The sequence below is a fragment of the Asterias rubens genome, chromosome 9, assembly GCF_902459465.1.
Source record: "Asterias rubens chromosome 9, eAstRub1.3, whole genome shotgun sequence".
Lineage (NCBI taxonomy): Eukaryota > Metazoa > Echinodermata > Asteroidea > Forcipulatida > Asteriidae > Asterias > Asterias rubens.
The window spans coordinates 6,115,613-6,246,669 of NC_047070.1; the positions used below are offsets into that span (position 1 = coordinate 6,115,613).

At 38.3% G+C, this 131,057-nt stretch overlaps 1 protein-coding gene across 1 annotated transcript; it reads left to right on the forward strand.

Annotated features, from left to right (window-relative positions):
• Nucleotides 1–412: 412 nt before the first annotated feature.
• On the forward strand, nt 413–119,963 carry LOC117294708 (slit homolog 2 protein-like). The gene is made up of 30 exons (XM_033777220.1): nt 413–465; nt 38,992–39,063; nt 39,568–39,639; nt 42,233–42,304; nt 44,057–44,220; nt 45,748–45,889; nt 72,492–72,563; nt 73,508–73,579; nt 79,435–79,578; nt 81,374–81,445; nt 92,127–92,290; nt 93,263–93,413; nt 94,329–94,403; nt 94,879–94,950; nt 97,619–97,690; nt 104,630–104,701; nt 105,322–105,393; nt 105,709–105,872; nt 106,750–106,882; nt 107,850–107,918; nt 109,030–109,101; nt 110,521–110,592; nt 110,866–110,937; nt 111,913–112,079; nt 112,642–112,858; nt 114,026–114,165; nt 114,940–115,033; nt 115,891–116,633; nt 117,136–117,336; nt 118,849–119,963. The coding sequence occupies exons 1-30, from the start codon at nt 413–415 to the stop codon at nt 119,100–119,102; spliced, it is 4,011 nt and encodes a 1,336-aa protein (XP_033633111.1). The 3' UTR covers nt 119,103–119,963.
• The last annotated feature ends 11,094 nt before the right edge of the window (nt 119,964–131,057 follow it).

The following is a 131,057-nucleotide window of genomic DNA, read 5'->3' on the forward strand; positions in this document are numbered from 1 at the left end:
AGTACTTGGGATGAATCTTCGTTGTGCTGAAAACGACAACGTTTAGCTGCACAACCGTCGCAGAACCATCCGTCGTCGAAAACGAAAAGTCCCTATTACCCTGCCATCCGAGAAACAAGACAACACCAATGGAGACAGAAACAGGCAGATGGGCTAGAAATGACTTCCAGCCCTGAAATCCTGCAGCCAATATATTGTGACTGCTGCACTAATCTCCCAATTCAGAAAATCCCATCAGGTTGACTCTAGTTCTGGCACCCTAAGATCCTCGGCAAACACTGCAAGATCAATACTTGTTTTGGGGAGTAACGGACATGCCATTGCCAGTTTTTGACATGCCTTTGTGCCGAGACAGTTTGGCTTGGCGCATGTGAAGTGAATTGCAGTCTTTAGACATGTTTGAATAGATACGATGGGCAATCATTTGGACAATGTTCGTCTGAATGAGGCTGCCCACTCTTCTAAGTAAATTGTTTTGCCGATTGTTGTGAAAAATCAATGGATGATTTCTAATGTGAAGAATGCTTGTTTAGGCGTTTGTGTGTCTGCGCGAACACCTTGTTGTAAAGTTTGCACTTGTTGGAATCATACTGAAAAATACTCAATAGTTCTGACTCTTTGTGCCATCCTAAGGGCATGCTTAGGGCCATGTCACACGGGGAAAATTGAAGGCAACCAGTCCCAGGCAATCTCCAAGAAGAACTTGCATTCATATTTGAATGTTCACGTACTTTTCTTGGGGATCGCAACACATTGTTTGGAAAGTTACTCATAATTATGCTATCAAAGTGGTCTCGCAGCAGTTGCCTGGAAAAGTTGCATTCGTATGACAAGTTCCTTGTAATATTGAAAACTTTGTTTAACCCTGACCGTCTACGATGTGCGACTACTTTGCCAGCTCCACCAATCATGTATAATACCTTTAAAGGATACTATATAAAGTTTTGTAGATCTGGTGTTCTTCAAGTATATGTACCTTGCACCTTCAGGTCATGGCAATAGTGGATTGCGGTAAGACACAAGCAATGTTGGCAAAACTCAGAGTTGAAACAAACCATACAAGCCATACCACAACCAAGGCCCAAATGCCATTGAGTTCCTCAGATAGCCACAACACGTCTACAAAAAAAGTTATCAGCCAAATGCCACGTCATGTCTACCATCCTGTACTGCTTTCCTGATTATTATTTTGTTTGCCAAGCAGAACTTTGTTTTAGCAAAATTTTGCTTGCATTAAGAAACTCTAAGAAATTGGGTCCAGCTCACAATGTTTGTCTTTTGTCTGTATGAAAAAAAAGTATAGGTTACTACAAATGCTATTTTATCCTCAATTTAACTGGATTATGTATATTCGATTTGTGAAAACCACTTTTAAGACAAGATTTGTATAAGCTCTTCAAAAACAAGTGAGTTCTGAGTTAACATTGATATCTCAATATGGCTATACAGTGAAACAAAACCCCACTGAGCTGTTTACTGTATACAGTGTCACAAAGTGAGCAAAGTACACCGCGTTTGTGTGTAATCGATTGAGTCATTAGTCAGTGACTCAAAACAAATTCTGGAAAGGTAAAGCCAGAGTTGTCTGTGGTGTTTGGGAAACACCAATTAACGCTAATTAACACAAAATGAACCACTCTTAATAAAGCACCTGTTGCGCCGACTGATAGAAAACAAAAGTGCACTTGTAGCACCTTGGTATGGCACGCACGGGCAAATTGTGACAACTTGATTTCAGGTAGACATACGTGTGTTGAAATTATTTGAAGTGCAATTAACATACGGGATTTTCCTACAAACTCCTTTTACGTAGCACCATGTAATGGTTTATAATGTGCTGTGGCGCAATATGCTGCCGATCAAACAGAAACACAGGGGCGAACCCCTTCTCTTTTAGATAAGTACACTGGGCTATTTTACGTGCGTTACACATCACACGGGACCAACGGCTTTACGTACCATCCGAAGTGTTATTTTGCTTACAATTTTGTGTTTCCACCTGTGGCGTGTTTTTGGTGGGTGTGCTTTAAAATTGATGGCCCAGGTTTTAAAGCAAAATAGGATATAGCTAATGATGATTCAACACACCCTGAAAGAAATCAATCCAGAGGATTATTCTGTTTTTCGATGGTTAATTCTCTCAACGTTTTTCTGCCTGAGGAGCATTCCAAAACATTCGCTTATGTGGTTCCTTCCTCTCTGATTCGTCTTGCGTGTTTGTTCCACCGGAACACCCGGAACACCTGGAAGGTAACACACCCGGAAGTGTAGAGAAAAAGTCTGATTTGTTTCTCTTTGAGCAAAGATCAAGTACATGTACAAACAACAAGTACAAGTTAGAAACATGTTTTTTTTTTTATAATACTAGTAATGTTTGCAGTAACACTATAATCTCTATATGAAATGTGGCGATTCTGAACAAATGGTGGTTAACAGCTCTACGTTATGTTGCATGTAGACGTCATGCTCTTTAATCGTCTTCTAAAATGAGTTCCGATGTAACCTTGGCATGTTCTGTGGAGTACCACTAAATGGTAAAAAGCCAGCCCCTGTTAGAATATTAGCCATATACACATTATTTTTTTTTTTTTTTTTTTTTCTTTTTCTAGCCATAATCACTTACAGATAAATTAGCCTACATTACATTTTTTCTCAATGTTGCTTGTTCCTGAAAACTAATTGTTTACACTTTTTTTTTAAGTAGCGCTTAGTTCTATCGTGCAATAAAGTGGAGTCATGTCCAAGCCTTAGGGTCGGTGATTTGGGCCTTTTTTTCCCAAGCAGTCATGTCCTGTGTTTGTGAAAAAAGCTTCTCGATAATCCACCCTTTTTGGTCCTGTGTTGAGAGACAGGGTGCCCGGTGGTACACAAAGCACCAACTTACACGAGAGTCTGGCAACTCCTGCCAGCCAGCCGAAGGAGAAAACGGGGTTCCTGTTTACTCAAAATGGCCGTTTCATTTAAAGGAACATTACAGAATTGTTTTTTGCTAACAAAACAGTTGCTGACAGTAAGCACTTTATGTAATCCACCATATGCATAAACTTTACCAATTTTGTAATGTTCATTTAAGGGCAAGTTTTGATTATTGTAAACCCCGGTCAAACTACGGCGTATAGTTGGGTGCACTACTATTCACGAGACCTGTAAACAATAAGGTCAAGTATTTTTGTCAATAAATAAGAGATTGATATTGAAGACTATGACTATGTTAACCGGGTCGTGATATTGTTGCTTGCTGTCCCCCTACACTGTATACTTATCTTTCTACTATCTGGTTCGTAAGGGCAAGCAAATATTGGGGGAATCTGTTTAGTATTATCGGTTGAGTTCATATTTCAATTTGGTCTGTTTGTTCTAGCGAAAAATACTTGAAGTTATCGGAAGTAGACTAGATTGGGTTGTTCGACTAATTTGTTTTATGGTCTTCTGTGGGTATAAAGGCATGTTTTACCTCTTGTGTGTTTCAAAAGGGGCAATTGAGAATTTATGATGATGTGAAATGTGCTTTACAATTTGCACTTTGTTTCAGGAGTTTTGTTCAGGATTTCTGCTGATACAGAAGGTGCAATGGTATAAAGACATCAACCTCGCCTCGGAATAAGTTTAGTCTTAGATAGATGGCGCTTTATAAGTTTTTTTATTTTTATTAATAACCTTTTGAAAATAGTATATTGTTCACTTTATGGATTCTGTAAATACTTAGAAATGAACGACATTTGAGCTGGCCACAGTTTAAGTTGTCATATTAACCTATTAATTTCGCTGTTTCGAATTTGTAATGAAACAGCTACAAGCTGAGATACATTTACACTGGTTGGGATATTTAGCTTCTGTGCATGACTGGAATGAAAAACATAAAACACAACCCTGGCCCATCCTTCATTCTCAAACGGCGAATAATTATAACTCGGTCATAACAAATTAACTTGAACCTTGAGCATCCTATGTTCAGCCCAAAATAAATCAAAATAGTTGGAAAAGATTGTCAAATGATGAGGCATTACCAATAATTAATAAACCATCATATGGGATCAAACTAAATATGTGATCAAACTAAATATGTGATCCGGAAAAGGGCCCTGGGTTGGATTTCAATTTGCAGACTTCTCTAATGGGTTTCAACGTTAGTAAATATACCATGACTACAGCTAAGTGGAATGACATACGCAAAAAATGGGAATAGCACATGTCGTGCATGCTCATTTTTAGTAGTCATTTATTAAGAGTTATAGTTTGCACATAACAAAGTCCATGCAGCTATAATGTCAAATCAAGACAGTTAAACTTCACTTGATGTTTGCTTAATGAATATTGACCTGGATTTTATGTCTTTAAGACATGTCCTGATAATGGTGTTTCAGAAAAGAACATTCACTCCTAACTACGTACTTTTCTAGAAACGAAATCACACAATAAACAAGGTGTACTTAAAGTACATTTAACACAACTGTGCTTAAACCAGTTCATTTGCCAACATAGCAGTGCATTTTTTAAAGGTCGGAGTTGCGTTCCTGTAAAATCTTTACAATTATTGTTATCATGATGTTTTCTTTTATGATTTATTAGAGATCTGAACATGAAACTCCCCATTAAAATGCATTCTGTGTGGTAGTTAGGTTGGATTTAGATAACCAATGAATGCTCAAACAGATAAGGTGCCTTTTCTATCCAGCTTAGGGATTCCTGGGTGATAAAATCGGCAGGAAAGCCTTGGATAAAACATGATTGATGTGAAGAGAATTTACATCTGAAACGTCTGAAGTTTTAAAATGTGAGAAAAGGTGAAGTGTGCAGCCCGTATAGGGCATGTTTTACACAAGTTAGGAAATGTTTGCGAAATTTACCCTTTAATTTCATGTGATATGTGGTCGCCCCTATTATCCCAAACAACACAAGCATAAGAGGGTATCCGCTCATCATGGGTAATTTCCCGTTTAGACTTTGATTGTGGCTTCAATATCTAGAAGGTCATGCGAGAATGTGCAGCAATGGATGATGCTTAAAGGCACTGGACACTATTGGTAATTACTCAAGTTATTGTTGCCATAAAAACTTATCTGGTAATGAGCAATGGAGAGCCGTTGATAGTAAACATTCAGAAACGGCCTCCTCTGAAGTGATGCATCTGAAATGAAAGCACACGAAATAATGCAACAATGGTGTTTTTCTGCCATTATTCTCTTGCAACTTCGATGACCGATTGAGTCAAAATTGTCACAGGTTTGTAATTTTATACATGTTGGGATATCCCAAGTGAGAAGACTGGTGTATGACAATAACAAACGTGTCCAGTGCCTTTAATGTCACTGCAGAAGCCTAGTAAAACGTTGTGTACAGTTTTACAATGGCAGTTGCCATACATTAGTGTTTGAATCATAAACCATTTGCAAACATTTAAATGTAGGGATAAATAATGATAATGTACATATTTTGGGGATGGAAAATCACCGTACAGGATGCAGCACTCGTTGTACATGGTACCTTGGAAATGTTAAAAATCTTTGATGACCCCCAAATACTTGAGGTGCAAATTCCAAGAGTACAAATGTATCTATTTAACCTTATGATAGACTTTCTGTACACAGGTAATGTAAACCCATGTTTGATTTATATATGCAATCCGAAAACCAATACGTGTAAGTCTGTAATGTCAAACATGTTTGGTGGATTCAATGTCCGTCTTGCCTTTCCTTTCTCCTCTATACATATACAGGCAATGGATGGTCCCTAGTGGGGAAACCCCAGATCCACTTTTCCCCATAACTCATTTGAAATCCTAATCCAGGTTTTCATCAGGGTAGCTAGAGTACTGTACCCATGTGGGTAATCATGAACATTGCTGCGGATTTTTACAAGCTTGTTAACTCCTGAGCTAGTTTAAAGGGTTCGTGTATTATTTATACGACACAAAACAAATAATTATTCACAGATATAAATTCAACTTACACGGTAAAATATAATGATGGTTAAAAGCTTCCCTTACAATATTACTTGCTGAGGTGCTGTAATTTTTTTAGAAATTAGTAATACAGTTTCGTGAAAAACAATCCAAGAGGTTATTTTTAGCAAGTACACAACAGATTTACGCAAAAAGCATTACTCTGTGATTTTCGTTTGTTTTCTAAAACAAACTTGACGACAAATGAAGCTGACACTTATCAAAGTAAATCATAAATAACATACATCTTCATTCACAGTGAGTAGGGATTCATGTCACTGCCACGAACTTGATCTTCAAAAAGGATCAACACCTTTAAAGGACAGATATTTACACTTTTTGTAAATCCTGCATCCATGTGGTAAACAAATCAGGAGAATTGGACTACAAATTCAACGGCTAAATGTCTCTGTTCATTTCTCAATTTATATAATTATCTTGCGGCAACAGGAAACAATTCTCAAATAGATTTCTTCCATGTTATGTTGAAGTTTAGCACCAGATGGGGATTCGATTCTCTCGCAGAAAAAAAGGTAAACATGTCGGTCCAAATAACTGTTAGGTTCACCAAGGATAAACTATTGCAGGGTTCTCCCAAGGTTTTGTTTTACCATGGAAATGTGAGGGATCAAGAACCCAAATTTCTGGCTGTTTGGCCGAAGCCCGCTGATGAAACAAGGTGTTTAGAATGTTTTCTAGTGTTTATTTTGGTTTCTAAAAAGCCCAACTGTGCCCATACACCATCATGTTACCAATGCTCCAGATCTGTCAGTTGTCATAAATATTTTTGAAATGGTGCGATAAAATGGGTTAGTAAGTCTACATGTGAAACTTATTTATCAACACATGTAGTGTGTTTTAGCAGTCCTTGAATAAAATGAAGTTTAAACATACAAAATGCCGACAATATTGGTGCTCAGAATCACGGCTTAAAGGCACTGGACACCTTTGATAGTTATCAAAGACATGCATCCTCACCCCCAACATATGCATAAAATAAAAACCTGTGGACATTTGGGCTCAATTGGTAGTCGAATATGCAAAAGAGTTGTGAAAGAAAAACACCCTCGTTGCATTACTTTGTGTGTGCTTTCAGTTGCATAATTAAAGGCTTCAGCTGACGTCTTTTATTATTTGAGTGAGAAACTTCCTCTTTCTCAAACACTACTTCAGATGGAGCTGTTTCTCACAATGTTTTATACTACCAACAGCTCTACATTGCTCGTTACCAAGTAAGTTTGTATGTAAAGAAATATTTTGAGTAATTACTAGTAATATCTAGTACCTTTAATCATGAAATGAAGTCGAGAAACGAGAGATTAGAGATACCACACAACGTCTTCCTTTAACCTTTCCTTCAGCATTGCTGAAACACGTGCATTAAATGCCACTGCCTTACGGTTCCCCTATATTGCTGATTGAGGGTTGGATATCACTTTGTGTGATTGCAATGCGATGATGGAAGGTATGTACCCTGTCATCATTGAAGAAGGTATTGACCAAGGAAGCTCATCATCTAACACACCTGGGAGATAAGAAGACTGTTAGAAATTGCAAAAGATTGTGATGTGGGCGAGAAGGAGAAGGAAGTCTAAAAAGAAACCGCAAACTGTCTGGGTTACTAGTGTCTTGTGCAAATATCATATCATTCATACGCACCCACAGGCAACAAACTGCTAACCATAATCTCTTAAACAGTTCTCAAGCAATTTTTCTCAAACAGTTTTCCCTGCCATCCCTGCCATCCCTGTGGTCATTATTCCCCGTCTTCCATGTATTCCTTATCTTCCCTGTCTTCTCTGTCTTCCTTTATTCCCTGTCTTCCCTGTCTTCCCTGTTTTCCTTGTATTCCCGGTATTCCATGTCTTCCCTGTCTTCCCTGTTTTCCTTTAATCCCTGTCTTCCCTGTCCTCGTGTCATCCCTGTCTTCCCTGTATTCCATGTCTTCCCTGTTTTCATTGTCTTCCATGTATTCTTTATCTTCCCTGTCTTCAATTATCTTCCCTGTTGTGCTTTAACAATGTCTTCCTTATATTTCCTGTTTTCTTGACTTCCCTGTCTTCTTTATCTTCACTGTGTTCTATATATGCCATGTATTCTTTATGTTTTCTATCGTTCCTGTCTTCGATATCTTCCCTGTCTTCCAATCTTCCCTATCTTATCTGCATTCTCCCATGCATGTCGTCCATGTCTTTCATATGGAAACTTGGGAAGTTAAAGCATAACAGCCGTAGCCGTTGCCCTAGCTGCAGCCGCATCGGGACACCGCCATGGTGTCAGTGAAAGTGTCTTTCTGGTTACGAACCATTGATAGTCTTGTCCTGTCTCTTGTACAATACTTTTCCAACCAAGATAAACCCGCTTGAAAAGTATGGATAAAGATAAACCTCAAAATACCGATTCTCCCTTCTTGGGGCTCCCGTTTTTTCAGTGACTATTGCACCAGGGTCTAGTAAAAATGTTGGTGGTATTTTATAAGATTTCCCAATCCGTTTATACGGTTGTACCTGTTTGTGACAGTACCTGGGTTAGGCCTACAGATGAAACACATCATCATATGAGATCCTTGACATTGGCCATCAACCTAATACCTATTGTAATCTGTAAGCTGTCCCACCTTGCACTGGGTACAGATAGCCTGATCAAAAAGAAGTGTTTTGTTCACCGGTTACTGCACAGGAAGAACAATATTTACATGGATTTTGAAATGCACACATGGTATGACTTTCCAACAGATTTCACTCGCAGCTGTACACAGTTCAAAATCCTGCTTGCTGTTATGTATGTTTAAGATTTTTGTACAATTGAACAGATTGGGTACATCTGGACGATTGGTGCGACTGAATGTGTCGTTGCCATGTTATATTAAATGTTACTATATCAAAAGGGTGCACAATCCCCTTCCCCGTATCAAGTTATGGGTACGAAACGCTCAAACACAGATTATATTTCTGAACTTTTAAAGCCCATTTTACTGACTGCAGCAACAACAGCAACATCCATTATCAAAAATTATCAGTGAAGGCTTGTTTATACAACTCATAGAAAACATTAAATGTACATAGTGTTTTACTCAAACTATATCTTTTTTATAGTTTCAATGTCGTCTGTCAACCATGCAAAGATTAAAATCCTACTTGAACATACAGGCTGTAAACCAAGGTTTAGTCAGAAACGCAGATGTAAAAAGTAGTTATGCCCTACTTGGGTTGTTTCTATGGCATTATAAAAGGAGAATAATCTTGTTTTAAAGTGGGATTACAAATTGTAAAATGATGACAAAGAGTAAACGTGTCCGTACACTCATCATGGGTGATTAAATAAAAAAGGAAAAAGAGTGCACTTGTAATATTGACTCGTGTTTCGATCTAAAAAACCATTACAGCATGTGGGTATATCCATACATGCAAGTATAAGTGAACTCCCTCGATAACAGACCAGACAGCGATCTGTGGTCTCTTTTATAATTCAATTTTCGGAGGGGACAACCTGTGTTTTCTTAAACCGAAATATGGAGGTAATTTCAAACTGGAAATGGATATATCAACTAATGACAGCTTGAATTTCCTGCTGAGCTGGGGGAATCCAACCTTTCTGGGTTCTGGGACCCGCTAGGGGGGCTTCTTGAGATCATCCCGAGTGTTCGATTATAGGAGATGTAAAGCAGAGCTTTTTTGTGGAGTTTTGGGCGGGAAGTATTAATAACTGTGCACCAATTGAACAGAAGGCATGTCGTGACTGTGATGTTATGCACTAAATACGTGTCAGGATTATGCCCGTGTGAGTGTAGCTTGCTGCTGCCATTTTGTCTTGTTACCGGTGTCCTGTGACAATAATGAATGTTTAGTCTCATTCGATCAAGAGGGGCACCAGACTGTTTCACGCTTTCAGACCCGTGTCTCCATGGTGTAGATTGCTGCTTTCATTTTGTCTTGTTACTACCGTTCTATGACACTACGTAATGCCAAGTCCCATTCAACCAGGGAACCAGATTGTTTTCCCCTTTGAACTTCAGTTTGGTGATAGTGTATCACATGACAATGACATGGCTTGTTAATTCCATTTTGTTTGAAATTCATTCATGAAATGTAATTTTCTCATAAAAATAAATAAACTTATATCCTGTCTTTCAGAATCTAAAAGGTACAAGCCAGATGAAAACCTGATCCCATCTTAAGATATATAAAAGCTTTGAAGTTTGTAATGATAAACTGATAATTATGAAGACTGAACTGAACAGAGCAGGTTTTGTTCACGCATAGAGAAAGGACTTCTCCATGGTTCAAGCAGAGAGGTTCAAGTATCTATTTCTCCCCTATACTGCCCTTGCTTCGTAGAGGTTATTCCCCTTGGTAAGCCTATAAGAACAGACCTTGACTGTCAAATCCCAGTCATTGATTCTCACAATAGAATGTGTACATAACTTATCCTGAGAAAACACTACACAAGGGCTGCGTTTTGTTCCTTTGGGGTTTTCCACTTAGGCCCTTTTTGGCTCCGTAGACCATGCGTAGACCAACATACTAAAAAGACGCTCCTCGCTCGAGTGCTGGAACAACAAAAAAACACGAAATCCACGTTGAAACAGGCAGTGGTGAGAGAGAAAGAGTGAAGTGGAAATAAAGAAACGTTGGGTGTAACAATAGCGAGTTATAGCCAAAATGCTATATAAAAGTCCACTGTGTTTACCTTGCAATAACAAGGTCCTTTAAGAGCGTCTGTGTTGAATGTTATGGCAGAAGTTTTTCTCCCCGAAATTAGTCCATTGTGATGCTTGAATGGGAGCCGTTTAGAGGTGTTTGACAGCCCAGAGGGGGAAACTCCAATTGAATGAATGACAGCAGGAGGATTGTGGATGTCTGCAGTGTGTTTTATACAGTTTGTCCCTGTAGTATAACAAAGGTAAGCCCTTCTCATTACGGCTTGATCCGTACATTGAAAGGTCAATCTTTCCTGAGTTACTCTTTAGCCATCTCAAATGTTTTAATTGGATTAATCGAAGGTCATTTTATTTTCCCGTTTTTTTCTCTCTTTTTTTTTTCTCTCAAAAAATTTGATCTCGGTGATTGAGTGTTTTGGGGAATAGAGCCATGTTATTACCGGGAGCTTTTGAGATCTAGTCTGGTGGGACATGTCTGGGGTAGACGATCTTAAAACTTCCGTTCCGTCATTGTTAAGGTTTCACTTTTGGGGGATTGACCCCTCACAATAGCATTTTAGGAATACCTGGGGTGTGGGGTTAGGCTACTAAAATGGTTACATTCAATGGCTTTGGGAAAAGGAGTTTGTGCACCATATTGTTATAGAACAAGTATTACATGTGCTTTTGTGTGGAGAAATTCCGCTGTGGAGGACGAGTTGTCTTGACTATGATCGTCGACAGTACAAACCACACATTGCAGAAAAATATTCAGATAATAATATTTAATTTATCAGAGTTGTTTTCGTGCTGATTGAAACAATGCAATATGCAAACAAGTCGTTGTAAGGAAATAACGATGCCGATATGAAGTCTATATCCAAAATAGAAACAGAAAACAAGTGGCCAGACTTGTCGACCATAATTATGATATAGCAGCAGAGACTTTCTTAAAGACGTTGAATACAGAAAGACTCTGCTATAGGGTCGACACATCAGACCAATTTCTCAAAATATAGAAACAGCTTAAAGGCACGGGACACCACTGGTAATTACGAAAAATAATTGTTGCCCAGCATAAAAACCTACTTGCTAACGAGCAATGTAAAGCAAGTTTTTTTCCCTTCATTCTTCTCTTGCATTTCGATGACCAATTGAGTCCAAATGTTCACAGAGTGGTTACAATATACCAAAGGTGCACAGTGCCTTCAAGCAATGTATCCCGTGAAACCATTATTTGGGTATATACTAAACAACATCCACGGTATTTATTGGCGGACAAATAAATCTGATCTGATATCAAACTAAGCCTGCGATGATCAGTACCTCTCTCCCTAGAGAGACTTAAGCAGAAAACCTTGGAAGCTGAGACTGAGCCAGTTTAAGTTGAAAAGTCTGTCATTGAGAAAAAAAAATCAAGATGTATACATTATGATCGCCCCAGGGATATTAAGACGGTTTGCTATTGAGTCTTGAGACAGCGTCTGTCATTCAGAAAATGGTCAGAGTCAGATTTCCTTTTCTTCCTAGGTCTAATTTTATACCCTCTCCCTTTCTGGACGGCTCTGCATGCGGGGGTTTTGTGACTTGTTTGTTTGTAGTTGTGAAGAAAAAATGCTTTTGATTTGTGTTATCGTGATGGCTTTATTCATTGAAAGTGTTGGTTCTCCTGGCGAGACGGAACTTCTTGACACCCTGGTTTGGGAACAACAGCCTTGGCGAAACACTCTCTGCTCAACGCTTATATATAGATGTTATATTTTGCTCTTAAATACGAAGGTCTGTTTAATTGGAATTGAGCATATGGAATCATCATTTCACATTTCAATGTGTTAAAATCTTGTTGCATATTGCTTTCCAATTAAAACGTCAATAAATACAAATAATAAAATATATATCAGACATAGCCATATTGAAATAGAAACAAAAATACTTAAAGATGGTGTATTGAATTGGATGAACAAAAACACCATTGCTTAATATTTTAGTCTGAACAATTTTGCTAAGTCATGTTTTTAAATATTATATATACGTGACTCACAACATCAATTGCAACGAAAACATTATCTTTTATATCAGATACAGGGTCATCTTGCCGTAAATGACGGAGAAAACAGCATCTCCCTGCTTTCTAAATACCCTAACACATTGTGCTCTGAACTGCTCTGAAAAAAGGGTCAAACAGAGCACAGGTTTTACCCCATCAATTTTGGATGGGTTCAAGCCCTCGGATTCTTCCTGTGTATAACCTCTGCATATGGAAGTGCCCATCCCCTCCACTCTAGTTTGACGGAAATATTTTGCCTTGACGAAGGGTGGACACACTCATTATCACGATATAAAGTCTTAATAGAAACAAGATGTCCAGAGAATTAGTTTCATTTTGCAAGTTCAACTTCTATTGACTCTTGAGTAGTATAGGAAGCGGAACAAACTGCAATACATGATGAGAAACACACTTTTCTCAAATACGTGCTTCCCTATGGAGGCATCTTTTGTATTTTCCATTGTTCCCGTACTTAATATTTTCCCATCGACTTTATACACAAAATTCCTTGTTAGAATGTCCATATGGAGTCCTTTTATTTCCCCTTTTTGTGTTGTCTTTGGTCTCCAGAAGGTACCGAACAGTTATGAAAGCACACTTTCCAAGCACTAGTGGACTCTTCGTAATATCAGGATCCGCAACTTTTACCCCCACCTGAAAATTATTATATGATGAGTTTTGTGAGAGTCATCATGAAAAATTTGTAATTTTGAAGCCCACTTCTAAAAATTGTAAAAGTCCTAAAACACTTCCTCCCTCGTGGCGTGTTGCGGCCGAGCACCGGCTTCAATTTCATGGAACACTTTTATCAAGGAAGATAGGGTTTTAACCTCGGTGTTTCTGGTTCACATTAGCAATCACAGTTTTCCTCAGGCTTACCAGACAGTGATTCAGTTCACGTATTGGGCACCCAGGGTTGTGTTACAAAAAGTATGTAATAATAACAAACGTATACAAGTTGATTACCAGTTTGAAAAAGTATACATTATGGCACGTATGTGAAGTATGCCCTTACTTTTTAAAAGAGAAGTTTTCTCTTCAACTTTCATGTGACACCCCCACCCCTCAACTTTTGAATGATACTTCCTAAGTATTTAATGACTTAACTAAGAAGGCATACGTGTTGCCAAGCTATTGTCAAAAGTGGTAGCCACTGTTACGATATCTGAACGCACACCTTGTCAAGCTTCTCTTTTTACCCATTTGAATTTGACAACAAATACCGGTTCACAAAACCCTCAACTTCTTGTTCCACAAACTTTTTCCTGCCACCACTTTCTCTACATCTGTTATCTTTTAAGCATTTTTTTGTAGAGGAGCGTGCTACGTAAGAATGGCTCACGGCCTTTCCCCTTCCCCTACATTTAATGAAACCCCACCCCTCCTCCCAGTGCAGGATGCAGATTTTATGCTCAATTTAGGCGCCATCCTTAGTCCTGGAGTTCGGTCATAATTTCTTGTTACTAATATTTCATGTGAAACCACTTTTTTTCCCTCCACGCATGCAAAATATCATGATTTATTAAAGATACACTATCCGTGAAATGTTTTTAAGAAAATTGACATGGTCTTTGAAGTTTGGAAAGGGTCTTGTTAAATTGACCGCTTAAAAAATATCCTGGCCTGAAAGATTTTATAATTGAAATGGACAACCTGTGTATGCAATGTAGGCTTGTGATGTGAATCGGTTCACCCATTACCTGTATTTTTGTAATAATGTAGAAAAACAGATAAGAACAAAACTCTAATATTGTCATAATTAATAGTAAGGGGATTACTAAGATAAATTATAGATAAATTGGCTGCACTTTAGATGACTTAAGAATAATTAATCCCGTTTTAGAAAGAAAAAGAAAGAAAAAAAAAGAGACATGTTACAAGTTAGCTTTTTTTTGGGGGGGACTCAGTTTCTTGTTTACAATATACTGAAATATAAACAATATTATTGTAGCTCAGATGAGCTATGAATCAGAATATGCATTGCGATAAAAAGGAAAGTCTCACATTTTGTATGGATTGATCTCTCAGATGGTATTCCCCTTACATATCAACCTTCTCCCTTCATAACCTCCATCCATCAACTCAGACAAAAAGGTCAACCAATCCTTGAAAGACCAAGACCCCTCCCCCCCAAAAAAACCCGTCAAACCTCACCTGTAGACCCAGACTCAGGTCATTCAACTTTGATGCGAATTCAAACAGGAGGTGGTAACAATAACAAAGAGACACCCTAGCCCTCTCTGCAGGTGTACTTGGTTACCCCCAGATACCTAACGGGTATACAGATAAGGGCATGGGTAACGGGTACACGTAGGCTATAACCACACATAGGTAGCTTTTAAAGGGCAGGGGTACAACATTGGTGATAACATTATTTCAAAAGTAATCCCAGTCACCAGTGGCCAATTTCATAAAGCTGGTTAGCAGTAAATACTGCTTGACAAATTTCTTTGCTAAGCATAAAATGAGTGGGGCAAGTCAGTCACCAGAATATAAGCTTTATGTCATTTTGGCTGAAAATTTGTCTGTGCTTAGCAAGTTGTTGTGCTTAAAGGGTTTATGAAATTGGGACCCTGGGGTACAGGTGCCTCATGGGTTGCTCAGTTACCTATGGGTATGAACTTTTGGTGCAGTATGTAGGATCAAGTGTAACTGAAAGGGGGTACAATTTTTTCTCTCAAAATTAAACCAGTTATCCCACTCCCAGGTGCCTGTGTAGATGTAGGTGCCTCATGGGTTGCTCAGCTATCTACTGGATGCGAGATCTAGGTGCTTTGTAATAGGCTCAATGGTAACTGACAGGGAGGTACAACTTGGGGAACCCAGTAAATGTAGAATGATGGGTGAAGACACAGAACACACAACTGGCCAAATGACGCCTAGCAGGTAGCATAATCCAAACCCCATTACTGAATTAGAGGGTTAACCAGGGCCCAACTTCATAGCGCTGCTAAGCACCAACATTTGCTAAGCATGGAATTTCTTCCTCGATAAAAACAGGATTACCAACCAAATTTCAATTTGTTGCATTTTCCATGTTACTGGTATTCAGCTGTTGTTTGCTTATCCTTAAAATCACGTGGATATTTGGTTGGTAATCTTGTTTTTATCAAGGAAGAAATTTCATGCTTAGCAAATGTTTGTGCTTAAGCAGCTATATGAAACTGGGCCCTGGTGTATGTGGGTGCATCCTTTGACCATTGGTTGAAAAAATGGGTACGGGTTTGTCACAACATGATTGTTATAGTTTTAAAAGCTCGCTTGAATTCGCTGAACCAATTCTGAGAGTATTTATTGTCTAAGGTCGCTTTATTACTGACCTTCCTTTTACTTGGAGAGGTCTCAAAAGTAGGGCAGGGCTGTGGTTTTGTTTTCCCGTTTACATTATGTGCCCCCTACCATTTTAGTCGTGCCGTAGCGTGTTTATTTTAAATTTTGGGGCTAAATAAATGTATACACAGGGGTAAATGGTAAACTGTCTGATGATCATATTCATGGCAGTACACTTGGGGATAGTTGTTACGTATCGAGAAAAAAAACCAATTTGAACAGATGGGTTTTTATTTAATTAATTTTGATAATAGCATTGCACGAACTGAGACAGTTTAGACACAAACGTTTATAGATTTACACCTACAATTAAACTCCCTTTAAAATAGTTTTGCTGTAGTTTTTTCTAAAGAAAAGATTGAGACAGCAAGTTTGATCTCTAGAGTCCAAAATCTGATGTTCGAAAATAATGTTCACCATTTTGTGGTGAGACTGATGACTTATCGAGCTCAATTTCACAGCTTTGTTATTTCACGTACGCACGTTGGGTCACACGACGTGCGGGTACTGACAAGTACCAACGGCCTTGTACTGCTTTTAAACAAAACCAATGAACAAATAACAAAGTGTAAGCCTAATGTAAATTTGGATAATTAATGGACATAAATGAAATAAATGTGCTCAATCAAGGTGCCTTGATGGCTGACCACTTTCCAATATCTTTCCATGTCAATTAATAGAACAGCATCCACACTCTGTTTTCACACATGGTTGACATTTCCCAGATGCAATGCGCACGTAAATCCTTGGCCTAATTCCACAGCTATGCTTCTAGATGAAATGAGCCGGATACCAGGCGAAAATTGTGAATGTGACATGGTTTTGTTTTTGGCTGGTAACCTCATTCTGGTAAGCATCTTTTTGTTGTGCTTAGCTACTTGTTGTTCTTAAGCAGCTCTATGACGTTGGGCCATGGGGTGTACATGTGTTTAAAAATGAGTCAAGAATAAATAGTCTTACGTTTTTATGAAAAGTCCTAACTCTTGGTGAAATCGTCCCCTGATCGTTAATAACAAAAAGTGCTTTTCATGCCTTTGAGATGGTCCATTAAATTCGGAAATTCTTGGGGTATTTGTGTTAAGCGTCAATAACGAGATGAATTCTAATGCATTTAATTGGGGAGGCTGGTGTACTTTCTGGTTGAGCAGTGAGGTCACTTCATGGTTCATCAACCTGGGGCTTCCTTCTAAAAAAAAAAAAAAAAAAACTTTCACCAATCAGGGGTGTATTCTCATTTCAGTATTACGGGTCTTTTGTACCCTCTCAGCACCCCTGTGGTTCATCTTCCATAGTTAGAGATTGACTCTGGATTCATCAGTCTGTCCCACACATCTGTTTATTTCTTAGCCTATAAAATGTTGTGTGGCAACTACAACGAAAACTGGCAGGCTGAGATTGAAATGCTGAAAAAGAAGTGTGGACTTCAGCTAATGTTGTAAACATTTAATCGCTTCTAAAAGATAGATAGATAGATAGATAGTTTGGTTTATTGTGGTGTTTTTTTTACACTCGTGGCCAATGGCCAAATTACAGTAAAAATAATATTTTATTCAAAAATAGTTTACATACGAAAATAGTTTACATACACGGCACATTTCCATATTTTGTGGACTTGCAAAACTGGATATTAAGCCGAGTGCTTACTATTTTTTTGAACTAATACACAATTGCAATTTAGTCCTAAATTTAACCTTGGTGGCAGGTTAAAATGATGATGTGACATGTAGTCTTCTAAAAAAAAATTTAAACAGTCATAACCCAAAATGTTGTAAACTCAGAAAGCTCTTAGTATCAAGGTTGGATTAAACCCTCAGGCTCAAACGGCAGGAAGGAACTGTTTTGCCGGCAGACAATTTCGACCAATGCTTCGTTTAATTTGAAAAGGGTTCTCGAGTAATGTCGTCAACGGACGGACTATTGGTCCGTGGACAGAGTGGACAGAATATCTATACAATTGTCAAAAAGCTACTAATGACAAGAGGGTTAAAATTGACACAAAATCTCATTTTAATTTCCTTCCGGTGAAGCTTTTCAGTTCAACACAGTGGGAGAGTTAAGGTGTACAGATAGTGTGACCCCCTTTACAAACAGACAAAACAAGAAATAAATTTCTTCAGTGAAGCGCCACAAAAAGTCATTCACAAATCGACCTGACATCCAATAGGCTCCTATAACCCCGGATCAATAACACAGGGATCTTCGGACCAGTGAATCGAGGGAGCAGGATCCTGCGGATTATAGGGGGTATAATTACACCTTTCTGGGTGGATGTAATGACGCTTTTGGGGGTGTGGGAATTGAAGAAGGGGCCGGTCATTATACCATTATTGTGGAATTTATTGATTTCCTTTGAGGGTGTCTGGGGTGGACTAGAATGTAAAATTTATGGAGGGAGGCCATTTTGCCGCAGCACTGCAATTTTAATCAAGATGAAACCCACTTCTTTGGTAGGGTGTGCATATACAAGTAAACGGTGTATGAGATACGTGGAGAGAAGACGCCGTCGAAATAGTTTTGCTTCTTGAAAATTATTTCTCTTAAAATTAGTAAAACAACTATCTTTGATTGATCATGAAAGTCCAAAGGTCTATGTTTGAACAGTGACAAATTTCTTGCTTTTTATCACTCATTGTATTTCCTCTATACAAACAAAGTTGGTTATAACTCATGGAGGTAGAAACTCAGGCATTTTTCTAAGGTAACTTAGGTAACAACCTACGCACTTGTACTTTAATGTGTGCAAGACAAGTGTGTTATTTTATAACATGTCGAAATCTAGGATTTCATACGACTTCGAGTGGTGAAATAATGTGTTTCCCCCTCCCTCTCTATCTTTATAAAAGAACTTAGTTTTAAGAGCACTTTAATTGTGAGCAAAGGGCAACATAACAAGCCTGCGGGGCTGTGGCCTTAACGTGTCTCAATTTTCTCAAACATAGGAACCCCAGGACTGGTCCCCACTGCCATTAGAATACCATCAGGAGAGAGCCTCGATAAATAAACTATATTGAGATTTCTATCATGCAATATAGCTTGGAGAGATAGACCACACGTAAGATATGAGTATAAAATAACAGGCCTGTAACTAATGCTGTAACTAATAACCACACCAATGGCCTTTTGTTTTGGAGATTTTGTTATGGGCGACTTTCAAACTAACTATACGCACATGTGAGATCATGTGATATGGGGGCTTAATAGCTGTCTGGCGTGGAGCAGTTTTCTGTTCTGCTTTTGAGAAATTGCCATCCTCAAAAGATTGCATGATTTTTGTTTTAAGGATTCCCTTTTTTGAATCGATGTTGAAAGACAAACAACTTCCCAATGAAAAACACTACGACAGTGGCAATTTTGGTGTAACGAAAATGCTGGTGGATAGGGCCTTTTCAGGGCTATGTTCAGACATAACACCTTTAAGTGGGATGAAACTTCCTCAAATAATATTTATGAAATCATAAGTTTCCTTTCTGGCCTTGAACTCTAGACGACGAAAAGGATATCACTTTCCTCTTCGTTATGAGCACTTCCACAAACTAAACTATTTGAAAGGTCTTTGGTAACATTCCCAAATTTGTCTCGACATTTTTATTTTTATTTTTTTTTTTCCTTTTCTTTTTCCCCCGGACTTTTTAAGTTGATCACATCTACCTCCATGGTCACAAAAGTACAAAAGTACTTTTAATTATGTGCTGTGAGTCAATTGACGATGTATTATTTTTCTTCTGAGCAAATTTCTTTTTTGTGCAAAGATGTGCAAATTAAAAGAGGGTCACTTTTTTATTTTTACAAATGAACTTTTTGAATGCAGACGTTATATTCCCACAGTGTCAGCAGCCACTATTAAAGGTGTGGTTGAAAATCAAAATCTTCCCTTTTTCTTGAAAATCACTCCTGTCTTCTAAACCAATGAAAATTTACTGGGTTTTATGTGACTGTTTTATGACACTATGAGTAATGCAGAACGGATTAAGGATGGGGATACACTCATCAAGCCTTCGGTTATTTTCATAATAATTTTTTTTTTAAATTATATTTTGCTCATCAAATATTTCAAACGTCAAAACAGCAGACGCTAACCGCCGTAAGCCATACCTGGCCTTCCTCCTCTCAGGGCAATTAAAGGTCAAAATACCTGACTGAAGTTGCCTGACTCATTTGTCAGTAATTCCTCTGCTTGATTTGCATATCATAGGATTGTGGATGATTTTGAACCGATTTCTTAGTAAAAAGCCAAGTAAATGGCACTGGTAAATGGAAATTATGCATTGACGTCATCACGCCGTCATCTCAGCAGTAGAGCAAAGATGATACAATGAACACGACTGTTCTCTTGACCTCTAGTTGGGGGCGTCATACTCAGATGACGTCATGTGCATCATGTCAAAATGGAAGAGCATAAGACGTTCCGTTGTCTGTATTTGTACAGTGGGATATTTTACGTGATATTTTAAGTGGGATATTATTTTCTGTCACTTTCAACCTCGCGTGTAACGATTTGGCTTTTGGTATGGGTGGTACAATGGGTCATCCTAAACAATATCATGAAATAATACCAATTGATACTAAACAAAAACAAAACTGGACAATTTTAACTTTCCCCATATTTACAAATTGCGTGGATTCTACGCTGGCCAATTATTCATCTCATTAACAAAGTCTGACCATAGAGCAATTGGCCCCTACAGCCAGCCTATGGAAGAACCTCTAATTGCCAGGGATTAGGTAGGCCTACCTTCTAGCGGTATACAGTGTCTTCCCAGACATAGATACAAGACAATACACCTGCTGTTTGTCTGCAGATCGTCATCAGTTTTTTCTTAAATGGAACCAGAGAAGAACTATATGAGTCTTAGGATATATACCTGAATTCCCCTCAGAGGGACAAGGGCTTCCAGAAAGGCTTCCCACAATCCAAAGCGGATATCATCTCCATGTTTGAAAGTCAAGGAGGGAAATAAAAGGATAGGGATAAATCAGTATTTCCGGGTAGCTCAGCATCATCCTTCTCCCTTGACGACCAGCGAACTTCGAAAAAACTCTCTCTCTCTCTCTCTCTTTCACTCCTCAGCAAGCAGGGTTAAAGAGACACGTTGCCTTGGATCGGTCGAGTTGGTCTATGAAAAGCGTTTGCAACCGTTTGTTATAAATACATATGGTGAGAAAGATATTTTAAAGAATATAACAATCGACACAAACATGCCTCAAAATTGCATGGTTTTTCCTGATACGTCGTAAACCAACATGCAGGACTAACAGGAAAACCGTGCAATTTCATAACAATTGGTAAAGACCAACTCAACCGATCCAATGCAACGTGTCCCTTTAAAAAAAATGTTTAACCACAACCTGCAAGAAAAAGGAATTAGTAACTGGAGTATGTATGCACACACCAGCAAAGCTCAGGGTTTTAAGTTGTCATGTTGTATTAGTGTTCACAATTGTTGGGACCAAATTTTGGTCGTTTTACATTCCTGGCACCCAGCAGGGATACAATACACAGCCATGGGTGTAAACCAGCGACAATGTTACCCTTCTGAAAAAGACACCAGTTTTGCCCTGAGGAGTGGAGTACAGTGTCGCCAGAAAGTCCCACCAAGGAAACCGAGAAAAAAAAACCTATAATACAGTATAAAAAGGGGTAACAAAGTTGTCTTTCCTGCTTTATTACTGTGCCTGGACCTTCAGCATCAATTTTGTTTGACAGCCATATCTAATTTTCTGTATTAAGGGGGTGAATTTAACACTGATCATTTTGCAATCATCAGTCTGTTTTACAGCTGTATCTTTGGCGCCTATCCATGATTGCTCGACTGGTTTAGTCAGGACGTCTCCAGACAATACAATTGTGGGATTAATTTGGACAGAGTGGTCTCCAATAACTAGAGGGGTTTGCAGTTGGTTGGTTGGCTGGGTGTGGAGACTGTTGGAGCCGGGCTAGGTGTTAACTACACAGGCCAGGGTTTAATTGGGTACCTGCCATGCAGGATCTGTCGGAATTTTTTTGAAATTTGACAATGAAGTCAGAAGAGCTTGTAATTTTACCAAGGCTTTGGGTTTTTGTTTCCCTTCTTGGTGATGTCATTATGTGAGCCTGACAAATTGATGTGCAATGAAGTGGTGTCTGTATCAAATTCATATTGTGTGCAATCCTTTCACCGTTGAAGTTCGATTTGTTATAGGTCAACATAATTATAGATTACAATGGAACTGAGATTAATAAAAAATAATATTCAAATTAAATTGTCTCATCATGAAACCCAAATTCTTTCAAAGATTTTGCAAAAGAACTAAACAAAACAAGAACGACATCAACATCTGCAATAAATCAATGGAAAAAAAAACCCCGCAACAAACAAACAAACAATACAAATAAACCAAATCAACAAACGTTTGCTTTTATTGTTCCATAATGTAAATTGTATTTATTATATTAAAAAGCAACCACCATTCCTCAAAGATTAAAAATGTAGCAAATAAATCTCGTTTTTCGTCTTCCAATATCTTCTGTAAAAGTTTACCTTTTTGGTCATCCACTGCCTTTTGTAAAACAAATATATATATATATTCTACAATATTGCATCCAATCCCAGGAAAAAAGGGAAAATAATGTCATGTCAACCACAGATAAAACCTCCACGGAACAGTCATAATTAATTCCTTCTGTGAACACCGACTCATTGCAACATTTTAATTACAGATAGCCTTAGGTGGAAAATAATACAAGTAACAAAATTAAACACTCTTTTTAATTAATTAACCAGCGGCAGTTTTTTTTCTAAGCTCAAGAATTGATGCCAATCAGACTGTTTATATACAAAGTATATCGTAATTCAATCATTCCTGTATTAATTGTTTGCACATCTTATTAATTACAATCGTCTAGTCAGATAATGAGTCGACAAAAACAAGTGAAAATGTTCTGTGGAAGTAGAAATAAAGACTTCTGGTTGTCACTGGTGCAAATCTCTGGAGCCGAATGTTATTATAAATGATTACCTTATGTCCTTCATTAGTTTAAAACCACACTGATCACTGGTGATGATGAAGTCTCAGCACTCGTTTAAAATAACTGGCTTTAATCAAATCAGGGGGTTATATTGAATGACGTAGAAAACCCAAGCCTAGATTCAGGAAGAAGATATAATAGAGGTAGTTGGGGGTTTCAAGTGGTATCCGTTTAGCGCCCGAAAAACGGTGCGTACACTGTACCAAAAAAAACAACGGTGAAGTTTACTGCACTTTACCTGGCACCGTAGCTGCCAGGTAAGGTGCCGTTAATTTCACGGTTTAAGTTTTGCAAACTACCCCTTTAAGGCACAATTTTCAAAACTTCCACTGTAAAATTTACAGCACTTAACCTGTCAGCTAGGGTGCCTCTCACGGATACTTTTTTACAGTGTAGGGTACCACGCCCTTCTCCCAGGCACACATGTGTTTTGTGGCCCTTGGTTTTGGTCCCAGTAAGATGGTGGTAAGCGAAATTCGACATCACTATCACACTTGTGTTGCTATACAATAACCAAAAAAGACATGTTTCCTATTCACATGTGGAATTCAACATTCCTAATAATGATTTACGAACGGCATTAAACCGATCCAACTTCCACGCTCAGCTTTCTCGATATGATGATTGAACATTGTTTGACATCACAATATATAATATCGGTTGCTCCGATTCTAGGTGACGCTATCAAGGCCTATCATGTTGACTCCCAAAGTGATGCATGTGGCAAAGTTGCTGGGTGTGACGTGCTTGAGAAGGTTCAGTACTTTGACTTCTGGAGAAACACACATTTTTACGGAAAGATGCAATGCGAGACTTTTATGATTATATCAAGGGATTTTTCTTTGGTTCAGCATCATTTTTGGTCACTGAGGCCTTTAGAGAGGCTAGAAGGTCACATTGCTTTAGGCAGTTGTGATTAATCCTAAAAGATATCCCATTCCAGAAAGATACTCCAATATTAGCCAAATGTGGGCCCAGCCTTGAAGCTCGAAGGGAGCTACGGTTTCACAGCCTATCCATCTTGTCGGTATCAATGATTGGAGAGGGGGGTTGGGGGGGGACGGCGTGAAGCTTGCTGGGGGTTCGAGATGAAGAACCAATTATTTGACTTCTGGATGATGCCTGGGAACGTCTTGGAAAAGATGGCGTCAGGAAATCAAGGCCTTCTTCTTTTGGAGACGGGGAGGGGTAGACACTCTGGTATTCTAGGACTCCCCTTCAAGGGTGTTCCCATCAAGGGCATAGGAATTAGCCCTTTTAAGGTATGGTGGACACTATCTGTTTGATTTGGTTACTCAAAGTAGTATTGTGTCTACTCAGTCTACCATACCTCAAATTTGCCAATTAGACTTACCCCTTATATTTAAGCCATGGGAGCACACCTGTCATACGGGAGATGTTGCTTGGTGATGGGGGTTGGGGTGGTAGACTGGGGCATTTAAGGAGTAACATATGTCTCAGAAAGTACGCTGAATTAGTTTCATGGTTGGTACAATCATCACCAACAACCTAATTCAAGCTCAGTGGTAGTTAATGCATTGACTATTAAACATTGGATGTACTTCATATGGAAAATACTATGGTTGGACACAGAGTATGTATTGGACTATGGCATCTTGGCAAACTCTCCTGTCTGGAGAATCAGGTCGCCGCTGTCTTCCCTAAGGGTAGACGAAGACACTTGAAGCAGAGTGTCCATACTAACAGGTATCGTAGCATTTGGATGCTTGCTCTGTTTGGTCTGTCTCATAGGATAGACTTATGGACTCCCATACACTTATTAATGGTCTTATGGATTCATTGGATATAGGCTACATACACATCTTGCCCGGATGAACTTTGAGATCCTCCTTATTTTACCGATTTATTTCTTTGATCAAGCCAGCAATTTCTTCACAAGACAGAGTAAGTAATCACGATGGTGTATGGGGTTTGAGATATTGCATGGTGAGGTACCAATCTACATTTTGGTTTGCGGTAACACCATGTGTGTGTCTACTTGCTCGGTAGATTATGGTGTTTAGCTATTTAGAAAGCCAAAGTAGGGAAAGTTGAAGCGCATTCAAAGATGAAAGGGATTTTTCAAACTATGGAAGAGACATGTTCTTGTTTAACACAGGTTGTAAATGTCAACATTTGTTGAAGAGTAAAAAGTGACTGAATTGATCTACAGAAACCTTAGTCCTGTCAGCGTATATTATCAGAGATTGATTTGCTGGGGTGTGGTCACCCACCGAATACAATACAAACCACAAAGTCTTAATCATCTCATATCGGTCATAAGTCAGAAGCAATTAAACCACCGACTGCGACAATGACTTTGTTACATAAAGGATATCTTTAGGATATGTGGATACAAATGCAAAGTGGCAAGCTTCCTTTCGGGCACTGCTCAACATGCCCTAACCCCCCCCCCCTCCCACAACACCCACACCGCGCCGGATATGCAGCCGGTATCCTTGTCTGGGAATGAGGTTGTCGTGGTAACCGGAGAATGAACTCCTGGGTCACTCCCCTGGGAAAAAGGTTTCCTTCTCAGGGACCTATTGAAGATTTGATATAATTTTAAGATTACCCAATTGGATATAGTATCAGTATTGGGTCAAAGTTTGGTTATCAGCTGATGCATCATGTGGGGGGCGCAATTGGACGTGTCGTCCCCCCCCCCCCGCAGTTTTTTTCTCTGCACTACAAAATTGCTACTTTCGTAGTACTTTTTTCAATGGGGATTTTTTGTTTTCCTGAAATTGATTCAAACAGGGACCCCCATCAGAACAAATTCAGAGTTTGTTTGGAGGATGGCAATTCTAATGTGCAGAAAAAAAATTCCCCGCCCCACATAAAATGTGACCAGATATGATAAGCAGCCACTCAAGATGTTATGAATGTTTGATTGTATTGTTCTGCATACAAATTAACATGAAATTAGTTTGAATCCATGTCAACAAGTCCATGAATCTACTTGTTTTTGTTTTTGTTTAATGATGTTATTAAATATTTTGTAAGACTTTTGGTAGGTCTACTGTGTCAACGCACAAAGCAAGTGTCAACATTACCAACAGCGTATTTTTGGCCACAAACATGTATAGTTGTTGACAGGTAGGGCCAGGAGGTGGGGGTGGGGCGGGAAGAAATTAACCACCCATCCACCATGTGGCTTGCAATGGCTTTGTGTCTCGGTTGCCTTTAGTCTTGTGGAAAACTTTGAAAAAAAAACCCCACAGTGTACACAGGTAGAAATGCACCACAAGTAATGGTGGCAAGTAATGTTGTACACTTTATATCCAGTTGCAGTGATATGTACTGGCATGCTCGCTGCCCACTGCTTAGCCAGTTCCACACCTTATCAATCATAGAAGGATTTCAAAAGAAATGTCATCCATTGAGTTACGTTTGTTCCCATTTTGTTCCTTTATTTGGTTCCCATGAGTTGTTAGAAGTGACTACCATTGACCGTATAGAGCTACAGTTCAATCATGAGTGATATGTCAGAAACCCGTTTTCTCAAATAAAGGGGTCATTTTGAACGCCAAGTCCTCCGGGATTGTGCAAACTGAGTTGAAAAGTGTAACCTAAGAAAAGACGCGTCATGTCGTTTAAATCATCAGAACAGCATGTCCCATTCGCGCCGCCACTGCGTTAAGAATAAGAGTGCTTGATTATGTCACGTAACATTAAAACCCATGTTGATAAACAGTTAAATTTAAAGAAAATTTATCAAAAGACACTGGACATCTTTGGTAAATTGTCAAAGACCAGTCTTCTCACTAGGTGTATCTCAACATATGCACAACATAACAAGTTGCGAGATAATAATGGATGAAAAGACACCCTTGTCACACGGAGTGGTGTGTTTTCAGATGATTGAGTTCGGTACCTCAAAATCTAATGCCGAGGTCTCAAAATCAAATCCGTGGAAAATTACTTCTTTCTCGAAAACTACGACACTTCAGATGGAGGCGTGTCTCACAATGTTTTATATTATGAACAGCTCTCCATTGCTTGTTTACCAAGTAAGTTTTTATGCTTGCAATTATTTTGAGTAATTACCAATATTGTCCACTGCCTTTAAGTGAACCTGTAACCCAGTGGTGTAATTTTGGTGGCGCTGTATTGAACACACATTATTAGTGCTTTTCCGATGTACTGTTAGATCAAACAGAACAAGTATCCATCTCACATTTAATATCAACAGAACAATTACATTGCTTTCATATAGAAACCATTGTGCCCCCCCCCCCCCCCCCCACCCCAAGTATGGATTGAAATTAACCCCAAGCAGCCATCAATATTCTCCCATATAACTGTAACATCACAATGGAAAATTAATTACAGTATCCATCAGCAGCACACACTGGTTGTAGACTCCTCGGAGAAACGATCCAAACGCTTCCATCAAAATCAATCCATTCATGGTTTTAATTCGCAACAACACATGTCGGAATTACACAGGCCCCTCAGGCTTGCTCGTGTACACTTTATATATTTATACAAATTCAGTTTGATTTTTTTAAAAACATTTTCTTGTACTAACTGTACTCGAGGATTGATCATTATTGATGTACCAAAAGAAACAAGTCGAATTCAGCTTGTATATGAGGCGTCTCAGCAAAATGGACAATGGAAGTTGGGAGTTATTTCCGGTCGTGTGTTTAAGAGTTGAGGTCGAACGTAAACAAGTTCACTGTTGTGTGTTTTTACATTGTGATCCTTAGTTGAACTTGTGCTAACTGTCTACATAATGAATCAAATGATGCATAAACAGCCTTGAAGGCACTCAAAATAATGAAGCTAATTTTGACCTGATGAAATAGGTAAATAGCTAACCAAAACATGCTTACACTGGATTAATTAAGGTCACCCGCAAAAACAACCATGTCACTTGACAATTTGTGAGTGGTATTCGGCTCATTTCTGCTTAGCAGAAAGTCGCTGAGAAATATTTTCTGCTTAAGCAGCTCTAAGAAATTTGGCAACCAGGGAACTCAAAGCAGCGGCACTGGAAAGACAGGTTGTGGTGGGAGCGGTTACCAGTGATATCAGCGGGGTACAGTTTGAGAAGGAGGCCAAATCCAAATGCTTATGTCCAATATACTTTATACTTAAATTAGCTCTCACCAAGTTTCTTGTAATGTGTCATTGAAATGATGCATAAGAAATTATGGTGTGAGCAGAGATTCTTGCAAGTTTACTTAAACATCTCGTTACCTTGACAACACATCATTGTGTCGTCATATGTTCAATCGAGTTTTAAACTTTGTGAAGTCAGTGCACTTGTGTCGAAACATAACTTAATTGGCCGATAATCACGGGAGAATTTTAACATAAACTAAAGTGATGACAAACACGACAAAAAGCTACCATTTAGTTTGGATCCTCCCCCAATCCGATACACCTGTTGGTACTAATCCCCCAAGGCACCAGACTAAGTTCTTAGAGGCCATTTGTCTGAATGACTTGACGTGTGTGAATGAGACACGCGCACCAGCGACCAATCAGAGGGCTCGATCTTGGCATATGTTTCTAGGAAGTTGTACTTGTGACGTCATCAAATTAATCCCTCTATAATGAGATGGGACTAGATATGACCATCACGGCATCCTCTCGTGCTAATTGAAATCAAATGGTGTACGGTAACACAATTATGTACTTGAGTATCACATCCCCATGAGCCTAGTTTTAAATTGTTTGCTTGTTTGTTTGTTGGTTAGTTTGTTGGTTGTTGGGGGTTTTCAGTCTTCAGTTTTGGATGAAACTGTTTGGAAGTTCCATGTAATACTGTAGAGCTGTTTTGTTGTTGCTGAATTGCAATGCTCTGTTAAAGATTACCATCAGCCTTGTCAGTGTTTTTTTTAATACGGCACTGTTTTGCAAATAGTCAATATAATTCTCGTGGAAAATGTTCTATCATCATTTTATGTTGTAAAGAAGTTAGCACTTAAAGCAGCTTCATACTTATCGAGAAATGTATGCGTAGACTGGCTCGCATTGAGCTAAAACTGAATTGTGTTTTTGGTTGGAATGTCTGTTCATGTACTTTTGGAGTATCCTATGCAGAGGCATAAATTATCAAAAATTAGAACTCTTATGCTCGACGTTTCAAATTGACATATCGACCTTTTTAGCTTACTCTGGATGATAACTCGGGTAGTTTTATGAAAGATTCGTTTACGAAGGAGGAAGAAAAAAGGAAGACGAATGGACGAGTATTTCTCTTCAATACCTTCTTGCACCCCCTGGACAAGATGGGAAGATGGGCCTGCCGCCTCCTTGGTTACGCATCACCTGCGTGTGTATGTCTTCAAGTGGGAGTCAGGGGATCCTCCTGACGGGGAATGCTCTCAATTAAAGTGGGTCAAGTCTCTATCCGTAAAGTAACATCAGTTTATGTTGATTGAACAGTGAACACATTGTCATTGGAGAAGTGCCAGGGTATGTGGTGGGCGGGAGAAGTGCTAGGGTATGTGGTGGGAGGGAGTGAAGGGGTGAAGCAGGGGTGATGTACAACACAACCGGGGGCCAGGGGGTTCAAAAGGGGGTAAAGCAGCGAATTCTAAAGACTATTCAGGAATACATGCGTGTTGAGACATGAACTTACCTGAGGGGTTTGGTTATTTATATTGAATATCGATTGTAACTTATCCCGGTGGATGACAGTTTAATTTTGATCTCAACAATATTTTTTATTCATTTCAAAATTATGATATTTTCAACACGTCAATTCTGATGACGAAGATTGATGTGTGTAGTCAGATCTTTAACAAAAGTAAGAATCAACGTTTTTTGGTCAAATTCACACGTACATCGGGGTGGTCAGTTTATTGTTAGGGGGAGGGGCTGGAGGGGGTTTCCACGGGTACATTCTCAAAGTAAAAATCAATTAAATATCTTCCATCAGTTAACCTCATTTCACCAGGAAATATTTTTTATTATTTCAAATTCAATATGCATCAAAGAACATACAAAACAACAAATCACAGAAACAACAAAATCGAACAAAAAGACCTAGGGGCAGAATAGTTGAAAGCAAAAACAAGAAGAAGAAACCAATTGACATTCGAAATCATTAGTTTTCCTTATTTTTGACAAAAATTGATAAGAGCGTTTGAATAGTCACTTGTACTCCTGTATTTTAGCCGAATAGGATATGATACATGATTTCCTCTAATGTATACCCATGTACTTGTTAATCATCTGTTTCCTGTAGCTATGTGTGACATATTTACATCACCATGGTCCATGGCCTTCCCCCTAAAACTTCTGGTCCAGTCACTCTCCAAACTATAAGACCCCTTTTCCTGAATTAATACCCAAACCGAACCCCCTGTTCAGTGAGAAAACTTAGTGATTTTCACAGGTTTGGGATGTAGCAGGTTGTTGACTATTAACGAAGTGGTTGGTGCGTGTTGCACCTGTTGATGAAGGACCTATTAGTCAAACCTGAAGTGAACAACAACATGTTGACGAGAGGTACATCCCGTTCATCCACAATTGAAACAAATATATCCAGCCCTTCTCCTTACACCACCCAATTCAAATCAACCATCGATTAGTTTGATTAAATTGACCTTGTTATGTAGTAGTCATACATTCATTGGACTACCATGTTGTGCCTTTTTTAATGCAACCACAACTTGTAGCTATTGTAAACCATCATACCTGGATCAGTCATGACATACATTATGAACACTTTTTGTGCACTGGTAGCTCTAAAAGCCACAAAGATGGGATGCGTGCAATGTGTGTACGTTTACATTTCACTGACGCCCACTTTATGAGTATACTCCTGTTGTCCAATTTCTTTGATTTGTTGATTGTGATTAATGTTGAAACTTTCATTTTGTTTTGGGTAAGCAGTTACTCTAAATCAATAACAATACTCTGTTCCCCCTGTAGAAATCGCAACTAACAAACAAAATCATTCTGTAAATAAAAACAACTTTCATCTTTACTTTCATCTTTACCATATATGTTATTCCCTGAAGCTAGTATAGCTAAAGAATATTTTGCGACTTGAACAATGCACTCGAAAAGAAAAAGCCAGAAACTTATCCCAAACAGTCACGTAAATATCATCATCGAGGCGTGTAAAAACTGAAATGATGACATATGTGTGCAATCATGCATACAAACCTGACTCCCTTGAGCACTGATAATAAATCCATGACCTCTCTGACTCACTGTAGTTTATATTTTGAGCAAAGTTTCAATGAAACAGTGAATATTTAGATGTACAAACCAAGTTACATTTACGTCAGGACAAACAAAATGTGCACTATCATTGACATCATTCACATGACTGAATCTCTGGGTTTTATTTCATGAAAGTTAGATACAAAGAAGGCGTCTCAATGAGCCTTCCTCCGACCCTAAAAAAAAAAAACGTGGGTCCGAATTGAACCAGATTCTATGGTTCCTGGAAACTTCTTAAAAATTGAATTTTGACTCAGATTCTTTTCAGCTTGACATTGATTGGGTTCAGTTTGACACATAAATGGTCGGAAACCCCGCGGCCTGGAGTCCGGGTCAATTCTTTCCGTTTGTTTATGTTTAGGTCAATACTAGAAAGGACATGGCTTGTTTTTCACTTGCTGAGTGCAATGCTTCAGTTTCAAAGATGGAATAGGCCTAAACAATGAGGTCCATCAACTTAAACTTTGAAGGGGTTTGAAAAATGTGTATAGAATAGGTTAATATGTTCATTTTAACTTATCATTATTATCCCATGGTTACTAAATATAATTTTTCAAATAATGCTGGCACGTCTTCAAGACAAGTTGGGTATCAACTGCTATCTTTAAGGCCTATAATGTCATCGTATTAAAGATATCAGTATCCCCAAAACAAAGTACGGGGAACAATTTCCAAAAAAAGTATATTATGAGCGTTTTAACAGCTCAAGCCCGATTCCTCTCCAGGGAGCTGGACAAGTTTGCAAGCTTATAACTCACTAATGACCTGAATAAATATTACAAAGTACTGTAGAACCATCAGTTTTGTATTAACGAGCAGGAGTCATGTCTAGATACCCATCTAAACAGGACAGAAACAAATTAAAAAATTCTTATAGAATACCCATCTGTGGTTGGAGTTGATTTAGAAGACATTTGGCAAGTTGCGAGTCGGACTCCCGAGAAAGATCATTCACCATGGACTATTCGTGCCTTTAATATCCATCAACATTCTTAAAGAGTGTGGTTTTCAGTTCTATGGACATCAACAGAAAGCCATCTCTCTCCCTCTCATTCTCTTTGAATGCAAATGAGAATAGTCTCATCCTCAAGGACACATCGATAAAAAACTCTCTTCCTTTTGTGACTCTTAAAAGTCCCGTAATCTGATTTATCTAATCTTTGATTCAAGTGACTTTGCTAATCCAGTAAACCCTAAGTGCCCTTAATCCTTCGCATGGATTAGAAAATGAATGGTTCAGTTGGGGGTGAGATCTTATACAAATCCTGACATGTAGCCAGAAATTGACAGTGTGTGGATTAAAAAGCAGATGGACAAGAGCAGATTTAAACTAAATACAAGAAAAAGGTATTGCGGGGTAGGGTTTAGTGCGTAGATAAAGAAGCAGATGTTTAATGGTGGTTGATTTCATACAAGTGGATAAATAAATAAAAAGTTGCTGACCAAAGATCTTTTCATGACAATTGGTTCAATGCTTCATGCAAATACAGAGTAAATACTATATGCCAACAAGATGTCAGGTTGTTGACATTATTTTGTTGCGTTTGATGCATGATGTGGATCAGACTTAGAACTATAGCAATAAACTCGCAGGTTCAACCATTGATACAACTCTTGGGAAAAGGTGCTGGTTAAGAGAAGAAACAGGTGAATGTATTCTCGGCGTTTCGAGCAGACTCGTCTAAAACGACGTTACCCCCCATCTTTTCAGAATGCTTCGCACACAGTGTTATCACCCTTTCGCTGTTTCTATATTTACATATCTTCTTCAGTACACTTAACACTTATCAGATGCACCCCTTTATGTGACCATGCAGCATTTTATCCATCTGATGCATAAACATTCTGTGGGCCTCTAAAAGCCTGCAAAGTCTTATACAGTACATATAGTGCTGGTGATACAATCCCTTACAACCCTTGATACGAAAAGGGGGCACATCGCAAAACTTGTTCGGCTCTTACTTTTGGTAACACAATTGAAAATTCCCCCACATGACCAGCTGCCATAAAGACCATGGACTGAACAAGGTATCTCGTTTTTGTAAACAAATGTTACATGGTCTCTAGGAATCAGTTTTCAATTGACAGCCATGTTGTAGTAGGCCCATGTATCTCTACTTGGAACCACGTTGTGGTTTTAAAAAGGCACTATTGGGGATTGTGTTCATTGTCTGAAATAAGCATGTGGTTGTACTCCTTCACAAAAGTGTTGTTGTAAACAGTGTTGGATCTATCATAGAGTTAGAAAAAAAACAGCAGCGAAATCATTTTGTAGTTCCCTTTTGTTGGTGAGCAGACTAACTGTAAACCGTTTTGCCTCTCCCTTTCGTTAACCCTACAGGCGTTAACAGTTATCTAATGATCAAAGACCTAATGGAGTCACCAATTGTTCCGCAGTTTCTACAGAGGACAATTATCGCCCCATTAGCCTAAATTGTACATAACAGAGAGCTTATTTGACACACAATGGGGATTAGTCGTGAATTAAACGTGTTAGCTTTGTGTTGGCCAAGTTGAAGAATCCTATTGTATACCATAGCGCCCTATGCTATATGGGTATACCATGGGTATACCCATATTGGCATAGAGCAAGGGTCCTTGCTCTATGTATCCGGATATACCCTACACCCATGCTATACCAATCCCATAGCGCAGCGTTGTGCCTGTACTAGATTAGTTTAGTGCGGTAGGAAACTATCCCGATATGAACCCTTTCACCCAAAGGAGGTTGTTAATGGTTCCTAAAATGAGCGACTAAGCACAACGTGTATATAATTAAGGGTTAGGATAGCATTCATTAAAAACATCAGATAATCATCTGCTTTTCTATTGTCACAAAACAATTGTCACTTTCCAAGGACTTGGGCATCCATCAAATTTGCATACACTGTGTCATTATCCTTGATTTCTAAATCCACCCGGAACAAGGCTTTTTGAGTTGGTTAAATGTTGGCTTTCTTTGTGGAGTCATCAGTTGTCGCATTGAACTTACGAGACAAGCAACAACTTCAACGTCATGCGACAGCACTATTGTTTAACTTAAAGGCAATGGACACCATTGGTAATTACTCAAAACAACTAATAGCGTAAAAAGTAACTTGGTAACGAGCTTGAGAATTGTTGATAGTATAAAACATTGTGAGAAACGGCTTTTCTGAAGTAACGCAGTTTGTGAGATGTAATTTCTGAACCCTTTTTATTGTGAAATCACACAAAGTATGCAACAAGGTTTTTTTTTTCTTTCTTTCATTATTCTCTTGCAACTTCGATGACCAATTGAGCCCGAATTTTCACAGGTTTGTTGTTTAATGCATACGTTGAGATACACCAAGTGAAAATACTGGTCTTTGACAGTCACCAAACTTGTCCAGAGTGCCTTTAAAATTACAGCTGCATCTATCATTATCTGCGTGCATTGTAATGTGTTGTTGTTTTGTGCGTGTGATGGAAATCTTTCTCCGAACAAGTGTGTACAACATCTTGTAACAAGTCGCTTGGTTTTTCTCCAGCTCAGAAGTTGTGTTCAGAGTTTTCAATCATGGTGAAATGTCTCTGTACTTTATTGGGTTCCCTTTTTGAATTACGGCATTTCCGTGTAGCACTGGAACCTTGATTTACTTTGATAATACAATTTATTCATTTCCCAGTGGGATTCAGTGTTAGCCAGTCATATCCGTACTTCTTCAGATATCTCTGGAAATCTTAGTAATTTTTGCTCTGAATTGAAAAAAAAAAACTTTTTACTTTTGTAGAGCCGATGTTATCTTTTTCATAATTCATAAGTTGTGTTACCCCTAAGGTTTTATAAAAAAAAATGATATTTGTGTATAAATACAAATTACTCACGGCTATTCAAAAGCAATTTCACTGAGTTAAAACTCTGAACTTTTCAGGAAACTGTCTGCAGTTTCTTTGATGATTCTTTTTATGTGTTGTTTCTGGAATTGTTTTAAGACGAGATGAATCATGGGCTGATCATTGTTGGCTGTTGACCCAGTTTTTTTGTTTCATTCATTCATATGTTGTTTTATTAAAAACCACAGCCAGCACAAAACTGAAGTGGCACAACATGACATGACAAGAAGCAGTAAAAAGAAAATGCAGATAAATACAAAAAATAGCAACACTGGAATACACTGGTGTACAGATCTACTTAGATAGCCTTACTTATAGATATTAATTGATGCTAATTTGGAAAAACAATAAGATTTAAAAAAAACGATAAGATTTATATGATTTTTTTTTAAATAATATAATTGTTGAGGTAATCTCGACACTTGTTCAACTTTGTCTTACGATGCTTAGGCCCTACCGTAACCCCACTGTATTACAATTTTGTAAAACTCCCCAGCGCCGTGAGTGTCCCCCACATATCGAATAAAACAATTACCCATCCTCCCCACATTCTCACCCCCAAATCAAGACTCCATCTCCTCCGTGCGTGCGAACGCTTAACCGGAAGGATTTAGCACCTATATCACAAGTCTGTTCATGTCACAGCTCATTAAATGGCCCATGTTTTATTCTAAAATGCCCACAAATCCCCCGGAAATGTACTTAACCTGTTCCTTCCCCACTTGCGTTTCGCGCCGAGCTGGCTGGCAATTTTTTTTTTTTTTGGCGGAGTAGAGATGAGTATGGGATGAGTAAGTCGTTTGAATGTCCAGCAGAACTTAAACTGAGTCTGATTTGAGTGGAAATTAGTAAGATATTTTGAAGCCTTATTATATAGGGTGGACTGGGGTTTTACTAGGGGTGTGTGTGGGGGGGGGGGGGGGGGGGGCGGTGGTGGTGAACATGAATCCAAAACCATGAAACGTGACTTGAATTGCGGATATTAGGACTTTTATAGTGAGACTTGTGATAAGGAAAAAGGAACTTAATTACAACAAATTAAAAATAAGAAATGTCTTTATGGGGATTGGGAGGGGGGGGGGCCTCCGGACTTCTTTGACTTTTTGTTTAGGCGCAAATATTCCTCTTTTTGAACATTTTCCGATGACGTCTTGTTTCAAATTACGCTCTAGTATCGAATTAAATATACAGTGGCATTTCACACCATGTCAACGTGAGATTTGAAACTCTCGGGTGGAAAAAATAGTTCTTCAAACAGTTTTTGTTTTCCTTTTCTTGGAGGCCCCATTACGATTCCCAGTAGGGGCTGACCCTCTACCAATATGTGGCCAGAAAACAACAAACAACCTTTGAAATAATGTGATGATTTGAGATTCGGAGTACCTCTGCTGCATGTACTGTGGGTAGACTAACGTACTGAATCCAAAACGACAACAAGTTATTACCCTTGTTTATGTAAAAAGAAGAGCATTGAACAGAGGCTATAATTATAAGCCTTAAGCACCTTATTTACAGCCCCCCCCCTTCACAACATTAGGTTGTTGTTCCACCTAACTATAGCAAAGACCAGACTCCATGTAATTAACTGACCTTCAAACACCCCATTTGTAGTCTACCATCAAATCCATTTGTTTTGATGAGTAAACACAAAACCAACAGTTAAAAGGGAACGCCAATCCTGAGGACAATAATGTAAAGGGCTGTTCCAGACACACGAGAAAGTGTGTCAAATCCCACAAAGATAAACAAACAATCTCCATTACATGCCAATCCTTGGGGGACCACCCACTTGCTATCAATGTGACATGTGTAAGCATATAGAGCATATAGAGCAAGGGTGTAGCATGAACATTCATTTGGATTGCTTGTCCATTTTTTGAGATGTCGAATTTCTTCCACTATTTCGATTTTTTTTTATTACAAATTTTGGATAGGTGTCAAAAGAAATAACTGATATTCGAAATTAAGTTTTAATTTCTATTAATAATAGTATAATAACTCTATGTGACTGTTAAGTGTTAAGTAGGCCTAAGAGATGGCGGGGGTTTTCCCTTCAGGTTAAAACAATTGGTTCAACTCTTGAGCTAGGGGAACATTGATCTAAAGTGCTTTCATTTGAGTCATAACTTTGCTCTTAAGGATTTTTTGGGTTCACATAAAATGTATATAGTGCCTTATACCGATGTTGGCCACGGGCTGTACTGAGAGTTTGGGTTTTTCGAGAAAACTCTTTCAGAAAATATTGTCGTTGAAGTTTGGAAACAAAAACACCATGATGTCTTAGTTTGTTATTATACAAAATATATATCCGAGCCCTTGATGCATTTATATCATAAACCATGCAGCAGTATCATTTATTATTTCATGATATCTTTGTTTGCCGGCGTCCCCGTAGATGAATTTATTCTATTTCATTTTTTGTTTTTTGAAGTGGTGGGACCAGACATCCATCTGCCACTAGGGCAGTAATCACGGTACAAAAATAAACTATGACCCTTTTCGAAACCACGGCATCGGCTCCAGATTCAGCTCAGGCTATAAGCTTGGCCCCGCGGTTGTTTTGGCAATTTGCGCGTGCTTTGCGTTCTTGCTCAGGGCTTCAGACGAGAAGACGAAACCTGATTCCGAATCCAAAGCCGAAGCCGTGAGTTCGAGAAGGGCCTTTGATGTCACCCTACGGCAATCGGATAGTTTAAATGCGATTGCTGACAAACACGATATATTTGAACTTTTGCCGAGTGACTTGAAACTACAAGTAGGGATAATTGGAAGAGGTTGTTCACTGGAGCGGTTCGTAACCGGAAGTGACTTGAAGAATATTGAATATTTCTCTGCGATTATTTGTTTGTTTGAAATATAACTTGGACTAACATATCATAGCCAGTGGGAGCCGTACTCTTGCATTAAATCTTGAACACGTTCCTTTATCCCGGTGGGGCTTATATTTTGCGTCTTTCTTTTTGAAATAATCAATCAGGTAACATGACTTCAGCCATAGTTATTTTGAATTAAGGTCTCAAAATAAATCCCTCTGAAACTGTTTAGCTAAAATTTTCAGCATTTTTCTTTTAAGATAAAGGTAACTTCAAAACATAAAAAAAAAACAGACAAACCATTCAATTCTTTGTCGATTCTCAGTTATGGAAAAGTATTCTCCACATTATGTTCTACTGCTTTTATACAACTTTTCATGAAACGACTTAAAGGCAGTGGACACTATTCGTAATTACTAAAAATCATTATTAGCATAAAACCTTTCTTGGTGACGAGTAATGGGGAGAGGTTGATGGTATAAAACATTGTGAGAAACAGCTCCCTCTGAAGTGCCATAGTTTTCTAGAAAGAAGTAATTCTCCACGAATTTGATTTCGAGACCTCGGGTTTAAGACTTGAGGTCTCGAAATCAACCATCAAAACGCACCCAACTTTGTGTGACAAGCGTGTTTTTTCTTTCATCATTATCTCGCAACTTCGATGACAAATTGAGCTCAAATTTTTACAGGTTTGTTATTTTATGTACATGATGAGATACACCAAGTGAGAAGACTGATCTTTGACAGTTACCAATAGTGTCCACTGCCTTTAATGATGGAATTGCAGTATATGTACCCCTGTGTACCGTACCGTACATATAATTTGAAACTGTATCTGATTTTGTTTGAGTGTAGGCCTATACGCATTGTTCTTGACATTCAGCAATGAAATACTGTGGGCAACGCTGCAATGTTTCGCTCTGGCGCTTTTTCGGCATAAAAACCCACAGGCAACCAACTCACATAAAATAGCCTTTATCTCCAAAGCCCAAAACATCTATACCACTACGTGAATAAATCTTCCCCGCTGGGCAGTAGTGTGTCGTCAAGATCCCCAAATATATACATACATCATCTTAGAGATTTCAATTTGAGACTTAGAAAATTTGAGAATTTAAAACAAAAAATTTAAATTCACTCTGCGTTTTGTTTGTGTTTTCTGTACAGTGACCTGAGCAGTAACAAGCTGATGCTGATTTCACGCAAGTTCTTCAGAGGAGCCGGGTTGCTCAGAAATCTGTAAGTTTGAGAGAAAAAACAACGTAACAACAAAACAATAACAGCAACAATATCAAACAACAACAAAACAAAATTTTTTGTAAGTTATAATTAATGATAATTGCACAGTTTTTTTTAATGTATATGTTGGGTTCCAATTTGAATGTTGATGAAACAGTGATATAACTGTTGATTTTAATTAAATGTTTATATTTTTGCAAAAATAACACGACAAGAAAAGTCAATGTCATAAAACTATTTGAGCTAAATTGGATAGGGGAGTCATCAGAATATTAGAAAACACCGTTTTCATGATCTAAATAATCAATCAAACATGATGACAAATCTTAGTTTTTTATGAGACTTCAAATCTGCCACAGAGGAGTCTTTTTTCTGAACAGGTAAATGTTATGCTTCCCGCACTTCCTTCCTGGAATTAAGAAACTGAGATGGATTAACTACAAATTGCAACACGCAAAATCCGCTCTTGAGTATTAATGGTGTACTTGACTTGTCTGATCACAGGAACCTGGACAGTAACCAGATTACATGTATCATTGACGGAGCCTTCAGACCGCTTCGAATGCTGGAAACACTGTGAGTATGGATCCAAGTTAACATGTTTAGCCCCTGTCACACGAGGTAACTTTTGCAGGCAACTTGGAGGCAACCAATGGCAGTGCATGCTACAAGACCACTTTGGTAGCACATGTTTGGGTTGTTTTTTTTTCAAACAATGTCTTGCCGTCACTCAATATGTATGTGAACATTCATACGGACATTATTTTTCTTCTTTGAGAGTAGACCTGTTTGCCTGTGAAATGCCTCGTCTGACATGACCCTTAATTTAAAAATATAGACGGGACTTGTACGCATGTACATTCCAGGGCATTAGCTGGTAGGCAAGATCCAACACAGGGCATGACGGGAATTTTATACAGTTTGTGTAATAATTTCCATATAAATTTAAGAGTTAGGAAAATGACAGCTGAACAAGTTTTGAGACTTTCATCATGTATCAAAAGCTTACAAAATCAGTAAAATGCCCATAAAATCAGCAGGAAGTCAGTGGTATGTGGCTCATTTCAGGCATGTGAGACTTCCTCTTTTCAGCTGATTTCCTCTTGGGGTTCTGACTTTCCTCTTTTATCCTTAACTCTCTGTGTACAAACATATAGGAATATTATCTTTTCCTCTTTTTTCTTGCCTGGTTTTCTCTGTTCCTCTTTTTTTCCCATGGATACTTACTCACATGCCTGTCATCTGCAAACACATGACTGCAGTCTAGGTATCTGGTACGAAATGTTCAAAGCTAACTTCAAAGGCTTAACTATTTGGGGTCACAATTATTTGGAACTTCAACATTACTGTTATGGGTGAATATGGTGGGGGTCGGTACTTGAGCAGCTGGTCTTTCTTAAACTAGTTGTGGATACTATCCCGGCAATTTGGCTCACTTGCCCCCCCCCCCAAGTATGCCATGGCCACGCCCCTAATGGAACTCATCTAAAGAAAACAATAATACTGTTGTTTTCGTATTTTATGTTGTTCTTGAAGTGGAAATGAATCACCGGTTCCTGGACAATTCTTTTTTGGAGTTCTAGATTTCCTGGACTTTCCGTGATTGATCGAATTGGATGACAATTCCTTGGATGTTAAACACTATCTCTGCATCTTCACAATCACAATCAACTTGTTTTGGGTTAAAACGAACTCTCCATCAATTCACATTTTACAAAACAGTTGTATTTTTACCACTCCTGCAGCTGTCTTGGTTATTATTCATGAAACTTAGAGTATATTTAATTGCCTCAAATTTGAAATGTTTTTCGGCAATTGGTTTTAGTCGCTCAAGTGCGTGACATCCGCGACGTCAATCTATGTAGAATACTGGTAGATACGATAAGTTAATTCAGAGATGGGAGGAGTTGACTTCGAACAAGTGTGCCAAGTTCTCCTCCCTTCCTGCCCCCTATGCTAGGCCTCAAACTTACGCAGGGAGTTTGTGTAGTAAGGCATGTTCTACTTGTAATGGGTACTTCCATTCACAAATTAGCATGTCTGCGAGAACTCTTCAAGGGGCATCGAGGCAAATACCCAGGGGATGAAGAGGCAATGGACTAATCGGCAAACTGTCAATTGAAATATCTTATTGACCAATCAGAAGTGTTGTTTGATGGTGTACGCATTTCTGGTTAATGCATGCATAATTTATTTTGATTAGCTCAAAGTTTTGAAAAATGTGTCTGGGCTCGTTCTATGTTTAGGTACTGGTCAGTATGCTTCAGGCTGAAATTATCTGGTGTGTATTATTGGACACCTACCTTGGGCAGCTGTGAGCCGATTGCCAAAATTTGCAATACCCCGTGACCCTGTTACAGTTGTACCAATTGTGTAGTTACCTTTAAAGGATTTGGGTGCCTTTTCAAAATGTCCATAGATTTACATTAAACTTACAGGGTTTGAAGATAATGATAGTGGAAAGCTTCCCTTCAAATATTACTTACTGAGGTGCTGTAGTTTTTGAGAAATTAGTAAAACAATGCCATGAAAATACGTTTGTAAATGCTTAGAATAATTTTCGTCTCATGAGACGAAAATTATTTTCATGACATTGTTTTACTCATTTCCCAAAAACTACAGCACCTCAGCACGTAATATTTTCAGGGAAGCTTTCTGCTATCATTATCTTCAAACTGTGTAAGTTTAGTGTTAATCTGTGGACATTATGTTTTTGTTCGTAAAAAGTTACATACACCCTTTAAAGCCCGATTAATACCCCTTAAGCAAACAACTGGGTTTATGGCCTTACGTTTCAGCCCTAGATAGAGTATTTATCAAAGCCTAAAAAAAGTCATTGCCTAACCATAAAATCGGTGTTAAGCGATTTGTTGAGTACCGTATAAGTTACATCGCATACGCTTTCTCAACATAGTCCAAGAATATTTTTTCCCACCAAAATTAACTCATTTTCCAGAAATGGATTTCACAAAGAGTTAAGACAGGTCTTATCTCGAGTTACGGCGAGTTTCTCATCCTAACTTAGGACTATTTGATAGCCTTAATGTTTTACTATCGTCTATGATTAGTTCTAGGACTAGTAGTCTTAGGACTAGTCCTAGTCTTAGGACAAGTCCTAAGTTCTTTGTGAAATCGATTCCTGACCATTGTTCTTGTTTTCAATCAACAGGACTTTGAATAACAACAATCTGACAACGCTGAGCAGTAGTAGCTTCACACACATGACCTATCTCAAGACGCTGTAAGTATTAGGAGATAGACTCGAATTCATTCATTTCCTCGTCCCATCCTTCTCGCATCATTCACTTCCTGTGAAGTAAACACAGAAAACTTTCTTCAGACTCGTGTGGAGGATTTCGGAAACAAACAAGTTAATTTCTGTGTGAGATCTTAAGTGTGGTTACCCCTTGCCGTCGACCTCAAGGATCTTATAAATGAACGTTTTAAGACTTACCAAATGAAAGGGTAACACGTGTGATATCCCGAAAACCTTGCAATTCTTTGTCATTGTGAAGGGATGAGATAGAATGATTGTTATTAGTCAAAGTCTATAGTTAAATAGGCTTGTACTTGCATTCATCTGTCCCATACGCCTCCCTTAATATTTATGCATGGCGTCATAATTCTTACCCAAAATTAGGCTATGGGTGCACGTTCCCCATCACTTGCAGTGGCTGCGCCAATCGCCTCGTTTTGGATTAGCATTGTGATGTACCTCATGCATAAATATTAAGAAAGGCGTATGCAGGCACAACTTTAACAAGTCATCTGTGTTCACATTCAGCATTTTTTGTCTAGGGAAAATCTCAACATCCGGGCACGTTCTCAGCACGAAAGAACGTCCCCGTAAACACGCTCCCAATTACGAAAGAACGTCCCCGTAAACACGCTCCCAATTCAGTGGAACGACAGAAGCTTCTGGTGGTCCTCAACGTTGTTGCCGAGCTTAGGGAACAATGTTACACCAGTGAATTTGGTAACACAAGTTTGCTTTCTGAGTGTTCCTTATGATGGGTCGTCCAACGTTCTAGTCCATTCCAACGTTATCGTCCATGTACACGCATACTGCAATGCTTATCCGATCAAATTAGAATATTTCTATCGTTCGGACTTTTGACTTTATGCGTTCCGACTCATGCCCAGTTAGGCTTTTAAAGGCAGTGGACACTATTGGTAATAACTCAAAATAATTATTATCATAAAACCTTACTTGGTGACGAGCAATGGGGAGAGGTTGATGGTATAGAACATTGTGAGAAACGGCTCCCTCTGAAGTGCCATAGTTTTCGAGAAAGAAGTAATTTTCAACGAATTTGATTTTGAGACCGTAGATTTAGAACTTGAGGTCTCGAAATCAACCATCTAAACGCACACAACTTCGTGTGACAAGGGTGTTTTTTTCTTTCATTATTATCTCGCAAGTTCGATGACCGATTGAGCTCAAATTTTCACAGGTTTGTTATTTGATGCATATGTTGAGATACACCAACTGTGAAGGCTAGTCTTTGACAATTACCAATAGTGTCCACTGCCTTTAAGGGAGGTTGAGTTTGGGCAGTTTGGTGGAGTCCCTTTCTACCACAAACATACATCAGCAAACAGCCAGTAACCTTTTTTTGTTAACAAAATGAACAGGTTCACTGTGAGCTCAACTCATTTCTCACCACCCAATCTAACCATTCCATGACTCTATTTTTAAAAAGAGGATATGTTCCCGACTGAAGCTGAGGCTGATTGATATCAAGTTAAGACTCTACAAAGCTATTCTGATAATGTATTATCATCCGCTGCGGCTCGTGTACACACCTTGCCTTAGTCGGGGTTGTTTCTTTAACTCCCGACTTCGCCTTCGTCAAAACCTTCTGGAATGGATTAATTGGAAACTTGTTGCGTCCGATCGTCCAACACATCAATTCTGTCTACCGTAAATCTATCATCATCTTCTTGTTTTGGGGGTTGTTATGACTTTTTTTTTCTCTCTCTTTTTTTGCAGCCGACTTTCCGGAAACAACTTGTACTGCGACTGCTACCTGAGCTGGTTTGCCAGCTGGCTTGGGCTTCATCCACGCCTAGCCTTATCCACTCGATGTGCTCATCCGCAACAATTCAGAGGATTCAAGATACCCGAGTTACAAGTCGCTGATTTCAGATGCACAGGTAAGACGCCTCAATAGCATGCAAATAACAAAATAACCATAAGAAATATTCTCAGGGTAGAGGGGTACTCAGGTCAAAATTTTGTTTAGTGATTTACTCATTTTCTAAAAGTTAGGCATAGGGTCATTATGAAAATGGGAAAACATTACAAGTCTCAAACCTCACATTAACAGATTAAAAACACCAATTATGTTTGATAAGTGCAACTTTTGTCAAAAATCCAAAAACGTATGATTGGAAGGATTATAACAAATAAGGGTTTCAACAATTCTGTTTTTCCTGCAAAAAAATCACATAATAGTAAAAGTTGACTCAATACTGAACAAAATCCACTTGTTCGGATCGTATTGTGAAGTTGTACTGCTTTTTGAAATATTAATTAAATCGGTTCAGGGCCAAGTCTAGTCACTCCAGCTACCTCCTCAATAAAATGTTCTCGTTTGCTTAAAAACACAATTTTCACTGATCACTCATTACACAATTTTGACGACGCTTATTCTGCAAATGATTGATAATTTTGGTAAATTACATCCTCAGGCTCCTATCGTACGCCCTCACTGGAAACGCTAACTTTTTTTTTTTTTTTTTTTTGTGGGGGGGGGGGGGGGTGGGGGGGGGGGGTTATCGAGGTACCTGCTCAACACTGCAGTGAAACTTCGACTCACTGGAAGTCACATCCTGTTAGTGCTGAGGATTAGAAAAAGAGTACATTGAAGAAAATCTAAGGCTTGGCCTAGATTGGAAGAGCCCCCCATAAAGCCCAGAGGCAGTTTACGGTTGCATCACTTCGAATTACCTCTTCAATCGCTCAGACAATCTGAACGCTACTGATAGGGGACTATATAACGTGCATGCCTGTCATCGTCTTTGTGATGATCAATGGAATTATACGGATCTAGTTGTCTGGTGACTGGCTGCAAGTCTAAAGCAGCAACTTTTGAGAAATATTTCACTTTTTAAAGTTTGAGGTTTTTATAAAAAAGAAAATCAGTTGTTATGCCACAATTTTGAATCTGAGGAGCGTTACTGTCGGATACGCTTGTCAGATTGTGAACTCCTAGGGAATGTTTTACTGCGTGGACATCATTATCTATATGACCTAATTCTTCACTCAGAACCTCCTTTAGTTGTCCTTTAGCTTATGGGGTTACCAAAAGGTGGAGATACCATGAATTAAACCATAGAGAAAGGTAATGGCCTCATCTAATTCAGATCATATAGTTTGGTACCTCTTTATCAGTGGTGACCCTCACTGTCGAGAATTTAAATTGATTGTACACAATAATTGAAGTAACATTTATGGGCCAGTCTGCAGCTTCATCTCGACCACTATATTGTGTATTTTTATGAAATGTACTGAAATTGGTGCAGAAATGCAGTCGTATAGACCCCATATGATTGTTTGATATTTCACAAAAAGGTGATTCTTCACAAAAAAGGTGAGAACATGCAACCGCGCTTCTGTTTTTGCTATAAAACTGGCAACTTTGAGACTAAAATGTATTCTATATCTTTCGTTAACTGCAGGTGATGAAAACCACGAGGTAATGTGCAGGGTCAAGCCTCTCTGTCCGGGAGGTTGTACGTGTAACTCTGAGAATGTCGTAGACTGCAGAGGAATCGGACTGACGGAACTGCCTTCTACTTTTCCAGACGGCTCTGTGGAACTGTAAGTATTTTTCGTTTTGAATGTGTTGTCGAATCCCCCTTTTTATTGGGGGGGGGGGGGATTTGAGGGACTGCATGGTGATGTATCAATATTTGGTATGCGGTAACACCATGTGTGTATCTACTTGCCAGGTAGAGTTTGCTCTTTGAGAACTGTCTTGCTTTATTCTACTACCGCGGAGTGAAGTTCGGGGGTTCAGGAAACTTCTCAGTTCTGAAAAGAACCGTCCTGCTTTTTAACTATTACCGGGCGGAAGGTAGAAAATCGACTGGGACTACTACTTCAGTCTTTACTGGATCGATTATTTGCTTCACTTCAGTGGAGAGAGTTTTTAGTTTGTCTCAATATTCGACTAGCTTGTTCTAGTCATCGTCAGGAGACTTGTCAGACCCCAATTAAAATTGGTTAATAAAAAGCTCCCCATCCATTTCCAGAGTCACATGATGGGGGTATGTTACAGACAAGCATAGGAACACATAAAAATACAGTGGACATAACAGCAGACAAGCTAAACTTTTATCATCTCATCAATTAATCTGATTTAAGTTTAGATCAAACTTTCATCTATATTGATTCAATTCATTCAATCTTCTGGATTCATGTGTCTCGTTATTTCACATGGATATCACCTCGTTTGATATTACTCCATTAGATTGACGGTTAGACCAGGACAATATTTATTCCTACTCAACATTCCGCCACAGATTACCTGAAAACCCCTCCTTGACTCAAAAGACAAATTTAAAAGACCTTATCCCAAGAAATTAGTGTCAAGTGACAAAGTATTTAGCATCGGTTAGGACACGAAGAATAGGGAAACGTGAGGGAAGAAAAGGAAAAAAGACCTTCCAGTGAGGGAATTAGTGTCTGGGATTAAAGAAGAAATCAAAGATTAATTGTGAAATGGAGTAGCGTGGTGTAGAGAGGATTTACTTTCAAAAGTGTGTCCTTGCCATACAGGCAGGGCCAGACTAAAAAGCCTGGCTGTATGGAGTATGGGCTTATTTCTGAGGATGTTTACCACACCCTTTCACACCTTCCTATGGTGGAGGCGGGGTACCAAACCTTGGAGGATTTTTTCCTATTCAAGTAGTTGTGATGGAATTTACTTGAGCAGGAAGTGTTTTTTGATCTGTAATTTTATTTGTGAAAATTAGTCATTATAACCTTGTGACACATTATCTCAACCATGTTCAATGGTGTTCAAAACTGTACGCTAACATTATGTGTAATGTTCAAAGACATAGTGTATAGGGCCCTTATTATTGACGCTTATTCTGAAACACAAACATATTTTCCTTTTCAGTTTTTATAAGACTAGAGTTTGTCTTCTATAAATCATTATCCATCAACCATCAGTCGGAAATCAAATGAACAAATCACCCCTTGCTCATGCATGCTTCATAACTGTACCCCCCCCCCCTTCCCACCCTGAAGCGAGCGTTTCAAACCGAGTTTCCGTCCTGTTGAAGTATAGACATAGAGTTCCTTCCCTCGCTGCTGGCAATATTTCAATGGATTCCCCCTCCTCTTCATGGCCTGTCAGTCTCTTCTTATGGTTTGTATGGCAATGGATGCGAGGACTATCAAGTTCCACCGTCTCACTGACACCACAGCAGACCCTTTCCCTATTGATCATAACATCTTCTGTGAGGACCCTCTCGTGGCTTTTCTGCCCCCGTTGAATTGCTAAAGTCAAGGGTCCAATTTCATAGAGCACAAAAGGTAGCTAAGCATAACAAAATTACACTAACCAGAATAAGGTTACCAGCCAAACTGCCATGTCACAGGTTCAATTTGTGACTGGTATTCCGCTCCTTTCTGCTTAGGAGAAATACGTTAAGCAGTGTTTTCCGCTTAAGCATCACTATGAAATTGAGTCCAGGGCTTTTGTATTTCGCTCGTGGCTTCACTCCTGCTGTTGAATTGTTAACGTCCAGGGCTTTTCTCTTTTGCTGTGAATTGGATAAGAGTTTCCTTCGTCTCGACTTGTCAACATTTTGCAACTGGATCGTAACTGGACAAGGGGGATTATATCACAAAGATGTCCCTGAAATTTTTAATATTTAGCCCATTTATTCTTGCAAATGGTGTGGATAAACATTTCATGTGTGTATGTGATTTGTACTAAATTTGGTTCAAAACCAGCGATTTCCAAATAATTACTTCATAATGTAAGAGATTCTGAGCGTGGGTAGGAGGGTGGTCTGTTAACAAAATGGTTGACAATAATAAGTATCATTATATTCATAAATATCAAATTAATAAACAGTACGGTAAAGATGCATAGTTACACCTTTGATCAGTTTCTTTGGTTAAGGTATCGAACAAGCGGTGATAGGTGGGAAGGTCACACATTTTAGCGACGGACTGAACCCTGAAAGAAAAGAAAACATTCAAAAAATACTTGAATACAAAAACTAGCCCATTTTAATATGAAAGTACGTTAGATCGATTATCCCACTTGGTCAACCACCAAAGGTCATAGTAGTTATTTCCAGGGTTCTATACTCGACTAAATTAAGATACCAGAACCGAACAAGCTTCAATATTTCACCACAAAAATCGCAACTTGAATTATTGTCGGCAGCGGAGCCTGAAATCACTGGGACCCCGACGTGGCCAATAATCGGCTGACATGTTAACCCCACCGTTTCATCCATGATAGTTTGCGGTAACCCATCTTACATATTATGTCAGGAATGCCCTGAACATGGTGGCGAGTTTGTTCCAATTTACTGGTTGGTTTCTCCGAACAGGCACTTTAGCCAGTCTGGAGGTCTGCTGTTCATATTTACCCCCCCCCCCCCCCAGATTTATTATATTAGCCATACAATAAACTGCCTTGGTAGAGATACGAAACACGTACATGATTGTGTGCCACATAAATCCCAGCTCTGAATGATTTTGCCAAATGTTTAACTGACTTGTCATTGGAATGGCACACCTGACAAGAGGGTTAGGGTTAAGCTGGATAAGGATAATGTTTTCAAATAGCGAGTCCCATGGGATCCTGATACATTGATTTGTGTTGTTACGTTAACCTTTGGGTGTGTCCTCCATCATGTGAAATGACATAATTCAGGCTTGAAACTTATTCAGATGTTCAACAAATTTGTATCTTGTTTTGTTTATTGATATTACGAAGCGTTGTTAACTTTGTGTGTGAATGGGTTGGGACCAACCTCTATCCCACCGTTGGTCTGTAGCTATATTATCTGCCTCGGTCTTTTCTTTACATTGTGTTTTCATAGTAAAAGTGCCACAGTGTGTCTAAAACTGGTTGCTCTTTCCTGCATATCGTGAGGCCAGGCTTTCTTCTTCCCACCCATACATTCTTCATTCGATTAGATGTCATTCCAACAGCTTTATTCCACGCACTGCATTTCTGTCGAACTCCTTGCCCATTTGAAGTTTCCCTCCATCGAATATCAATTCCTACCTTCAGCTCCATTAAGTTGTTTTCATCTTAAATATGTTCGTCTATGTAGCCTATACCCCTTATACCACAGAGTTGCTCTTGTTTTGGGGCGAACTTTACACTGAAAAAAAATAGTAAACTAAAATAATATATAGGTCTATTTGCCGCAGAAAGAAAACGAAAAAAACACTGTACAAAGCAAGTGTGGCTAGCCGTTTCATATCATTTTTTGTTCACAACAAAGTTGCATGTCTCTCTGTAAAATGCAAACTGAAGTTGTCTGTGAATTTGAGAAAAGTCCTCACAGCTGAAAGAGAGTTTTGCTATGGTTTTTACATGTGTTTTGCGTGCTGTTTGAACGTGAAAGTTGTTTACACCCCATCGGTAACTTCGTTATAAAGCTGATACTCATTACAGATTTGAATTTAATGCGTCCGCAAGGGTGGGCTTAAGAGTGACTTTAAAGAAAATTCGCTTGAATGTAAAACGAGGTGTTATTCAGGATTCGTAAAGCTGACAATTATTATAGTCACAGACAGTATTCGTGTTTTGTGTGATTAACCATAATTATTAGGCATACATGAAATGACAAATCTGTGAAAATGAGGGACTAATCCGTTGTGCATGCGAGTCGGGTGAATATAGTGACAAAGATGCACAATGTTTAGTAAAACATGTAGGATTCGAAACTTTGCATGGTGGAAATAAGATATAGAAGAGTTTGCGGTAACACCATGTAACGACTATCTCTAAATGAGTTGGGGTGGTTCTGAAAAGAACCGTTGGTTTAACTCCGTTGGTTAAACATGGTTAAACACATATATTCCTTAATTTTTGGTTGTAACATCCAAAATCAGCTATTTCAGAGGGAAATATTTCACAGGGGGAAATGGTTCCAGTTTGAACTTGGTTTCAGTAATATTTTGGTTTCAGTAATCTTGTAAACTAAATTTTAACAATGACATCCAAAGCAATTACGTATAATAACTTTAAAGGTGCGAAGATGAGCCTGGGTTCAATACTAATCTTGAGGTGTTGTATAGTTCATTAGCAAGTCTAAATATGTTTTGTATACAAGTTTACAAAAGATTACCCCCTCGGTTTTATGATCCTCATAAAGGTTGGCTTGTGCTGTTACTCTTTCCATTGACGATAATACAAGCAAACAGTGATGGTGAAAACACAATCAAAACTGCGCAACAAAAGTAATAGAAAGACACACAAATTCTCAACCGCATTAGCTCCGATTGACTCGTGTAGATAACACGCAGATAGCACGAGTACATTTTGAGATACCATTTATTCCGACATTAGTATCCAACGTAAAATCAACAGAGTTGACCATGATAGAATATTGTGATCAATCATGCGGTCTGTGACCGATGGGCTTTGTTTGCGTGTGTTGTAAACGTAGTTACCCATGTTTTTCTTTGTTTTACATTTTACATTAGGTTAAAATGCCAGAAGTCATAATTTATCTGTTTCAAACCCAATACTGTGTGCGTTATACCAAAACAATTACTTCGAAAGAATCTAGTGTGTTGGCCATTTCTTGGCATTATGATGATTGATAGTGATAAAGTACTAAAGATGGTCTCCAAATATTTACCTGGTATGGTACAACTTTGGTTGTTTTGTTGTCTTGTAAAAATACAAGGTTTTAGCCGCAAGCTTTGGTCGATACGATTTTTGTTTCAATACATGTGTGTTCGTGATGCAAAATAAAATACAACTTCAGTGTATAATCAACAGTATTGGCCATTTCTTGGCATAATGTTCTGGTGAAGATGACGCAACACTTAGAGTGCGTTTTGGCGACCAGAAACATATTGGTTATCGGTTGAACGTTTTCGCGTGTTCGGTTGAGCGCCGTGACGGTGTTGTTCAGACCATGTTCAGACCAACCGGTAACCGACTGGTTGAGTAAGTTGGGCTTTTGTTGGCGTCGCCAAAACGCACTCTAAATGGTCTCTAAGTTAAGTTTGATTGTTTTTGGTCTTGTTACAAGCATCTGGCCGATAACATATCTGTCTTCGTGAAGGTTTAAGCCATGTGATTGCAAGTGGCGTGTAGACAGACACATAACATTTCCAACAAACCTGCAACAGGTAAAAACCTAAACTTGAACCCTATGTCGCAACTTCCATCACCGGTGATGAGTCATGAGTCTGCATTCTGCTCTAGCCGTCTAACTCTCCGTAGAGGCTCGCTTTAAATCAAACATGGCGACTAGAAGGTGACGGCAACAGCCCCCTACGGTGGGGGAGAGTATGCTGGGGGAGTTGAAGGGAAATCTGACTGTACTGTTCTTTAAAACAAAAATACATGAGAGGAGATCGGTTGCAGTATGATAAAAGATTGCTTCCTGATCATTTGAGACGGTCCAGTTCCTCCCAAGGGTTGGACTAAGACCCCCCCCCCCCTATGAAGTTGAAGAACACACCTATTGAGGTAGGAATGTTAACCCGCTTTAAGTTTTTACAAATTAAAAAAATAAGTGGTAATAGTATTTTGCCTTGGGCCTACCATAAAAAATCTTCCAACGTTTCATTTTTTGACCAGACAACTCTAAACTTTAACAACCAGTCAACTCACATATAGGGTGCGTATACGTGCTTTTTGACAAGGACAACAAATTAACAATATTGACACTATATTCAGCCTTTCAAAAACGGTGACTTTTTTTTTATAAATATTTTGGTGTTTGTATGATGTACGCACCACATTTCAGCCACGGTGCTCCAGTCATCACGGTGGAATAGAAGTAAATTAAGTAGTGGTAACTTTTTCTAGGTCATTATAACTCATTTTCACCTCTTTAAAAACTAGTTCATACAGAATAAACAGCCGGCACATTCCATCCATGTTTTCAAACATTTTAGTGGCCTCTTTGATAATATTATCACGCATCAACAAGATATTTTCTAGAAATACATCGTTGACCTGTTGTCAGCTCAGTTAAATAAAACAGCAACATATTTGAGCCAGCTGTTGGACCCATTGGACATTCGTTGGTGATTTGAGTGAAATAACACACATTGGCCCTTTGGTGTCAGCTCAGACAGATTGATGGGGAACCGGGCCCTCTTGGGGTTACCTTGACCTCAGCTGACCCAAAGGTACCCAAATTAGAACCAGCCCCCATTATTATTGGTGGTCATGTAATATAATGTGCAAAGAGCAAGCAGAGATCGTTAGAGGGGCAACTTGATGCTTGAGGAGGGGTGTGAAGCTGCGAAGATCATCTGGTTGAAGCTGCAGTTTTGTAAAGGTGTTGCCCTTTAATCGGAGCCATCCCTAGCTGTGACCGACTGCCAAACAACCCTCCTTTGGTGACACTTCAAATTGAAACGCAAGAAAGAAACATAAATGCAGAAGAAGACAAAAAAACACTTGAAGTTCTTATTATTATTATTATTATTATTATTTTTATTTTCTATCAATATGTATCTGGTATTGCCCAAAACAAACATTAAAGTGGCCAAGCCAAACTGAGATGAATTCAAAGATGATACATTGAAGATATTAATTAGGCTGATATCGAAACACAGTCACATTAAAAACTTGTTTAAACAAAGGTTAGACGTCATAGCATTCAGTGTTGTATAGCCTATAAAACACAGTCTTTACCATGGTATTACCATTTTGTAAAATGTCATGCTTTCTACTACAGGCTTGCATCAAAAAAAGCAAGGTTTACCCCTTTATGTGAAGACTTGGGTGTCACTGTTTGGAACTTAACTCCTCAATAACATCGCACTTTATATGTTTCGTCAACTGTTGCCAATTACATATGAATCATAAACAGCATGGTTTATCAGATTTACATTGTCTGTTAAAGGAGCTTGTTTCAGAACATGATGAGCAGAGATGTTTGGTGATCTGTAGTGTGCTATCCATAATTCGTGTCGAGACTGTAGGTGGCATGACACGATATGAAGTGTGGCAGGGTGGGGGCTCATTTCAAGCTGGGGATACAGGGAAGAGACAATACATAACAGTTAAGAGTCAGTGTGGATACTTTTGGTGTTACTCAAGACCCTACGAACTTACTTGAAAGAGCACTGAAGAGCTGTTGATATAGTATCAAACATTGTTGGAAACAACCTCCTTCAAGTCAATGTTCACTGGTAGAAATTACATCCAAGAGTTCAATAGTTCTTTTATTTACCCACACGTTTAAATCTGATCAAGGCTTCATCGAGCATGAGGGATCTGAAAGCACACTATGCCATGTAAAAACGGTGGGGTTTTTTTTTTTGGCATTATTTCCTTGCTTTTGCGATTACCAATATAGCCCAAATTTTCATAAAAAGCATCCGTTTGGATACACCAAGTGTACATACTGGTCTTTAACAATTACCAAAAGTATACCCTGCCTTTAAAGGCAGTGGACAATATTGGTAATTACTCAAAATAATTGTTAGCATAAAAACTTACTTGGTGATGAGTTATGGGGAGCTGTTGATAGTATAAAACATTGTGAGAAACGGCTCCCTCTGACGTAATGTAGTTTTCGAGAAAGAAGTAACTTTCCACGAATTTGATTTTGAGACCTCAGATTTAGAATTTTGAGGTTTCGAAATCAAGCATCTAAAAGCCCACAACTTCATGTGACAAGGGTGTTTTTTGTTCCTTTAATTTTTATCTCGCTAGACCAATTGAGTTCAAATTTTCACAGGGTTGTTATTTTATGCATATGTTGAGATACACCAAGTGAGAAGACTGGTCTTTGACAACTACCAATATTGTCCAGTGTCTCTTAATGTATGTTGATGAACAATAGTTCATGATGATCCACTTTCCCTACATGAGGCGTTACTTATAGTTGGCTTAGACAAGATGTGATTATTTAAGACGGAGATTGTGATATGATTTACAAATCTGTGACTCATTATCTTTGGGAGGGAGCTGGTTGAGGAAGTTATCACAGTTCCAAGAAATGAGCCCTGGCTGAATTAAGAAATCAATACCCTTGCGGCCTTTCGTCTGTAACATGTGTTGCCTTGTATTAACATAAATAATCATTCATATTTGTGTAGCGCATATCACTGCTAAGTCCATATGCTTTCTGTTCTATCTTTAACAGAGTGAGTGTGTGAGAACAAGCATTAGAACCTTTTGCTAACTTTTCACCCTTCAAACTTATTTGTACCCCTAAAGCCTAGAGGACACTTTCCTGATCTTACAGCCTAAGACTCACCTCTTTGAACGTGCTATAAGCCTTATATATATATATATATAGCCCATTACATTTGTCATCTCCACATGAATGTCTGTAAACTCTCTTCTCTTGAATTAAATGTTTCCTTTATTTTCCTGAATGCCTGGGAATAGGCAACTGTTCATCCAAATGCTCTACAAATGTCTGATGATTGATTGATTGACTGAGGATTGAGGATTAAGATTCATGTCGACCTCCAACATCCCCCAAATTGTTTTGTATCCCTCTGCCGAATCCTCAGCCCAATGAGCAACACTTTATATAGATGTTGGGCCTACCAGTGTGGTTTAGGCTAACCACACTATTTACTCTGGCAAGACCCAGATGGACCACAGTTTCCTTCGTCGCTGATTAAACAGGCTAGTCATTTTATACAGTTTTCCCCTTCCTATGGGGTAGGCTTTTTCCAGACATCAACACCCTGTGGAAAATTCACTCTTCTGACAAGAAGAGACACCCTGTGGAAAATTCACTCTTCTGACAAGAAGTGAGTAGAAAAAAACCTTAAGATAACTATAGAAAGCAAGTGTATGCAACTGGTGTCAATTACTCAATTTCCCACTAGTATTTGAGCTAAAGAAACCACACTTCCACAAGGATTATACGGCCCCTTTGCGCTACCCGTAATCTTGAAAAAAACATGAATTCATCCAAGTTTTAATTTTTAGGTGGATGGCTGGGATTTAACAGCTTTGCCCACGGGGTGTGTTTTGTCTGAGGTGTTGCTGGTTTAGTGTCGCACGTGCAGTTGAGAAACAATTTCCTGAAAGAAAATGTGTCAACTGGACGAGAAGATGTAATTTCCACATTATTTCAGCACTCAACGTTAAAATAAATGTTCCCTGTAAATGTCCCCTGTCATCACGTTATAGAAATGCTGAGACTTCTTTTGGTACATCTCGATGTATTAAGAACAAACTATAAAATAACAGTTAATTTGCGGGTACAACCATGTGAAAAAGCTCCCTGAAAACATCCCCCCCACCCCCTGAAGACGAGCAGAGTTTGTTCGAAACGTTGAGACCAAACCTCTCTCAAAATTATTACATGGTAGCAACCGCAAGTTTACTCATAGTTTATTATTATCCTCCAAAGCTTCAAACATCACTCACCTTCATGTATTGTTCCATAAGGAATACGCATGCCCGTCTTATCAAAGTTTGCTATATTGTTTTCGCGCCAATTTGACCCTTCGGGCATCCACATTCAAACATGGGTTGTTGGAACGTGGCCTCTGCCCATGATCCACGGCACGTACTTTTCAGTGTTACAAGCTGTACAGATATTCTGATGGATTTATGTGAAACATGTCTTTTAGCCCGAGACTAGACCCACGCTGAGTAATTGCATGGCCATTTGGGCAGGAACCAAGCTCTTTGCTTGGAAGAATAACTGAGTGGAAACACTTGAGCCCACAAAGTGACTGCCAAAAGGGATTCATGTGACCAGAATAAATGTGTTTAAAGATGGCAATAACAGTTAAAGGTATTATATACATGATTTAATAAGGATAGAAAACATTCATGTTCAAGTCGAGTCTGAAAGCTTTTGATTATGAAGTGCATACTAGTATTACTAGAAACTTTTTTTTGTGGAAGTATCTCCGCCTGAAATTAAGATATTTGCGAAAAAACTGTATTTGAAAACCTTAAGTAATTGTCTCCCGACTCGCACAGCGGATTGAGCCCAGATTTTCCCAGGTTTTTGTTCACGTGTCTGATCACGCAAAACATGAGCACTGTTGTGAGTGATTATTGTGTAGGCTCTATACCACACTTTTTTCATCTAACTTTTTTGTTTAACCAACACAATAATTATTAATATTACTCATAACACCTCACAAGGTGTAATATGGTACGAGCATCAGTCTGCTCATTGGCAAGTGTTTTTAATATCTATAAAAAAAAAAAAAATTGGGGGGGGGGGGTGAGTGGATGGAGAAGGATGACTCAGAATAAACCAAATAAACTTGTTGCAATATGTTATCATTATGAACTCGTTGTGGGCCCGGAAGAAGGACGTAAGGAAAGTTTCACCGGAGAAAATGCGTAAAGCACTTAATTTGCTTTAACTGTGTTTGAAAAAAAAACTGAGCGTGATAATTCGATCAGTTTTTCTGCCAATCTTAAATCATTATACAGGAAGGGGTAAAGTTTGCATGGGAAAGGGAAAACACGTCTCATGGGTAGTTCTAGCAGATGTTGTTGTCAGGAGCCATTTCATTGCTGTTTTTAAAATACCTAGAAATTTACCTGCACTCTTCACGAAGTATTGTGGCACTATGCTACCATACATATCCATGTTAATGGTACTAAATGTCAAAGTTCATGTAAATTGTGTTTATTTTCATAAAAGAAAGGTTCCAGGCCACAATTTAACACCTGCCACAGGTAGGAAGCTCTGACCTGATGAACAAAGTTTACATCCGGAAGGAAATGGGATGATGGAACGGTATAGCTAGGGAGCGGCTTCTCGCCTGTGGTCCATGTTGTACCTTCGCGCTGTCTACTTTTTAAGGGAGTTTATATTTTTAGTTACCATTCTTACCGTTTTTTTGATATAGTTTAAAGCATTTTGAGAAACATTTCATCTCAAAGAAATGTGGTAATGTCAAAAGATTTCACTTTTGTTTCCGATGAGCGAATGAACTTTAAGTTTTACTGGTTTGTTGTCAAGGCCTTTATAAGTAGTAGTTGCGTCACATGTGGTTACATGTGCTTTTAAACAAACCTAATTGGGAAAAAAAATCACTTTTTAGACAAAACGATTGGTTCTTGAACAGAGCAACATTTCAGACAAAATTAAGAACAACACAAAGTCTTTCAAAATATATGCGTTTTGACATATTTTATTTTGTTTTGTTTTGAATTTAAGCTCAATGTTTCATTTGTGTTGTTTAAAGACACTGGACACTGTTGGTAATTGTCAAAGACCAGTATTCTCACTTGGTGTATCTCAATGTATGCATACAACAACAAACCTGTGAAAATTTTAGCTCAATTGGTCGTCGAGATTGCCAGATAACAATGAAAGAAAAAACACCCGTTTCACACGAAGTTGTGTGCTTTCAGATGCTTGATTTCGAGACCTGAAAATCTAATTCTGAAGTCTTGAAATCAAATTCGTGTAAAATTACTTCTTTCTCGAAAACTACGTTACTTCCGAGGGAGCCGTTTCTCACAATGGTTTATACTAGCAACAGCTCCCCATTACTCGTTACCAATTAAGGTTTTATGCTAATAACTAGTTTGAGTAATTACCAATAGTGTCCACTGCCTTTAAGGTGTACTGTACTTGTGATTAAGTTGACCATTAAGTAGAGCTCGCGTTCTCCCCTGGCAATAACAACAAGAAACTGTAACATAGTCGCCAAAGCAATTGACACATCATTTCTTGCAGAGCTCTTAAACCATTCTTCAAGGTGTCAGGTATAAAGTCAGTTATCAAGCCCTGCTCCATTTATCTTGTTTTTGTTTGGGTAAAAAACGCTCGCACAACCCTCCCCAGGTGTAGCCATTCGTCAAGAGATATTCACTAGGGGGTTTGAGGACAAGAGTGTGTCGGCTGCTCATATGGAGTCAAGAATGTCGCTTGACTCTGAAGTTGAACCTCCCTTAAGGTCTTTACAGCGATATTAACCCCCTCGACTCCCCAGACTAAATTCGCCCGCAGCAGTCCGGGCTACCGTGTATACACTGATAAACGATCAACAGTTGTTTTGCCCATTAAAGGCTGATTGTTCTGTTATGGGTAATATCCGTTCCTCATTTGCTTGATAACTTTATAATAGTTTCCTGCAAGCAGTTATTATATTTTGGGGGATGTACACACCCTATTCGTGGTGCCTCTGCTCAGGAGCTACAGTCTGGGGGTTCTCTAGCTCAAGTTTACATCAATCAACTTTGACATTGTGAGGTCGACCCCCCCCCCCCCCCCTCCCCACTTTCCCCCAAGTTAATCTTTCCTCTGACTGTTTTCAATCATGTTATTTGTTGTATCAAGCTGTCTCTTAGTGAAGTTTAGATTAATCAGTGTTTACACTGTCACCTAGCCCAGCCCCTTCCCTAAAATAAACTATTAACTTATTGTTTTAATGTTCAGAGATGTAAAATTTCAGACTCTGTGTATCTGACGTGAAGAAAGGAGCATATGTTTTTACCTGATATGATTGGACGTGCTCTTTGATCTACTTCTGTAGCACACAAGATACTCTGCTAGTAGAAGCTCCCAATTACATCAAGGTGGAAATGCCGCATTTTCAATGGACTAATTGAGATCATAGTTTGAGATTTTGTTGTTGTTAGGATTGTCGTTAGTATCCTGATTTGTTGTTATTAAGCTATCTTCGAGTGTAACAGTCTTAAAAATGTTCATTGATCATCCATTATGTGAATGACATCTCACTCAATTCTGTCTCAACTGGTATGCATTATCAAAGCCTGGTGCCCTTTATAGCATCCTATGACTAAGACATGGCATACGTGGTTGCTAGAAAAACATATCAAGGCGATTGAATAGTATAGCATTTCAGGCAACCATTTTTCAAGTTGAAGTTTTTTTTAGCAAAATAATCGTATCTTTTTTGTTAGTTATGTGGAAATATTTACATTTTCAATCAATGATGTCAGCATCCTTTTTTTGTAAGCAACCATTCATGTGGTTTCAATAACACTGTCTTTTTGTCTTCATCACGATACATGTTTGATAATGGCGAGACATTTACATTCGTCACGTGTTAAACTCCGATTAGCATCATATCATAGAGTTATTGCATTCATGTGTACACGTGGAAGATGAAATTCACGCCCATTGCATGCATAACATTTTATTGATTGCGTGCACTTGTCAAAGAAAAGGTTATACCAACGTGTACAAAAGATGCAGTTTTTTTCAATGTGTGTGGTCTTTTCTTTTCTTTCATTTATACCATTCCTACCTCCATGTTTATACCATCTTGCAAAAATGTGTCCTCAGTCTTTCTTGTTGTATGCCATCGGCTCATTCCTTTATAGTGTTTTGATTTATCCTAATCTTGATTCGGTAAGACAGGGACATTTTGTTATAATGGCGAGTCCAGCCAATATAAATATCCAGGGATTGGTGAATAGCATAGCAATGTCCTTGGTGCCCCGCAACCCACATGGAATCCCCACAGTGAAGGGCTATTCATACCAGCTGTTGGTATGATGTGAACCAAGACGGAGGTACACGTTTCTGTATGTGGGGGCGTTTAGTTTAATAAGTTAGATAATTATTTAAACCTTCTCCTTCGAAGACACTTTTTGTATCATTAAGAAAACCTGTAGCATATGAGATGAAGATGAAGTATAACAAGTAATTGATATTCATTTTATGTTGGAAACTGTCTTGTTACCCCCAATGTCCCATTCACATGCTGCATTGGTTTACCAGAGTCGTTTACTAAAGAGCAATACTGTCCAGCCAGGCTCTTTAGTAGGCTCTTTGAGCTATAAACCAAACCAAAATCTCCCTTTTGAAGACACATGAGATGCAAATGAAGCGTACAAAACATGTATAATGTGATCTGGAGTTTATGTTGGAAATAGTCTTGTCACATTTTCGCAAGCGCATTGGTTTACCCGTGGTTTTCCCATCGAACAATTATCATTGGTCTTTGGTGGGATCTCGGAGCTATCAACCAGCCGAAATAAGACGCACCTCTTTTATGTGTGTTGTATACAATTTTGTGATCTGATCACGCATATGATCTTAAGGGGGCCGCACCCATTTGTAACAGTGCTGTGCCAAATATTGTCACACCAGTTTGGTTATAATGCACATACCCATAGCGAGTACCACCAGTGGTAGCTTTTTTATAGTAATATCTTGGTCTGTTCCTTACTCTATGGTGTGAACGAACTCGTACTATGTGGAGGTATGAACATGATTTGGGGGGGTCACACCCATCTCATTTGTAAGAGTGATGTGCCAAAACATTATTGTCACACCCAGTTTGGTTTAAGCACACACCCACAGCGAGTAGGCCTATCCACCGGTTAGTAACTTTTAATAGTACCCTCTTGGTCTGAACCAACACGTTACATGTCTGAACCTACACATTACATGTACATGTAATGTAGGTTTCTGGTTCACACCTGGGTTGTGTTGGCTCCCCTCCCCAGCCACATCAAACTACCCAGCCTGGTTTATGAGCACACCTTGTTTCGATACATGGTGCGTAGTTCCACCCTAGACTGGGTTGGTTTCACCGTGTGTGCACCCCTTGGTCTAACACTGGTTTCAATGAATCACTGCAATGTATTGACAGGGCAAGGAGATGGAGATGGGGAGTCCCTAGACCTCCATGGTCCATCTAAGGTCTAAGGGAGTCTCGTTGCAAGCCTGTGTAAGAAAGGGACTTCATCTTGTCCATGCACATACAACATGACTTTGCTGCCCATTCTTTCAAAACCTGAACGGACTCAACTCGATATCTGCAAAGGCCACACAGTCCCATGTTACAAACTGACAGCTAATAAAAATAACATTAAAATCACTCAAAACGTGAACTCCATGTCACGTTCCTGTTTTTGACACATTTTTCTTGTTAAAGTTTAGAACAAGCCTCACTTATGTGTCTCATGAGTCACAGAAGGAAAGTTTAAAACAATTCTTGGGGATTCAGTTTTGGTAGAGGTTTTGTTTTCTTCGTCCTATCCAAATGCAACTCTCAACGTTCATAATCAAACGTTTGTGTAATCCTTTATACTGGGGCGGATTTTGCAGACTTGTTTCAGAGTTTGATAATCTATGTTTATCCTACACCTCTTTTTGTTAGAAGAGCTGTACTCTAGTTTCAACTTTATATCTAGGCCGCTCCACTCCAAAAAATGCAGCAAGTGTCCTTTCACGTTCAATCCACACAGGAGAGGTGTTGGAATGGGGTCTCTGAGAATGTTGTGAAGGTGAATTACGTCTGTCAACGTAGTTCTGATTCCTTGTTTGTTTCATATTTACGGCGAGAGGTCAGGGGTGAGTTTACGCTACAAGCCGCCGAGCTCTTGGTTTGGTAACATTGGACGCCTCAGTTATGAAAGCTGGTGGTTTTTATACTGCACACTTTACAAAAGTTGCGGGTGGGGTTACTATAGGGCATGGCAAAATAGCTACGCCATGCTTTGGGAAAGTTTTAGGGGGTAGGTCAGACATTGAACTGCCTTCTTCTGTCCATGCAGATACATGTAAACCGAACTATGGCTTGACGTCATGAAATAGTCTGGTGCTGTATGGTATTTCATCGTGGTGGTCATTTCTGGATGCAGGGAACTTGACAACTTGAGATGGCTAGAGATTTGATAAGGATCTATTTGGTTAGATTTGATATCCTGGCTTTCCTGAAGCTATTGAGATCAAAGATTCGGAATCTCTAGTGATCCCACCCTAGGGGATTGAGTCTGTGTTTCTAGTATTTAGTGCAACTCCCTCTGCATCAACATACTTTATAATAGGTTTATTTATATGCATTGGTTTGGCCATGGTTGGGCTCGCAGTCGTGGATATATTTGTTGTATCATTTGTTTAGGTTAAAGGCAGTGGACACCATAGTTATCATCATAAAATCTTTCTTGATTACAAGTAATGGGGAGAGATAGATGGTATAAAACATTGTGAGAAACAGCTCCCTCTGAAGTGACGTAGTTTTCGAGAAAGAAGTAATTTTCCACGAAATTGATTTCGAGACCTCAAGTTTAGAATTTGAGGTATCGAAATCAAGCATCAGAAAGCACACAACTTCGTGTGACAAGGCTGTTTTTTCTTTCATTATTATCTCGCAAATTCGACGACCGATTGAGCTCAAATTTGCACAGGTTTGTTATTTTATGCATATGTTGAGATACACCAACTGTAAAGACTACTCTTTGACAATTACCAATAGTGTCCACTGCCTTTAAGGCAGGTTATCCTCTTCTTAAAGATTCATATCTCAGGAAAGTTTAGCCATTTGCAAGCATAATGTGCTGGGAAAAGCTAGGAGAATATGCCAGAGTGGTGATGGCCTTTGGGACAGATAGTGATTGCTCAAAAAGCTAATAAAACGAAGTATAAAAAAGTTTCCCAGCTCGCCTGCCAAATACTAAATGCACAGATTCAAACAGTATAATCTCTCGTTTAGAATTTATGATCAAACATCATGTTAAAATTCCTTTCATATATTTGTTTTCGTTTAAGACCAGTCTGCATACCTCTGCGTCTCCGCGTCTCCTCATAAACATTGACTCTTCTTCTTCTGGTATAAAAACATTTGTTTATGTCATGTCAACATAACATTTACTCTTTCGGCTAGACACCATATAACAAAAAAATTCAATAAATAATACCAATAGCATGCAGCAAGATGTCATCTGTGTTTATTTTATAACAAGTTTCTAGGCGTCAAAAGAGGATTGGCTCTCGAACATCAAAGATGTTCGACCGGAATAATTGACTGTGTATGTTGATCCTATAGCCCTTTGTGCGTGTTTCGAATGCAGCCTACGGTTAATGTATCGAACCCCGTTCTCAGAGCTGCCCTATCAACCCCGTGTTTGATTAAGTGTACTCTGGTGTGCAAGAAGAAGAAAAAAGGACACCTTATGTCAACTTGCTGTCAGAAACCTTTATTAGAATCAAAGATCACACGCAGCAAATAGTTGCACGTACTTAACTCAAGTTAAGTTGAGGTTCTCGTTGAAAAACAATTTTGTTTATTCTAAATGTTTGCTCCTAAACAAAGTCTAAATTTTATCCTTTTTTTTTACGTTTCTGCTAAACCAAAGCTAAAATGGATTATTAAGAGTTTATGACAATTGTCAGTCACTTGTATTGAAGTCCCTTTAAAGTTTGTTCTGATAATCTTGATTTTTTTTTTTTTATGTAACGGCTACATTTTACAAGTATGTCTTAAATTGAGACCATGAAGATAGTGAATGTTGACAACATAACAGGTTTGAGGTGGGGCAACCCAAAATAATTGTCTTTATCCCCGATTTGTTGTAAAAACATTTCAGTGGCACACTCCTTTAAAACATAACTACACGTTTTGGTTAGATATGGTTTCATCAACTGTCTCAAAATGTCAGTGCAGGGGTCTTAGCAAAGTTTTCACGAAGCTGCTTTTTATTAGCAGAAAAAGATGCTTAAAAATCATCTATAAGCAAAACAACAAAACAAAAACAGGAAACCAGCCGCAGATAGTACATGTGAGATGGTATTTTCTTGCTGTATAGCATAATTTTGTGAGCATTTGAATTACCCTTGTTGGGATCCAATAAAGATTAATTGAATTGAATCGAATTGAGTTGACCCACCACCCCACTAAACCAGGCTGAAGTCCAAACTAATTAAAAATTATAATTTTACACCATTTGAACAAGCCACATGTGTACTCTTTACCGAGGGCTGCACAGATGTATGTGGTACAGTTTTTAAAGTTACGGCTCAAAACTCTGGCATAAAGCATTTCTTCGAAAACTGGACTTGTTGACCCACCTCTGAAGGGCCTGCATGGTATGATTTGTGGCGTTGGTTATGGGTTTCCTGATTGAAGACAAATCTCAAACAGTCTGATTATTTATACAGCTCCTAACTGGTCTAAACAAACCTTGAGTGAAAAGTGACATCTTTCAGAGACTTATGGGGGGAAGTTAAATACTACTTTAAAAAAAAAAGACAGAGAGATTTATAAATTCCATGTTTGGCTAGCTTGTCTTAAAACCACTCTTAACGGTGTGGGTAGTTTTCAGGATCTGGTCAATATAAGCTATACGTTAAGGTGGTCCTATATTTGGCAGTGTTTACCACATAAAACCCGCCCTTTTTACCACACATTGATTGATATAGGTTGGATTGTGTACACTTCGTGGCTAGAACACAACCATAACGTGACACCTCCGACCATGCCATTTACTTAGAATTTCAAAACAGTAAATTAATTTGGTATTGTTTGAGAATTTCTGCGAAGCATTTTGATGGGTTCAAAAGTTCAGCCTGTGTAGCAGAGCTTGGTAACCGATGCTCATTAAGACGTAGATTGTGTGTTTTTTAATCGAACACAGGTGTGTGTGTGTGCGGGTTTTTTGTTTACCGACCAATTGAGAAGTCTGGTTTACTGCCCCTATACATTATGCAATTGGAACTGATATGTGGGAGTGATTGTCACTAACCGAAATTAGGTTAATTAGAGTTCCAAAGTTCATTGGTCTGTACAGGTCTGTGTTAGTAGTGTATGGACCAAATTAAACAAAGCGACGTGCTGAGGAAATGTTTACAGTGCACGAAATGATGGTATTTTGTTGGTTAACAACACACATTCTTACAAATTCCTGGGTCCGAACTGACCCGGATTCGGGTCCGTGTGGCCCTGATCCGTTTTGGGTCACTATTAATGACCCGGAATCTTTGTCACAATGGCCTAGAAATGGGTCAAACTGATGCAGAATCTGAATTAAAGATCCCCATTTTCTGTTTCATAATGCTGTACACGACAACAGCCACGGTGTTCAAATGTACATTGTGGTGTTGTCACGTAATGTAGGCTAGATACCAAAAAGAATCAACGATTCCATCGTGGGCCAGCCTGACCGAGATATGGGTCAGGCCCCATGTTACACCAAATCTGAATCCACTCCTACACACATCTCAAAGTTGCTGCTTCGTACAAATGCAGTACGACTCATGTTCGTGCCCCCATTTTAAGCAAAGTTCAAGATCACAATCTCATGGTTATCAAAACATAGAAAATTTTGCCATTCAGATGTGTTTAATAATTGAATCACAATAATTGCAATGAAATCATAAGCTCGGCCTTGGTCTAATCATCGAGTCCAAATCAATATCAATCAAATCACAATCACTCCTTGTTAGTCTTGACATAAGCACCGTGGCTCCCTCCCTCTCTCTCTCTCTCTCTCCAAAATAAACAAACAAATTTATAAATAAATAAAATAAATTGTGACATTTGTTTGTCGTCTAAAAGGTTTGCATTGCTGTAGACTTGTCCTAAATTGATTGTTAAATTTCTTTTTTGCAAGTTTAGGATTGTTATTTTTTCCTTTTTATTGAGGAAGTTATCAACTAACATTTCATAGATTTCACCGATTTTTAAACAAATACTTTAAAATACCAGTGGTCAGCAATGGGAGCAGGTAATGTACAATATACAATAAATTGTTGGCAACCAACATTATTAATCTAACTATTATACAAAAAATAAAGACTTTTCAAAATGAATGGAAATTTATGATAAGTTAAAGATAATTCAATCTTGAAACAATTAAAAACAGGGAATAAGTTTGGTACAGTCCCAAATGGCAAAAAGTGCCCCCCCCCCTAAAAAAACCCACACAAAAACAACATGTAATAATCCACACAAATACCTGACAACATGGTGACAAGTACAATATGGTTCTAGCGTTATGGAGTTTTGCACTCTTCAATCTTAGCCTGGTTTTAAAATCATGGTCCCTAGTTTGATCATGTTGTAATCTGTCGTCAATTTACGGGTCTGCTGGATTGTTTTCGTTTTGATAATTTTTTGTGTTTGGTTTCTGCATTATGGTGACTTTATATCTGGAGATATCAGTACAAATATTAGGTTTGGGGTTTGATAAGATAGTCAGCGTTGCTGTTCAGGCTGGTATATTGACTTATAAATTATCCTGTCTGAGAATGGAGCTATACATGGTCTGAAAAACCGTTCATCCAAGTTACACCTATAAACCTATCAAAATGTATCCTGTAACCATCAGGCTCTTGCTGATTTTTAAAACCTGGCCCGGACTCTTACATCCACTGACTCTTACCCCAACACAATGTAGTGGTTTTGTCCTCTTGTCTTCATGGAGACTAAATCCTCTTGCCTTTCATGACCACACCGGACTTTCGGCGATATCTCAGAAAACACTACCACCTTTTGAAATGAAGTTTACATGATTTTGTTTTATTGTATATACATCTACATTTATAGAAATACCACCTTTAAAGACCCTGGACACTTTTGGTAATTGTCAAAAAAAAAAAAAAAAAAACTTGCCACACGAAGTTGTGTGTGTTTAGATGGTTGATTTCGAGACCTCAAGTTCTAAACCTGATGTCTCGAAATCAAATTCGTAGAAAATTACTTATTTTTTGGAAACTATACTTCAGAGGGAGCCGTGTCTCACAATGTTTTATACCATCAACCTCTCCCCATTACTCGTCACCAAGTGAGGTTTTATAATTTTAAGTAATTACCAATAGTGTCCACTGCCTTTAATGAAATGTACATGTTTTTGTGTTATTGTACATCTACATTTATATGATTTTAACAATCGAACGATTGAACGTCCACCTTTAAGTTATACTTTTTTTGACAATGACCCTGTTAGCGAAATTCATCCAGTAGCCACCAAACATTCCACCTTGTCACCATCATCCTCTGAGACCGATAAATACCACGTCAAACAGGGTGCCCTCAGGGACCCTCTACCCGTCATGCTTTTAAATTAATCGCTAGGAATTTAAATTAGAACAGAAAGTTTGACATGAATATATGCCTCATGATCTTTAAGGTCATTGGACATTGAATGTGTTAGAGACCGCTAGCTGTTGATGAAATGATGGGGTGCAATAGAATGGCTGAGTGATGGGCAGTGGCTTTGAATTATCTGGTAATTTGAAACGGAAAAGACAAAAAAAGGTCTGAAGGTACTTTTATATACCAAAGATTGATTATGTATAACCATTAACCAACATGTTAAGTAGTTAATTTGTTATGATTGCTAATACTGAAGGTGTTTTCATGTACATTTCTGTTCAAAGGGAGAGAGGTATTTTTGGCGTAACTGGATGGCCTATATTATTATATTGAGTACGATTTGAAACTTTTTACCTTGGATAACTCAACCTGGTAAGGTTTCATTTTATTTAACGCTGCATACTCCTAATTGAAAGGAACCGGGCCAAGTTTCATGGCTCTGCTTACTGCCGAATTCTGTGCTACGATCACCATAATTCAATTTAAAAAAAAAAAAGACTCTCAGCACCGAAGTTAGCACTAATGTACTAATACCAACAGGGTAGTAATTAAGTATTTCATAGCAAAGATTGCCCATACTATTTTATCTATGTTCTGTGTGAAAGCTCCCGTACTGCTTCAAATTTAGGGTCAAGTCCATGGCCTCGAACGTTTGATCACAGTAAAATTGTGCGTTCGTCCAAACAAAAAAGAAACACCTAGTTTGTGCTTATTACTTTTCTCTTTTTCGGGTGCACTATTTCATCATGCAGCATCCAAAATGTTCATTTCAAAAGACTCTCAGCAAATGAAGTTTCTCTTTATCATTGATATTGACAGTGTATAGTATAATAGTAGTATTTCCTAGGAGGCAAAGGCTGCCAGCTCTACGGTTATCAGCGTCAAACCATACACAGGAGGCATTGACCTCCATATAGATGGTCCGTTCCTTTCTTCTCTCGTTTTGTTGTCATCGCATGTCACTGCCACACACTCTCCTCGCATCGGCGGGGACGCAGGACGGGCAATCTCTCCCGAGACCTATCCCAATCTTTGTCTAATTTCACGCTGCTTCTCTGAGCAAACAGTCCACCATTGAATAACTCTGGCATTCATGGACTTCATCTATCACTTAGGGAAAATAAAAATAAAAACGTGTTTAGCGTTCCCGCACGCTTCCTTTTAAGAGGCCGCCTCTCCTTTTTTTGTTTTTCTTTTTTTAATGAATGATTTGTTTTATTTTGTTTATTTTTTGTTTGTAACTGGAAAAAAAAAGGATTTATTTCAACGATCTCAGCAAATATATATTTATATTTTTAAATAGCCTATCCGTTTATTATTACAAAAAAAAAAAGCTACCTCCTTCCTTCCTTTCGAAAAAGGGAGGACGCTAAATATGTTTTTATTTGGCCGTATCTGAGGTCCGCTTGAAGAGTGGGGGCCCTCACCTTTTCGCGCTTGGCTACAAACAAACCCTTTTTTCTACTTCATGATCGGGGATAAATAGTGTATTGATGATTTATATCAGTCTATCGTCCTTTGTTGGCCATGATGGATGGAAGGTGAATGGCCTAGTAGTAGTCCTATGAAATATCAATATTTGATATGCTGTCAAGGCTGAAAGTGTTTTAATGGGGAGAGTTAACTTAAAGGGGAAAGGACAGCGTGAATTGGGAATGTTTTTGAAATGATAAAATGCTCTGATTTTGAAGAAATGTGTGTTTAAAATTTTGATCATAACAATGTATAATTCAGTTCGTAACTGCGATACACGTTTTTGTTTTTAATTGAATTAGATATTCCAGCTTTAAAGCCCATTTGAAAACTTATTTGTGTGCTTAACTATATTCTTTGCAATCTGGCTTCGGCATCTCTCCTGCGCCAGGAGTGTCTTTTAGACAGACATGGCGCATTATAAATTGCCACTATTATTATTATTATTATTATTATTATTAAAATGTCGTCCCCAAAACGGCTCCTTTTGGTTATGAGTAAAATGAAACACAAATTTCTGATGTTAGATTTTGTACCGTTTAATATTTGAAATCCACAGACATGTCTAACTGTTTTGTTGCACTAATATGACATCCATTATCACGACTCAGATGTAACACTGTGACAATCAAATGAAAAGACGCTACTTAGTAATTATCAGCAATGCTGAACATTTTTCTTAAATTCCCAGTGTGCGGATTTGTCTTCCTTTTCTCTTCTCCGGACAAAAGCATGTCTATATGAAAACAGTTCGGCGCCATGGCTGTTTAGTAATTAGTGGCGAGCTTAGACTGTGTCCCAATATAACGAGACAGCTCGACCATTAGCAGGTGGTGGGTTCCCATGGGTTAATTATAAAGAGACCCCCTTATACAAAACTGGTATTCACTGACAAATATTGTTCAGCGATGGGGAAAACTATCAGAATTTTAAGGAATTTTTCCTTTTAATTGTATTGTGAACCAAGTACTGGCGGTGACTTTGTGTCAATTGTGAAAGTTACGGTTTTTGCCTTCAAATGTCGGCATTCCGGACTGAAGTTTAATTATAATAGGCAGTGAATGGCGGCTAGTTTACAATGCTTTATCGCAACTCTTTTTTTTAATGATTTATTGAACTTCTTTACTTAATCACTCATACTTCAGATCATAATACTTGGAAATGTTGACCGAGCTCATCAATAAATCAATACTAGATGAACTCTTCGTAGTCATACATCCTCCAACAACCCGTGGAAAAATAAACACGCACTGTATAATTTGTCCTCAAAAGTGCTTTTTACTTTTAGAAATAACATCATTAAACCATCTTCTACCCGTACATTTTCTACGAATTGTTTTTTCCCAAAGACAAAGTGGATCTCTGTGTTTTAGTTGCCTTATAATCCATGAGTCATGAATGTGGAGATATTGTGTTTTCGAACGAGCTCAAATAACCCCATCATAAGAAAAACATTGTAAGATGAAACGTATTTTCGGTCGCTCTGACGAACTTCAGTGGTTGTTATAGAGTTCAACTCTCATTGCACTCCAACCGTTGATTGTATAGCTCGTGATTTTAAAGGTGTTATTCAGGATTGGTAGAGCTGTGAAAATAGTTACAGACAGTGTTCATTGTTTGTGTGACTAAACCATATAAATGCGAAATGACGAACCTGTGATTTTGTTTTGCCCAATTAGTTTTATCTGTGCCCAATTTTAAGCACATAAACACATTTTCTTTAATTTGGGTTGTAACAACCTGAGTCAGCTGTTGCGTTGTTTGTTTGTGTGCTTTTTGTCTACTAGGTTTTCAACGATAGTTTCCTCAAATATTTCGTATATCAAAGGGAAATAGTTGACAGAAAAAAGTTCTGTTGTGAACTTCATAATCAGTAGGGCCTAAGCTTCAAGACTATACAATGGCAATTTGTATCCCTACCGATCATGCATACACAAGGAACGATTTCATCCAGTCATAGCACAATATTATTTAGACTGAAATTGTTTTGTGCACATCGAATGCTAATGAGTAGCAAATGATACATGTTTGTGTATTGCTATGCTACAAGCCGTTCACTTGCTGATAAGTAACATTTAAAAGCAGTGGACACTATTGGTTATAACTTAAAAATAATTATTAACATAAAACCTTATACTAACGAGTAATGGGGAGAGGTTGATAGTATAAAACATTGTGAGAAACGGCTCCCTCTGAAGTGAAGTAGTTTTCGAGAAAGAAGTAATTTTCCACGAATTTTATTTCGAGACCTCAGATTTAGAATTTGAAGTCTCGAAATCAAGCACCTGGAAGCACACAACTTCGTGCGACGAGGGTGTTTTTTCTTTCATATTATCTCGCAACTTCGACGACCGATTGAGCTCAAATTTTCACACCAAGTGAGAAGACTGATCTTTGACAATTACCAACAGTGTCCAGTGTCTTTAAATAAGAAAAAAGAAAAATTCCCAGCCTTGGACTGAACATGTTGTGTGCACACTGAATGCTAGGCCTATATACTGAACAGCAACTGGTAGTTTTTAAGTAGCAACTGATTTTGTGTAGCATTGCATTGCTTTATATACATGGGAAATCGTTCACTTTTGTGCCTTTAAAGGAACACGTTGCCTTGGATCGGTCGAGTTGGTCTTTGAAAAGTGTTTGTAACCGTTTGTTATATAATGCATATGGTTAGAAAGATGTTTAAAAGTATAACACCAGAATTCACACAAATTTGCCTCGAAATTGCGTGGTTTTCCTAACTTTGCGAACTAACACCGTCGGCTTTTGGGAGTCAAAAATTTGACTCCCATAAATGGCCGACCGTGGCAGTCGACGAGGTAAAATTAAAAACACGAGATTTCGAGTGATGCTTGTGCGGATCAATATATTCTACTTTTAAATTATCTATCAAATCATATGCATTTTATAACAAACGGTTACACATGCTTTTCAAAGACCAACTCGACCGATCCAATGCAATCTAAGAGAAAAGTAAAAAATCACCACTTGACTCGAGGTTTGGTGTGAGGCAGCTTGCATGACTCTTCGTGACTTGATGGGACCACGAGTCCATCATGTTATACAACAGGATGTATGACTGGGATGGGAAATCTCAGGGAAATCTTGAGGATAAATTGCCCCATCGGAGTTTGACGAGAGTGATGAAAATTCCGTGAATTGCTACTTCTCGTTCAGTCACTTTGAGACTTATTTAATATAATTGCACCTTTGGGAAGTAGTGAAAGTGTTTTCTTTCAAGTTGAAAGTTCGTTAGTTTACAATGAAACAAAAAACGTCATGGGGTCGTGACACATACAAGAGGGTCCAACTTCGTTAAAATGTATAAGAAACGCAAATTCTCGCTAAGAAGAAACTGGTTACCAGCCAATCACACACTTATTGTATATTACATTGCACCTTTGGGAACTAGCGAAGAGTGTTTTCTGTCAAGCATGCACAGTTTGTTAGCATGCAAATATATGTCATCAAACTAATCACGACCATTGGGTCGTGACAAAGGAGGGTCCAATTTTGTAAAGCTGTTAAACTATGCAAAATACTGCTGAGCAGAAACCGGTTACCACCAAACAAGTCACAACCACGTCGTTTGTGAACGGCTCACTGCAAATCTTTGCTCAGCACCATATTTCCTGTGAACAGATTTGTAAAACTTGGCACAGATTCAAGTGCAGGGTTCTAAGCATGTGACGCTTATAAAACAATAAAAATAAAATAATAAAACAAATAGTTCAGGGGATATGCCTTCGGCAGTCCAGCAAGCTTCAGAAAAGATAGTTGGTATTATTTTGAGAAATGCAATAATATTATATGTACTGTTCCGATAAAAGAGTTTGTCAAAGTTCATTGATAAGAAAATTATGACTGTAAATCAAACAAATGGTTAATTTCCACAGGCAATGATAAATGTGTTATTTCCCAAAACATTTTTAAATATTAATTTATTTGTTTTTCTTTTTGTCTTCTGCAGGAGGTTGGAACAGAACCAGATCACCAAAATCCCATCCAGGGCTTTCACTCAGTACAAGAAACTGAAAAGAATGTAAGAACCTTTATTATTCTGTTGAATCGACAACTACTTAAAATTAAATGCTTTTGGCTTTATTTTCGTTAAAACCAATAAGCCTTTTTGAGACATGGCGGACACAATGCCACATCACTATAAGTTTTTGGGTGAATTTGTGTTTATACACCCAAACCAAACAGTACACTCCTATCACGTCCGCCATACCTCAAAAAGGCTTTTTGGGGAGCAATGTATTGACAAATACAAAATTAAAAAACACTTGTACAAACAGTAGCAAGCTAGTATAATTGTTGTGTCCTAGAGCGCATCAAAAGTTTTTTTTTGTTTAATGAGTGCATGTTTTGATTCAAACGTGAATACTTTTTGACTGGCAGTTCTTTACAACATCACTTTATCTAGAGGGTGTCTCAAAAAAAACTATACACTTTTGAAATGGCTGCCGAATAAAAAAATAAACGATTCTGGGGGAAGGGGTCTATATGTATGGATATCTTATGGACTAAATTTTCATATGACACCAAAAAGGCCGAAAATAAATTATGATTGGGTGAGCACTGCTCACTTTTGTGAAGGGTATGAAAATTAGATTGCCCAGTAATTAGCTTTCCAATATGTGAGAGTTAAGTACTTTTGAGCTTACAAAATTCACTCCAAGATGTCGGCTACTTATTTTTCAGCGAGCAGTGCTCACCCAAGCGTGACTTATTTTCGGACTTTTTATGCCATATTAAGGTTGAATCCATAAGCTAAGCTGTCCGTATATATAAACCTTTTCCCCTAGAATCATAATTATTTTTTATTCGGCAGCCATTTCAAAAGTGTATATTTTTTAAAGACACACAGTAGAGTCAATTCACCTCAAGAGGAGCCTTGGAACACATTTATATCCAAAGTTAATTGATCAGATAACAACATTTCCTCTTTTTTCTTTCCTTTCGTTCTTTCTCTCTAACCTCCAGAGATTTGAGCAACAATCAGATACAAACGATAGCAGACGATGCTTTCGCTGGACTCCGGTCACTTTCATCTCTGTGAGTAATAATTGTTCTCAAATGGCAGTTCTTGTTAATAGCTTTGATATCCCGTCAGGTTCCCTCTTTAACTACACGTAGTTGACGTCATCTAGTTTGGTGACCTGGGTTTGATTGCGTTTACCCTATCTTAAAGGGAAAGTATGCATTTTGTGTTTGGAACCGTTGGGTTGTTGTAATTCATATTCCCATTACAACTAACCAAGTGAACATTTCATTTCAAAAAGTGGTCGCGTTTGTATCGCCGAAAGCAGTACTTCTAGCCAAGAATTGTCATTGATTTTTAAAGTCATTAAGCAAACCAAATACATCCACAGCGACAACATGCAATGTCAATTGCTTGTGACGGATACTTGCCAAATTGGTGACGTGTGGCTTATTTCATAGACCAAACAACCTGCTAAGCAAAGACGAATCTCCAGCCTCAACCCATGCAATAAAGTGGTCTGTGACTGGATCGTTGCCAAATATTGCCTGGCAGCTGTAGGCCTAAGCCTTTTGAGGCAGTACCGCTTAGCTCAAAAAGTTCAAGATACTTGTTGATGTTAATTAATCCATTTCCGAAACAAGGTCTGAAAAACTCCTCACATGCAAATGGTTGTACAATTCACCTTAATATTGATAAGTTTCTTTTGGGGAGTTTGGCTGCAAATGATTGATCTTCCATAATCACATGTAAATGTAGGTGTTGTACAACAAAAAATAACATGTGAAAAAAATTCATTTTAAAAGGTGGTCGCAACTCCTTTAAACACCTAATTCTGTCTTTTCAAAGATGCTACGAGTGTGTCTTATGTCAGTAACTTCACGACTGACCTCCAAACCGAGAATCTTTCCATCTGTCTCTCTTTTCTCCCCTGTGGTTTGAAAAGTATTTCTGGGACAGACTCTTCGCCTATACCCCTGGTGTCCTTTTGTTATCCACGTCTCCCCCTCCGTGTTGATCCCTGTCACCCATCATGTTCAGACCGTACCCCTGTTAATCCTTAACCCGGGTAATCCCTTTCTTCTTGATCACCCGGATCGCTGGTTTTAATCCCCCTGATTCCCCTCGCTTTGGTTACGGGTTACAATCGCCGAATCCTCTAAGCGCATTCTGTCAAGGCTCATTTCAGATGGAGAAGATTTTGAAGTGGTTTCGGTTCTTGGAAATCTTGGTGTTACAGGGGAGAAAAACTCAGTTGAACATCTACCTCATAGGTTTTGATACGAAGTGCTTTCTTATGTCAACCTCTGCCCCAACATAGATGTACAGCCAGCATCTGTCTTGTCTACTTTACATTCATGGTAAATGTGTGCCACTAGTGTGTCAGACCAGCCGTCGATTTCGCAAAACTCTGTCAACTTAAGACTAATCTTAGGACTTGGGACGAGTCCCAACCCTGCACTGTAGCGTGCAGACCTTAAGATTAATCCTAAGTTAGGACGAGTTATTCGTCCTAACTCGAGATAAGACGAGTCCTAACTCTTTGTGAAATCGACCCCAGCCGTCGATTTCGCAAAACTCTTCCTAACTTTAAGACTTATCGTTGGACTTAGGACGAGTCCCAACCCTGCACTGTAGCGTGCAGACCTTAAGATTAAGTCCTAACTCGAGGTAAGACTCTTTGTTAAATCGACCCCTGGTTCCTCCTATTGTTTGAGCTTGAAGCCAGGCTGTGTGATTGTTCTCATCAACACTCTTGCTTAGCTGAAGAAAGAGCCGTCCCATCAGCTTTACTCCACATGCTACGTCTCGTTGGAACTCCAATTTCTGGTGCATGTTTTCACTACATCCTGCGATCTAGGTTTTTTTTTTCAAGAGGAATATTCATTCATATTTTCAGCTCTCCCTTTATCATGATTTGTGCATTATAGCACATTACCAAGAGTGGCTCTTTTTATACCCTTGATTGGGGCAAACTGGCATTTAGAAAAAAAAGTCTAAACGAAAAACTAAGTTATCCATCAACGTTTTTTCTCTGACTGAAATTGTTCGGTCGGATTTTTTTTTCACAAGTTGTTTTTCAAAATAATCTCATCGTATATATCTCAGACGGGTGAGTCAAAGTTCTTTTTCATGACCATCTCTCCAGGGTAAAGAAGTTAAAATTGCTCATTTCTTTGAGTTGTCTCCACCCTCTACTCCCAGTCCCCACACCCTTTAAATGACCTGAATTTCTACAAACTTGTTATCATTCTTTTTGACTCCTCCAAATAAGTGTAACTCCGTCATCGTATGATAGAAAGAGATGTGTCACGGCATGGCATTAGGATAGTATGCACTCTCAATTCATATTCTAGAAAATCGTACGAGCTGGTGCGACCTGTTTACCAACCAAAAGAACCTACGGTATAAATGCAAATAAAAAACATTCGTTGGCCTGACGTTTCGACCCTAGCAGAGTCTTTCTCGATTCTACATGGCAACACTACAAACTTAAACATGTATCGAGAAACGTTGGGTCACTACCATTTTTTAATTCATACCTGAAATAAAAAATTAAAAAATAAAATATTTAAAGTTCACCGTACAATTTATTAATATCCAATGTTAGGTTTTCCAAAAAGGCAGCAGCAAAGGAGCCATACAGGGGAAGTTTTTGTCAAAAGTAGAACATTTCATGTCTGAGGGGCTGGTTCTTTTTGGGTGTGTTTTTTGTGCAAGAAATGTAGTTGTTTGTCAACTACAGGCAGAAGGCATGATAAACAGAATTGACAAACCTCGAATGACTAGACTTGTAAATGTAATTCCTTCTCCTTTATGGCTTGAGTTACGTTTTCTGTGGACCTTTTCTCTATTAGCATTATCACAATATTGATTTTTTCAGGGCTTTTCACTCTGTCTCATAAAGATGTGTATGCGATGCTTGTTATCTAATTAATACTGGAAAGAAATCAATTTGTCAAGAAACAAGTCGAGGTCATATTAGTGGAAATGACTTGGCACTTAGCTGCAGTTCACACAGGGGACACAATGTCATGTGATCCAATCTAGCCTGGACAACCGATCTGATTATCTAGCCTGTCCGCCACACTCATTTAGCCTGACCACAATCTCATCCACCAGACCGTAAATATTTGCTCAATCTTACATCAGCCTGTCCATCAATCCCATTATTTAGCCTGTCCACTACTCATCTGCTAGCCTGTCCACCAATCTCTTAATCTAGTCTGTCCACCAATCTCATTTGCTAGCCTGTCCACCAATCACATCATCCAACCTCTCCACTTATATTTGTATACAATCTGTCCTTCAATGTCACCATCTATAGTCTCTTTTCTGCAAGCTACTTTTATTGTGGCGTTTTGTTCCAAGAAAAATTAAGCAATGTGTCATGACCAGTTACTCAGATTGTTCTATTGGCTTCTCGTTTTTTTCGTGTACGTTTTCGAAGTCAAAATCTTTAAAGTCAGATAAATACGACACATCTTCAATTGATTAAAAACTTCATTATTAAAGATGGTGGGGGAAAAAAACCTGTCCCTGAACCTGCCAAGTCCTCACCTTACTCCTGCGGCACAGCATAACCCGTTCATCATTTTTGTCATCAGAAAATCTCAGGTCGAAAACCTCCTGATTGATGATGAAAACTTGGAATTCCCCTAAGGGTGGATCCCTCATCCCGTTGAAGAAGAACCCACTGACACCCCGGTCGCCTCAAAGAGGGGGGCACCATGTTAATGTATATCGGATTAATTCATTTCCGATATGTTGTCACACATTGCTATAGTGTGGAAACGGGTTGTGTGATTCACCGTTGTGTTACTAGCTTCCCTGTGTTGATGGTGACTGCCCAAAAAAAAGTTCATCTTTCCCCAAGTGTTGCTTTCGATTTCCCGCCGTTTTTAAACCGTTAATTTTCCAATCTTGATTTGTGTTGATGCTTGGGGTGTATCATTTTCATATCTTGATGTAGTGTGATGGAGGTGTTTTGGGGGATGTATCATTTAACACGTTTTCCCTATAAGGGAACGAGTTCATCCTATACTTTCAGAAGTAATTTAATTGAAGTAGATTAGCTTGTTTCCGGAAACTTAAAATGGTGTAAATGAGGAGTATATTGCAGCCGTTCCCCAGCATTACTGTTTCCTGGTTTGATAATCATTTACCTGACAAATGAAAAGTGCAAAGAACGGGAGGTTTATTTTACCATCGATGACAGTCATGGCTTTCTGCGTTAGGCCAAAAAACAAAAAATACCAGTTCAAATAATAATATAAAAAAGGGTTAATCGTCACCTCGCTCATCCTTTTTTGAGGCCTCATCTTTCTTGCTTTTCTTTTTGTCGTTTTGCATTTTTGTTTTCAAAAAGTTTCAAAAAGACAAATTGTCTGTACTTTTCTAATTCAACATATTAATATGTTACGATCTTGTAACTGTAAAGTAAGTGGTGACTTCAAACTGAATAATTGGTGGCCAGTTTGATTTAAAATGTTTGGGAGCAGCTTTGAAAGAAGAAAACAATAAGAAAATAAAAAGACCCTCTTTCTCCCCACGATCAACTGAAATTATTTTTTACTTGGCCTTACAATACTCAATTTTCTTAAATAACACGCGCTGTATAAGCAGGTTGAATGATGACGGTGACCTAATGTTGGTCTCAGTTCAAGCTCGCAAACTGCCGACGGAATTCTGTTGACGGATTTCTCCAGATGTGACTTTCATATACCGAGTAATGAGTCTATGAAAAGTGCGTTTCAACTTGTAGACTTTCAAGTCGCAGCAACAAGAAAACAAGACTCATTGAATCAATATGAACTAATTTGTTGAAGTATACGAGTGGCCTTGTCAATTACTCACTAACTGCTTTCATGTGGTAAACACGTTTAATGTTCTTAATGTTTCAATGCTTTTGACTATGTACAAGCATTTTTTAATTAAGCTTCATCATATTCCTCCCAAAAGTTTAATTTAATTGAATTTAACAATATTTGTTAAACCAAAATAGATTGAAGTTGAAAACGTTTTTCAACTATTGTTAAGGAGACTATTAATACGTAACTGAAGTTTTCCTTTTCCTTTTAAAGTTTGCTATTTAAATACAGCTGAATTTCACAGTCAGAGAGGCTTCGGTTTTTATTTCCTATAAACACAAATCTAAAAAGACCTTTCAATCATTCGTCAACTTGTGTTATGAAGTAAGCCCTCAGATAACACAAGTGCACCTCTCAGCTGGGTTTTTTATGAGTCTCGAAATATAAAACCTGCCCATAAAATTATGACCAGTGTAGTATTTTGCCTGCCATAAAGGCAATGGAATGGACCCGGTCACTATTTTTAAACGAAGGTTGCATAGTGTATAACTAGTGTTTTTGTATAATGCTTCAGAGGGGTTTTACCATTCCTACATCCATGGCTGTACGTTGCATGCAATGAAGGCCCTGGAAGGAACAGGGTCACTATTTATGTAAAGAACACTTAAAGACACTGGACACTATTGGTAATTGTCAAAGACAAGTCATCTCACTTAGTGTATCTCAACATTTTTATGCATAAAATAACAAACCTGTGAAAATTTGAGTTCAATTGGTCGTCGAAGTTGCGCGATAATAATGAAAGAAAAAACGCCCTTGTCACACGAATAGAGTGTGCTTTCAGATGCTTGATTTTGAGACCTCAAAATAATTCTAAATCTGAGGTCTCGAAATCAAATTCGTGGCAAATTACTTCTTTCTGGAAAACTACTCCACTTCAGAGGGAGACTATTCTCGCAATGTTTTATACTACCAACCTCTCCCCATTACTCGTTACCAAGTAAGGTTTTATGCTAATAATTATTTCGAGTAGCTACCAATAGTGTCCACTGCCTTTAAAATAATATAATTAAGTTTTGTATTCATTTTCCCCATCTTTTTTTTCTTCAATGATGCAGTGTGTTGTACGGCAATCAGATCTCTGATCTATCGGAGGACATCTTCAGAGGTCTTACATCACTCCAATTGCTTCTACTCAATGCGAATCACATCTCTTGCATCCGGGTCGGTATCTTCCAGGATCTCATCTCACTCCATCTGCTGTAAGTCTGAACGTCATTAACACATCAATACAACTAAAGCATAAAATGTCACATATTGCGTTAATATGTGCATCCAGGAGATCATAAATCACTCTCTCAAACAACTTACCGTCTCAGGAGATCGCAAGACCACACATTGTTTTATCCATCAAGAAAATCAAGGGCTACCCTAAGTGATCGGGCATCTGCTCCAAAACTATATGGAATATTCTCCCTCCTTGTATTAGGCCATCTTCACTTAAAGGCACTGTACACGTTTGGTAATTATCAAAGGCAAGTGTTCCCACTTGGTGTATCCCATCATAACCATAAAATAACAAGCCTGTGAAATTTTGGGCTAAATTGGTCATCGAAGTTGTGAGAAAATGATGAAAGAAAAAACACCCTTTTCAGACGAATTTGTGTGCTTTCAGATAGGAATAAATGACTTCTAGCTAGAAGTCTTAATATGTTAGTGAGAAGTTACCTCTTCCTTCAAAAACTACGTTACTTCAGAGGGAGTCGTTTCCCGCAATGTTTTATATTGTCAACAGCTCTCCAATGCTCGTTACCAAGTCAGTTTTTAAGTTAATGTTTGTTTTGAGTAATTACCAAACGTGTACCTTCCCTTTAATATATTTAAATCGAAGTTAACAGTGGTTATCAAAAGGTTGAAGTGCCATCATTTCAATGTACCCCACATGGTCTGGAGCCAAGTTTCAGTTGTTTAATGAACGACACCCATCACTGCTATAAAAACAAATCGTAATAGCTGCATCGGTCATGCAGAATACATAATTATTTCACACCCATTCATACCCATACAAGAAAAGCCCCACATCGATTAGACTTGATGACAAGTCGTTAGGCGCTGCCTATGTGTCTGCCGTTCATGCAACAGTCACAGTGCGATTAACAATTAACTTCTTGACTTCAAGACTACACATCGATTTGAGAAACGTAAATCTATTCAAGTTTCCATCAGTACATAAACCCCCATAGGAACACTCCCACAGCAAAAAAACCACTGCCAACAAATCCGTTACTCGTCACATTAGGGTGTCTGGTCTTAATCTGTGCAGTACCAAAAATATACAAACTTTGGAAATGGACATGTTAAGTGTCAAAATCTGTGCGAAGGTGTCAAAGATGTTCAAAGTGTGTGGTCAAATATGGACTGTGGAATGGACATAAAAATTGCAGGATAGGATCGACCTGAGTGGAGCTAAGACATCTGTTGTATTGTTTTAGTATTATACCTGAATTATGTACGTGGTTTTGGGGGGAGTTGAAAGGTTTACATCAAGGCTTCGGAGTTCTCAGATTTTTTTCCAGATTTCAAGAGGGTTATAATAAAATTATCATCTTTGTGAGCTTTTAAGTTTGTTTGAAAGAAGTGACGCAGTCATAAAATGCGAAAGGAATAGCCACTGTGTCCAAAACCAAGGGTGGGTTTCACAAAGAGTTATTCTTATATTGAGTTATGAGTTACATAACTTGGTATGTAGACTTTAGTTTTTAGTAACTCCTAAAGAGTCCTATGACTAGTCCTACGTTAGAAGTATCTTTGTGAAATCGACCCCTGTAGTTTTGCCATTCTAGTGAGTTAGTGAATGGTTATATACGTTGTATGTTCCGGGTCTATAGTCTCAGGGGGCAGCTAGCCATTCAAACCATTCCTCTGAATTTTACTTTTCCAAATCCCAACCACTGTAATATAGTCAAATACCTGTACAATTTTAGTCTGAATCCATTAACATCGGCAACTATACATGAATTTTTATTTTAAAAAAATTGTATTTTTCTTTGTTGATAGGTCACTGTACGACAACCAGATAATGTCACTGGCCAATGAAACGTTGGCTCCACTACGGAACTTGCAAACGATGTAAGTAGCTTCTAACTAATAGTTTCCATGTGTGTTTGATAATGCAAGTTTTATTATTTGAACACCAATATAGGCCTATAATATTTAGTTTCAGTGCTGTTGTTTTGGTGGACTTTTAGCTTGCTCTTTAGTATGATCAACAAACAACATAATCAATGACATGATTACGGAACACCGTCAGACATCCCCAAACGAACTCATAAAACGGTCTGTAATGCAAGCGTCTGAGAAATCTAGACGTGGTCCTTTAGACCTTGAATATACCATCTTGTTAATCCCACACCACTAAGGATTCAAATAAGAGTTGCCATTGTCCGCTGAGTGACAACAGAGTTGATCTTAAAGTCAACTGTCCTCAGTGACACCCTTTGATGGTGCTGTGAGCCCCCCCCCCCGGCTCCAGGATGCTATGCTTCTTATCAAAAGAGGGCAGCGAGTGCAGCCGTATCTTCTCCATTTTGTGTAAACGAATCCCCCAAAATGTGAGTCAGACTTTTTTGAACTCACTCAAAAGTTACACTTTTTGTTCTTCTTCTTCGTTGTCCATTGCATCATAGCTTACAAAATATTTCTTGGGCAGTTTGCTTTGCTTTGTTGAGTGACATGTTGGTTAGAGTCTTCACTTGATCCAGCTCCATATGAACCAACCACCAGGGCCCACTTTCATTAAGCCTCTTACCAAACAAATTTGCTAAGCACAGAATAAAATTTAAAAGTATTGTATTGAACGAGCATATACTTTTGATTAACCTTTGTTGCATCCCGACTTCAGGTATCGTAATAATCTCATTTTGTCAATTTTTTTCAATTTTAAAGAAATATAAAACCCAAATGATTCAGAGAAGAATTACTTATTAATGACTTTTTTTATGAATGAGTATCTGTCCTCAGAAGGAAGATTACAGAAAAGCTCTTAACATTCCTCGACTTAACTCATGTGATCGTTACTTCATTTTACAAAAACAAATTTCCTACGTGAGATGTTAATACGTCAGATTATAATGTTGTATTGAATTTAAAGAGATTGGATAAAATTACGTTGTGCTTAATCCCCACACAGGCAGGGATATATTTTAAATCTGATGGCGTGAGGCAATAGCATTTAACATCGTCTTGACAAATCAAACTGATCACAACCTTTGTCCTGTTAAGGTTGTTTTTTGTATCCAACAGCCAATATTTTATGCAAAAGCAAATAATATTGTTTACCGCGTACATCTTGCGAAACCGAGTATAAATGTAGTCCCTACTGTATACAAAAAATACAAACAAACTAAATAAATCAAGCTTCCAATAAGGACGTCATGCCGTAGTTTACATGTAATTTGGTTCTTTCTCTATATGAAACTATGGCAGGTTTTATCCTCGTTGCTCGTGTTTCTTTGACTCAGAGGGTAACAATTTTTGGAGATTTGTTCCGGTTTTGGTGGAGACAACTTAAAAAGTTGTGTAATTAATATGAGTATCGAATAGACTCTTTACAAGTCATTCTCCAAAGACTATCCTATAGCTACAGATGGATCACACGATGAGAAATATTACACAGTGCGTCAATTGCCACCTTCAATCAGGCTTTCTGGGTTCCCCTCTCAGCTAGGGCATCGGTTACCCCACAACACAGGTGGCTCTAATACCCCCCAGCCCCTGAGACAGCCACCTTGTTGTAGAAGTTACGTCAAGGAGATAATCCCCCATGTTCTTATTAAGAGGATTAGAGAAGCCTTTAGCTATTTATCTCCTGAGGTCTTGAGAGGGCTTCCAGTGATCCCAGTCTGATGAGGCTTCTTGAGCCCCCTCTGACAATGGGACCGTGGAAGCGGAGAAAATGATTTGCGACGTTGTGGCTAATTTGTTGGAGGCCATTAAGAAAGTAAATTACCTCCTTGACGAAATTGCTAAATCTACCAAAAAATTAGTCCGATGGGAAGGTTGTGCTCCATCTGAATCTCAAGGGCATTTCGCGATGGATCTTAAATCAAAAATGGAATAATTATATTTTTATGTAGTACATGCAGGCTGTAATGTTATAAACAAAACTGCATAAACGAATTCCTCAAATGAATGTCGTGCTTCAGTGACACTGCGAAATATTAACTTATTGACTTTTTTCTCTCTTCATTTTCAATTTCTTAATTGGTAAAGATATGAAAAGCAGTGAGGCAAACTTATCAGAAATGGAATTGTCTGTGCATGTTTTTGTATAGGTCTTTTATATAAATTAATTTGACCTTCGAGGGTGCCCTAAACTTGGCTTAAACCTCATAGTTCCTTTCAGCGGATGTTGCCACCGGCGTCTATGAACCTGATGGGGTACACTGATGTGAAAGATCCCCCTTCCCCCTTCCCGGGTTGAACTTCTTCAGAAGAGAAGCTTTCATTAAAGGCAGTGGACACTATTGGTAATTGTCAAAGACCAATCTTCTCACGTGGTGTATCTCAACATATGCATAAAATAACAAACCTGTGAAAATTTGAGCTCAATCGGTCGTCAAAGTTGCGAGATAACATTGAAACAAAAAAACACCCTTGTCACACGAAGTTGTGTGCGTTTAGATGGTTGATTTCGAGACCTCAAGTTCTAAATATGAGGTCTGGAAATCAAATTCGTGGAAAATTACTTCTTTCTCGAAAACTATGGCACTTCAGAGGGAGCCGTTGCTCACAATGTTTTATACCATCAACCTCTCCCCATTACTCGTCACCAAGTAAGGTTTTATGCTAATAATTATTTTGAGTAATTACCAATAGTGTCCACTGCCGTTAAGAGAGAGGGGGGGAGAAGGAGGTTGCAGTGGTTAGAGTAGCCTTTTGTCAAGGTCTGTGGCTTTGACCGCTTCATCGAGCCGCTGTCAAAAACAACTGGAAGAGAATACCACGCACCGAGTAGCCTTGTGTCAAGGCCCTTAAGCTTAGACAGCTTCATAGAGCCGCTATCATAAGCGACTGGAAGAGGAGACCATTATGTGGAGACCATACACCGACTCGCGCAAATGGTCTCCTCTTCGAGTCGCTTGGAATCGCTGCTCTACGAAGCTGTCCAAGTCACGAGTGCCTTAGTGCCTTGGCAAAAGGCATACGGGTTGAGAGACCCTGTGTACAAAACGAGACGGCGTGTACCCGTTTCGATTACCAAGCCCTTTTCGAATCTGCGGCTTCGGCTTTGGAATCGGCTTCAGGCTCCGCTCTCTCGTCTGAAGCCCTGAGCACTACATACGCAAAGCACGCGCAATTGTCAAAACAACCAGGGGCCAAGCTAGCCCTATCCGGATCTGGAGCCTAAGCCGTGGTTTCGAAAAGAGCCTATAGATTGTCAGGTTCGGCAATCAGTCAAACTGGAACGGGGAACGGGCTATAATCAGAAGCTTCCTGTAAACGCATGGAATGAAAAGATAACGTGACTTGTTAAATTTAGCTCCCTGCTTAATTCCCCCTTAATGTGGCATTTGTGTTTTAACTAACTATTGTAGATACAAGTACCCTAGAGTATGTTATAACTCTGCATAGGCCGCAAGGCATGTGGGTGACTAAAAGGTAGACAGTGTCTTTCTCGATTTGTATGTTTTACTTCAATAATACCTTGAATAGTTTATCCATTCTGATTGGTCGAGAGGCTATCACATGATCAGATTTTCCATTCTGATTGGCAGAGAGGAGATCACATGGCCATGATTAAACTTTGACTTCGTGTTAGACTTCGTCTCAGTAGCATTGTGAAAAGCCAGGCAGGCCTCCAAACCATAGTTTTAATGCCCCAAGAAAAATGATATGTGAACATTCAAATGTAAATGCCTTTTCTTCTTGGAGATTGCCAGTAAAAAAGTTGCCTGTAACTTGCCTTACATGACCCCAACTTCAGAAATTTTTTGACACATGTTTGACTGAAAGCAAGTAACTTGACCCAAATGTCACGTTAACTCTCGATGGACATTTCCTTAAATAGGCAGTTCCTGTCCATAAAACTTGTCTTCGTGGTGTTTCAATGCTGATAGCATGAAAGCATTGATTTGTATACCCCGTCCATTTATCCATGAATGTTAAAAGTGAAGCCATGTGCTAACGTTTGGGATGGCTAGCACTAAATCAACCGTCTTCCAACGGTTGATGATGGAGCATTGGCAAGGTGGTGACATGTTAACGATCGCCATGGACTTAATGCAATTTATAGACTAAACTTTTAAAGATCCTACCAGCGATAGTCCTCATGACAAACGTACTTTTGAATTTGTTGTTAAAGACAGTGGACACTATTGGTAATTGTCAAAGACTAGCCTTCACAGTTGGTGTTTCTCATCATATGCATAAAACTTGTGAAAATTTTAGCTCAATCGGTAATCGAAGTTGCGAGATAATAATGAAAGAAAAAAACACCATTGACACACGAAGTTGTGTGCTTTCTGATGCTTGATTTCGAGACCTCAAGTTCTAAACTTGAGGTCTCGAAATCAAATTAGTGGAAAATTACTTCTTTTTCAAAAACTATGTCACTTCAGAGGGAGCTGTTTCTCACAATGTTTTATACCATCCATTACCATCCATTACTCGTAATAAAGAAAGGTTTTATGATGATAAATATTTTGAGTAATTACCAATAATGTCCACTGCCTTAAAACTTAACAACATAATACAATGAAGATTAAGTGAAGTAGATTGTTTTATCTTTTAACCCAAGTGACTCGTTGAAGTGTACCAAAACTCCACCGAAATCATGTGAAAGTTTAAGAGTGTTTAATTTTGAAGAAAACAAAAACAGCTACAAAATGTCACGGTATTTTCACAAGAACGTAAAATCCATCCACGTTTAGCGAGGTTTGAGCGGGTACCAACCGTTTCTCCGACCACAACATTCACGAACGGACACCATCCCTCAGAAATCTCACAAACAGTCCATGCGTTAATTGTTTCTCCGATTAAAATGTCTTTTGTGAGTGAAAAACTATCCAAACAATTACTTTGAGGGGAATCCTTTCTCAAAATAGTTTAAGCTATCAACACCTGCAGTGCTTCTCACGAAAGGTTTTGTTATTACTAGTTGTTGGTACCTTTTGTAGATCAATCTTTTGGCCTAGGCACGAATTCCTACTCACTGTTAACGACTATGTACAGTTTGTAATATAATTTACATTTACAATTTTCAGCTTCATTGGTCGTCAAGTATTTGAAAAGAAAGGTGAAAATCACAAAGCACTGTTTCTCGCTGAGCCGACAATTATTGTTTGTAAAATTATTTTACTCATTTTCTCAAAAACTACAGCGCCGCAGCAAGTAATATTTCAAGGGAGGCTTTCTGCCATTATTATCTTTATAAACCATGTCAGTTTAATGTTAATTTGTGGACGCTTGTGTTTTATGTCGTACAAAAAGTACCCAGACCCTGATAGGAAACATGCACAACACTTTTCTTTGAAAGCAAATCTTGTATCGACATGGGCTTCACTGATATGGGCCGGGATATTCGTTACATTTACCAGAAACTCTGCTCGTTACTTTTTATTCTACACTCATGTCTTGAAGGAAACAAGCTTTTCACCCACTGCATGGTGTATCACCCTGTCTCCTTACATCATGTTGCCACTTTATGTTTCGCTAAACGTGTTTTACACTCTGTGGACAATAAGTGGCAGTTTGAGGTGTCCTGATTGATCATGAAGAAAGGATGCTTACGAGATGTCATGAATTGCAAAAAAAAAAGACGTTTGGGCCAACTCTGGGAACATTTAAAGTTCTTGTGCGTCAAAGGAACTGTCTACTCTGGAAAGTGTCGCTGGCAATTTGTTTTATGTGATTTTAAAGTTCATGTGAGTTGAAGGAGTCGTCTTACTCACTGTTAACATGTGTTGTTATTATTAAAACACTCCGTGATGGAGCCATAGTACTGAATAAATAGTATTGTTAGTAAACAAATTTAGTTTACTCAAACAGCACTTGTTTTACAAGTTTAAAAAGTAGAGGTTCCCTATTGAGACCTAAAGCCAAAAGGAATTTACCCTGGGTGATCCTTTGACTACAAACAAATCCATCAATGACTTCCTCTCTAATGATCCACTGTATAACAGGTTATTCCTTGACTGACGCCCCCTTTACACCAATGTGTATTGGAATAAAACCTTAAATATTCTGTATCCATGATGAACAAATTAACATCCATTAAATAATGTTACATTCTAGTTCAATATTATTTGTCTTTGTAAAAAAGGGATTTAAACAACCACCACTAAAGACCTTATTGTGTACATGGTGTACACAGTTGTTATTTAGAAATACAAGTAGTGTTATTACATTTAAAATAAAGAAACTGGTTGCCAAGATATTGCTTGGGAGTAGGGATTTGTTGTTGAGGCTACTCCGAGTAGAGGTTCGTTCCCCTGTTCGTAGACATTTAGCAGAGTGAACCTCGCAGTTATATGGTTGTAACTTGGGGTAAGGCTACCGAGAAGAGTCACAGATGTGCCTTCCCTTTAACACGATAACTCTGTAGTTTGCAATTTCCTCTTCAGCTCAATCCATCCACTTCATAGGAGAGGTCATGAGGCCTCGCTTTCTTGGGATCACCCCAAGAACTGATGTTGACATGCCAGACACCGTCCTAATCCAGTGTTTACACTCACATTACTCACTCCTCCTCTACCTTGTGGATCTGGGTCACCAGACCTGAGTGGTACCTAACCCCCTAGAGCAGTTTGAAGAGTATCCAAAACAGAAATGTTACCAGTCTAGCGGTATACCTAATTAGCCTAGGGGTATAGCCAGGTAGCCAACCTCCTGCTGATGGTTGACCGAAGCTCAGTTTGCGATTTTCTGACACTGACGAGACTGTACGGTGATCCTTACTCAGCCCCCGAAAGCCATCATACTCCTTCATAAGGACAGGATACTCGTTCATTTATGAACAACCAATTAGCTTAAGGCAATTACTGAACAAAGCTCCTGCTGACTGTGCTAGGTGTATAGCTCTGTGAATCACTGACGGTGCCCTCCCCCCCCCCTGCACACCCGGGAGGAGGATGTGGCTAAGTTCATATGGAGTCAGTTAGCATGATCGACGGGGTCGCCAAAGCAAGAAAACCGTCTCATAGAAATCTCTCACGGGAAAGTTTCTTTAAAAACAACAAAAAATATCCAAAAGGAATGCGTACGCAAATTAGAGAAAAAGCTATAATGAGTGGGTTTCCTTTTGAACTATTTCAATGTCAACCTCAGTTTGGAAGAAACTAATGATGGTTACTCAGCAGAATCAGAATGACGAAGAGGTTGGCCCTTAACGCAAACATCGAATGGCATGCTTAAAAAATAATGAGACAACGGACAGACCCACCTGATCCTCTCTGACGATTATCATTCTGATTGAAAGTAACTTCTCCGTGGAAGAAAATCGGTTTCTCTCATCAATCAGGGAACAACCCCCCCCCCCCCTCTTTCCCATCCAGTATATCAATCATCCCCATTTAGGGAATCATGTCCTATTGATACGAAAAATATAATTTATGAAAGTCGCGTCTTCAACACGGGTCCAATTTCAAATGTTTCCACTAAGCATTAATTAGCAGGATACCAGTATCACATAAGTGTAGATAAGAAATGACATTTTGGCTGGTATCCATAACTCTCGTAGGCATAACTGTTGCTGTGCTAAGCTACGTATTGCTAGGTTTTAATAATAATAATAATGATTACATTTATTTTTTAACCCTTTTTTTTAAGCAGTTCGAGTCTTTCATTGTAGTTCTACGAAAGCCCGGGAGTGCCATCGCAAAATATAATTTCAAAAGCACCCTTTGTTTAGTTTAAAGTGCAGCTGAGGTTGTTGATTACCAGAGAGCTCGATAGCGACTCTTGCCGTTTTTGGTCAGTGCTTGAAACAAGGCCTCGTTTCCTACGACAAGTACCAAATAACGACTGCTCTCAAAAAAACATAGCGATGGCATATAAGGACCTTCGTATAAATGCCAAGTAACAACATCATTTATAACTGTTCCTGTTGTTTGTTTGATGCACATGCCTACTGATTTGATGTGTGATGTTTTATTTTGTTTCATACAGCAGTACAGCAGTTTTTTCCACTCAATGACTTACCCTGAAAGGAATATCAATGAGAACGTTCTTTAACTTTCTTCAAAAAAGAGATTTGTCCTCATACTGACAGAGACAAATGACTTCGCAGAAAAAGAAAAGTACTTTGCTTGTGCGTGCCAACCATCATTCCAAAACGGAGAGCACCGTCCCCTGACAATGCAGTGTTGACAAGTTTGTTCAACATCCCTATTTTACTGTACTGCTTTTGTGTTTCAATGACCAAACTTATGCTGAAGTGTTGATTAGCAACGACGCCATGTGCTGGAACACAATTGTTTCAACTTCCCGCGTGATTCAGAGTCTAATTCGGCGGTATCTGTTTTTATTTGAATGAGAAAGACAAAACGAAGCATCGGGAAAAACTTTCACATTTGAGGAGGTTTTTTTGTTGGGGGTTGTTCGGTTGGGTGAGGGTGAGGCGCAAGTGTTTTGTTATCGAAAAATGGGATGAATTGGTGTACAATGGTATAACCCCAAACAGTTGCATTTTCAAGCCTTTTTTTATGAGAGGGTTAGATTTCGGCGATGTATAAATCTTGAGTGGCATTTTAGTGACTGCAACCGAGACGCACATAACTGCCTACTCTCCTAAAATCTTAACAAATTTTCTAGAAAAAAAAAAAAGAAAAAAAACATTTTCTGATGAACACATTTGAACATCACCCTGATTATGGAAGCTTGTGTCCCTGTTATGTTGAATGTAATTCTAAATGTATCCTTGGTCGTGTACATAAATGTAAATGTCAGCATTCCTGAAAAGCAAATGGTGACTGAGATGTATTCTGATTTTGAAACACGTCAAGTTCGAGAACTGAAAAAGAAATAGACTGGTAGAACTAACGTCATTCAATGATATTCTCTATATTATGGTTGTTCATCCCTTTCCCAATCTTCCATCTTCCATGAAGTTGCTCAATCAAAACTCTCCCTCTGCACACAGTTACTGTACATAAAACAACTTATTTGCCAACGTTTATTCAGCACTGTTTTGAAGTTTCGGGTAACGTTTTTTAATGAAAGTTGTTGTGTTACTTTGGGTTGCAATCTGTATTGCAGTTCTTTAATAGAAGTGTACGCTTCTTGAGATAGAATGTTCTTTCGCAACACAGTTGTAAAAAACTACTCATGAGAGATAATGTGCCAATCAAAATTGTATTATCCCTAAGCTGTTTATTCTGTCAAATCACTCTCTTTGAGTACATCCCAATTAATTGCCACTTAACTGCTCCATACAAATGTCACCATGGTAACGGTAACAAAGATGACAAACAAGTAGCTCCAAATTGCCATCACTTCAGAGGGTCTTTTCTGGTAGCAACCAATTGCAGACATTCCTATTTCAAGCCAATTTGTATTGCACCAAAAATAGAAGAATAGTCCTTTAAAAGAAATAGTCACTTTTATCTCTGATTCCATTGCTCCTGGGCAGGGAGAAAAAAAAGAACAATACCAAAAGAGTTTCTCTGAATACCCTGTCTTGTCCTTTTGAAAAGATCCCCAAACCTCCTTGAAACCTGAATAGTGAGCCGCTTTATTGTCCTTAGTTAACCAAAGTGACACCTTTGATAATCCGGACTCTAAAAATCAGTCATCTGTGTGTGTGTGTGTGTTGGGTGAGCATCGTTTGAAGAAGAACAAAAAACTCCCCTTGGAGCCAAATGATTATGTTAGCGATTTGCTCCCTCAATACTGGGGGACACTTTAAAGATTCGTCACCCTCTCAGCTCAGACAAAGGGAGGTGTCGCCACCCTTGTGATTTGTGACACTCATCCTATTGTTATAAAGACAGCCATCATCAATAACAATTGTCACTTCTTGTTTAACCCCTTGATAAATTCTCACATCAACATCTCACTTGAGAGAACACCAGACAATTCATTTTCGATCAGAAGTCCAGATTAAAGGATCAGATTAAACCTCCTACTACCCTTTTTTTTTATAGGAGCAAATTCGATCAAGGCCCAACCAATATAGTTAACCATCAACTAACTCTGGTCGAATGCAAGCTATAGTTTGACATCCTTCCTATCCAATAAAATGCAAACAACCACCTCCATATAGCTTGGTGAAACTTCACCTTTTTTCTTAAAAAGGGCAAAACAACCCTGGGCCCAATTTCATAGACCTGCTTAAGTAGAAAATATTGCTTAACGCATTCCTGGTTAGCAAAAATGAGCAGGATACCAGTCATATATTGTACATGTTACATGGTATTTTTGCTGGTAACCTTGTTCTAGTAAGCATAATTATTTTGTGCTTAGCCACTTTTTGTGATTCAGCAGCTTAGTGAAATTGGGCCCTGACATCGTTTTTAAGTGAAAACTGAACTTTTTGGGACTGGACTCACATTCACTCTTTCATTTTTACTAAGTATATTCAAGCTACGGAGTACATCAAAATAATCCTTCAGAAAATCATCTTCTTATATTGAACATACTGCTCCTTTTCCGCCAAAATGCAGGAATCTTGCATGGATTCAAAACAAATTCCTACAGGAAATCCTCTTCTTATAAATGATCATACTGCTTCTTTTCTCTTAAAATAGGCATTTTGCAAATATCCTACAGACAATCCAACGAACGCACATCCACTTTTTCTTTCCAAATGCAGGCATCTTGCAAGGAATCCTCTGATCTGTGACTGCAATCTCAAGTGGCTAGTAGAGTACCTTGAGGAGAATCCAGTGGAGAAGAGCGGAGCAAGATGCGAGACACCGAGAAGGATGAATGGAAAGAGACTCAACCAAATGAAGAGCATCAAATTCAAATGCAAAGGTTGGTGCTGCTTTAGGAAGATGAGAGATGCAAACTTGGGGCAGTATACTAAACTCTAACTATGAATTCACAGAGAGAGAAAGCTTGATTAAAAGATAGCCGTGTTTATAGTATGACTGATAGTAGATAAAACCAGGTAGGTTGTACAAGAAAGTGCAAAACAATTTTACTTTCAAGAAAATGGTTACTGCTGTTAAAAGTAGCTCTATGCAACCGGACCCAGTTTGTTACCTCACGCAAATGCAAATGTCTGAAAAGTATTGTCAGGTAGAAATAAGGGGAACCACAAGAGGGTGAAAACACACAAGAAAACATCTAAGGTGGGAAGAGGGAGAACAGGTAAGGAATAAGCGAATGGGACACTACACAATATTTGTTGTTATAGATAAACCATGATTGTCTGATGGTTTATATTCATCCACCACTGATTGCTTTGGTTTTAAAAAGAGGGATATATTTTGGGGGGAAAAAAAGAATGCAAAGACAATAAGGTTGTATTATTTTCTATTCCAATAGTTCTTAAAGACAGTGGACACTATTGGTAATTGTCAAAGACAAGTCTTCTCACTTGATGTATCTCAACATATGCAATAAATAACAAACCTGTGAAAATTTGAGCTCAATTGGTCGTCGAAGTTGCGAGATATGAATGAAATAAAAAAAAAACACCCTTGTCACACCTAGTTGGGTGCTTTCAGATGCTTGATTTCGAGACCTCAAATTCTAAACTTGAGGTCTCGAAATCAAATTCGTGGAAAATTACTTCTTTCTCGAAAACTACGTCACTTCAGAGGGAGCCGTCTCACAATGTTTTATATTATCAACCTCTCACCAGTACTCTTTTCCAAGTAAGGTTTTATGCTAATAATTATTTTGAGTAATTACCAATAGTGTCCACTGCCTTTAAAGAACTATAGTTTTTTGTTTGAGAATGGTTAATGTTCAACCACTTTGATTTGGTTTGGTTAATAGATTCAGAATACCAGCGCACTGCACAAGCTGGCCAGTGCTTCATCGATGCAGATTGTCCAGAATCCTGCAGCTGCAGTGGAAGCATTGTAGACTGCTCTGACGCGGGATTCCACTCTGTACCTGATAACATCCCAACCTACACAACTGAACTGTAAGTAGACACCGCAAGAAAAATGTCTTGTGTTTTACATATTGTTTAACAACCCTCTTTTCTAAGAGTCAGAGTGGATTGGAATGCCCTTGATGAAGTGATGAATGCATCAAGCTTGAACAACTTCCTTCAAGCAACAACTGCTCCAATATTCTCATACCCCCACCCCCACACAAGCCTGGCACCGAAGTACTCTCATCGAGTCCACTATAAAGAGTGAAAGAAAGTGAAAGTAAATGGCCGAGTTGTCAGCTGAAACTTTGGGCGAGCGGTTGTTGTGATATCTTGTTTAAATTGAATCCTCAAAGTTGCCTTGCCCTGTAAAGCAGTGTCCAAATTAGTGTCTTTTTTACTTCTGTTTGGACTTGACATGTGACCAGAAACCATACGATTTCTTTCGATTTGGGGGGGATATACCTTCTTATTTAGATGTTTCTTTACACTGCAAACAAATCTGGGTGTTAAATTTGACACTATTTATGTTGACAAGTTTGTCCAGATATCAAAAGGGAATCAAAATGATCACCATTAAGAGCTGTTAAAAGAACACTAATTTCTGCTGACACAGTTCTTTGGTATTGGTGTTATTTTAAACACTCTCTATGGTATCCCTATGTTACAACACACATGATGTATTAACCCCTCACATCCCAGTTATTGCAGTGTACTTAAAAACGGGAAGGGGTAGATATGTTATTAATCAGTAACATACCCCTTCTTCACACTCATCAAGTACCCTGCTGTCAAACAATGCGATTAGTGATAACACTTAAGAGGGACTGACAGTGATAGATCCCTTTGTAATAATAGGAGAAATCAAATCTTAATGTAATTTGGCATGCAGACATTATTTAAGGTGTGTGCATCACTCATTAACTGACCGGTGCCAATGGTGGTCTTCTTTTCCCCTCTCAGGCGGCTGAACGAAAATGACATTTCCAGGATTTCTGCCGATGGGAAATTCGTTAACTTGATCAACCTCAACAAATTGTAAGTGGTTATCCTGATTCCCAAATAAAATGCCCCTTCGTCATTGTCCACCCTTGTCCTTCCCACTCACTCGGTCAAAAGTCACTTCCCACCCATCTGTCAAACTGTCCCTTTCTACAAAACACTGTGCCCTGACCTTTTCCCTGAGAATAATTGAACTTGAGAAAACATAATTAGCTGTTGCAAACTGCTTACCAACCAAAATGGCCTATGGTATAAACCTACGGTTCTAGACGGTTCTAGACGGTTCTATGCCCTGCGGTTCTAGACGGTTCTATGCCCTGCGGTTCTGGACTCCATGATTATGGCCCTGATTGTATCATCATTGTAAAAGCTAACAGAAAACCGACAGATATTAACAGTGAAGGAAAAAAAAAACAGTTTTTGCGATACGAGATTCAATCTGCTTAGCAATTATGTTAGCTCTTTCAAACATATCTTTTTATAAAAGCAATTATGTATTTTCCATATGCAGGGATCTTCGTAACAACCGAATCTCAATTATCGAGGAGGGCGCTTTCCAGGGTGCTTCCAACATGTATGAATTGTAAGTCATTTAATATTTGCACTCGAGTCATCTACCTGTTGCTTATTCTTGTTGTGTCATTGGGTGTCGACAGGCATCGTTATATGATGCACCTTGTGTTAACGTATGGGGCCCGCCCATCATTGCCAATCACAGAGAGTGACAATATGGCAGAAGCTCCATGGCACAATATTTTGAGTTAACTCTTCAGTTTTTAACTTTGTCCATTATGGTGCCCGCCAACATATCACAGTCAGTCACCGAGTGTGACTATATAGCTGTCAAACATTCATGAAGTTTTTGTCTGCTTAAAAAATCTTCGGAGTCCATGAACAAACAAAACACAGATTTCTAAAAAAAGTTCATGCGCAGTTTCAGTTTTGGTGTTATTTTTGTGAAATCCAAGCGGTTGTGTCACCTCAAAACATACCTTACTTCAATTTGCTCTATTTTAATAATGGTATTATTTCTTGTGAATGGGACTTTATGACTTATGCAACCATTCTTCTAAGTTCAAATCCTGTTTTTATTTTGTTTTATTTAAATCAGCTAAAACAAAAGCACGGTGTGACAGTATTTTATAGCTGCACTTCAAAATCATGGAATTCTGGTTCAGTCTCTTTCCAACTTATCACAAACCTCTGCACAATGATTTCCCATCGAAATTAAATGAGCTGCTCATTCTAAATTATCATGGATTGGGATGATAACAAGCTATCTATTATTTTATTGATTTGTTTATTTATTTTCTATTATTTGCGTTTTGTGAGATGATTGTTTTATTACCTACATGATGTGTGTGTGTGATGGCCTGATTTTTGCAATTTTCATTTTGACAAAATGGCTTATAGCGAAATCTTTACCCCATACGATTCAAGAATCGTAGCTCAGATTCAAATTTGTTATGTGGGTAAACAATTATCTAAACCATATAACTTCGAAATGAATCCTTTTTCAAAACAGTCAACAGCTGCTGTCAACAGCTGCTGTCAACACATGCAGTGCTTTTCACCAAGTACATTTTCATGGGCATTATTTTTTAGAGTACTTGGAGTAAACCCTACCTTTAAACCTGGGCAACTGTGCCAATGCCTCTGCAAAACAAGTACACAGTTTTTTAATCATCATTCTTAATTAGAGCAATGGAATTGCCCAGGGCGTGATAGTAAAGTTCCTGTACCAAGTCTGATCTCAAGTTGACAAGATATAGATTCAACTCTTGCAGAGTCATTCCTCACCAATCACGGGAACAACTGTTGCCCTGGTGCATTCAAGTCATACTTCAGCACCTTGATTTGCAAACCTGTCATCTGGTATAATATTGAGAACAAATTGTGAGTTGAAAGTTCAACACGTGTCGCGCTAGAGTGTGATCATTTCGAAACACTTCATATTTTAGGGAAGGAAATGTTGTGTTGAAAAGTAGGGGGAGTTGCAGCTGCCCCCAGGCAGCCTTTTATCATCTCCTTCTCTCTTTAACAGAAAAAAAACCATATCTGATTAAATTACCGTTTCGCGATACTTTGCTTGAAAAATATGAAATATCTGTGCTGTGAAAATTTCACAAGTCAGTTTGATGGGATGGATCCTGTATAAACTGATGAAGTGTGAATGTACACAGCCACAAGACAGCCGCAAGACAATATCTAATTCCTGCAGGAATAAACCTAAAATGTTGGTTGTCAATACAATGTCTCAACAAAGAGTCCAGATCTTCAAACTTTTTTTTTTTTTACAATTTCGATTTGCACTGCATCTTCTTAAGTAGTCACGTTCAGCTGTCTCAAATTCAGTTTTAGTAAACATTTATTTTTATTTTTGGAGGGTAAAACTGGAAATGAGGTTTTAAAGAAAACAACGCACAGGTCATGTAGGTAACAAACATCTGATCCCATCTGATCCCATGCTTTGTTTGTGACGTAGACCACCAGAGTATGCGTCCATGCATGCTTGATATTGCCCCCAGCCCTGCCCCATCACCCATACCTTCCAGCCCCATCTCCCCTATACCTTAAAACCACTATGTTGCTCCTCAGTAAATCCGCTTGCCCATGGCTCATCCACTCAGACACAGTAATCCTCGCCAAGGCAATTCGTACCAAGGTGTATGCCACCTTCGCTCAAAAAAAAAAAAAAAACAAAAAAAAAAAAAACCCTCAAACCTCAAAGCAAACAGGTGTACCTATTCATCATGCTTTCAAATGTTGTTAATTGTGACAAGACAGCGACAAATTGAAACAACATTCATTTCAGGGTGTTCGGTTAAACAACAAAACAGGTTTCCCAAAGCTTTACTCTTACTGACGATCTTTGTGATATTTTGGTGTAACCACAACATTTTGACCAGTTCCTGGCTCTTAAAAGCCGAATTAAAAAGTTGGTGTCTAATTTTATAAAAAAACAAAAAAGTTTGTGATACATTTTACACATACCCAATAATAGTTGCATTGTTTTGTTTTGTTTCCTCTTCAAGCCTTGGCCTAGATTACATTTCTGATGTGTACCTTTATATTCCAAATGCCTCGACTCCATCTCCAACCCCTGATAAAAAGCTCCTCCCCCAGACTATAGCTCCGCCCCCAACTAAGCTCCACCCCTAAGCTCCGCCCACCCCTCTCTCTCTCTCTATCTGTTTTGTCGTACAGTGCTTGCATGTATGTATTTTCTTTGTATTTGCAATGTTCTCTAGGCTGCTTACTAACAACAAGCTCAGCAAAGTCCATGGACGAATTTTCTCCGGACTTAAAAATCTGAGACAATTGTAAGTATTGTACCCCGACTCCTCTTTCCCTCAATATTTTGTTTTGCTGTGTGTGAATGCATGGGCATTATCTGTATCATCGGTGCCTGCCTGCTGGTTTTTCTCGTTTGGCATTTTGAGGGTCATATCCATGGTATTCTAGGGTAAAAATTTAAACCTAATCTACAAAGATGATCAAGTAATGATGTAGTCTCAGTCTTCTCTCAAAGTGGTGGTGAGGAGGTTGCAATTTCTTAGAGCTCCTAAAAGCACAGCAATTTGTCATAGCGCAAATAAAATATTGCTTAGGCCGTGTCCGAAACGACGTCTTCGGCTACAGCTACGTCTAGATCAGCGCGTCTGTCAGTGTTGAAGAATAGGCAGACGCGCGCGATCTAGCCGTAGCTGTAGCCGAAGTCGCCGTTTCGGACACGGCCTTAGTATGCAAAGGTTACCAGCCTATGCAATAAGGTAGTGACTGGTTTGTTACAAATTTTCGCCTATAGCATAATATCTTGAGCACTAAAATCCCGATAAGCTGCACTATCAAATTGGGTGTGATGAGTCAGAAAATAATGATTTGTTAGCTGATAAGCTAGAAAGCCAATGGCTTGGCTTGTTCCAAATTGTTGTTCTATGTCACACGTTGTATAGAATCTAGGGTCATGTTCGAAAGAAATGGCTTTGGCTACAGGTGGCTATTGGCTGCTGCTGCACCATTGAATACATGACTATTTCATTGATGTATCCATTGACAGAGCCATTCATTTGGACATCAACTTATTTTAATAAGAAGCTAAAGTGTATATGAAATTGTAGCAGCTAGAGCTTGTAATAAGGGAGACAAATGCTTGTGAAAACACATATCTTGGCATCAAAATCACGGGTCAAACGTGATCAAGCTTGGGAGAAAAAAATATAAAAAAATCATTTGTCAAGCTATTCGTTGCGGGGATTTATTAGTTAAGAGCAATGCACATTACATATGGGTTTGGCTGGTTACCCGCTATTTGCTTAGCGCAAACTTTTCTGCTTACCAAATTTGCCATGCTTACGAACATGGACCCGTTTATGGCTCAATACATGTACATGGTACCAGAAGCTTACCAGGGTATTTGTGTGTTTCGTAACCATAACATGGGAACAACTCGATGATGCATCGAATCATTAATTAATCACACCATGATCGAGGCAGCACCTTTAAAGGAAATTACGGGAATTTAGAATGTCATCGGTAAGGAATACCATGGATGTTGACTCTAATTGCTTGTGTGTGTATATACCCTTGCATGAGAACTCTCTCTGAACATGCTGTGTGATAACCCGGTCCACTCGCTGGACCAAACCTAATCTATATAGGATCTTCAATCACGGGAGTTAGTGAGTGACAAAAGGAAATTAACTTCAATGGAATCAATGATTGGGAAAATTGAATACTGTTTGTGCAACTTGACATGTTGTATTAAGATAATTTGTCTGGCAACTCGGACAACCCATTTATAGATCTGCGGGGACTAGTCAAAAATAGTTGGTTTATAAGAAAGAAAAAAAAAAACCTTGAAAGAAGAGTGCAAACATTATTGTGAACTTCCTGCATCGTGTTGCAGCCATCTTTGGTTTCGTTCCCTTTTGCAGTTGCAGTTATAGTGACTGATTCTCACCAGACAATTACAAAACGATGGTACCAGACTAACTTTGTCCCTCCAAACCACAAACCGAGGCTGGAAGGAGAAACCATGAGTCTAGTCCCATTTAAAAAAAATCATGATAAACAGTAGCATCCCTATTGCCAAATGGGGAACATAACATGAGATGAAAGTAGAGTGATAACCGTGTGTTACTTTGGTGGATGGGTATAGGAAGGATATTATGGTAAAAACAGCGTAGGTATATTATTAGCTTCATTCGCAGGATTGTGGTTTGGTTTTTAACAATTTTTACGTAATATGACGATTGGTATACTTGGCTCAAAATTCATAATAAAATTTAAAAGAAAGGTACATCATTCATTTTGTAAGATTTTTAGGTAGAAAATAATCATACATTTTGTCAGAGAGCTCATGTTGATATTATTTCACAGAGTTACTCAAATGAGACCACTGCTCAATAAGTTTTCTTCCAAGGGAACCACTTTCCGGCTGGTAACCTGTTTCTGCTAGTATGTTCCTCACTACGCGAATTTTAATGCTTAACAAGTTTATGAAATTTTGCGCAAACAATTACGATCTCAATTTTTGTTATACTGTTATGCTTTCTTCTAAAATAAAATGAAATACATCTACCCAGTCAATAATATTTGGGACAATGTTATGACAGAATGGATTTGTTAACCAACAGCTATTTGAATGGTGGACTATTATACTTACAAAGACAATGCTGTACCTTTCTCCATAGATAGTTCCCACACATGACGTCACACAGTGTTCAGTCGGCCATATTCACGTGCAAACAATCAGACAAAATTATGCGCTGTTCTTAATTACCATTTGCGACATGCAGTTCTAACAGATTCCGTGCAGGATTGGTCAGTGAACCATAGAGCAAGTTCGGGTGACTAGACTTGACCAGAAAGTGTGACGTAGCTCTTGGATTGACAATTATCGACCATGCTCCAGTGCATGGTACAATATTATAGTTAACCTCCCTGTGCTCTATGGTTTCTGGTGTCACCACCTGAACTTGCTCATGGCTGAAAAGAAATATAAACGTAGCACCAAAACCAAAAAACAAAGTTGCCCGTAAAGATGACGTGGATTGGGAACCATCTTTATCATATAATTATTTTAACTTCACGATTGTATTTACTTGATTAATGCATCATTGTAACCTAGATCATTTATTCACCAGGTTTTATGAAATTAATACTGAACTAGAAACTGGTTAGAGATGGTTGATACTAACCCATATGTATTGGATGCACAAAATATATTTTATCATCAGGTGATCAAGTATAATCAGTAGATAGATATGTAACTCATCTTGTTTAATCCTTAAAGGTTGCCAAGTTGGACCCTAAAGTTTCGACTTTAAAGGGTCTATATAACTTTTGTAGGACAAAAAACACAATGTCCACAGATTTACACTAAACTTACACAGTTTGAAGATAACGGTAGTGGAAAGCTTCCTTGAAAATATTACGTGCTGAGGTGCTGTAGGTTTTGGGAAATGAGTAAAACAATATCATGAAAATAATTTTCGTATCATGAGACGAAAATTATTTTAAGCATTTACAAACGTTTTTTCATGACATTGTTGTGCTCATTTCTCAAAAACTACAGCACCTCAGTAAGTAATATTTGAAGGGAAGCTTTCCACTATCATTATCTTCAAACCCTGTAAGTTTAGTGTAAATCTATGGACATTTTTAAAAGGTACCCAAATCCTTTAAAGCACCTTTCATACTTTGAGGTATTTTGTACAGGAAATTCCTGGGTTGACCTGTTCACACTTGACTTGCATAACTTTGTCAAACGCATGAGAATTAGCCATACCCGGGAATATTTACCCCCCTGCTTGGGAGTAGGGTTAAGCCAGATAACCATGGGAATAAAACAAGTGTTCATATTTCCTATGAAAACTGTATCAAGTCCCAAACGAAAATAAAATTTTCCACAACTTTTCTGGGGTTTTATTTACTGGGAATTTACATTAGACTCTGACCCAGAGCCTGATTCTATTTAAATTGTGGCTAGCTCGAGTCCAACTTATTTGAGATTGTTTAAAAGTCTTCTTTCCGTTTGACTAATGTTTATGAAACTCATTGAATCAACATTCGATGGACAGGACTGTAGACTGCCAGCCGAAACGTTTTTAACATTGTCCTAAAATTATCTTGATCTTTCGTTCGTTTGAAGTATAACAAAGGTTTAAACTTGAGGTGTAATGATGGTTTGGAGTAAGTGAAAATGTTGATTGGTTGTGGCTCACATTAACGGGTTTGGTACAACAAGATGTTTGTGGGTTCAAACATCAAACAATAAACCACAAAATGATTTGGGGTTGAACAAAGATGTTTGTGGGTTGTTCAAACATCAAACAATAAACCACAAAATGATTTGGGGTTGAACAACTCCAAATCAAAATAAAACATTCAGCGATTAGTCCCCTCCTGATCAAAAGTAAGTAGGAAGACTTTTACTAAATGCATTTTGTTTGCATTTTGTTTGCATTTTGTTTGCATTGTTTTGAGAAATGACATTTTTGAGTTCTGGTTTGTATGACTAATCCGTATGTCTCAAAGTATAACCTGACACAAAACTCTTTAAACATGAAATTTTGTAGGAAATGGACAATCACAGCACATAGATTTTATTCTGGAAAAAAAAACACGAAACAATTGTCCTTGTTTTAGGAAGTCTTTCACACAACAAATCGAACAGTATTTTTATATAAAAAATATAGTTATCCAGTCATGTGAAATAACATCATAAATAAAATATTATGCCGAGTTTAATATTAAACTGTTCATGTATTTTTGACTGGTCTCATTTCACACAACATATCACTCCCCAAATTTAAATTAATCCAGACAACCACGGAATACAAATCATACATTTAAAAAAAATAAAAAAATCTTCAATTTGAAAACAAATCTTTCATCAATTGAGACTCACTCGGCACTGCATCCCAACAGGCAATTAGCTTTTGGTTTATCCGCCAATCCTCTTAAGCACACCCAGCATCATAAGAAGGCTGCGTGTGTGCTCTCACTCAGCAAGAACAAGATAGATATCTTTAAAGGGAGAGTACACTTTGGTTAAAAACTCCAACAAATAATGACTGTAAAATCCTGTTCTATCGTCAACAAATTTGTTTTGAAAAAAAAGTTGTATCAAAATTATAGAAATCGAAAGTAAGCATGTATACAAATCAGAGCTGAGCATTTCTATAAATCAAGTAAGCATTTATTAAATACAAAATCAAGTAAGCATGAATACAAATTAAGTAAGCATTTATATAAATTAAGTAAGCATTTTGTTCGAATCAAACTAATTTCAATACAAATCAATGGAAACCAAACCAAAAATCAAACTAAGAATTTAGACAAACCAAAACTAGGTATTTATACATTTAATTGCATATTAAACCCAATCACCCACATCAGTAAAAAAAAAAAAATATATATATTTTAAGATTTGTGTAGACAATACAACTAGATTTTACATCTTTTCAAGATGGATACTATAATCAGGATGCAATTAGGAAAACTTAACCTAACTTGGTTTATCATTTTCTTTGAGGACAGTGGTGCTGTGTACCTTTAATCAACAACTTATTCGCATTCCAGACGGCAATAGTAATTATGACTTCTGTCTACAGTCGCAAAAAAAAAAAAAAAAAAAAAAAAACGTGCGGATTCCACATGCTGCTCATTATAACAACCTAAGTCAACATTTGATTTGTCTGAAAGTTCAGATGCATCAGAGAGGATAATTAACAGTTCCTTAGAGTTCCTCAAACCCACCATCAAAGTGACTTCCTTCCTTCCTTTTTGGTTTCGGGGAGACTTAAATCTCACAAAGATCAAGAAACCTAAACCCTTCCGAAGTACTCATCTTCACAACTTCCCAAAGCCCATGATATTGAAAAACTTAAAGGTGTGCCCCGCACATAATTAGAAAAGGACACAATGTTTTATAGGTTTACCCACAAGCTGACATGAAAAACATGTTTTGCCAGCAGATTGAGTTTTTTTGGCACAATAATCCTGGAGATATTGGCGTATAATTACATCCTGGACAAGAAGGATTACACGATGATGAGTCTCTTTGAATTAAAGTCTGGACTTCCAAGACGTCCTTTCCGAATTGGTTATTCCCCCGTCTGCAGAGAGTTCCTCTTGTCACAGAAGATTTCTTTTCTCCAAAACTTAATTACTCCCTGTCTTATGGTAATCGATCATGGTTTCGTGACTAAAAATCACAAGTTACACAAGTGATCTCTTTATTACGTCATTTGCATACAATTATAAAAACACTACGTTACTCATCAACTCCTGGTTTCCTTTTTTTGTTTCTTCTTGTGATTGAGCAGATAAATAAGAACGTAGGTTTTTGTTTTTCAATTAAAACTACTGAGAATGGAGTTCCAAGTTTTGTTTTTAAATCCACTTTAGAATACAGTCTAAAATGATGAATGCCTTCAGCCAGCAACAAAAAATGTTAATTCAATTTTAGTACATTTATACATAACATTATTTGAAACGAACAATTTCTTAAGCTTGTTTGAGGTAATGGCGGACACAATACTACGACACTATTAAGGTTTGGGTAAGATTTGTCAGTATACACCCAAATCACATCTAACAAAAAAATGTTTAAACAATATTAATGTGAAACATGACACATGACATTTTTTATTTTTTTTTTCCAATTGCATCGTGTTGTTTATTATTAGGCAAGACTTGGTACAGTGAAGACTGAAATGTTCCAAACCATACTAACCAACATTTTGTATGTCACAAAATGTTATGGACACTGCATTAAAAAGTAGAAGGTACATCATTGGCAATCCATACAAATCTGTGCTTAGGAGAAATACGTTACCAGCCAAAATACCATGAAATGTATAATGTTTGTGACTGGTTTCCTGCTCTATTTTTGCTAAGCAGAAAACTTTGTCAAGCACAACTCTCTGTTTAGCTGCTTTCTGAAATGAGCAATAGGCTTTGCTGTAAATCTGTCAAAAAGTGTTGTTCGAATTAGATGGATTCCTGGCTAGGTCTCTATTTTAAAATCTGCATAAAATGGATAATTTTCAGTTCATGGCTTTTACCAATGATGTACCACTCCCTTTAAAACAAACGCCTGTCACTGCTTGATGAACGGTGAACTACGTCCTAATTAATCACAAAGAGTAAAGATACCAAACGAATTTGTTTTGACGGCGCAGTAACATCCCAAGTTAATTGTTCTCCATGCCAATTGTCATTAATTACTGATGTTCTGTTTCTTCTTTTAGGAACCTTCGAACCAATCGACTTACTTGTATCGGGAACGAGACTTTCATTGGACTGAAATCCCTGCGACTTCTGTGAGTTAGATTTATATAAAAAAAATGTTTGACTCATTCTTGTTATTTTAAACATTAATTTTTCAGAAAAAACACAATGCAATTTTGCAAGTACCCCCTCAATCGTTCATGGGCCCGATGCAACTTTCTAATTTACATATTTACTGTAAAAACTTACAGTTTCCGCGACTGCGTGGTTCTAGCCCTCTCTCTAGCTCCATTTTTGTATTATTAGCTTTGCACAAGAGAGGGTGCAACACATTTCTGTAGGCCTATGTATTTTTCTATGTTTTGTATGGCCATGTTCTGAACACTGTTTGCGTGGAGGAGTAATATCCTAGCACCTGTGAGGATTGTTAAGTGTTTAAATCATCCTTTTTAGTAGAGAAATATAGAATTTACTAGTTAAATCGGGTAAAACTGTAAGTTGTGCAGCCAGCCCCCTCTCTTTTCAGCAAAAAGATCGACTGTTTAAGAATTGATTGGAACTGATTGCATTATAAAGAACATTGTAAAACAAAAAAGGCATAACATGTGATAAAGCACAGTGTCCCTAGTCCTGCAAAACACATGAATATTTGGTGAGATTTCGAGGCAGTTAACATTCTTGTTAATTTCTTTCCTTATTTTGTTTCCCCCAGTGCTCTGTATGACAATGGCATCAGCACAATAACATCAGGAGCATTTGATTCTCTGAAAGAACTATCCACAGTGTAAGTATTTGAGCTGAAGAATGATCTGCAGAGTGCTCAAATAACTGTTATTATTATTACTACTATTACTTATTGAAGTCTTAATTATTTATTATTTGAGAGAGAAGTTACCTTTTTCTCAAAAACTAAAAGTTACTTCATAGCTTGTTTCTAGGTAAGTTTTTATGCTGCCAATTATTTTTCTGAGTAATTATAGTGTTCAGTGCCTTTAAGCATTTGTATGCAAATACAACATAATCTGTCTTCAAACTAATGTTTTTTAATATCCCCTCTAAAAATATTTATGGTTGCTGTTTTTTTATATTTTTTTTATAGGAATCTAATGGGCAACCCTTTGAATTGTAACTGTCACATGTCATGGTTACCGGAGTGGCTGAACTCTCGGAGTGTCTTTACCGGCGACCCCATCTGCCAATCACCAGAGAACCTAAGAGATGTGCCTCTTGCTGGCTTGCAAAAGGCTGACTTCACTTGTGATGGTAAGATTTTACAATACTCGCATCAACATGAGAGTCATTTGAATAGATCTTAATTGTTGCATCTATCAATTGGAAAACATAAAACCACCTGTCTTATCCAGTTTTGAGATTACTGGCTCGATGCTAAGAGGCCAGGGATTTTAAAGATCACTGGCCCCTAGGTCTGCGGTCCAGTGTTGCTTTTGAGCTATGTAGGAAGTTTCTTCCATGAATAAAATTAGACCAGCCGTCGATTTCACAAAACTCTCCCTAACTTAAGATTGATCTTATGACTTTAGAACGAGTCCCAACCCTGCACTGTAGCATGCAGACCTTAAGATTAATCCTAAGTTAAGACGAGTTACTCGTCCTAACTCGAGATAAGACGAGTCATAACTCTTTGTGAAATCTACGGCTGGGCAACTAGTGAAATTTTAGTACTCTAGACTATTCACGCCTCAAAAAGTTTGTGACTAATATTTATATAGGATTTGAGGCATTGCATGGTGAGGTATCAATATATGTTTGGTTTGCAGTAACACCATTTGGTTTGCGGTAATACACGTGGTGTTACCGCAAACCAAATAATATATTGCTGCATAATGTTTGCTGCAAGGATTGAGGGTTGTGTCGCTGATGTCTGATTGTGTTTTGTAAGTAAACTATGTTGTCCTGAATAGTCCTGAGCAACACAACTGGTTCACTAAATAGGTAGTGGCGACTATTTTTGTAGTTGTCGTGACGGCACGATTAACCGACTGGTTGAAAAAGCGATAGTTGTGACTCGACTCAGCAATCAATATACACTACTATGACACTAACTGCACTAGTCCGCCAGGCCTAATCAAAATAATTATTTTCTGATTAAGATTCAAACCCTTTGGTTTTCTTTCCACAGAGAACAACCTGAACAGTTGCCTGCCTTCCATTGCCTGCCCGAGGGAGTGTGCTTGCAGTGGCACAGTAGTAAGATGCAGCAGAAAAGAACTTACATCCCCACCAAGAAACATACCCCTGACTGCTACAGAGATGTGAGTATCTTGTCAATTGAGGGTGATTGTTTTAAATTTGTAAAGGTTAATTTTGAGAAGTATTAAACAGCAACTGGGTTGACGTAAAAAATAGTTTGGTGCTGAGCAAAGGGAAAAGTTGTATCCCCTTAAGGGGTTCCCTCTGCTGCCACTTCCCCCCACCCCCCCAAAAAAAAGGAATCTGGGTGTCAGATGTTTGCAAGATAAGATGCATAAAGTTTCTTGAAAACCAAACTCAGAGGTCTGATGAATGTGTTGTAAGCTATATTGCTTAGGATACAGTAAACGAAAATATTGTTGAGGTATGAGGTCAGTGTAAAAGTGCACAAGGGTAAGTTTTTAAAGGCACTGGACACTATTGGTAATTGTCAAAGACCAGTCTTCTCACATGGTGTATCTCAACAACATATGCATAAATCAAAAACCTATGAAAATTTGAGCTCAATTGGTCGTCGAAGATGCGAGATAGTAATGAAAGAAAAAACAACCTTGTCACGCGAAGTTGTGTGTTCAGATATTTGATTTCAAGACCTCGTTTTAGATCACGTTTTTGAGGTCACCTCAAAATCTAATTCTTAGGTCTCGAAATCAAATTTGTGGAAATAACTTCTTTCTCGAAAACTACGTTTTTTCAGAGGGAGCTGTTTCTCACAATGTTTCATACTATCAACCTCTCCCTGTTACTCGTTACCAAGTAAGGTTTTAAGCTAATAATTATTTTGAGTAATAACCAATAGTGTTCACTGCCTTTAAGATGATGTTTTATTCAAAGAAGAGGTTAAATAAGTTTTCGACCAACCCAGACTTGAAGGTTTGCATGGTGGCTTGCAATGACACCATGTAGTATATCTCTTGTGAGTGGTAGTTCTGAGAAGAATCGTAGGACTCAACGTTTCGGACAGTATGCTCTGTCTGTCTTCAGGAGGCTGCTTGCCAATTCAATGGTTTTTCTGTTTCTTTACTTTAGATACTTGGATTCTAACCAGCTGATAACTATCCCTGAAGGAATGACAGGTCAAAAGAGTCTCCACACACTGTAAGTATAACAGTGGTCTTTACTTAGTAAAGAGCACTGTCTAACATGACTCATCAAAAAAACTTTCTGAGACACGCACTCCCCCTTTCAGAGACATCAGTATTTGCGGAATAATTTCGTCTAGCAATCTTGAATTGCTAAAATTTTGAGACTGCACAAGTGTTGTGCACACTGAATGCTTATTATTGAAAAGATTTTTTTTTTAGTGATACATTTTGTCAAGCAATTTGCCATGATATACAAGGAAAATTGTTCACTGGTATTTAATTTAGAGAATTGTTTAGTCCCCCACCCCTTTCTCTTTTCTTGTACACAAAATGTAGCTTTGAGCACAATTACTTTTTGTATTTTTTTTTCTCTGTTTTTTTTTAGGGAGCATATTTGTTAGTGTATTTGTTAGTGTATGCTTACCCTTTTCAATTAGGGGGGCCCATGTCCCAGGGAAACCTGTTCCCAGAGATTCTGTACCCCATATAGGAAATTGATGTTGGCTGAAGAAGGATGTTTCAAACTGTTGGCTGTATGGGGGAAAGACTCTCCTGCCACACCGGCCTCTTTCTTGTGCCTCTTCAACAGTATACTTTAATTTCAATCCTCCACTTTCTGAAAACATTCCTCCCAACATCTGTCATAGATTTTTCAAATTCTGATATTTGTTTGGTCTTAATTGTTTCCCGGTAAGACAAAGACTTATGACGATGACTAGAGCAAGCTAGTCGAAACGTTGAGACCAATTCAGAACTGACTCCGCGGCAGTACAGTTAATTACGATCCTATAAGCTAAAGTAGTAGTCCAGTCTATTTTCTATACCATCCGCCCTGGTAATAGTTAAAAAGCAGACAGTTCTTTTCACAACTGAGAAGTCTCCCGAACCTCCGATTATCTACTCCGCGGCAGTAGAATATAGCAAGACAGTTCTCTAAGAACAAACTCTACCTGGCAAGTAGATACACACATGGTGTAACCGCGAACCAAATATAAATAAATTGTTTTTTTTTTATCGGCTTCCATTCTAACCTGTAACAAAACTTTGATTAAGCAAATTCGATTTAGTTTGGTTTGTCAGTGAAGTTGATAGTTATAACACAAACTGTGTTCTGTTTTTTATAGGGATCTGAGCACCAATTTGATTACGATGCTTCCAGACAATGCATTTGCCAACATGACCAAGCTCTCAACTCTGTAAGTATAATATCAACTATGAGTATTCATCAATCAGACATGTTCTCTGATCAATCCAAGTTTTTGTGCTTACTGGCTTTATGAAATTGGGCCCTGACCTCATCATTCGCATTAAAGGAACACGTTGCCTTGGATTGGATGAGTTGGTCGTTGAAAAGCGTTTGAAACCGTTTGTTATGAAATGTATATGGTTAGATAGATAATTCAAAAGTAGAATATAATGATCTACACACATTTGCCTCGAAACTGCGTGGTTTTCCTTTTACTTTGCGAATTAACACGGTCGGCCATTTATGGAAGTCAAAAATTTCACTCCCATAAATGGCCGACCAAGTTAGTCGACGAGGTAAAAGGAAAACCACGCAATTTCGAAGCATACTTGTGTAGATCATTGTATTCTACTTTTAAAACATCTTTCTAACTATGTACATTTTATATCAAACGGTTACAAGCACTTTTTATAGACCAACTCGTCCGATCCAAGGCAATGTGTTCTTTTAAATCGTTGTCGTAAGTTTTGGGTATCGGTACTGTTTATGTGCAGGGTGCAATTTTAAGCATTGCACGCATGGTGAGACCTATTTTTCCCTAAGGAAGTAACTATTACTAGTGAACTTGAGGGTTCCACCATGTGTGTAGAGAGGAGTGTTGGCACAGAGAAGAGCTGCTGTTATGGTCTTGACATTTCAACTGAACCAGTACTTGACTTGTCTTCAGGAGGATAGATACGAGGATGAAGATGAGCAAAGAATACTGTTGAAAATTTGAGACCAAATTAACAACTGCTATTTTTAGAGTTAAGACTCCTCCCAAAATAGATCTGCACATGGTGTAACTGCAAATTAACAGTAATAGTAACTTCCTACATATTATCCAAAACAGGCAAAGCTATATCACAATTGCCTGTGTAGTCCCAGTTTCTTTCATGTGAATTTGCATTGGAGACAAAACAAGCAAAAATACCCCCAGTACTGGCTATATTTTATACAGTCTTTATTAAAAGAAAGATACAATAAAAGTCACTTGTGAAAGGTTTCAGCTGAATGCAGTGTATCTTTGTAAAAAAAAAAACGGCAACAAACTGTCGTGGTATTTCCATGTTGAATCCATCCACGTTCAGCGAGGTTATACAGCAGGCACCAACCGCTTATCTGGCCGCAGCGTTCGCAAGTGGACACCAACTCTCAAATATCTCTGAAATCAACCAACCAGTGGGCAAAATGCATTTTGTCAAACAAAACAGGTGAAATCGCTCCTCAAGGAGACCCGACTCGTTAAACCTTTGCCATGATATGGCAGACATGTCTACCCTTCCAAGCAAAGCGCCAACAGTAGACCCATTGTACACACAGTCAGGAGTGTTGAAAGCTCTCTTTCTTACTGACCACGTTCTTAACATTTTTTTCACCCCCACTACAGTATCCTGAGTTATAATCGCATTGCCTGTATACCACCAGGGACCTTCAGTGGATTGAGCTCATTAAGAATCCTGTAAGTTTCCCCTTTCCATTTTTCTACTTCTCCTGCCGTCTTAAATAAGGCATTTCCTCCACTCATATAACTTGTCCATGACTGGCTGTTTGACATTTGTGTTCAACCAGAATTATTTCTCCTATATTTGTTTTGTTTTTTGTCTGTGTGTACGTTCGCCAGTGATTCAGGAGAGTTGTCTTTAGGGAGCGAAGGTTGATTTTGTCTCCTGTCTCTCTCACGCAATGCTTCATCATTATTTTACAACTTTGTTTCTTTTTAATCTTGATAAAGGTCACTCCAGGGCAATGACCTCTCGACGATCCCCGATGGTGTTTTCAACGACCTCCATTCTCTTAGTCACATGTGAGTTGGTACTGTTTAGACTAGTTCTTTTTTATATACATTGGTTAAACTTTTTTTGATCGCCCAACTAATGTTGTGAAACTTTTAGTTACCAATATTGTGGTTTTGGTTTAGTTTCATTAGCTTGAAATTAAATCATAACATGATGGGTGAACCAAGACTGACCACATGCATTGTACAACATCTGTGTTCTAGGATTTCTATTTTCATTGTCTTGCATTTTCGAGTTTATTTTCTCTCCTTAGTAGTATACTTTTCTTCCTACCCAAGGTCAAAATTCCAGTTGAACCTAGTTAAACTGGGTTTAACTGGAACTAGTTGAAAACCAGTTGATAAACTAGTTAAACACAGTTAAAATGGAAAATGGACAGAAACCAACTGGTTTATAATTTCAACCTAGCTGAACACAGTTAAACCTAGTCCAAACCAGTTGGTTAATAAGCAAAATGGACGAGTTTGGTCACGAGTTTGGTTAAGCTCCCAAAGAGATTAAACACCAAGCTCACTATAACCAATCTCTCTTATACAAATATTGGTTTTAACATCTACAAAATCTACGAATTGCACAAAATCGTTAAGTTGTGATTCAGTTAATAGAGGACAATACTTATTCTAGTCATTGTGAGATCACCGATTAGCTTTGTAGGATTTAAACCCTATGCAACCAAAGGATATTTTCATCATGATGCATTTATAATAATGTTGGTATTACTCATAATATACACTGATGTGTGTTAGCACGGTATAATCAGTACTTTCCTGAGCTCTTTGAAAACAAATCACAGGCATACATTACACAACCTTCACAATTCTAGAGGAGTGCCTTACCAACTAGACCACCCAGATTGCCTGGTACTAAGTATAACTTTGCTAAACACACATCGGTGTATATGGGTGCAACCAAAGTGAATTAATCTGCACCCCCGATTCAAATGTCCGTCTGTTTAACGATGATTTTACTTTGTCCCAATACAGTGCCCTTGGTAATAACCCTCTTTACTGTGACTGTAAGCTGAGGTGGTTATCGGACTGGGTGAAAGCAGATGGGTTTAAGGAGCCAGGAATCGCAAAGTGTGCTGATCCGTACGACCTGAGAGGGAAACTCATCCTTACTGCTCCGTCAAGATCTTTCCTCTGCAGTGGTAAAATATTTTGGTGTTTCTTTAACATTTTTGAGCTACAGCAGGGTTTCTGCTAATCTCTTTAAGTCTTTTTTAAAAGTCTTAAATTGAGCTATCCAGAAGCATTACAAAGTATTAATTTCAGTTATTTTCAGATTCTTAAAGCATTTTTATAAATTTTCTTTTTAACTCATACAAAAATGTGTAAAAAGGATAATAAAGTTTGAGCGGGAAAGGCTGTTTCTCCTCCATATTTACTTTTGGTACTAACATTTATAAAGGATAGCGTGAAAAGGGTCTAAAAAGCCTTACTTTTGACTTTTTAAATGTGTACAGATCCCATGTACAGTGAATAAGGTCCCTTAAGAGGCATCCTTTGTTTCATTGATGGAAATACATAAAAATAATGATATAATAATAACCTTAATCTTAATCTTTACAATTTTAGTGTTCACTTGGATGGCAGTATAGGTGTGTGTACCACATGTTTGATTGATTATTTTGTTCTCAAGTTTAACATCGTCTGTAGAAAGTTTGCAATTTATTAGTTGTTAAAGTAAATATCTTTAACTGTAATTCACAGAAGAGCCAGATGTAGCTATCCAGGCTAAATGCGACCCGTGCCTCTCCAGTCCTTGTGAGAATAACGCTGTGTGTACCATCAGCCTGACGGAGCGCTACCTTTGCCAATGCCAGGAAGGGTTCAAGGGTCGCAACTGCGAGGTGGAACTCAACGCTTGCGAGGAAGAAGCGTGCTTGAACGGAGGATCATGCCACAACCTTAATAATGGAGGGTTCCGGTAAGACAAAGACTACTCTGAGGATAAGCAGAATTTACCAAAATGTACCCAACCACCGGTTCTTTTCAGAAACCAAGACTTGTTCAAAAGAGATTAACACATGGTGCTACTGCAAACTTCACCTAATTATACTCACACCATGCAAAGTTCAAAATTAAGTCAGCAAGATTCCTTTGTGATTTAACTTGATATTTGAAGAAAACAAAGTTGCATCTCTTTAAAGCGATCCCCTGGCTTCTGCTTGCAAGATTGTATTGTAAACTTGGGTGTGGTTTATGCCCATTATGGTTGTTAAAGGGAAGGTACACGTTTGGTAATTACTCAAAACAAATATTAACTTAAAAACTGACTTGGTAACAAGCATTAGAGAGCTGATTGTAGTATAAAACATTGTGGGAAACCACTCACTCAGAAGTAACGTAGTTTTTGAGAAGGAGTTAATTTCTCACTAAAATAATAAAAGACTTCTAGCTAGAAGTGTTTTATTCCTACCTGAAAGCACACAAATTCGTCCAACAAGGGTATTTTTTCTTTCATCATTTTCTCGCAACTTCGATGACCAATTGAGCCAAAATGTTCACATGCTTGTTATTTTATGCTTATGATGGGATACACCAAGTGAGGACACTGGTCTTTGACAACTACCAAATGTGTACCTTCCCTTAAGAGGATGAATGGGTTCTGACTGGTACCCCCAAACAAATGTTGACAAAGTTTGGAGACATACATTTTGTATAATGAAAAGTAACCCTGTCGGTTTCCCTTGTGGTTTACAAACCGATTGTTAGTATCATTAAAACAATAAGTTAGTACACCTTGAGGCTCCAATTTCATAGAGCTGCTTAATTAGAAAATACTGCCAACAAATTTCAGCTTAGCACAAATTAGTAGGATACCAGTCACATACGGTACGTGTGACTTGGTAGTTTGACTGAAGCCTTTCTCAAGTTCAAACTTGTTGGTAAAATATTACCCCTTTCTTCAAAACTCTATTTAAAGGGTATTGTTTCCTTCATTGTTTTATAATATCAACGAGTTTCCATTGCTCTTAATACCAAGTAAGTTTGTACAGTCATTTTCTCTTTGGGGGGGAAATTACCAAAGTCATACTGTCACTTAAAGTAAGTTTTGTATTTAAAGTTGCAACGCTCATTTTGTTTGATCTAGATGTGAGTGTGCAGCTGGCTTTGAGGGTGATCTATGTGCAGTTAATATTGATGACTGTAAACAGCATCGGTGTCTGAACGATGGGATATGTGAGGACGGTATCAATGCATACACCTGCTTCTGTAGTCTCGGCTACTCAGGTAAACAAAGAAATCCACCTGTCCACACTTGATGACTCTGCTAATCGCGAAATTCTGTGCTTACATCCCATAGAGTTATTTTTTGCAGGGTTCGGTAAGCACAGAATTTTGCGGTAAGCAGAGCCATGAGATCAATCCTATTTTTACGCTCTCTGTTCTTAGATTTATTAATGGTATGGATTGTAACCACTTGAAAAAGTGCTGGAAAATTGCTGTTGGCTCTGCTTACTTTATAAACAGTTTCAAATAAAACATGCAGATAAATTAATTTTTTTTAATGATTTTAATCCACAACCTCGAAAACCTGTTTTATCAAAATAATGTGCTTTGTCGTGGCCAATTACGAAAGAAAACTAGACTCAAGCTCGGGTGTTTTCCAACAGCAGACTGTGGGGTTCGAGTCCCGGTAGTGGCATTTGTGTCCTTTTGAATGTCATTGTCTTTTGTATTGATCCGAGACAAATAAAAGAAATGAAATGAAATGAAATGAGCAAGATACTTTACCATTTAACTGCTTTGTCAGTCAAATGGAACATTAAGCTGTAGGTTATGTGTACTAAACTTGGTGGTGTGCCAGAACCCAGAACACTTTTTGGGACTAACCTTTGTGTTTTGGGTTCAGTATTGAATGAAAAATTCACCCAGTCTGTTTCCCTTTGTGTTTTTTTCTTTAATAATCAAAACATTTGTATCATTCATCTTAAATAAGAACTTCAACGTCTCATAAAAATGTTTGTAATCAAATCCAACTATTCTTTGACTCTGTTTCTGAAGGCTCATTCTGTGAAGTGGACAAGGATCTGTGTGCCCCAAATACCAACCCATGTCAAAATGGTGGTGTCTGCTACGATCTTGGACGCAGCTACCGGTAAGAAAAAAGTGTTTTCCTTGGTATTCCCATCTTTCTGGTAATGAAATTAAATTAACCAGAAAGAGCTTCTAGCTATACAGCTTGAGTCCCTGACAAGATAAAGGAAGATAAACCCAGATAACAAAAAACTTGTACCATTTCATTGTAACTGACAAAAATAACTTTTAGTTTGTTTACATCAATGTTGTTTCAGTTGTCTTGTTCTTTGAATTTGACTAGAAAGTTTCCAGTACCTTTTCTAAGCAACTGAAATACACTTGAACTTTTTTTTTTTTTAAGAATCAATTGAACAGCTCTACTCACAAACGTATGGCCTTAGCCAAATATCTAACCATTGTCACATTTGTGCGAAGCGAGCACTGGTGCTGTTTCTCCTGTAAAATGAGAATATTGCTTTATGCAAAGGCCTACTTATTCTATTTCCACCACTGACATAATTCCTCTCATTTTAAAGCCATTGGACCCTTTCGGTAAACAGTATTGTCCAAGGCCCACACTTCGTGTATCACAACTTCTATATCAAATAACAAACCTGTGAAAATTTAGGCTCAATCGGTCATCGGAGTCGGGAGAAAATAACGGAAAGACCCACCCTTGTATCTGCGCGCTTGGCCGTGTCATGACATGTGTTTAAAATAAATCCGTAATTCTCGCTATCGAGAATTGATATTGATTTACTGTTTTCTCAAAAAGTAAAGCATTTCATCGAATAATATTTCAAGACAAGTCTTTCACCATTACCTTCTGTAAACCCTGTAAGTTATTTGTAAATCTGTGAACTTTTATTTTTTTTATGTACGAAAGGGTCCAATGGCTTTAATAGAAGCTAATTAAATCTAACCTCATGTTTTCAGGTGTGAATGCCTGACGGGTTTCCAAGGAATCAACTGTTCTGAATCCTACCAGGATTGCCGCTCCCACCCTTGCGAAAATGGTGGCGAGTGCAGGCAAGAGCTGAGTCAGTTCATCTGCAGCTGCACGCCCGGTTACGTCGGTCAGTTCTGCTCCGACCAACCCATCGTGGTCTTTCCCCAGACGTCCCCCTGTCAGGGTCACGACTGTCAGAATAATGCCCTGTGCTTTGAGGACAGCGACGAGTTCGGATGCCGCTGCCTGCCTGGCTACATGGGTAACAAATGCGAGATCCCAACCAGTATGACCTTCTCTCAACAGGACGCCTACATCAGCAGGACGGCTCCGGAGTTCTCCAGCACCGTCAATATAACGGTCATCTTCGCTACCACGGAGGAGAATGGCATATTATTGTATTACGGAAAAACCGGGGAGGCAGACCACCTCGCCATCGAGCTCTTCCGGGGTCACATCAGGGTCAGCTTCGACGCCGGGAACTTCCCCGCCGCGACGATGTTCGGCGATCAGGACCTCAACAACGGGGAATTCCAGAGAGTTCAGGTCATTGTGTTGCAGAGGAACATTTCTTTGAAGATCAACGACAACGAGGTGCAGAACGCCACCAACGAGGGCGAGAGCCCGTTCCTGGGCTTGGATAACCTCATGTACATCGGTGGCGCGCCGAGTAAAGAGAAAGAGGGTGCAGTTCGGCAGTGGCATCTCAGAAATGGATCAAGTTTCCATGGTAGCTAGATACTCATTATCTGTTCTTTATAGTTAGGGAACTTTTAATCAGCTGCTATAATTATAGCACTTCATAAGCAGTGGTATTTTTAAATATGCAATAATAGTTAGTAAATGTTGACTACTTGGAGATAAAAAGTAGCTTTTTTTTCTTTGGATATTTGAAGAAACCAACCTCCTTAATCCTCTTCTCTAGTCCTGTTGATACTGTTCCCCGAAGCTCCTTGTAGTTTGGGGTTACCCCCCCCCCCCTTGTATGGTCAATTGTGTACAAACTAACTCTGATAGCTCCCTCTTTTAAACCAACCTCCTTCACTCCATGTAGATCTTCCAAATGGAAGACAGAATCTTTGTAGACAGATTTCCCTATGGCACCAGAACGTCCTACCATAGGTTCAAATATCGCTCTAAAGTATTCTTGTTCAACCCCAAATGATTTCAAATTTATCCAGTCAGTTTCCCCTGTGGTTGATTAATTGATGTAATTGTGTTGTGTTTGACAGGATGTATGAGTGGCTTCTTTGTCAATGGCCAGCCGATAGCACCACAGGGTTCTGAACCAGGAGTTTCTGGGGGATGCCCGAGTCTTGAAACACACGACCCCTGTGAGAATAACATGTGTGAACACGGATTCTGCAAGAAGACAGACACTAGTTACACCTGTGACTGCCAGGATGGTTGGATGGGAAATATGTGTAACAGAAGTAAGTTATTTAATTTTGGTTTGTACCCACTCTCTGATACCCTTAAACCAATGTGCCTTAGCACTGTATACTAAGTACCTTCCTGAGTGCTGTGGAAAAAAAACAGTAAAGGAATGCAAATTTAACATCTATTAAAGACACTGGACACTATTGGTAATTGTCAAAGACCAGTCTTCTCACTTGGTGTATCTCAACATATGCATAAAATAACAAACCTGTGGAGCTTGATTGGTTGTCGGAGTTGCGAGATAACTATGAAAGAAAAAAACACCCTTGTCACACGAAGTTTTGTGCTTTCAGATGCTTGATTTCGAGACCTCTAATTCTAAACTTGAGGTCTCGAAATCAAATTTTGTAGAAAATTACTTTTTTCTCGAAAACTACGTCACTTCAGAGGGAGCCGTTTCTCACAATGTTTTATACCATTAACCTCTCCCCATTACTCATTACCAAGTGAGGTTTTATGCTAATAATTATTTTGAGTAACTACCATTAGTGTCCACTGCCTTTAAATCATTGCGATACCAAAACATAGGATTTGAACTCGGATTTGAATTCCACCCGAGTAATATGCCTGTGAATTCTCCACAATATACAATGCTTACAAACATCTGTGTGAGGGTAAAACAAAAATTACTATTCTTTATCCCGATGCAAACCTAACATCTTTAAAAAAGAAAGTTAGTTCAATAACATGGTACTAGTTTTGTAGAGTTGATCAATCACATCAAGTAGCTAAGCAATTATGCTTACCAGAATTACGGTTACCATTTAAATAACATGCTACTTGTACCCTATAGAAGTGACTGGTTTCCTGTTTAATTTTGCCTCAGATGTAAGTTACAGCATACCCCTGGTGGTAGTTGATTTGGGTTTGATAGCACTATTCAGATAAATGTAGACCTCACCTTGAAATGGCCGTCCTACAATCTCTCAAAACAAACAAATCCAAATTAGAAAAATAAGGAATAGGTCCAGACAGCTAAGATTTCAGGGTAATATGACCGTCTTAGGTAAGGTTCAAATGTTCTAAGATATCTCATACAAAAAAGTAATTTAAAACAGCTTGAATTTGAGAGATTTTGGGGCAGTTATATAAATAACAATAATATCAAAGTCTTATATAGCGCACGTATCTACCAAACAAAGTACTCAAGGCGCTGAGTGTATACAAACTTTCAGAAAGATAGGTTATTGCAGTGATGAATTCTGAGACCAAATTAGTTAGCACCTTATAAGGGTTTACAGGGTGCTACGGCGCATATAGCAGCCACAGCCAGGAACACCGGGGCGAACCCCTTCTCTTTTCGATAAGTGCACTGGGTTCTTTTATATGCTTTACACAACACATGGGACCAACGGCTTTACGTCCCATCCGAAGGACGAAGCAATGGTTAATTGTCTTGCAATGGTTAAGTGTCTTGCTTCAGGACACAAGTGTCACGACTGGGGAGATGTGCCCCTCTAAGTTCAAATTGTGTAATAATTGTATCAATACACTCCCCCTCACAGGAACAACATGCATGGGAGAGAGACGAACAAAGAAAGTCGAGGAGGGGAGCTGCAGCAGCCGAGAGTCCGTGTCCGACTTGGACTGCAGCGGGGAGTGCGGCATCTCCTGCTGCACACCGCAGCGGGTCCGCACCAGGATAATGACGTTGCACTGCGACGACGGTACCACCATCCGACACAAGGTTAAACTGGTTCGGAGTTGCGCCTGCCAAGCATGCGTCAAGAGACTGGACATTTTTAAAGGGCCAATTTAATATTTTACCTTTGGGTTGAGATGGAAGAACACTATAAATTTGTATAAAGTTATTATTCTGAAAAAACAAAAATACACAAAAAAACAACAACAATCTGTAATGCTTTTGCAAAATGTGAGCTATTTTTGTAGATATTATTTTCTATGCTGTAGTGATCTTATTATATGTGAATTTGGATCCTGGATTCTCTGAATGGCTTTATATTATAATAATGTATGTTAAAAACGGTCAGGCAGTTGATTCTGGGGCTTTTTATGGTGAAAATAACACCTTTATTTCAAACATGGTGTTACTCTCAGATCCTACTCAATAGCCTAATAAGGTTTTGAGTTGGTTTTGATAAGACACTTTCCCCTTTTTTAAAACACAACTGTAATGAATAATATATTAAGGATTTTAAATGTTGAAATAACTTAATCAAGATAACAGTGCAAACTGGGTGATTTTACAACTTTTTTTCACAGCACTCTAGAAAGTGTATAAAGAGTATAAAGTGCCGTACACACATCAGTGTATTGTTAAAACCAAATAATATTGCAGAACTTATTAGGCGATATGTTTTGTTTCAGCAGCTCTTTGAAATTGGTCCTTCTGTCGTAAAGCCCAAACCTCACTCTACCTATTCCCTTCATTCACTTGGTATTTGTTCTTTCTATTCAAAAAAAAAATATGTTCATGTTGTCTTAAAGTCTTCTTTGACTAGAGTCACTCACACTCACACAAAAGAGACAAAATACTTCACATCTGATGTACTTCATAAAGTTATTTTATAAGCATCATAAATAATACCTTTTTGTTTAATCTTCAGTTAAATCCGGACCATGACAACCCTCGAGTTTTAATGAATGAAATTGAAAAGAAGTCAAAAAGTAATGATAATGATTATCATGCCAAATACACACTGTTACATTATGCCTTGATCAAACAAAACAAATCCATGACACTCTTAACATAAAATGGTTGTGTGTTTGGGCCGAGTTTATGACCGCCAGTCGAGCGACCCGCAAACCAGAAGAGATTGAAGCACTCGAGTTGCACAAAAAAAAGTAATAAAGTCCAATATGATAACATACAGCAATAGGGTGTAGCTTCCCCGGGGGAGTTGTTGTAGTAGGCAGGTGTTTATTTGCCGAACCCTCGAGGTGTGCTGCCAGGGGGGACTCGCCCCTATGGGGAGGATGGTATGTGTTGACTTTTCATCAGAAAATCAATTGACTGTCTGTGATAGGATTTGCAAGGAGGAAGAGGATGGTCCGTATTTTCTCATCTAATTTCCTACCGGGCATTCCTTGACAGTTCAGGACAAACATACAGCTCTGGCTCTGGTAATGTTGGCTCAACTGCCGCTGTAACGGGCTAAAAATGTCGCTCCTTTGCACCTTGGAGCTACTTAAAAATAGGAAAGACCCAACAAACCACGCCTACGTTTTTTTGCTGGTCACCTTCTGGTGGTTGTGATCGTCGTACTGCACCAACGAAACAACTGAGTTGCAATAGTTTAATTGCAAGAACACCACACTACAGAAAGGGGCTAGTTGTTTCTTTGCGCTATAGTCGAACTTTAACACAAACAAATCATTTATATTGCGCTTCTACATTCTGGCAGATGACAAGTGAAAAACCACCCTCTCACCATCATGCTGCAGTGGGTTTTACTGTCCAAATTATTTTTCTGTCTCTGTCACTCGGGATTGGACAAGAACACAAGCTGAGAATTGAAGCGCTTTGGGAAAACCTCGAGGGAATGAAAAACAAAATCCATGAGGGTGAAAGAATCCAGCGGATCTATACGTCAGAACTGCTCATGTTTCCAGGGGCTTTTCCTGCCACGTGAAATCACATCATATAGCAATGTTTCATCATTTTGTCGTGGTTAGATCTCCACCGTAAGCCCGCTCTACAACAGCTTCCCCCGGAAGATCGGAAGGAAATACGATTGATTCAGTCACTCTGTGAAAAGTAAAAAACATGAGCAATAGTGAGGAGTGATGTGCGGATACCCTTAACCCTATAGTCTGTCATTTGTTATTCCGCGCTGGAATAAATGAAGTTTTTAAAGGCTCTGGACACTATTGGTAATCTCAAAACAGTTGTTGGCATAAAACCTTACTATTTAACGAGCAATGGGGAGCTGTTGATAGTATAAAACATTTTCAGAAACGGCTCCCGTGATCTAGTTTTTGAGAAAGATCTAAATTCTCACATACATATTGAAAGACTTCAGGCCTGAAGCCCTTTTAGGCATTTTTTTGAAAAGTATAGAAATTTGTGCTAAAAGTTTTTGTTTTCCTTTCTTTCGTTGTTCTCTTGCAACTTCAAAGCCCAATTGAGTCAAAATGTTCACAGATTTGTTATTTAATGCTCATGTTGAGATAGGCCTACACGAAGTGGGAATACTGGTCTCTGACAAAGGTGTGCAGTGCCTTTAAGCTCCGACGCTGACTTACTCTCTGCTCCCGTCGCTTATGGTCTTAGCCACTGAAAGCTTGGTAATCAATTGGAAGCTACCTGAAGACAGATATCAGACCGTTATAGTTAATTTTGAAATGAATGTAGAGTAACTGATACCTGTCCAGCTATAAGGCTACCGAGCAAGTAGACACAGTTCAAGAATGACACAAAAATCATTATCCGACTCCAACTTCATTGCAAGAAAATTAATTAGACTTACCAAAGTCAATTCACTAGGAGACTTTCTGATGTTTTGGGAAGGTATGTTTTGCAAGCAAAGTAAACACCCGTTCGACCAGTCGTGGTACACACATTTTAAGTTATGAATTCGTCTTGATTACAAAGTAGAATTGGAAGTTGTGTTTGCCTTGGAACGTTTTTTAATAGGCCCTGTCCATTATAGCTTGTTTTGAACTTGAACTTGTGTACATTTTAAAGCACTGAAACCGTTAAAATGTATTTAAATTATGTATTCTTTAAATGCTGAAATATAGCTCTTCTTTATGTTGTATTATTATTATTGTTGTTATTATTACCTGTTTACAAACATGTGGGTGCGCTGAATGATTTGCGTATGGTATAAACCTGTATGTATATAGCCTATATAGTTGAGTTACTTGACAAGGTGTTTGTTGTTCATTATGGTATTGTGTAATGCATTGTCTATAGTCTTCCGCAAAAACATAGCTTTGTATTAGAGATGTGTTAACAGTTAATTCTAAGCAATAACTAAAGGCTTGTGGAGCTGTTTTTATTTTTGTTTAAACAAAACAACAAACTCTTAATAAATATTTTTTTCCTGAAACTCCTGTCTTTCTAAAGGAATTGGGAAACATCCGGGCCCAATTTCATAGAGCTGCTTAAACAGAAGAGTTAGCTAAGCTTTGCTATATTAAGGTTACCAGCCAAACTACCATGTCACGTTAAAAATGTGTGACTGGTATCCTGCTTATTTCTGCTTAGAAGAGAACTGTTAAGCAATATTTTCTGCTTGAGCGGCTCTATGAAATTGGGTCCGGGTGTGAAGAAGTTTCTGATCAAAATATCTTCTTTTGTTTTGCATTCACTATTTGGTTTTTAAGTAAACCTTAGATCGCTGTAGTGTAACAATTAAGAAGAATAAGAAAACAAAACAGTAATATTTGTCTGTCATCCATGTTTTTCATTGAAAGCCATTGGACACTTTCGGTAAACAGTATTGTCCAAGGCCAACACTTCGTGTATCACAACTTCTATCTATAGATAACATAACAAACCTGTGAAAATTTAGGCTCAATCGGTCATCGGAGTCGGGAGAAAATAACAGGAAAACCCACCCTTGTTTCCGCAGTTTCGCCGTGTCATGAAATGTGTTTAAAATAAATCTGTAATTCTCAATATCGAGAATTGACATTGTTTTAATGTTTTCTCAAAAAGTAACGCATTTCATGGAATAATATTTCAAGAGAAGTCTTTCACCATTACTTTCTGTAAACCCTGTAAGTTATTTGTAAATCTGTGAACCTTAAAAAAAAAAATCTGTACCGAAAATGTCCAATGGCTTTAAAAAAGCCACATAAAACATTTCAATTTGGGTTCGGTGGTTACTCGATCCAATTATTACTATTGTTTACCCTGACGTTCTGGTGCCTTTTTATCACCGAAGCCTAATTGTATGTTAACTGTTATTTCTTGCTGATTAAAAATGTCAGCATGCGTCGCGTTTTTTTGTAAATATTAACGATTGGTCGAAAGTTTGGTCCCACGAAATATTATTATTGGAGAACAAAACAGGGTTGAATTTTTTTTTAAATGTTAATTTAATGTTGTATCTAAAAGTTGTGAGAAAAAAACGTATTGATGATCAAAACGGACCCTCGACAATAAGGGAATGTTATCACGAGGTTAATATGTGTACATAAAAATAAACGCAGAAATAGTCAGCATTATTTTGGCCAAAACGTTAAGAACGTTCAACAATTTCCTAATGAAGTGTTTTACAGAATTTGTTTATGAAAATTCGAGTTTGACGAGAATCAAATACTTCAATAACAGGTTTTCAACATGAATTTTTCGTATTTATATTCACTACAAATCAGTTATAATAAAACTGATGCTTATTATCAGTTTGTAGATTAATGATTTGGTGTAATGATTGTTGAACAAGATTGAAAAAATCCTTCCGTGAAGAGTTTTTAAAATTGAGAAAATAGAAAATACGTTTGTAAATTAAAGAAGACTGACTTTAAAAATAATGTTGAAACTCACTTACCTGCAACACATGCGGGTGTTTTGTTGTGTAGTTTTAATAACATGTTTTGTTTTGTTTTGAGCAGGCCGGACTAAAACAATGTTGGCCGGGTGATGAGTTTTCATCAATTTGATAGTTTACAAATCTTAGTTCACTGCCAGTCAAAGCTGTTAAAATCGTGAGTTATTTTTTTTTTTTTTTAACGTTCATCCATTTTATTGTCTCTGTAGAAGTACGTGAGATTTGAGAAACATTTCTCTTTCGCTTATGAATAATGGTTGTACGCGTTGTGCAAAACTTCTCATTTAGGGACGTGTCGTTAAATTAACGTCTGCGGCCATGTAGCTATTTAGTCTTGACAAAAGATTGACAGTTTTAATGATAAAATGAGCTTTATCAGATTTTTTAAGAGTTGTGTTTGTTAAAATTTGGTAATACGTTCGTGTACAGGTATATTCTTTATGTAGGTTCTGTAATGTTTGACCTACTTAAAAAAACATTAAATATTATTACTGCGGGCGCTTTGTACGTACAAGCTAAATAACTGAACGTATATTTTCATTTTACCGTATAATTAATAATTTGTAACCTTAGATATTTAATCGCCGAGTTTAAAAACGGTTGATTTTTTTTGAGTGTCGATTTTGACACTTTTTATGTGAGTTAAACTGTATTGACGTAGCGTGGAAGGATTTCTCACGCTCGATTCAGATTTTTTTTTTTTTTTTTACTAAAGTTTCTTCAAATACTCTAAAAACAGTGTTTAGAGTTGCAACACAAATATGTATCCACTTTTTAAACACGTTTAAATGATTAACATGCTTGTCATTTTGGAAACTGATTAAAGTGTTTGGAGCACTCAAAGACACACAATAAATATTATCTAAACATGTTTTAGGTTATACATGTGGAAAAAAGGTGGGTACAAATGTTATGCTTAGACATAATTCTTAAAGGAACACGTTGCCTTGGATCGGTCGAGTTGGTCTTTGAAAAGCGTGTGTAACCGTTTGTTATGAAATGCACATGGGTAAAAAGATGTAAAAGTAGAATACAATGATCCACACAAACAGGCCTCGAAATTGCACGGTTTTCCTTTTACCTCGTCGACTAACACGGTCGGCCATTTATGGGAGTCAAAATGTTGACTCCCGTAAATGGCCGACCGTGTTGGTTCGCACAGTAAAAGGCAAACCTCGCAAATTCGAGGCAAACTTGTGTGGATCATTGTGTTCTACTTTTAAAACATCTTTCTAACCATATGCATTTTATAAAAAATGGTTACAAACGCTTTTTATAGACCAACTCGTCCGATTCAAGGCAACGTGTTCCTTTAACTGTTTTTACAGTGAAGATTACACATAGAACATAACAAAACTTGTTTGCTCGAAAAAGAAAGGAAAAAACCACAGAACAGTTGCAAACCTCCGATCTAATAGAAGCAACATTCCCGTTGTTGATCGTATACCAGTTTAATGTTATGATAAACACAAACATACAGAAGGTTTAGGGACTGAACGCATGGGAAAATGAAACTCACAATATTTTTTACAATATTTTCTTTTAATTGCATTATATTAAATGTATATATAAATGGTACTGGTCTTGTATAAATGCGAAGGTGACTGGCTGTGTTTACTGCGAAGCACAAACCAGGTAGCGCCAGTTAATAAAATAATAACAATGATTTAAACTCACTTTTTGCGTATCAGATAGTCAATTTGTCTGTGGACATTGCGTTTTTTTGTTTTTTTTTTACTTGACTTATTGCATTACACAGTGACATTAAGCATGCTGGGGCCCGAATTCATGAAGTCTGTAAGCACAACATTTTGCTAAGCACCAACAATACTTGTTTAGCTGAAACAGTACAAGCCCAAATCCCATTTACATTTTCTCAACTGGGGTTCAACCGTTTTTTTGCTTAGCAAAAAAACATTGGCTTATCAGTGCTCTTTGCTGAACTTAAGATGTTGCAGTGCTGTACCCTAAAGACGGAAACCACCCCTTATCCCCCAAAACACACAGGTTCCCCCCCCCCCATCCCCCACCTCACATGCGACCTACGTAAACCCCCTCTTAAAACCCTTGGACCTATGGTGTACATGGATAAACCAGCTTTTATTATTACAAGTCTGGAATTTGGAGTTGCATTTTGCGTGAAGTAGGTGATGGTCCTTGCTCCCAGGAATGTCACGGGACAATAGTTTTGAATTCACCCAATCTATACCGGTCCCTATTATAGGTATTTGTTGGGGGTAAAAACACTCGTGTATAAGTCGGTTAGTTCTTGCCGCTCAAGACATGTGCGCTGTTTGGGCAAAGATGGCTCAATCCCAACTTCTAAACTAGGCTAAAGCAAAGCTATCAGTCTGGTACCCTGCTATCATTACATTAGAATCGACATGACATGATACGGAGTTCAACACAATAAAAAATAAAAAACAAAAAATAAATAAAAAAAGCACAAGATGGTTGGACCATGGTTGGACAACACAAGATTTACGACAACCACTGCAGTAGACCCAATTTCATAGAGCTGCTAAGCACACAAATTTGCTTAGCATGAAATTTCTTCCTTGATAAAAACAGGATTACCAACCAAATTTCCATTTGTTGCATATTGCTTGTTACTATTCAGCTGGGCCCAATTTCATGGCTCTGCTTACCGTAAGCACAGAATCGGAGCTTACGGAAGCAGGGAATTCTGTGCTTACGGCAAGCGTATTTCACGGGTTAGCGGCGAATTTGGGCTTCTGCGCGTGCGTACTCCAAGTTACTAGGCATTCTACTCTTACAAGGCTAGCGCATAAATTCGGCGCTTGCACGTAAGCAGGGAATCGCGATCGTAAGCGCAGAATTCAGCGGTAAGCAGAGCCATGAAATTGGGCCGTGTTGTTTGATTATCCTGAAAACCACGTGGAAATTAATTGGTTGGTGGGCCTACTCCTGTTTTTATCAAGGAATACATTTCATGCCAATCAAATTGTTGTGCTTAGCAGCTCTATGAAATTGGGCCCTGGTACGTTTCCACCACCCAAGTGACAGGGTGTCATGACCCAACACTGATGAATAGCAAAGTAATACAATGTAGCAGACATTCCGACTGTTTCTTTCATTGACACTTGAAGAGAATGTTACAAAGCCATTGTTACAAAGATTCAAGCATCACAAAGAGCGAGCCTCCATGATACAACCATAGAGAAAAAATACAACCAACAAGAAAACACAATGCTGGTAACCGACCCACTCGAGTTTCATTGGTAACCGACAAACAAGTTTCACGTGTGTATTGTACCACTGAATATTGTGCAAACTTTGCTCAGCTCACGGACGGAGGCAACTCGGGATAAACTGGACCAAGGGTGATTTTGCAAGGAAAACGTGCGGAATTTCAAGTCGAGCTGGATATAGTTTCGTTGGAAAATGTGTGCAGGATGAGGAAGATAAATAACAGGTCTCTTTGAACGCAGAATACAGTCTTCTGTGTAGGGTGAGTGTCGTGAATTTACATGTAATGTTTTGTTCATATACTCGGCGTGTTAAATTATGTTTTAAAAAACATGCCACCACCTTTTGAACCGGTCAAATATAATACAAGAAAATGCGATATTTACCGCTTTCATTGACAGATGTGACACACAACAATAAGAGCTATAAGGTGTTGCAGTAATTGAGGAATATTTTTGAGATTGTGAGCAGGTTGTTTTTGATTACATTCTGTAACTTGTATTTGGCGGGCATTTTGGATGTTGGTCGTCTGCTAAAAAACCACATGTACACGGCGTGGCTTATTTACTGCACGTTGCAATGAATAGCTCCCTCTAGCGGTTGTCAAAATGGGTTCTGCATACCGCGACACACCCGCGTTGAAGTGTTATTTTGAATGTTACTAGAGTCATGTTGATGGTGATTGAAATTCAACCATCGAGTAAGCCTCCTGCAGCTGCCTCAGTGAACCTAACTCTCTCGAACATGATTAATTTATCACAACCTTCTAAATGTCCATTCCACTGCATTAACTTTCAAAAGATTTCATTTGGAAATTTTACTCCTGAATATTTTGATATAGGGAGTATTTATCGTGACAATTCGAATTAAATTAATTTGTTTGGCAGACATGAATATTTTAAACAATGAATGTTGTTACCCATTTGCAGGGCAAGATAAGGTCATTCAACCTCATAATGTGTGTATTATTTTGAAACAAAATGTCACTCTAACGGCAGTAAACTGTCCATCCCATACAAGGATTCTTATTGAACTCTTTACAGGAAAGTTCTTTAAGAAGTAGGTAACAACTCAGGGTTTAATTTTTTATTGTTTTTTCCACAAGTTTAAGAGAAAAACAGCGTTTCATACCCTGGGCTTTATTTTGGCAAATACAGTGCACATTGTAAGGGTTAATCTTTTTTTTAAGCAATTTAAAGGTGTTAATTTAGATTGTTTTTCCTTTTTTTTATTTTTTTTTTATTATTTTTTTTTTTCATTGCAATAATCTATAAACAAATAATATATTAAGAAGAACAATCATTAAATTAAAAACCATTATAAACATCAGCTTCTCCATTATGTAGAAGAGTAATTCTGTTGTATTTTAGGCAGTTAATCGATTAGTTGACAAAATTATAAACTGTCTTTTGCTGCCCCCGCAAGGTCTTTTAAATGTCTTTACACCAGAAGTCAAGTTTGATTGATGTAGCCACAACAGACATGACAATACTCATGAATTACACCATAGCAAAATAGGGCCAAGACAGGTGCTTGGCAGAAATTATATCACAAATCGGTTTTTAACTCAATTCTTTTTTGAAAAATTAGTTGTTTTATATAGTTATAATGTTTGTGATACATTTTGAACATTGGCTGTCAGACATCAATGATTGTGATTTGGCGTATCTCATGGCAATACTCTGTACTGGCTGGCCCATCTCATGGCCCAACTATGAAGTGTATTGCCAAACTCTTCGATCAACTCTATGGTGATTTGTATTGCCTAACTCATGAGCCAACTCTGTATTGCACGGCCTAAATCTGTATTATGGCATGACTCATAAACTCAAACTTTGTAATGTGTGGCCAAACTCTGTTATGTGGCCCAACTCTGTACCGGACAGCCAAACTCATGGCCAAACTCTGTAATATGGCCAAACTCTGTATGAACGGCCAAACTCATGGCCAAACTCTGTATTGTGGCCCAACTCTGTATTGAACGGCCAAACTCTGTATTGTGGCCCAACTCTGTATTGAACGGCCAAACTCATGGCCAAACTCATGGCCAAACTCTGTAATATGGCCAAACTCTGTATGAACGGCCAAACTCATGGCCAAACTCTGTAATTTGGCCCTATCCTGTATTGAACGGCCAAACTCATAGCCAAACTCTGTAGATGAGGCCGAAATGAGCGGCCGAAATCGGGGTCCAATATTGTATTGTATCGTTTCGCCTATTGGGTTTATACTGTCAACATCATTCAGCACGACTCAACTAAGTATGTGGAGAATAATCGCCCGTTTATACATAAAGTACAAGCTTCATTCTGTACATCTGCAAAATTTATCCACTTGGTTCTCGGTTCAGGTTGAGGCATTGTCGAAAGATGTTCTACGTAAAAACACGATTGACTGTATTATTAGCTTTACCTGTGTCTGAAACTCAAACACTGCTTACAACGGCCATTGCACTGGAAACAAAAATCATTAGATGCCCTTGGGACCAATGTGTTTGGTGAACATCTAATTGGATCAAGGTGACATCAAGTGTGGTATATACCTCCAATCTCCCGAGAGCATTTTGCATGCAATCGTGGCCTGGAGTGTGTTGGGGGGGGGGGGGGGGGGGCGTTGGTTATGTCTTCACCTTAAAACTAGACTGGAATTTTTGTTGGGGGACGCAATATTATTAGGATAAGGCGACGCTCATGGACTAGGTCTTGCCTAGACTTTGTTTATCCATGTCGATAGTTTTGTCGGTCGGTGTTGCTAACTAATACATGATTTGAAGTGGTGGTTGTCGAGAAAAAACCGATGGGGTTGAAACTATATACGGGCTTTTCCTTAGAAGAGGGCACGTCTTTACAGTAGGCCGTGTAACACAAGGCGATGTCAAAACAACCAGCACCAGACAATCCCAATAAAGAGAAGTCATTCACATTTCATGTTTCTCTTCAATTTCTTTAGGATTGTAATTCATTTGGCAGCTATTGTATTTTGTGATGCCGAAATTTATTTTTGCATATCAGTACAAGTGGTTACCTCTGAGTTGCCTAGAAAAAATGTGTTGTTGGATTTATGAGAGAAATGTAAATTTTAAACATTTCAAAGGGCACCGAGGCATTGGTGAGGGGCACTGCAGCAATGACCAGTGACATTTAGGCGTCTGTTGCCTCAACAAAGTACACTGACTTGTATCTTCCTTCATGGTGATGTTATAAACACCTGCAAGTTTCACCCCTCATTATTAAAATGACTGACATGTCAAATAAAGGAAGCTTCATTTAATGCCATGAGAAGACTATATCGCCAATACATGCATACAAAATATAAAACTGTAAGGGAGATGGCTTAACTTAACTTAACTTAACTTAAATACATTTATAAAGCGCTTCAACAATGTTTCAAAGCGCTGTACAGTCAAGAAAAACATTAAAATGCAGGATTAAAAAACATGAGCAAAAATAGCATTATGTTTTTTTTTTTAATACACAACAGTTAAAACAAAAGTAGCAAAAATTGTGTAAAAACTAAAGGCTTGAGCCTTTGAACCAGACCGGACCTTCGTCAGAGGCATAAACAAGCACAAACAAAAACATATCCATTAATAGCAAACAAGGGGCAAAGAATAATGGAAAAGCACCGCCCCCCAAAAAAAAAAAAAAAAAAAACGGGAAAGTTTATTAGCTTGAAAAGAATAAGTAAGGTGGTAAGCAGATAATCAACAAACAAGCAATCGCTAATTATTTCGAAATGTGACGTACTATCACACGTAACTGTTCTTCCCCAGTCAAAAGTTGGAGACAAATATCGGGCAACAGCCAAAGTTACCTTTTGTTTGACCAAATAATCTTAAGAGTATGTCATGATTATTTTGCGAAGCATCAAATTAACCCATTTTATCTGCAATCAAACGAAATATACCCCCTGGGAAATTTGGTCATGAATCGACTTCGGAGCGGGACTTCATTTTACGGAGTAGGATAACTTTTCATGTTCACATGAACAATGATGTATTTCCCCATGTCCTCATTTTTACAGTTAATCATACGCTTGGCCTT

Excerpts from the sequence above, each read along its gene's own strand:
- LOC117294708 (XM_033777220.1), top strand. The coding sequence starts at position 413 with ATGGGCAATCATTTGGACAATGTTCGTCTGAATGAGGCTGCCCACTCT. Across the intron at positions 81,446-92,126 it reads CTACGGAACTTGCAAACGAT|GCATCTTGCAAGGAATCCTC; the intron begins GTAAGTAGCTTC and ends TTCCAAATGCAG. Across the intron at positions 107,919-109,029 it reads CAAAAGAGTCTCCACACACT|GGATCTGAGCACCAATTTGA; the intron begins GTAAGTATAACA and ends TGTTTTTTATAG.